This window comes from Bubalus bubalis, chromosome 16, assembly GCF_019923935.1.
Source record: "Bubalus bubalis isolate 160015118507 breed Murrah chromosome 16, NDDB_SH_1, whole genome shotgun sequence".
Taxonomy (NCBI): domain Eukaryota; kingdom Metazoa; phylum Chordata; class Mammalia; order Artiodactyla; family Bovidae; genus Bubalus; species Bubalus bubalis.
Genome location: NC_059172.1, coordinates 1,974,702 through 2,083,427, shown reverse-complemented (window position 1 = coordinate 2,083,427; position 108,726 = coordinate 1,974,702). Strand labels below are relative to the sequence as shown.

Sequence of the window (108,726 nt, the reverse complement as noted above, 5' to 3'; positions counted from 1 at the left end):
AAAATACCACCAGGGGAAGCCATTCCACACTGTGCATGGAAACTCAACATTCAGAAAACGAAGATCATGGCATCTGGTCCCATCACTTCATGGCAAATGGATGGGTAAACAGTGGAAACAGTGACATACTATTTTTTTGGGCTCCAAAATCACTGCAGATGGTGACTGCAGCCATGAAATTAAAAGACGCTTACTCCTTGGAAGCAAAGTTATGACCAACCTAGACAGCATATTCAAAAGCAGAGAGATTACTTTGTCAACAAGGGTCTGTCTAGTCAAGGCTATGGTTTTTCCAGTGGTCATGTATGGATGTGAGAGTTGGACTATAAACAAAGCTGAGCTCCGAAGAATTGATGCTTTTGAACTATGGTGTTGGAGAAGGTTCTTGAGAGTCCCTTAGACTGCAAGGAGATCCAACCAGTCCATCCTAAAGGAGATCAGTCCTGAGTGTTCATTGGAAGGACTGATGCTGAAGCTGAAACTCCAATACTCTGGCTACCTGATGGGAAGAACCAACTCATTGGAAAAGACCCTGATGCTGGGAAAGATTGAAGGCATGAGGAGAAGGGGACAACAGAGGATGAGATGGCTGGATGGCATCACCGACTCAGTGGACATGAGTTTGAGTAAACTCTGGGAGTTGGTGATAGACGAGGAGGCCTGGCTGCAGTCCATGGGGTTGCAAAGAGTCGGACACGACTGAGCACCTGCACTGAACTGAGGGGGAGCCATTTACTCTCGTTGTCAGGGCTTTTAAATACAGGAAGTGAAGGAGAAAAAATAGTTGAAATAGTCAGTTGGGAAAGCGTTAGAGTGAAGATCTAAAGGTCCCTGGTTCAATCCTGGGTTTCGGCACTGGTTTTGGGCTTCTCTTGGGGCTCAACTGGTAAAGAATCCACCTGCAATATGGTAGACCTGGCCAGGTTCGATCCCTGGGTTGGGAAGATCCCCAACCAGAGAAGGGAAAGGCTACCCTCTCCAGTATTCTGGCCTGGGTCAGAAAGAGTCGGACAGGACTGAGAGATTTTCCCTTTCATTTCACTTTCAGAGAAGGAGATCTGGGGGATCGAGAGCGTAGCGCTGACACGTGTTCACTATCATGTCCAAAACAGGCAGCTAGCGGGAAGCTGCTTCCCAGCACAGGGAGCTCTGCTCTGCACTCTGTGATGACCTGGGTGGGGGGCTCAAGAGGGAGGGATGTATGTATGTTCACTGCTGATTCACATTGCTGTACAGCAAAACCAGCACAGCATTGTATAGCAAATATATCCCATCAAAAACCTGCAGCACAAACCAAAAGGGCTGGAAGCCATCCCTCACTTTTCCCCTTACACTTGTCCCTGCGGCCATATGTTCACGTCGTCTCAAAAGTTATCCCCGCCTCTATCAGATAACTGTAACTTGAGTGATTTGAAACATAAAACGCTAGATTCCAGGGAAAAGAGACGGGAATAAATTAGGAGTTGCTAATATGGGGATGAGAGAGGCATGAATATGTGGGCACACTTTGTTTTTCTCGCTCATTGTTGGCCAGCGGCGAAGCTGTGTCTGGCTCTTTGGAATCCAATGGACTGCAGCACGCCAGACTTCCCTGTCCTTCACTATCTCCCTGAGTTTGCTCAAGCTCAAGTCCACTGAGTCGATGATGCCATCCAACCATCTCAGCCTCTATGGCCCCTTTCCCTTCTTGCCCTCAATCTTTCCTGGCATCAGGGTCTTTGCAATGAGTTGGTTCTTTGCATCAGGTGGCCAAACATACGAAATACTGCACAGCACAGGGAGCTACGGGGCTTCTCTCTTGGCTCAGATGGTAAAGAATCTGCCTGCCACGTGGGAGAAGCGGGCTCAATCCCTGGGTCAGGAAGATCCCCTGGAGAAGGGAATGGCAACCCACTCCAGTCTTCTTGCCTGGAGAGGAGCCTGACGTGCTCTAGTCCATGGGGTTGCAAAGAGTCCATCAATAAGTTTATAATGGGAAAGAATCTAAAAAGTATATACATATATATGTATCTCTCTTTTCTCTCTCCTTAGTCGCTAAGTTGTGTCTGACTTGCAACCCCATGGACTTTAGCCCACCAGGCTCCTCTGTCCATGAGATTCTCTAGGCAAGAATACTGAAGTGGGTTGCCATTTCCTTCTCCAGGGGATCTTCCCAACCCATGGATTGAACCTGGGTCTCCTTCATTGGCAGGCATATTCTTTACCGACTGAGCTATGAGGGAAGGCCTGCTGTCTCCTCTACGAAGTAGTATATACAATGGACGTTATATATATGTGTGTGTATATATATATAAATCTGAATCACTTTGCTGTACAACTGTAACTAACACATTGTAAATCAAATATATTTCAATACAAAAGATTTTAATAATAAAATTTAAAAAATATTTTTTTAAAGCTCTCAGGATAGGACTTCCCTGTCAGTCCAATGGTTAAGACTCCACAAATCTTGACTTCCCTGGTGACTCACAGGGTAAAGAATCTGCCTACAATGCAGGAGACCCTGAGTTTGATCCCTGGGTCAGGAAAATCTGGAGAAGGAAATGGCAACCCATTTCAGTATCCTTGTCTGGAGAAACCCATGGACAGAGGAGCCCGGGGGGCTACAATCCATACAGTCCATGGGGTCACAAGGACTGAGCGATTAACACTTTCACTTTCCACGATTCTACTGCAGGGGGCATAGTTCAACCCCTGATCTGGGAACTAAGATCTCACACAGCACGCTGTGTGGTCAAAAAAATGAAAAACGAAAAAGATTTTAAAAGAAAAGCTGTCGGGCTTCCCAGGTGCCGCTAGTGGTAAAGAACCCACCTGCAATGAAGAAGACTAACAAGACATGGATTTAATCCCTGGGTTGGGAAGACCCCCTGGAGAAGGGAATGGTTACCCACTCCAGTATTCCTGCCTGGAGAATCCCATGGACGGAAGAGCCTGGCAGGCTGCAGTCCATGGGGTTACAAGGAGTTGGGCAGGACTGAAGCACTTGGCATGTGTATTCCTAAATATTCTAGTAGACATATTAATCACAGTAAAATCAAACAGTTGAAAGTAATAAAAGAAAAGTGATTTAATTTCTATAAGGCAAGACACGATCTCCTGGCAGTAGTGTATATCATAAATTTTTCTGATCCTTGGCAGAGTTTTTCCTAAACTGCTGTCTCACCTAAAAAGGCCCACTGGACATAAAACAGGTTGAATTTATGGAAGGCGCTTCAGGAGGAGGCCAGAAAAAGCTGGAAATTTCCATTCTGGAAGCTGTATGTGTTCTTGCCCACTCCAGCAGGGAACTAGGCGATTTCTGCTTCCCACTCTGGCCACGTGAAGGCAGTGGAGTGAGATAATGCAAAAAAGCTCCACCAAGGAGTGGCTCTCAAGGTAAGTCTAAAATACGTGTATTTGGTGGTCTGCTGCTGTGTGACAAACGACCCCCACAACTGCTGGCTTAAGATAGCAATTCTGTATGATTAACTATTCTGGGTTTAGCTGAATGCTTTTTAAAAAAAATTAAGTAATTAATTTGGTTGTACAGGTCTTAGTTGAGGCATGTGAGGTCTTGTTCCCTGACCCAGGATCCAACTCCGGCCCCCTGAGTCTTAGCCACTGGGCCCCCAGGGAAGCCTCTGGACACTCTTTCTATCCAGGGGACGTTGGGTGGGAGCTCACCTACGTAGTCTCCGCAGAGATGACGCAAAGTCTGATGGAAGCCGGGATGCTGGCAGAGCAACCCTGCAGCTGTCCAAATAGTTCCCCGGTCTGGCCCACTCTGCGCAGCATCCACAGGAGAATAACTGGATGGCTCGGGGCTCTGGGGGCGGCACGCTTCCTTGTTTCTAGGTCTTACATTTAGGCCCAGTGATGGCCCAGCTGAATGCCTACCACGTTGAATCAGTTACAGCAAGTCACAGTGCCAGTCCAGGTTCACTGTGGGTTAGGACCTCACAGGGCGTGTGAATCCTGGGAGGGATGGGTAATTAAGGACCACTGGAGACTGGCTCCAAGAACAGGTGTGGAAAAGATGCTGAGACACAGAAGGAAGAGCAGAGAGAAAAGCATGGAGGAAAACACAGGGTATCTAAAGACACAAAAGAATGAGGGCTGGTGCATGGCTTCTTAAAAAGAGTCCGTGGGCAATGGGTTTGTGTAATAAGTGAGGCAACAGTCAACTCTGAGGGACCTTGTACCTTAGGCTCAGCAATTTGGACGTGATTTTGTCCAGTAGTTCTCTGATCAAACTGCGCCCTGGAATCTCCTGGAGACCAGGGAATGCCAGCTCCCCAAATATTATCAGAACAACCCCCTGATGAGACAAGGAGAACTCCATCTCTGCAGAGATTTGGCAGCCTCTCAGAGGAGGAAGGGCAAGGTTAGAATTGATTGAAAATGGGACGTTTGGTTTAAGGTGTGTCCCTCACCAGGGGAGTGGGGAAGGTCCTTTTAAAAATTTATCCCTTTGTCTACTCCTGGCCTTATGTGACCTGGCCAGCTAGTTGCAGCATGCCAACTCTTAGCTGTGACATGGGGGGTCTAGTTCCCTGACCAGGCATGGAACCTGGGATCCCTGCATTGGGAGCACAGAGTCTTAGCCACTGGAGCACTAGGGAAGTCCTGGGATGGAGGTGGGGGTGGTCTTAATTCAGATTGAGCAGAGATCAGAACGCAACAGTTGAAGGCTGGCAGCAGAAGCAAGGGAAGGCAGAGACATTACATAACCTTAGGGCACAAACTGGTGATGCTGTCCTCGAAGAGCTGAGGAATACTTTGGAAAATTTCTGTGGTGAATAACTACGCCACTTGTCTCGGGAAGAACCTCCTGGAACAGTAAAGTTATGCTAATGAGAGGATGGAGTGGTGGGTTACAATGAAGAGTAAGCTCTGTGGAGCGTAGGTAGTATGGGTCTCAGAACATGGTCAACATACAGATTCTCAGAACTCATCTTCAAAAGCTCCTGTTCAGTGGAACCCAAAACCCTCTATTTTTCACAGGCTTGGAATCAAGGCTATAAGCTGGTGGGTAGCAGGGCAGGTCCCAACAAACAGGGGGCTTTGGCATCTTGCTTATTTTGAGCTAAAGGCATTTGAAAAATAGCAAATGCTGGAAGAGACTCCTTTTGAGCTTTCCTTATCTGCCTGAAGACAGATAATCTCAAAGGAATTTATCATCATAAACCCCCTCCCGAGGAGTTCATCATCCAGGGAAGATGGACTCAACATAAGTTAACACCGGACAGACCCAGATGAACTTTATCACAATCACATCTCCCACCTGTCTCCTAAGGGCCCATTCACCTTTCCTAAAAATCACTTGCTGTTCCTGAAGACAGCTGTCCCCAAACCATTTGGCACCTGGGACTGGTGTTGTGGAAGACAATTTTTCCATGGTCCAGGGAGCACGGGGGGATAGTTTCACGATGATTCAAGATTGTGATATTTGTGTGCATTTTGTTTCTATTGTTATTGCATCAGCTTCACCTCAGATCATCAGGTATTAGATCCTAGAGGTTGCAGACCCTTGCCCTAAGGAGTCTCCATGTGGCACTCCTCTTTTCCTATTAAGAGGATATTTAAGCCTAAATTCTAAAGCCATCCTCTTTAAGCTATTCATTTCCCCCTAGCTCTCTCTCACACATACATGAAGTAGACATGTTTTAAATGTGTCTTTCTCTTGTTTATCCATCTTTTATTACAGAGGATCACAGTCAAGCTCTGAAAGGTGGAGGGAAATTATTTTTCCTCTTCTACCAAGCTACAAGCCACTGTGTGTGCTTGCTCAGTCATGTCAACTCTGCAACCCCATGGACTGTAGCCCACCAAGCTCCTCTGTCCATGAGATTTTCCCAGCAAGAGCACTGCAGTGGGTTCCTGTTTCCTCCTCTGGGAGATCTTCCTGACCCAAGAACTGAACCTGAGTCTCCTGCATCTCTTACACCGGCAGGTGGGATCTTTACCACTGAGCCACTTTGGAATTTTATTAACCACTGTAGGTTGAGATATAATGATTCTGGGTAGGGCTGGTCCCAGTGGTGAAGACTCCAAGCTTCCACCACAGGGGACCACAGTTTCATCCCTGGTTCTGGAAGTTCTACCAGCTACAAGGTTCAGCCCAAACAAACAAATAAAAAAAAATATATATAATGGTATAAATACAGGTTAAATCAGGGATGTGGTCAGGGTTTTCCTGGATCTTATGTCCCTGCCAGTTTCCTCAAGTCTTTCATGATTCTAGGTCTTCTCCAAGCTACCAGTGACCAGTGAAGTTGCTCAGTCATGTCCAACTCTTTGTGACCCCATGGACTGGTAGCCTACCAGGCTCCTTCATCCATGGGATTTTCCAGGCAAGAATACTGGAGTGGGTTGCCATTTCTTTCTCGAGGGGATCTTCCTGACCCAGGGATCGAACCCAGGTCTCCCACATTGCAGGCAAATGCTTTACCATCTGAGCTTTTGAAGCTAAGCTGCAGAGAATACATATATCCATTGCCAGATGAGGCAAACCCAGGAAGAATCCTTGGGGAAAAGTATCACAGGAAAGGCAGGGAGAATTCAAGAGGCAGTGATTCCAAGGTGCCTGGGAATGGAGGGGAGGAGGGGGAGCTGGTCTTTGATCCTGCAAGTCCCTTGGTCAGGTGACTCTTAGGTGTGGATGGCAGGGTGGGGGTGGGGGTGCTCCCAGAGGAGACAGGAGTTACTTAGATAACTCAGAATCCTCATCAGCTCAAATTCAGGATGTTGAAATCCTGAAGTCTGGTCTGCCCCTGATACTGGGGCTTCTCAGGTGACTGAGCGATAAAGAATCTACCTGCTAATGCAGGGTTCTATCCCTGGGTCAGGAAGATACCCTGGAGGAGGAAATGACAATCCACTCCAGTCTTCTTGCCTGGAGAATTCCACGGACAGAGGAGCCTGGTGGGCTACAGGCCACAGGGTTGCAAAGAGTCAGCTACAGCTGAGCAAATGAGCATGCAAACCCTTAGTACTGAAGTATAAACAGACCAAACTAAAAGTCCCACAGACCCTTTGGCATATCTGACCCTTAGTTGGTATCAGTTCAGTTCAGTTCAGTTCAGTCGCTTAGTCGTGTCCGACTCTTTGTGACCCCATGAATTGCAGCACACCAGGCCTCCCTGTCCCTCACCAACTCCCGGAGTTTACGCAGACTCATGTCTATCGAGTCAGTGATGCCATCCAGCCATCTCATCCTTTGGCATCCGCTTCTCCTCCTGTCCCCAATCCCTCCCAGCATCAGAGTCTTTTCCAATGAGTCAACTCTTCGCATGAGGTGGCCAAAGTACTGGAGTTTCTGCTTTAGCATCATTCCTTCCAAAGAAATCCCAGGGCTGATCTCCTTCAGAATGGACTGGTTGGATCTCCTTGCAGTCCAAGGGACTCTCAAGAGTCTTCTCCAACACCACAGTTCAAAAGCATCCATTCTTCGTCACTCAGCTTTCTTCACAGTCCAACTCTCACATCCATACATGACCACTGGAAAAACCATAGCCTTGACTAGACGGACCTTTGTTGGCAAAGTAATGTCTCTGCTTTTGAATATGCTGTCTAGGTTGGTCATAATTTTCCTTCCAAGGAGTAAGCATCTTTTAATTTCATGGCTGCAGTCACCATCTGCAGTGATTTTGTAGCCCCCAAAAATAAAGTCTGACACTGTTTCCACTGTTTCCCCATCTATTTCCCATGAAGTAATGGGACCGGATGCCATGATCTTCGTTTTCTGAATGTTGAACTTTAAGCCAACTTTTTCACTCCCCACTTTCACTTTCATCAAGAGGCTTTTGAGTTCCTCTTCACTTTCTGCCATAAGGGTGGTATCATCTGCATATCTGAGGTTATTGATATTTCTCCCGGCAATCTTGATTCCAGCTTGTGTTTCTTCCAGTCCAGGTTTTCTCATGATGTACTCTGCATAGAAGTTAAACAAGCAGGGTGACAATATACAGCCTTGATGTACTCCTTTTCCTATTTGGAACCAGTCTGTTGCTCCATGTCCAGTTCTAACTGTTGCTTCCTGACCTGCATACAAATTTCTCAAGAGGCAGATCAGGTGGTCTGGTATTCCCATCTCTTTCAGAATTTTTGACAGTTTATTGTGATCCACACAGTCAAAGGCTTTGGCCTAGTCAATCAAGCAGAAATAGATGTTTTTCTGGAATTCTCTTGCTTTTTCCATGATCCAGAAGATGTTGGCAATTTGATCTCTGGTTCCTCTTCCCTTTCTAAAACCAGCTTGAACATCTGGAAGTTCTCGGTTCATGTATTGCTGAAGCCTGGCTTGGAGAATTTTGAGCATTACTTTACTAGCGTGTGAGATGAGTGCAATTGTGCGGTAGTTTGAGCATTCTTTGGCATTGCCTTTCTTTGGGATTGGAATGAAAACTGACCTTTTCCAGTCCTGTGGCCACTGCTGAGTTTTCCAAATTTGCTGGCATATTGAGTGCAGCACTTTCACAGCGTCATCTTTCAGGATTTGAAATAGCTCAACGGGAATTCCATCACCTCCCCTAGCTTTGTTCGTAGTGATGCTTTCTATGGCCCACTTGACTTCACAGTCCGGGATGTCTGACCCTAGGTGAGTGATCACACCATTGTGATTATCTTGGTTGTGAAGATCTTTTTTGTACAGTTCTGTGTATTCCTGCCACCTCTTCTTAATATCTTCTGCTTCTGTTAGGTCCATACCATTTCTGTCCTTTATCGAGCCCATGTTTGCATGAAATATTCCCTTGGTATCTCTGATTTTCTTGAAGAGATCTCTAGTCTTTCCCGTTTTGTTGTTTTCCTTTATTTCTTTGCATTGATCACTGAGGAAGGCTTTCTAATCTCTTCTTGCTATTCTTTGGAACTCTGCATTCAGATGCTTATATCTTTCCTTTTCTCCTTTGCTTTTAGCTTCTCTTCTTTTCACAGCTATTTGTAAGGCCTCCCCAGACAGCCATTTTGCTTCTTTGCATTTCTTTTCCTTAGGGATGGTCTTGATCCCTGTCTCCTGTACAATGTCATGAACCTCCGTCCATAGTTCATCAGGCACTCTGTCTATCAGATCTAGTCCCTTAAACCTATTTCTCACTTCCACTGTATAATCATAAGGGATTTGATTTAGGTCATACCTGAATGGTCTAGTGGTTTTCCCTACTTTCTTCAATTTAAGTCTGAATTTGGTAATAAGGAGTTCATGATCTCAGCCACAGTCAGCTCCCAGTCTTGTTTTTGCTGACTGTATAGAGCTTCTCCATCTTTGGCTGCAAAGAATATAATCAGTCTGATTTCGGTGTTGATCATCTGGTGATGTCCATGTGTAGAGTCTTCTCCTGTGTTGTTGGAAGAGGGTGTTTGCTATGACCAGTGCATTTTCTTGGCAAAACTCTATTAGTCTCTGCCCTGCTTCATTCCGTATTCCAAGGCCAAATTGGCCTGTTACTCCAGGTGTTTCTTGACTTCCTACTTTTGCATTGCAGTCCCCTATAATGAAAAGGACATCTTTTGTGGGTGTTAGTTCTAAAAGGTCTTGTAGGTCTTCATAGAACCGTTCAACTTCAGCTTCTTCAGCATTATTGGTTGGGGCATAGACTTGGATTACTGTGATATTGAATGGCTTGCCTTGGAAACAAAGGAAACTAATTCTGTCATTTTTGAGACTGCATCCAAGTACTGCATTTCAGACTCTTTTGTTGACCATGATGGGTACTCCATTTCTTCTAAGGGATTCCTGCCCGCAGTAGTAAATATAATGGTCATCTGAGTTAAATTCACCCATTCCAGTCCATTTTAGTTCACTGATTCCTAGAATGTCAATGTTCACTCTTGCCATCTCCTGTTTGACCACTTCCAATTTGCCATGATTCATGGACCTGACATTCCAGGTTCCTATGCAATATTGCTCTTTACAGCATCGGACCTTGCTTCTATCACCAGTCACATCCACAGCTGGGTATTGTTTTTGCTTTGGCTCCATCCCTTCATTCTTTCTGGAGTTATTTCTCTACTGATCTCCAGTAGCATATTGGGTACCTACTGACCTGGGGACTTCCTCTTTCAGTATCCTATCATTTTGCCTTTTCATACTGTTCATGGGGTTCTCAAGGCAAGAATACTGAAGTGGTTTGCCATTCCCTTCTCCAGTGGACCATATTCTGTCAGACCTCTCCACCAAGACCTGCCCATCTTGGGTGGCCCCACGGGCATGGCTTAGTTTCATTGAGTTAGACAAGGCTGTGGTCCTAGTGTGATTAGATTGACTAGTTTTCTGTGAGTATGGTTTCAGCATGTCTGCTCTCTGATGCCTTCTTGCAACACCTACCGTCTTACTTGGGTTTCTCTTACCTTGGCCATGGGGTATCTCTTCAGGGCTGCTCCAGCAAAGCACAGCCACTGCCCCTTACCTTGGCTGAGGGGTATCTCCTCACTGCCACCCCTCCTGACCTTGAACGTGGAATAGCTCCTCTAGGCCCTCCTGTGCCCACGCAGCCACCATTATATACCATTAGTTGGTATAATCTTGCTTAATCACTGTGTTCCTCTCCTCCCCCTCACATTCACAGAGGTTTCAGAAAAGAAGTTCAAGGAGATGAAGTCACTTGTCCAAGATCACAGAGCCACTAAATGGCATGAAAGTGAAAGTGTGAAAGTGTTAGTTGCTCAGTCGTGTCTGACTCTTTGCCATTCCAGGGACTGTATCCCACCCCAGGCTCCTCTGTCCATGGGATTCTCCAGGCCAGAATACTAGAGTGGGTTGCCATTCCCCTCTCCACAGAATCTTCCCAACCCAGGGATTGAACCCAGATCTCCTGCATTGTGGGCAGATTCTTTACCATCTGAGCCACAGAGAAGCCCTAGAAATATGGTGATTAGCTTTTATGGGCGGGGCAATTTCACAGGCTAATGAGTGGGAACTGTTAGTCACTTAGTCGTGTCCAACTCTTTTCAACCCCATGGACTGCAGCCCACCAGGCTCCTCTGTCCATAGAATTCCCCAGGCAAGAATACTGGAGTGGATTGTCATTTCCTTCTCCAGGGGGTCTTCTTGACCCAGGGTTGAACTTGGGTCTCCTGAACCGCAGGCAGAGTCTTTACCATCTGAAACAGGACCCTGAGGAGCTCTCTTGGGTATAAAACTTCCTACCTGTCCCCAGTTTCTTATTTTAAAAAAGTAAATAAGAAAGAAAGGATTTTCTTAGTGGTCCAGTGGTCAGGAATCCACCTGCCACTCCAGGTGACACAGCTTTGATCCCTGGTCCAGGAAGATCCCACATGCCATGAGTACCCGAGCCTGGGTGCTGCTACTACCGAAACCCATGCAGCCTAGCACCTGAGCTCTGCAACGGAAGGCACCGCAACTAGAGCAGTCCCTGCTCCCCACAACTAGAAGCCCACAGGCAGCAGCGAAGACCAGCAGAGCCAAAAGTAAAAGAAATAAATAATTTCAAATTTTAGAAAGATTTTTAAAAATTAAAAAAAAAATGTTTTTAATCTTCTAGGCTTTCCCCAAGTTCCAAAGAGCAGGCTCAAGCAGTTATTAGGCAGAGAATCACAGGACACTGAGCTCCTCCTGAAGGGCTGTAGGTAACAGTCCGATACGCATCTCTCAGTTACTCTCGTCCTCTCCCCAACTCTGCCTGCTCTGGAGGATGATGAACACTTGTGGACCACAAGGTTGCAGGCACAGAGATCCAGGCTGGTTGGAACCAGAAGGCAGAGATTCCTGAGATTCCTGTTACCCCACCACCAAGCCATCAGAAGAAACTCATGCACTCTGAGGTCCTTGCCCTAAATTTAGGCTTTGAAATGCTACCCCGGAAAACTCCGGGGGAGTGCGGGTCTTTTCAGTGTGAATTGCCTGGTCTCCTGGCCCGGCAACTTGGAACAACCCTTTCTGAGCTCCAGACTCGGGACTTCTGTGCTGGCTCAGTGGGTAAGCATCCTCCTGGCAATACGGGGACACAGGTTTGAGCCCTGATCCGATGATCCCACAAGCTTCAGAGTAACTAAGCCCATGTGCCACACTATGGAGCCTGCACTAGAGCCCGAGAGTCACAGCGACCGAACCTGTGCGCAGCAGCCACTGAAGCCCGAGAACCTCCAGCCTGCGGTTCCCAACAAGAGCAGCCAGGCCACTGCAACGAAGGGCAGCACCGCTCACAGCAGCCAGAGAAGGTCCGCACCAGGGAACAAAGACTCAGTGTAGCCGTGAAGAAATACTAAACAGATAAAAATGAAAACCTCTGATTCTTAGGGTCACAGCATCGCACACTGGAACTTGGGTTTGACCAGAAGACCCCTCCAGGCAGGGCCAATAATCAGCCAGTCACCTCGGGAGGCCGGCTTACAGCCAGTTAGCTCTCCTGGCTTCCCCTGCCATGTGCAGGGTGTTAGGGATTCGGACTGCTTCTCCTGCCCATGTGCCAGGGTACCCCAAGCTCTAAGCTGGAATCCCCATGGCCCACGGCTGTGAGGCAGGGTGGGGAGTGGATTCAGCCTGCGAATCGGGACCTGGGGACTTAGATTGGTTCCCTTCCAAGTCTATCTCTGTGTGACCCCATTTTCCCTTCGAACCCCTTTCTCCACAGTAAAATCAACATATGGCCCAGCACCAGACATGCAAAGATGTCTCTGTGCCTGGGTGCACATGGCTGAAAGGATATACACCCAGCTGATCACAGTGCCTATTTATGGAAAGTAGAACTGGGCGAAGGAGGCTTTTTCATTTATCTAATCTCTTGACTCTTTTCATTTCCCATAAGAATCATTTCTTGTGATTTTTAAAAGTGAATGGGCTTTCCCTGATAGCTCAGTTGGTAAAGAATCCACCTGCAATGCAGGAGACCCCGGGTTAGAGTCCTGGGTTGGGAAGATCCGTTGGAGAAGGGATAGGCTACCCACTCCAGTATTCTTGGGCTTCCCTGGTGGCTCAGATGGTAAAGAATCCTCCTGCAGTGCGGGCGACCTGGGTTTGATCCCTGGGTTGGGAAAGTCCCCTGGAGAAGGGAAAGGCTACCCACTCCAGTATTCTGGCCTGGAAAATTCCAGGGACTGTATAGTCTCTGGGGTCGCAAAGAGTCAGACTATGACTGAGTGACTTTCACTTTTACTTAAAAGCGAATAGCTAGAAAAGTCTTATTTGTTCCTGTTTTACAGGAAGTCACACTGTTTGTCTAAGGTCCCACAGGGCAATGGCATCTGACTCAAGACTGTCCTGCCTGTGTCTTCCTTGTGCTGCCTTGGGACAATTGGGGGATGGCAGTGCTGGGCACCCGTTGACCCTTTTAACCCCCGAGTCTCAGCCAATGCTGCCCAGGCTGGTAAGAAAACATCCTCACAATTTTCCTTGCTTTCCTCCTGCTGGCATCTGATCCCCACTGGCAAATGCTTAGCTACCATTCCACCGAAACAGGTCTATCTTTTCTTGGCTCCACTGCCATCAAATGGAAGAGCTGTCACCCGACATGGTAAATACCCCGCGTCTTCTGAATTCATGACATGAGGTGCTTGTTCCTAAGTCACAAGTCCAGAATGTGGGAAAGCAGCCTGAGGACTTGTCCTTGTCACAGGAAGATACACTCAGAGCTGGGGGAGACCTTTACTGCTTACTCTGAGAACAGTCTTCTCCCTAGCAAATCGTGCCTCCCAAATTATCTTATGATAAACCGGTGACACTTCTGGATCAAAGAAATGCACACATAAACACACAAAGAGATGGGCGGGAACCCCATGGGGGTAGATGGGGCACTAGGCTTTGGATTCACACCAACTCAAAAACACAGACCTTGAGCCAGCCCCTGAACCCATTCCACTGAGTGAACACCCTATTTTGTGCCAGAAAATGTGCTGGGCATCTTTCATCAGTGGCTAGAACCTGAACAGCTTTGTATTGCTTTCATCGTGGAGCAGACGAGGGAAGCAGACTTAGAGGAGAAAACCATGCCAGTGGGAGCACCCAACTGATGAAATGACAGAGTCTGGGCTCCGACTCAGATCTTGGGAAGGTGAGGTCGGTATCCATTCCTCAGGGAAGGGAGCCTTGCACCTCCCACACAAGGTAGGGTGAATAAACCTCTGCTCCCAACACATCACTGCCAACAGGTGTAACTGGTAGGGACATCACTGGGTCAGGTGATTCCCTATGCCCTCTCCAAGAGCCTTCTTGGGACCAATAGTCCTAGGAGAGACAAAAACCAAGAAGACCCTGAGAGGCAGTTGCAGCGCCGAGCAGGAGCTGGGTGGGCCCACGACCGGGATCAGCACCATCGAGGTGGTGAAGCAGGAGGTCCAGGTTCCACAGCAGCAGGCTGGTGATGCAGGCGAGAGTGCTGAGCACCTCCAGATGTGCACGAGAGAGGCAGGCCCAGGGCAGGGGAGTCTGAGGTGGCTTCCTTGAGCCTAGGATCCAGCTGGTTGAAGAGGAGCTGGACTGAGCTCAAGAGCACCTGGCCCCTGCCCTGCAAGAGCTGGAGGAAGCCAAGAGAGCTGTGGAGGAGATCAAGAGAGGTATGAAGGTATGAAAACCGAGCCTTAGAAGATGAAGAAAGAACTGGAACTCCAGGAAATCCAATTCAAAGATCCTAAGCACACTGCAGAAGAGGCAGAGAGGAAGTAGGAAGAGGTGGCTCATAAGCTTGGGATGCAAAGAACTGACTCCTTGGAAAAGACCGTGATGCTGGGAGAGATTGAAGGCGGGAGGAGAAAGGGACGACAGAGGATGAGATGGTTGGATGGCATCACTGACGCGATGGACATGAGTTTGAGTAAACTCCGGGAGTTGGTAATGGACAGGGAGGCCTGGTGTGCTGCAGTCCATGAGGTCGCAGAGTCGGAAACAACTGAGTGACTGAACTGAACTGAAGCTGGGGATTATTGGGGAAGACCTGGCATGCACAGAGGAGCGAGCTGAGCTGGCAGACTGCCATTGCCTAGAGATGGATGAGTGAATCAGATTGATGGAGCTGAACCTGAAGTGTCTGAGAGCTGCTGAAGAGAAGTACTCTCGAAAAGGAGACAAATACAAGGAAGAGATAAAGATTCCTACCTATAAACTCAAGGAGGCAGAGACAGGGGTTGAGTTTGCTGAGAGAGTGGTAGCTGGGCTGGAAAAGACAATGGACAATTTGGAAGATAAAGTGAAATGTAACCAAGAGGACCACCTCTATGAGCAAAGGATGCTGGAGCAGACACTGCTCGACCTCAACGAGATGTAGAGCGCCCGGTTGCCCCCTGCCACTAGCGGCTCCTCCCTGGACCCCGACTCTGCTGAGAACACTCTGCCCGAAGCTCACCTGCAAACTGAGGGCTGATCTTTATTCAACTGGAAGTCTGATTCAGGGACGGGGGAGCCTGGTGGGCTGCCGTCTATGGGGTCGCACAGAATTGGACATGACTGAAGCGACTTAGCAGTAGCAGCAGTTGCTGCTTCTCTCCTTTCACCACCTCTCCCATCCCCACCCCTGTGTCCCTTTTGCCAAACTATCTCTGCCTTTCCCCAGAGACCCCAAATGGGCTGGAGGCCGAACACCTTTGGGGACAAAGTTTAAGGGCATGTGAGCACAGTTCGAAGTGTCTTTAAAAGCCTGCTGTGATGTACACATTTTGTAATTACCTTTTTCTGTTGTTGATGTAACAACCATTTGAAAAAATGTTCCAGACAATTCCATGGTTCTGAAGCAACAGTCTAACCCCTTTCTAACTTTTGGAAGGTAACGTTTCGGCTTAATGCATATCGCCTTCTCCATCAGTTTAGTTCAGTTGCTCAGACATGTCCAACTCTTTGTGACCCCATGGACTGCAGCATGCCAGGCCTCCCTGTCCATCACCAACTCCTAGAGCTTACTCAAACTCACGTGCGTTGAGTTGGTGATGCCATCCAACCATCTCATCCTCTGTCGTCCCCTTCTCCCCCTGCCTTCAATATTTCCCAGCATCAAGGTCTTTTCAAAGACCTTCTCCATAGGGGAAGGGAAAAGGTATGGGCCTGCCTTACTGAGAGCCTCACAGTCCAGAGAAAGTCTCCATTTGGGGAAACCTCATTGCTCTGGAAAAAGTACCCTGCAAACCACAAAGATGATTGCAGGAGGAGTTAGCAAAAAAAAAAAAGTGCTGTTCCAGTTCTCAGCTTAACGGTATCGTTGAAACTTTTTTTCCCTCTTTTTTCATCAGAAGTGACCCCACAAATTTAAGATGGCGAAACCTCTGAGACCAAATCCTTGTCCCAGCTCTACCCTGTTCCCAACCTGGGCTCACAGAATGGATCCTGTGGCCCTTAGGTTGAGGCGAACACATTTGCTCTCCTGCCTCCTTGAAAGAAAGGAAAGTATGTTTTGCCACTGATTTAGCCATAGGAAACTCTTCTCACCACCCTTTTCTGGGTCTGAAGCTGCTGTCTAAAAGTGCCATCTCATTATGCTTTGTATTGGTTACTGCTGGAGAAAGCATGAAGAGCTCATGTACAAACCTGTTTTTAAATTTTATGTTATTGTGGTACATTGCTTCTTTGGGGTTGGGGCACACCAGTGACCCCTCTGGCTGTGAGAGTGCTCTACAGTCTGTGGGCTGGAAGTGCGCTGATCTTTTAAAGTTTCTTTCCCTACCCAATCCCCCTTTTTGGATGAGGTTCTAGTGAGGTCTGCTAGGTGAGTATGCTGCAGCTTAATTGGCTTAAAACGTTCTCTTCTTTGGTGTGGTCTCTGTAGGGATCAATTGGGAGGAAAAAAACAAAACAAAACAAAACAATAGTGTAGCTGTTCTGATACTGAAAATTGATAACATTGTTCTGAAATAAAGAACGAGCTCCTCCCTGATGGCTCAGATGGTAAAGAACCTGCCTGCAATGCAGGAGACATGGGTTCGATCCCTTGGTTGGGAAGATCTCCTGGAGAAGGGAATGGAAACCCACTCCAGTGTTCTTGGCTGAGAAATCCCATGGACAGAGGAGCGTGGTGGGCTACAGTTCGTGGGGTCACAAAGAGTCGGACAGACTGAGCGACTCTGCACACACATTTCCCCTCCAAAAAAGATCCTGACAGTGCGTAGGAAGAAGAAGCCCTAAACCAAGATCAGTGGATGGAAACTGTCCTTTGGCAGCAGATGAGCCTGGATTCAAATGCTGGCTCCAGTGTGAACCTGCGATTTTGGGTACTTTCCGTGACTTCTCTGGGGCCTATTTTCTAGTGTGTAAAAAGAGACTATCATGTGTGTTAGTCAGACTGTGGCCCGCCAGGCTTCTCTGTCCGTGGAATTCTCCAGGCGAGAATACTGCAGTGGACTGCCATTCCCATCTCCGGAGTAACTTCCCAACCTAAGGATGGAACACTAGTCTGCATTGCAGGCAGAGTCTTTACCGTTTGAGCTACAGAGAGGTCAGAAAGGAAAAAGAGAGAGAGAGAGACTGGTGCGAGTTTAAAATGGAGTCCATGGGGTCGAGAAGAGTCCGGCACGACTGAGCGAGTTCACTTTCACTTTTCACTTTCACGCATTGGAGAAGGAAATGGCAACCCAGTCCAGTATTCTTGTCTGGAGAATCCCAGGGACGGGGGGAGCCTGGTGGGCTGCCATCTATGGGGTCGCACAGAGTCGGACACGACTGAAGCGACTTAGCAGCAGCAGCAGCAGCATATTTAGAGCAGCTCCCGATCTCAGGGAGGGGGGCCCTAGAGAGCTCCTCGCAGATACAAGGGGAGGAGAAAAGTTCTTGAGCCCTCGACTGTTGGTGGGTCTTCAGGCCATTCCCTGGTCTAATGTAGCCAGCTCTGACCTCAAGCCTGGAATCAGCTTCACGCGCCTTGGTGCTTCTGATAAGAGACCGCCTTGCTCCTCTGTTGGGAGGACTTCCGGGACAGGCTCCTGGGAGGGGCCGCCAGCTTGGGGAGGGGCCTGAGCAGGGCTGAGTCCCGCCGGGCTTTGAGGCTGAGCCTCTTTCAGCTCCAGGCCAGGGACGGCCCACCTCAGCGACCTCGGGGTCCTGGAGGAGATGAGGGGCGGCAAGCTGCACCGGCGAAGCTCGCCCCAGGCCCTGGCCCTGGGCCTGGCGCCCCTGCTGGTCCTGCTCTGGGCCGGGCTGGGTGGCAGGGCGGATGGGAGGCCTTGGGGCTTCCAAGGCTGCAAGCAGCAGCTGAACGTGTCGGTGCTGGGGGCGCTGCCCGGGGAGGGCTGGGACAACCTGCGCAACATGGAGCTGGGGCTGGTGCTTGGGCGCGCCTACTCGCAGTGCCTGACCACCGAGGACGGCGAGTATCTCATCCCCGACGGCATGCTGGCGGTGCCGCGGCGCGAGACTGTGGTGCAGACCCGCGCCGACCTGATGGACAGCTAAGTAAACTACACAGACACCTGGGCGGCCTCGGTCAACGTGGAGTTCTCCTTCCTCTCCTTCCTCAATGGCAAGTTCTCCGTGGAGTGCCAGAACGTCCGGAGGCACAGCCTGCAGTACCAGACGATCACCACCCGCGTGCAGCCGAGGCACAGCATCTACTCCGTGAGGGTCCGGGGGACCCCCGACTTCCGGCAGCGCCTGCTGACCCTCAGCGACCACCTGGAGAACAACCAGACCCGCGAGGCAGAGTACCTGGCGGAGGTGCTTGTGTTCGCATACGGCATGCACGTCCTCACCGAGGTGGAGGTGGGGGCCACCCTGGTGCAGGAGGACCAGGTGAGTCGCGAGCTTGTGGGCAACGAGGACAAGGACAGGCTCAACGTCACCTTTGCCGCCTCCGTCTTGTTCGACCGGAAGGTCGGGGTGGGTGATGCGGTTTCCTGGGACAAGGAGAGCCAGCTGGTGCAGGCATACCAGTGGGGCACAGTGGCCTCCAAGATACACAGCCACGGGGGGCTGCCCTTCTACGAGGGCCTCACTCTGCAGAAGTGGCAGGAAGACGTCGCCAACCGGCTGGTGGCCATCGGCCGCTCGGGCCTGCCGCTGCCCGCGCTGCTACAGCCCGAGGCACTGCCCGAGCTCCCGGCGCCCGCCATGCACCGCGTGGAGGCGGCAGTGAGCCGCGCCATCAGCCGCTACTATGAGATCAACATGCACCCTGGGTGCCTGAAGCGTGGGGCCCCCAACTTCGACCCGCTGGCCAACGTGGACGATGGCTAGTGCGCCAACGGCCAGCACTCCAACTTCAGCTTCAGGGGCGTCTTCCAGGAGTGCGAGGCGATCACTGGCCCCGAGGGTGGCCGCCTGTGCAAGCCCTACACCATCCTGAACCCGCTCACCTGCCGGACCTCCTGCCCGGCCAGCTACACGGCCAGCTTGCTGAGCAGCGAGGTCAAGGTGTGGAGCGAGAGGAGCTACCAGTGCTGGCCGCAGTGCCAGAGCTGCTGGCTGATCTTCACTTGCTGCCACAGGATGTGCGGCAACTTGGAGATCCAGCGCGTTGTGCGCGTCAATGCGTCCTGGTGCGCGCCCTCCGGGCCGCCCCAACAGCCGCTGCTGGCCTCCTCTTTGGAGGCCTCTACAGCCCCGGCCGCCCCAACCCTCGCACTGGAGCCCAGGCCTGCCCCTCGTCCTTCTTCCCGCTGGCCCTCCTGGGTGACCTCAAGGTGTGCGTCAGCAGTGACTGGGAGCTGGGTGCGGCCCAAGCAGTCCCCTTCGGGGGTTTCTTCAGTTGCCAGGTGGGCAACCCCTTGGTGGCCCAGGCAAGGGGCCAGGGCTCCGAATTCCTGAAGGAAGTCTTCAACCTGAACGTCACCACGGACCACCCCATGACCTGCCCCCGCGGGCTACAGCCAACACCCGGCTTACCTCAGCAGCGGCTGCCAGATACTCTACTGCCTCCGGGCCGGGTTCCTCTTGAATACTCAGCAGCTCATGGTCTGGCTGCCGCCCTTTGCGGCCCGCCCCGGCCTGCTGGGCAACAGCAGCAGCCGCGGGGCCTCGGTCCTGGTGGATGCCAGCAGGCAGCGGGCCTGGGTGAAGCTGCAGGGCTCCAGCCGCTGGCGGCAGGCCAATATCCATGACCCAGCCATGGCAGCCCAGCTCCGGGATCAGGGGGGATCCCGGCCCAGTGCTGGGGCCGTCGTGGGCGCCTGCCTGGGGGCCGTCCTGGGCGTGGTGGCTCCGGCTCTGGGGGTAACCTGGGGCTTCAGGCGCTACCAGAAGCGGGGTTACAGGAGGCTGCCGGAGGGAATCCTGGCCGAGGAGCAGACAGTCTATGGGACCGCAGAGACTGCTGAGAGCCCAGCTCCATCTGACTGCTCAGAGAATGCCAGCAATTCTGTCTAGACTTGGACCAAACTGCAGCATCCTTCATCCCTGGTCAGAGCTTCAGTCCACTCTGTTTCTCCCACTGCCTGGGTAACCAGATGTACGATACCTACTCGTAGAATGGGTCCCCTTTCTCAAGGTACAGGGACTAAACTGTACTTTAAGTCGTGCCCCAAATCACCTAATACAAGCTCAATTCCTGGAACAATGTTTTTCCCTAAAGCCCTCTTGTTGAGAGCAACGCCCCCCCCCCCCCAATTCTTCTTGCCATATTCTTATGTTGGGCACTTTCTTTGTTGCAAAGAGCCAATAAATCCAACTTTGTTCAAATACAGGTGTGTTCCTGGTGTTCTTTGGCGGGGTATGGGATGGGGTAGGAGGGGAAGCAACGGAGAAGGTAGAATCAGTAATGACCCCAGGATATATGATGTAGCTTTGTGTTAGTTTTTTTTTTTTTTTAATTGTTATAAAATTCATTTTGTCCATTCGTTTTCCCAGAATCATTGCCTTGAACCCCAAAAGTTCCCTCTTGGACTCGTTTGAAGTCAGGTCTGTTTGTTTTCCAAATAGGACCTGACCTACTTGTGGATGATGGAATGAATTAGGTTGTTTTTTTTAATCACATTTTTTAAGCAATTTTTTAAATGACAGAAAACACAGTATATTGCATGAAACAGCTATAATGATTATTTTGTGTAATAAGTTAATCACATAAAATTGCCCAAATCCAACCATTTTGACTCACCCTAAAATTGCAGGTATATATACACACACACATATATACGATCACAATGTAAAATATGATACAAGCTATGATCACACTCAAAAGACTTGAAACCCATGGGAGAACTCTTCCATTTCATCCTCCATTCTGTGAAACTCAGCTTTGGAGAACTAAGAGTCCTCACCCATGGTGGAAAAGGTCTCCCTTTGCATATTCTATTTATCTCCAGTACACCAGAGTAAACGTCATTCTTTAATCCAAGACAAGTCTCTTGGGGCCAGTGTTCCATTTGTAATGTTCTTGCAACAAAAGCCTCATCACGATTTAAGCCCAGAGTGTGGGTGGGTCGGTAGTTGTCACAAGGACAAACTCAGAGTGTCCCATTAAACCCTAGGACCTGCAGGACCAAGTCCAGATGATTCCCTCATGTGGGAATTTTAGAGCCAAATCTGAAGGCACTTGCAGAGACCCTAGGTAGCAGCAAGTGTTGCCCCCCTAGGGTGGACAAGACCTGTATTTCCATGGCCTGAGTGACCTAGGTGAGTCATTTTACTTCTTGCTGTTTCACCAACTCTAGCTACATAGTGGACTATATTCCAGGGTCCTGATGGGGTGGTATTGGTGCAAAGTCTGAGTCCCGAGAGGGCAGACAATAGAAATCCAAGTGATTCTGGGATGTTTGAGCTATTTCTCCTGGTCCGATATGTGCACATTGGAGTAGGCTGTCAGCTAAGAACTGACTGACCAGTGGCTCTCCTGAGCTTTCTCCAGATTTATGGTTATTACCATTTATAGAGGCTTTCTTTACGTGAAAGTTACCTTTATGATAGCTTCTCACTTCATCTTCACAAACCTTAAGGAGGTAAGTAGTTCTCATGATATGAGTGAGGAAACTGAGGTTCAGATGTTGACCTGCCCAAAGTTACATGACTCAAATATTAAGAACAGTAATTGTGGGACATTGCTGGCTGCCTAGAGGTTAAGACTCTATGCCACGAATGCAGGAGGCATGGGGTCAATCCCTTGTCAGGAAACTAAGATCCCACATGCCTTGTGGCATGGTCTGAAAATTAAAGAAAAGAAGAAGAAAAAAAATGGCTTGTGCCTTCTGAGTATTTAGAATTTGCCCTTTGGAAAGATTATTTCATTTAATTATTTGCTGAGGACCACAATAAATCTACGGGCTCGGTCTGGGGCAGATATGCATCTCTGGAAATTCCCTGTACCTCAGTTTGGTCTTCTGTTAAACGTAGATAGCATGTTAAATTCTCAGGTTACTTGAGAAGATTAAATTAGCTAATGGATGCAAAGTCCCTTGAAATAGCTTGCTGTTATTTTTCAGTAGCTCAGTTGTGTCTGACTCTTTGCAACCCCATGGACTCTAGCACTCCAGGCATCCCTGTCCATCACCAACTCCTGAAGCTTACTCAAACTCATGTCCATTGAGTCGGTGATGCCATCCAACCATCTCATCCTCTGTCGTCCCCTTCTCCTCCCTTTCCCAGCATCAGGGTCTTTTCCAGTGAGTTGGTTCTTCACATCAGGTGGCCAACATTAAATAGCCTGGCCTTTCTCAATCTGGAACTGTTAACACCAGCATTATGGGGTCTGACTTGCCACTGCTTTAAGAGTGGCATTCCAGAATCAAATCAGACAAACTGGGTTTGAGTCCCAGCATAGCTGCTTCCTACCGTGACTATGAGAAAATGGTCTCGCCTCTCTGAGAACTAATCTCAGCTGGGGATGACCGTAGACTGATGTCATACGTTGTTACGAGGATTAAATGAGAAATGCGTGGACATCCCCTGGTATGGGGCCTCTCATCTGGCAGCTCCCAGTGAGCTGCCTCATCATGAGGCCTCAGGACACAAAGGTGTATGTGTGGGGCTCAGTTGCGTGGGTAAGGCACCTACAAAACACAGATCACCTGCAGTAACAATGTCATAGAGCTTCAAACGAAGCATTATGGGAAAGCGAGTTAGGGTCACAAATTCTAGCGGGGGGAGGGGGGACCCTCATAGGAATTCTGGCATGGGACTGGACTCTTGGGTCAGCTTGGCATATTTTCAGGTTAGTTCTGTTCTACTGGCCTCGGAGGATCCTTTCAACAGAAACTGAACGCCCATTTCTGACGGTCTCAATTCATTTCCTGCAACCGTCCTCCAGGCTTCAAAAACAGCTCTCTCCAAGCGGGGGCGGGGGGGTGGGGTGGGGTGTAATAAAAGGATTTGGTGTGGAATAAATAGGAAGGGGGCAAGATGGACCGCCCTTTAAGACTGACTACGTGATAACCATCCAAATCTGGACCCTTGTGGAGACCAAAAAGAAGCACGATAAATAATACACGAAAGTGAAAGTGAAGTCACTCAGTCTGGTCCAGCTCTTTGTGACCCCATGGACTGTAGCCCATCAGCCTCCTCTGTCCATGGAATTCTCCAGGCCAGAATACTGGAGTGGGTGGCCATTCCCTTCTCCAGGGGATCTTCCTGACCCAGGGATTGAACCTGAGTCTCCTGCATTGCAGGCAGATGCTTTACCACCTGAGCCACCAGGGAAGCCCAGATAATTACCTAGGGCCTGTTAATTGAAAGACGCGTCACTCTGTATTTTTAAAAATTATTTGTTGATTTTGTTTTTGGCTGCACTGGGTCTTCGCTGGGCTTGGACTTTCCCTAGTTACCGTGAGTGGGGCTACTCTAGCCGTGGTGCAAGGGTGTCTCCCTGAAATGACGTTCGTGGAGGCGGACTCCAGGCCCTCCGGCTTCAGTCATGGTGCACAGGCCCAGCTGCCCCATGGCCTGTGGCATCATCCTGCACCAGGGAGCGAACCTGTGTTCCCTGTATGGGCAGGTGGATGCCCAAACCCTGGGCCAGCTGGGAAGTCCTCACTCTGCTTTTGGAGGTGACTATCAGCGGGCTGGAGAAGGCAATGGCACCCCACTCCAGTAATCTTGCCTGGAAAATCCCATGGATGGAGGAGCCTAGTGGGCTACAGTCCATGGGGTCGCCAAGCATTGGGCATGACTGAGCGACTTCACTTTCACTTTTCACTTTCCTGCATTGGGGAAGGAAATGGCAACCCACTCCAGTGTTCTTGCCTGGAGAATCCCAGGTACAGGGGAGCCTGGTAGGCTGCAGTCCATGGGGTTGCTAAGAGTCAGACATGACTGAGCGACTTCACTTTCACTTTTCACTTTCCTGCATTGGAGGAGGAAATGGCAACCCACTCCAGTGTTCTTGCCCGGAGAATCCCAGGGACGGCAGAGCCTGGTGGGCTGCCGTCTATGGGGTCGCACCGAGTCGGACACGACTGAAGTGACTTAGCAGCAGCAGCACCCTGAGCCTCTCCCCATGTCACACACTCTCTCTGCTGCACACGCTGACTTCCACGGCATGTCCAGTGATGACGGATGAAATCCTGCTCATCAATCCAGACTGGGTTCAGGGCCCAAGAGCCCAGGATCTGCAACAAGAGAAGCCACCACGATGAGAAGCCCGTGCGCTGCAACTGGTCAGTAGCCCCTGCTCACAGCAACTCGAGAACGCCCGTGGGTGGCAGCGGAGATCCAGCACAGCCAAAAGTGAATAAAGGAAGAAAAGAAGGACTAGGGTCAAAGGTCACCTCCCTGAGGACGCAGGAGAATGCATGTCTGGTTGCCCTCTCTCCCCAGCTGCATGTCACCGTCTCATCAGGTAGTCGCTCAGTCGTGCCCGACTCTTTGCCACCCCATGGTCCTCCAGGCTCCTCTGTCCATGGGATTCTCCAGGCAAGAACACTGGAGTGGGTTGCCAGTTCCTTCTCCAGGGGATCTTCCTGATCCAGGGATCGAACGCATGTCTCCCACATTGCAGGGAGATTCCTTACCATCTGAGCCACCAGGGAAGCCACACATTCCTTCCATCTCCCAGGAATAATTTGTCTCTTACTCCTCCTAGCCTCTTTAGCATGTAATTGTGAACCTGTCCCTTGGCATGAGTTCTTCATTCAACCTGATCAGGAGCTCCCTGAATTGGGGAAGGGCAGGTGCTGTGCTCATTGGACTTATTTCCAGAGCTCAGTGTCAGACAGAACACTCAGTAGTTGCTCTACAAGTTTGCTGGATGAAAGAAAACCAGAAGAGATCTTGGGAGGCCCCAGGTGATAAGACTCAATCATCAAATCCTTTTAGATTCCTTGCCCTTCTGGGATATTTACATGTATTACATCATGAATGAATGAGTTTTAAGCCTCATTTTGCCCAGTATAAGTGCTTGAATAAATACAATGATCAATATAAGTCAGTTTTCATTGACTCAAGATATTCAAGGCAGATAGACAAAAAATAAAAAACATGGGGAATGGGGAGGTGCTGGCTGGGGCCCCCTGAGTCTCCAGGTTCCTTTCAGAATTCTGAGGAGCAGGGTGGAGAGGCTGCTGAAACTCCATCCCAGCCGAGCACAGAACGGGGACTGACGGGGACCCGGGAGGCACTTTTGGACATCACACAGTGCCTCCTCCTGAAACAGGCTTCTCTGGGACACTGCTGCTGCTGCTGCTGCTGCTAAGTTGCTTCAGTCGTGTCCGACTCTGTGAGACCCCAGAGATGGCAGCCTACCAGGCTCTTCTGTCCCTGGGATTCTCCAGGCAAGAACACTGGAGTGGGTTGCCATTTCCTTCTCCAATGCATGAGAGTGAAAAGTGAAAGTGAAGTCACTCAGTCAAGTCCGACTCTTTGCAATCTCGTGGACTGTAGCCTACCAGGCTCCTCTGTCCATGGGATTTTCCAAGCAAGAGTACTGGAGTGGGGTGCCATTGCCTTCTCCGCTGGGACACTGGGTAGTTGCTATCTCATGCTAAGTCCTGCAGAACAAAGAGGTCTGTCCTTATTTTGACCTTCAGAGAGCTTTGAGCCAAATTTGGCCCTGTCTACAGCATTCCTGTTACTAAACTCCATCTTAGTTCTAATTTTTCTGCACTTTCTATTTCATCTTAACTCATTTTTTTCAAATTTTATAAGATTTATTTTTTATTTACATAAAAAAAGCCATATGTTATTTTAAAATATAAAGAAATGGGTAACAGCTGAGCAGTCACAAGGGTGAACCTGGTCAATTCTGAGCCCCAGCTTCCACGCCCACTCTTTATCTCAGCCACAATCTCACCACCTGGAGCTTTAGGCTTGGTCTGACTCATCTTGTACGGACTGACTTGTACTGTACTGACTCCATAGAGATGGACTGTTGTAAATCAGATAGCTTCTGGTTATCTCAAGGAGTTCCTGAAAATTTGACAATGAAGACTAATTTTAAACTTAATTATAAAGCTATGATGTTTTTTTAACAGCTTAGAGGAGCAAAAAGAAGACTGTGTGTTTGTTGTAAAAAGAATGTTGCAGCATTGAAAGTCTGAGAATCATTAAATTCAGTCATTCAGTTCAGTCGCTCAGTTGTGTCTGACTCTTTTGTGACCCCATGGACTGCAGCACGCCAGGCCTCCCTGTCCATCACCAACTCCCAGAGTTTACTCAGACTCATGTTCTTTGATGCCATCCAACCATCTCATCCTCTGTCATCCCCTTCTCCTCCTGCCTTCAATCTTTCCCAGCATCAGGGTCTTTTCCAGTGAGTCAGTTCTTCACATCAGGTGGCCAAAGTATTGGAGCTTCAGCTTCAGCTTCAGCTTCAGCATCAGTCTTTCCAATGAATATTCAGGACTGATTTCCTTTAGGATGGACTGGTTGGATCTCCCTGCAGTCCAAGGGACTCTCAAGAGTCTTCTTCAACACCACAGTTCAAAAGCATCCATTCTTCGACACTCAGCTTCTTTATGGTCCAACTCTCACATCCATACATGACCACTGGAAAAACCATAGCCTTGACTAGATGGACCTTTGTTGGCAAAGTAATGTCTCTGCTTTTGAATATGCTGTCTAGGTTGGTCACAGCTTTTTTTTCCAAGCAGCAAGAGTCTTTTAATTTCATGGTTGCAGTCACCATCTGCAGTAATTTTGGAACCCAAGAAAATAAAGTCTGTCACTGTTTCCACTGTTTCCCCATCTATTTGCCATGAAATGATGGGACCAGTTGCCATGATCTTAGTTTTTTGAATGTTGAGTTTTAAGCCAGCTTTTCCACTCTCCTCTTTCACTTTCATCAAGAGGCTCTTTAGTTCCTCTTCGCTTTCTGCCATAAGGGTGGTGTCATCTGCATATCTGAAGTTATAGGCAATCATTACATTATAGGCAAACAAATCAGCAAACTGTTGGGAGCTCACACACCAGAGTGGGTTTTGAGGACTCTTTGCTGTGCTTCATGGTTTGGAGAGTCCAGAGTAGGGAAGCCAGTGTGTGTGTTGGTCATTCAGTTGTTTCCAACTCTTTGTGACCCCATGCACATCCCCATGGGGTTCTTCAGCTAAGAGTACTGGGGTGGGTTGCCATGACCTTCTCCTGGGGATTTTCCTGACCAAGGGATAGAACCTGGGTCTCCTGAATTCCAGGCAGATTGTTTACTATGAGAGGCATTAGGGTAGGGAGAGTAGCAGGTAAGGAAGATGTGGCAGAATTTTCCACTCTTTATTTAAATCATTGCTGCATTCATTATTAAGGTGCTTCTAAGGTGGATGACACTGTACCAAGTGAGGAAGATGAAAACCACTGAAGAAAATATAGGAAAGAAATCATTGCAACTTGAGTGGGGAAAAGATTTTTCCATGGGATACCAAAAGCACCATTCATAAAAGCACAAATTAATAAGTTGACTTTGAAGGAAACCAGAACGTTATCCCAAATAGGCTCTTTGACATAATTATTTTGAATTAAATTCAATTATTGACTCATTTGAAAAGACCCTGATGCTGGGAAAGATTGAAGGCATGAGAAGAAGGGGATGACAGAGGATTAGATGGTTGGATAGCATCAGTGACTCAACGGACATGAGTTTGGGTAAACTCTGGGAGTTGGTGATGGACAGGGAGGCCTGGAGTGCTGCACTCCATGGGGTCACAAAGAGTCAGACATGACTGAGCGATTGGACTGAACTGAACTGAACTGCAGAAGCAGCAAACTTGTGCTTGAAATTGTGTGTGTTGGTCACTTAATCATGTCCAACTCTTTGTGACTCCATGGATTGTAGCCCACCAGGCTCCTCTGTCTATGGGATTCTCCAGGTAAGAATACTGGAGTGGGTTGCCATTTCCTTCTCCAGAGGATCTTTCTGACCCATGTATTGAACCCAGATCTCCTGCACTCAGGCAGATTCTTTGCCATCTGAGCTATAGGGAAGTCCCAGCAAACAGAAAAGCTCCTCTTTTTCCGCCTAAAGGCGGAATATAAATTGTACTTTTTCCAAGCCAGATTCTTATCAGCCCAGAGGAATCTGCAAACAAACTTTGCCCCATAATTTTCCTCCTGTATATTTAACTTCTCATATTTTGCCCTCCTTGGAAGCCTAACTTCCTTCACCCTGTCATTTCTCTACAAATTTGTTATTCTTGCTGAAGACACTATGTACGTCGGAGTCCCAGGGCACCGTTTTGAGTTACTTTTGGTTTAGGTCTCTCCTGAACGATGTGCACTTTATGTTTTACTAAACTGTATGTTTTTTCTCTTTTGGGGTTAACATTCTGGTTTCCTTCAAAGTCAACGTATTAATTTGTGCTTTTATGAATGGTGCTTTTGGTATCCCATGGAAAAATCTTTTCCCTACTCAAGTTGCAATGATTTCTTTCCTATATTTTCTTCAGTGGTTTTCATCTTGCTCACTTGGTAAAGTGTCATCCACCTTAGAAGCACCTTAAGAATGACGACAGCAATAATTTAAAATACCAAACGTCTGGTTCTCAAGAAATGGCTCGTTAGCTCTCCATGCAGAGCACAGACTGTCCAGTGGTTGCCAAGAGGTCCTGAGGCCTTCAGCAGTACAGTCAGTAACTGGGGGCTGAGTTTGCCAGACCTATGCTCCCCATCATGGTCCACAGTGGGTTCAGATTATGCATTCTATCACCATGCTACCGTCGTCTCTGTGTCCTAGTCACTCCAGGGAAACTCAGTCTTTTTTTCCCCCTTTCAGGTTTGGGTTTTATTTATTTATTTTAATTGGAGGATAATTGCTTTACAATCATGTATTGGTTTCTGCTGTACAACGCGAATCAGCTATATGTATACACACATTCCCTGCCTCTTGAGCCTCCCTCCACGCCTCCATTCCTCCCCTCCAGTCATCACAGGGCTCAGAGCTGAGCTCCCTGTGCTGAACAGAAGCTTCCCACCAGCTGCCCGCTTTGCGCGCGGCCGTGCGGATACGCCAGTGCGTCTCTCTCCGTTTGCCCCGCCGCCGCCTTCCTCCACTGCGTCCACAAGCCTGTTTTCTCGTCCTGTGTCTCCTTTCTTGCCCTGTGAATAGGCTCGCCAGTACCGTGTTGCTGATTCCATAAGTAGGCATCACGACACTGTGTTTATCTTTCTCTTCCTGACTCACTTCACTTTGTTCAGCACAGCCCTTTCCTCTATTCTCTAACATTAAAAGTTAAGAATCGCATGAGAACTTTCGGCGTGTAGCAGGCTTCCCGGTACTTGAGGTTGTAGAGCAAACATCAAGAGGGCGACCAAGAGCCATCTCTTAGGCATGTCTGTGCCAGCTGCACGCCGGTGCGTCTTACTCACGGTCTCCTGTTGCCCACGTCGTCTCCCTTCCACGCTTTCACCCTGCGGGGTCTGCGAGCAGAACCCCAAGGCCTTCTCCCTCTGCTGTGCCGGGAAGTCACTAACTCGAGTTAGGTCCTATCGCTTCGCCGTTTCTAAAAAAAAGAAAAGAAAAGGATTTGCAGAGACCCCGCAGTTTCTCCTATATGTTTTATCCTCTTCAAACAGCAATTATAGTTTAAGGTGGGGGGGGGGTGGATTTTCCATCTGTTAAATGCTTTTTTATGTTTGCATTTATTTCAAGTGAAAACATACTTTATTGCAGCATCGTTGACTTACAATACTTATATTAGCTTCAGGTGTACTACATAGTGGTCCAAAGTTTTTGTAGCTTGTACTCCATTTAAAGTTGTTAAAGAAGAATGGCCACATTCCCTTTGCTGTACAACACGTCCCTGTAGCTTCTTTATTTTGCACACCATAGTTTGTAACTCCTAACTCCCTACCCCATCCTTCCCCCTTTCCTCATTCCCGTGGGTAACCACCAGTTTGTTCTCTGTATCTGTGACCCATTTCTGTTTCATTATATCTGCTCCCTTTGTTTTACGTTTACTGCTACTGCTAAGTCACTTCAGTTGTGTCCGACCCTGTGCGATCCCATAGACGGCAGCCCACCAGGCTCCCCCGTCCCTGGGATTCTCCAGGCAAGAACACTGGAGTGGGTTGCCATTTCCTCCTCCAGTGCATGAAAGTGAAAAGTGAAAGTGAAGTCGCTCAGTTGTGTCTGATTGTAGTGACCCCATGGACTGCAGCCAACCAGGCTCCTCCGTCCATGGGATTTGCCAGGCAAGAGTACTGGAGTGGGGTGCCAATGCCTTCTCATCGCCTTCTCTTTTACATTTAGGTTCCACATATAAGTGATTACACACAGCATTTGTCTGTCTCTGTCTAACTTATTTCACTAAGCACAATACCCTCCAATTCCTTCATTTTATTTTTTAAGTTTTTTTTTTTTTTTGGATGTGGACCACTTTAAAAGGGTTTTTATTAATTTCTTACAATATTGCTCCTGTTTTATGTTTTGGGTTTTTTTTTTTTTTTTGGCTCACAGGCACGTGACCTCTTAGTTCCCTAACCAGGGATCTAACCTGCACTCCTGGCATTGGAAGAAGAGATTCCAACTACTGAACACCAACAAGGTGCCTCCATCCGTGTAACTGGCAAGACCCCTCTGTTTATGGCTGAATATCACTGCACTCCTGCTGCACTCTTATTAAAGTCGTTGCCCTTATCCTACACCGTGAGCTCCTTGAGGTCAACAAGCTGTCCTATTCTTCTGGGTCTTCCTTCGCTTCCTGCGGAGCCACACCACCAGCAACTAACACACCGAGCAGAAATATGCAAGGAGAACGTGCTTAGCAACAAAGGAGCAGGTGGTGGAGAGGAAGGAAGCTCATCCTCCAAAGCTCCCGAGTCTGTGGAATGAGGTCCGTGTAGTGTTTCAGGAAACAGTTGGTTCAGATGCTAACATTTTTAAAAATAGGTCATTTTGATGCAGAATTTCATTCACAGTTCTCTTGAAATCTCAGATCTGGCCAAAGCAGACCTTCTGCCCATGAGGCAATAATCAGCCAGAGCTGAGTAAGCTGCTGTCCCTCTGGTGGGTCACGTGTTGTCCTGAATGCCCAGGAGTGGAGGTGAGCCCACCACACTCACACCACTGCTTAGTAATTCATCCCTTGTCTGCCACCAGGAGGAATGTATTTCCTCCACTTATGCCCTGGAGGGAAGTCTGACCTGAGTCCAGCGAAGCTTTCTAAATTTACCTTCTTAAAGAAATGTTCTGCCTCTGCCAGGTTTTTTCTGTTTTTGCAATGTATCCTGCATTGGAAAGCGAAAGTCGCTCAGTTGTGTCCGACTCTTTGTGATCCCATGGACTAAGCAAAGACAAACCAAAAGAGTTGAAGTAACTCTTAAGAACAGAAGACACACACACAAACTTCAGTAGAAGAAACAAATACATATCAATAACCCACAACATGAACTGATTAAAGGAGATAACATGATCATACTTAATAAACGAAGGAAAAGCCTTTGATGAAACTGAATGCTTATTTAGGGCTTCCCTGATAACCCAGTTGGTAAAGAATCCGCCTGCAGTGCAGGAGACCTGGGTTCGATCCCTGGGTGGGGAAGGCCCGCTGGAGCAGGGCATGGCTGCCTGCTCCAGTGTTCTTGGGCTTCCCTGTGGCTCAGCTCTGCTACCGATTTGCTCACCTTGCTGCTGTTGTCTAATCACTCAGTCATGTCTGATCCTTTGTGACCGCATGGACCGTAGCCCACCAGGCTCCTTTGTCCATGGGGTTTCCCAGGCAAGAATATGGGAGTGGGCACCCATTTCCTTTTCCAGGGGATCTTCCCGACCCAGGGACCCACCCTGCGGCTCCTGCACTGGCAGGCAAGCTCCTATCCCCTGAGCTGCCTCACTAGACGAGGTCAACTTGTCCTTCGACTTGTTTTCCTTTGGGGAATATCCTGCTTAAACAGAGCCAAGGGTGATTTTATGTAAGTACCCCCCCCCAAAAAAAAAGACCCGGTTTATTCAGGTATTGCAGTGGAATCACATTTCAAGACAAGCAAACTGTGGTTAACAAATAGGCAAGTCCAGAGAATGAAAGGAGAACATTCTTTTATAGAAGAAAGGAGAAAGTTAGGAGGGGTTGCTCTGAACAGAAATTCATTGGAGAAAAGGAGAGTTGGAAGCGGTGGAGGCCCTAACTGGCTGCAGAGCAGGGCAGCCTGCTGTTGCTGGGTGAGAGAGGAAATCCTCCTTGTCTCTGCTGATCCACACAAGCTGCAGTGACGAGCAGGGGCCTGAACACCCTCCCTTCATGGCTTCCAACTCCAGCTCTGAGTAAGCATTCTTTAATTCATCTTCACACTCGTGAGGTGTCAGGGGACCTACCCTGACCGCATAATGACTGCATTTCGTATCTGGAGCAATTAGCCAAGCTCAGACCTACTGAGTTTGTGGTTCCATGGTTAATGCAGTTTTCCAAGAGAACAGGTGGCAAACTCAGGTCTTGCAGGAAAGCAGTTTTTATCTGTTCTGAATCAGGGTCAGACAAGGCCCAGCTCACCAGATTCTGCAGATTCAACCTGCACCAGCGAAATGCCTTTCACTCGGAAAATACCTACAAAGGCTGGAAAGCTGGACGCACATGACTTGTGCAGTTCACCCAAATCATGCTTGGAGCCTTCATGTGTGGTGACCTGAGATTCTCAGGAGAAGCGGAGCGAGGGAGGCGTGCATAGAATCTCTGCAGAGGCTGTGATGCTGTGAATCGTTGCACAGGCCAGACTCGTGGTGCTGCAATCGTATGAGAACCGCGGGCAGTTTATCCTCAGTCCCTCACCTCTCTCCTCCTCGTCTCTTCAGGCTTCTCTCAAGGATCTCAGGGTCTTTATGCTGCCCATTCTGCTAAGCATGTGCAAAGTTACAAATTCCTCCCGGAAACCTCATATTCCCTCAGAATAGCTTGTCTGGGGATAATGAAAGGAATATGGTAAAAAGAAGATTCTATCCTGTCTATTCTATGCATGAGAATGGGCTTCCCTGGTGGTCCTGTACCTAACTAAGACTATGTGCTCCCAATTCAGGGGCCCAGGTTCGATCCCTGGTCAGAGAACGAGATCCCCCTGCCACAACTGGAAGATCCCGCAGGCTGCCACTAAAAACCCTGCACGCTGCTGTGAAGAACTGCACAACCAAGTGCATGGCTGACTGACTGAATGAAGAAAAAAAATGCATGAGTGAAGATAAGGGCAGTGAAATGATCAGCAGAGGCGGAAAACGTCAAGACGAAAAAGCTGCCCTCGCCAGTGGAATCCCCTTTATGGATCTGGAGCCCCACTTAATGGTCCCAGAGAAGGAAATGGTGTTGCTGGGGGCCTGGACCATTACACAGGGTGATCCTGAGTCTCCCTTCTTCCAGCTCTTCTCATTTCCCTAAGGTTTCTTGACCCTTTATCTAGAATAAAGCTTCAGCCAAAAGGCTTGCCTTAGATGGTATCCAGATGCTGAGAACATTGGAGAAATCTCAGGGGGGAAAAAAGTCAAAGACAATATCATATGTTATCTCTTATACACAGAATTTATATGAGAATTTGTATAAGAGACGTCTAAATTTTCATCCCTGGATGTCACTGGGGCTGCCTTGCTGAGTGAATTTTGGCATTTTGGTGGGGATGGGAGGAGCCTGAGATCCAAGATGTACAGGATCCAGACCTTCCACAGCTGCTGTCTGCTGGGATTTGATGGGAATCCTGAGACCTAGACTCTGAGTGACCAGCCTGAGAGCTGTGAATGCCTGGGTACCCAGGACTTTACCCTGGATCTTCTCCTCTCCCATACCTTCTACTGTATCAGATCCAGGCTCTGAATAAGCTGAGCTTTCCCATGTATTCCCATGTGGACCAGGACACCTACTTACACAGAACGTCTGCCAAACCTGAAGTAGATGGATGTGCTCTGTGGATGGCGCCTGAGGAATTGTGTGCCCTCGGAAATTTCTCCAGGGAAAGCAGGGATGTCAGATGAGGACCTGAGGGTTGGGGAGCAGTTCCCTGAAGGCCCAGGGGTGAGGATTTGCTGCTTTCATGGCTGCGGCATGGTTCAATCCCTGCTTGGGGAACTAAGATTCTGCAAGAGGCATGGTGTAACCAAAAAGAATTAAAAAGCAAACAACACAGACCTGGGACTGCCATGTAATTAATGGACATAAAGGTAAATGAGCATCCCCAGCGGCTCACTACTAAAGACTCTGCTTGCCAACGCAGGAGATGCAGGTTTGATGCCTGGGTCAGGAAGATCCCTTGGAGATCCCTTGGAGAAGGACGTGGCAACCCACGGCAGGATTCTTGCCTGAGAAATCGCATGGATAGAAGAGCCTGGTGGGCTACAGTCCTTGGGTCACAAAGAGTTGGACACGACTTAGCGACTATACAACAACATATAAGTAAATATGGAAGACACTAAACTTGCTTACTTGTGTTTCTAGAGTTCCTAGCCAGTGTTTCTCATATAGCTGATGTTCAATAAATCTTCTCTAATGAAAAACATTTAATTAAAAGAAATATTTGCTTAATGTAATTTAAGAACCCTCTAAGCACTGTGGATACATATAAAAAATAGCATAAGCAGAGTACATTGATTTCCTTGAACAAATAACATCTTGGGAACAAGATGGTGTGCAAGCTGTACTTAAACCAAGATGAGATAAAAAACATGCCTGCAGGTGGAACCTGGACCCCGGAGCCTCTGAGCCAGATAGATTGCTGTGTATCCATGGGATGCTTCGACTGTGATCAGTAAGTATTGGTTGGAAGGAACTTTCATTTATTTCTTCTGGGAAGAAGACGGTGTGTTCTATGAGTCAGAAGAAAAATAAAATGGTTTGGTAACCAACAAAATGATAGGTTATGACAGAGACAGTGATCTATGTGCATATGATTTTCTCTCTTTTAATTGTGGCAAAAATCATTTTCTCTTTTTTTTTATTTTTTACTAGAAGAATGGGGAGATATTACATTTCCCAGTAACTCACATAGTTAAAGAGCCTGTGATTAATTACTTGCCAAGGTGGGGACTTCCTTGGTGGTCCAGTGGCTAAAACTCCACCCTCCCAATGAAGAGGTCCTGGGTTCAATCCTTGGTCCAAGGAACTGAATCCCACATGAGGCAAGTAAGACCTCTCATGGTGCAATGAAGATCCAGTGCTGGCAAGTAAACAAATATTAAAAAAAACACAACAACAGAGGAACCAAAAAGAGTCAGAGAGAGACTGTGGGCAACACATAGTTCAGTTCAGTCGCTCAGTCGTGTCCGACTCTTTGCGACCCCATGAATCGCAGCATGCCAGGCCTCCCTGTCCATCACCAACTCCCAGAGTTTACCCAAACTCATGTTCATTGACTCGGTGATGCCATCCAGCCATCTCATCCTCTGTCGTCCCCTTCTCCCCACCATCCTCAATCCCTCCCAGCATCAGGGTTTTTTCCAATGAGTCAGCTCTCCGCATCAGGTGGCCAAAGTATTGGAATTTCAGCTTCGACATCAGTCCTTCCAATGAACACCCAGGACTGATCTCCTTTAGGATGGACTGGTTGGATCTCCTTGCAGTCTAAGGGAGTCTCAAGAGTCTTCTCCAACACCACAGTTCAAAAGCATCAATTCTTCAGCGCTCAGCATTCTTCACAGTCCAACTCTCACATCCATACATTACCACTGGAAAAACCATAGCCTTGACTAGACGGACCTTTGTTGGCAAAGTAATGTCTTTGCTTTTGAATATGCTGTCTAGGTTGGTCATAACTTTCCTTCCAAGGAGTAAGCGTCTTTTAATTTCATGGCTGCAGTCACCATCTGCAGTCACCATCAATATTTTTGGAGCCCCCAAAATAGCCTATCACTGTTTCCCCATCTATTTGCCGTGAAGTGATGTGACCAGATGCAGTGATCTAGACATAAATCCTTACCTAATCTGCGGAGGGACTTCCTTTCGCTCTTGCTATGTTCTGTTCCTAAGGAATGAACAAATGTTCACTGTATGGAATGAACAAATGAACAAATTTTCACAGTGAAAAGCAAGCTATAAAATACATAAACTTTTTTTTTTTAAGTATTTGCCAATGGGAACAATACCACAAGTGACGGTCACCTCGGCTGCCAAGCAGTTCAGAGTGGATGTAAGGTTTTCCACACTCTGTCTCCACTCACATGACTGAAATAAAAAAAGGCTTTGCAGGATGTGAGGGCGAGCACTGTGGCTTCTGTTCCGAGTTGGAAAATGGGAAAGTCGCGGGCTCACCAAACAGCCTGCCAACTGTTTTGCTGTCTGCACTGCCCTCTGCTGGTCTGTGGTGCCCATGACATGGAGGAGCATTCCGGGCTTTCAGAATGGAATCCCCTGGGCCATTTACTTCATTGTCACTCGACTTTTAAACACGGGGAGGGGGTGGGGAGGAAAGGTAGGGAAGGAGAGGGTGGGATATTTACCATGTTGGGTGATAGCTCAGGATTCCCATCAGATCCCAACATATAGAAGCTGGGAAAGTCTGGATCCTGTCCTTCATAAATCTCAGGCTCCTCTCAGTTCAGTTTGGTTCAGCCGCCCAATTCTATCTGACTCTTTGTGACCCCATGGACCGCAGCACGCCAGGCCTCCCTGTCCATCACCAACTCCCAGAGCTTGCTCAGACTCATGTCCATTGAGTTGTTGATGCCATCCAACCATCTCATCCTCTGTCGTCCCCTTCTCCTCCCGCCTTCAATCTTTCCCAGCATCAGTCTTTTCCAATGAGTCAGCTCTTCGCATCAGGTGGCCAAAGTATCGGAGTTTCAGCTTCAGCATCAGTCCTTCCAATGAATATTCAGGACTGATGTCCTTTAGGGTGGACTGGTTGGATCTCCCTGCAGTCCAAGGGACTCTCAAGAGTCTTCTCCAACACCACAGTTCAAAAGCATCAATTCTTCAGTGCTCAACTTTCTCTTCTTCCCACCAAAGTGCCAAAATGCACTCACCACGGCAGCACAGGGATATCCAGGGATGAAAGCTTAGACATACCTTATATAAATTCAACATGTAAGAGCTGGCACGTGGTATTTGCCTGTCTCTGTCTGACTTACTTCATTTAGTATAATAATCTCTAGGTCTGCCCGTGTTGCTGCAAGTGATGTTGTCTCATACTTTCTTTACGGCTGATAAATATTCCAAACTTTTTATGACTGAGAAATGCTGCATCTCCTTTAGCCATTCATTTGTTGTTGGACACTTGGGTTGGAGAAGCAAGATGTTTTCTTTGGCCGTGGGGCAGTTTTCAAAGGCCATTCCTGCTGATCCCTACCAAAAGTCTTGAGTTCTGAGCAGGAAGAGCATGATAGCTTTACCATCTTTGAGATGAAGACACTAGATGATGAAGATGAAGAGCTATTTGGCCTAACTCCCATAATTAATAAGTGGCAGAATCAGTCCTTAAAAGACAGAATTATTGAATGCTAGTCCTGGAAAAAGCATGCAAATCATCTGACCCACATATTTCATAATATACAGAAACAGATCTCTGGAGAGAGGAAGTAACTTTTTGTGGTCTCAGATCTAGTTTTAGAATTATTTTTTTTATGGCTATTTATGTAAAATAAAATGCTACCTCCTTAGTGCCTGGCACCGAGTCTGGCTATTAGCAGGCATTGAATGAGGAGCAACTGAGCACCAATGATTCTAAAGTCTCCTCCCACGACCCCCTTAGTCCAAAGAATATTGATCATAGCTGATGTCCATACAGACGTTGTTTGGAAAATGCTGGTATATGATTTGGCACATTATTTACATAAATACCACGTCAGTATGTACTGTGAGCTAAGTCGCTTCAATCATGTCCGACTCTTTGCGATCCTATGGACTATAGCCTGCCAGGCTCCTCTGTCCATGGGATTCTCCAGACAAGGACACTGGAATGGGTTGCCATGCGCTCCTCCAGGGGATCTTCCCGACCCAGGGATCAACCAGCTTCTCTCATGTCTCCTTCATTGGCAGGTGGGTTCTTCACCACTAGCGCTTGCCTGGGAAGCCCTACCCTATCAGTATATCGTCCCTAATATCTGAGACAATAACCAAAGCTAATGCTGGACATACGTGTGCACACGGGTTTGACTTAAGAACCTGTAAAAATCACTGCTGACTTGAAATCTCATCTGAAACAGGGGGAAATGTTGCAGAGTCAGATAAACAGGAATCAGGCAAGCCTCAGCTCTACTATTTACAGGTCTTTGCTCATCCTTTCTAGGCCTCTGCTCCTTTGTTCATAACCACTGAATATTGGTATATCCTTCCAGGGATATTATGAGGGGAAGGTGAATGGACATAACTCAGGGTGTGGTGGCCCCCATGGACTGTGTTAGAGGTTGAGTCTCGCACTTCCCCACAGAAGGTCGCATCTCCACCTTCATAAACTCAGGACTTTTTTTGTTTGTTTTCACGCATGGATTTCTCCCGTGTCCTCAGCATCTGGATACCATCTAAAGCAAGCATTTTGGCTGAAGCTTTATAAAGGACCAAGAAACATTAGGGAAATGAGAAGAGCTGGGAGAAGGGAGACTCAGAATCACCCTGCATCATCATTTCCTTCCCTGGGACCATTGAGCAGGTCTCCAGATCCATAAAGGGGATCCCACTGGTGAGGGACAGCTTTTTCCTCTTGAAGTTTCCCCTTCGGTCGGGCATTTCATTGCCCTTACTTCACGAGCGATGCCCACGTTTGTTTCATTGGCTCACTTGGTCCTGTTGTTCTTCGCTGCAGCCTGCAGGGTCCTTAGCTGCAGGATGTGGAATCTATCAGCTGTGTCGTGTGGGGTCTCGTTCTCCAACCAGGCATTGAACCTGAGCCCCCTGCTTTGGGGTCCTGGAGTCTTAGGCACTGGACCACTGGGAAAGTCAACACTCATGCATTTGAAAGGATAGAACTTTATTATTATTTTTTATATCAACTTTCCTTTCATTATCCCCAGATAAGCTATTCTGAGGGAATGTTCTGGGAGGAATTTGTGACTTTGCACATGCTTAGCAGAATGGGTGGCATAAAGACCCTGAGATCCTTGAGAGAAGCCTGAAGGGACGAGGAGGAGAGAGATGAGGGACTGAGGATAAACTGCCTGTCGTTCTCATACGATTGCAGCACCACGAGTCTGGCCTGTGCAACGATTCACAGCATCACAGCCTCTGCAGAGATTCTATGCACGCCTCCCTCGCTCCACTTCTCCTGAGAATCTCAGGTCACCACACATGAAAGCTCCTTGCTTTTGGCCAAGTGTGTTTTGGGCCATACTTGGCCCAAACTGCGTGAGGCATGTGTATGCAGCTTTCCAGCCTTCGTAGGTATTTTCCAAGTGAAAGGCATTTCGTTGATGCACATAGAGTCTGCAGACTCCGGTGAGCTGGGCCTTGTCTGACCCTGATTCAGGACAAATAAAAAATGTTTTCCTGTAAGACCTGGTTTTGCAATCTGTTCTCTTGGAAAGCTGTGCATTGACCTCTGAACCACAAACTCAGTAGGTCTTTCTTCAGTGCGGGCACGTTCAGTCATGTCTGACTCTTTGTGACCCCATGCATGGACTGTAGCCTGCCAGGCTCCTCTGTCCTTGGAATTCTCCAGGCAAGAATAATGGAGTGGGTAGCCATTCTCTTCTCCAAGGGATCTTCCCCACCCAGGGATCGAACCCGAGTCTCTCACAGTGCAGACAGATTCTTTACCGTCTGAGTCACTAGGGAAGTCCTCAGTAGATCTGAGCTGGGCTAATTGCTCCAGATCAGAAATGCAGGCATTGTGCGGTCAGTGTAGTTCCCCTAACACATCATGAGTGTGAAGATGAATTAAAGAATGCTTGTTCAAAGCTGGAGTTGGGAAGCTGTGAAGGGAGGGCATTCAGGCCCATGCTCGTCACTGCAGCTTGCGTGGATCAGCAGGGACAAGGAGGATTTCCTCTCTCACCCAGCAACAGCAGGCTGCCCTGGTCTGCAGCCAGTTACGGAGAAGGCACTGGCGACCCCCTCTAGCACTCTTGCCTGGAAAATCCCGTGGATGGAGGAGCCTGGTGGGCTGCAGTCCATGGGGTCGCAAAGAGTCGGACATGACTGAGCGACTTCACTTTCACTTTTCACTTTCATGCTTTGGAGAAGGAAATGACAACCCACTCCAGTGTTCTTGCCTGGAGAATCCCAGGGACAGCGGAGCCTGGTGGGCTGCCATCTATGGGGTCACACAGAGTCGGACACGACTGAAGCGACTTACCAGCAGCAGCAGCCAGTTAGGGCCTCCACCACTTCCAACTCTCCTTTTCTCCAGTGAATTTCTATTCAGAGCAACCCCTCCTAACTTTCTCCTTTCTTCAATTAAAGAATGCTCTCCTTTTATCCTCTGGGTTGTCTCTGTTTTAACCAGTTTGCTTCTCCTGAAATTCCTCGCTGTATGCGCAATCAGTTGCTAAGTCATTGTGACCCCATGGACTGTAACCTCCCAGGCTCCTCTGTCCATGGAATTTCCCAGGAGAGAATACTGGGCGTGTGTTGCCATTTCTTTCATCAGGGGATCTTCCCGACCCAGGGATTGAACCCTCGTCTCTTGCATCTTCTGCATTGGCAGGTGGATTCTTTATTACTGAGCCACATGGGAGGCCTCAGTTCCTCTGCTATTCTGGAATAAACTCTCTTGCGCACTTTTTCTTTTTTTAAAACATAAACTTGCCCTTTGCTATGTTTAAGGTTGATATTTCAAAAAGAAGAGCAAGTGAAAGGGCAAATTGACCTTGTCTAGTGAGCAAATAGTCAAAAAGGAATGTATAATGTGTTGCAAAAATATCTTTACCAGGAGAAAAATTAACAGGGACAGAAAATTTAAAAAGGTGGGGGAGGCAAATACATTTAGAAAGCTCTATTGGACTCACGTCAGACTTTCCTCCAGGGCGTGAGTGGAGGAAACTCACATTTCTCCTGGTGGCAGACAGGGGATGAATTACTAAGCAGTGGTGTGAGTGTGGTGGGCTCACCTCCACTCCATGGTGTTCAGGACAACACGTGACCCACCAGAGGGACAGCAGCTTACTCAGCTCTGGCTGATTATTGCCTCATGGGCAGAAGGTCTGCTTTGGCCAGACCTGAGATTTCAAGAGAACTGTGAATGAAATTCTGCATCAAAATGACCTATTTTTAAAAATGTTAGCATCTGAACCAACTGTTTCCTGAAACACTACACGGACCTCATTCCACAGACTCGGGAGCTTTGGAGGATGAGCTTCCTTCCTCTCCACCACCTGCTCCTTTGTTGCTAAGCACGTTCTCCTTGCATATTTCTGCTCGGTGTGTTAGTTGCTGGTGGTGTGGCTCCGCAGGAAGCGAAGGAAGACCCAGAAGAATAGGACAGCTTGTTGACCTCAAGGAGCTCACGGTGTAGGATAAGGGCAACGACTTTAATAAGAGTGCAGCAGGAGTGCAGTGATATTCAGCCATAAACAGAGGGGTCTTGCTGATTACAACACGGATGGAGGGATTTCCCTGATGGTTCAGTGTCTGGAATTTCTCCTTCCAATGCAGGGGGTGCAGCTTGGATCCCTGGTTGGGGAGCTAGGATCCCATGTGCCTCTGGGCCAAAAAACCAAAATATAAAGCAGAAGCAATATTGCAACAAATTCAACAAAGAGTTTTAAAATGGTCCACATAATAATAATAATAATAATAAACGTTTAAAAAGGCAGACGGAATTGGAGGGTTTTGTGCTCAGTGAAATAAGTCAGAGAAAGACGAGTACGGTGTGCTGTCGCTTACATGCCGTTGTTCAGTCGCTCAGTCATGTCCTACTCTTTGCAACCCCATGAACTGCAGCACAGTAGGTTTCCCTGTCCTTCACAGTCTCTTGGAGTTTGCTCAAACTCTTGTCCATTGAGTCGGTGATGCCATCCAACCATCTCATCCTCTGTCATCCCCTTCTCCTCCCGCCTTCACCCTTTCCCAGCATCACGGTCTTTTCCAATGAGTCAGTTCTTTGCATCAGGTGACCAAAGTACTGGAGTTTCAGCTTCAGCATCAGTCCTTCCAATGAAGGACTGAACTCCCTTAGGATGGACTGGTTGGATCTCCTTGCAGTCCAAGGGACTCTCAAGAGTTTTCTCCAGCACCACAGTTCGGAAGCGTCACGTCTTCAGCGCTCAGCCTTCTTTATGACTCAGAGAGAGAGTAGGTCAATTGTCCAAAGCCCCAAAACTTGTCCAAACCCCAAAGCCCCATGAGTTTTGGGTGAAGCAGTCTGGCTCTAGAGGCTATGCGCTTACCCACCACACTTGACTCTCCAGGGCCACAAAATTTGGCTCACAAGTACCAAAAATTGGGTAGATTCAAACACATTTATTTTCTCACAGTTCTGGAATCTAACAGGCCAAAATCAAGGTGTGGGCAGGGTGATGCTTCCTCTGAAAGCTTTGGGGGAGAAGCCTTCCTTGCCTCTTCCAAGCCCCTGGCTGCCACCAGTCCTCAGTGTTCCTGGGTTGGCTGATGCCTCGTTCCAGTCTCTGTGTCACTCCAAGGAGCTCTCTCTGTTCTCCCTGTGTGTCCGTGTCCCCACGTGGCCCCTTCCCCTCTGTATGTCTCTCTCCTCTTATGGAGACACTAATCAGTTCAATCCCCTATCACTCCAGCCTAACTCACTCACCGCCAAGAACTCTGCAGGTGTACCTTATTTTATGCCCTATGCTTTTTCATTTTATTCTATTCCTTTGCTATGTGTCCATATGTATAGGAGTTATGCAATATCATGGAGCTGCATCAGAGTTGACATTTCCTTCCCCATTGCTGGACCCTCGGATTTTATTCAGTCTTTGCTCATGTTTGTGTAGCTTTATCAAAATCTGCTGAGAGCTCTTTTCCTTTTTGAATTGTTTTCCTTGGATGAATTTCCTCTTCTGGGAATAATTGGGTCAAAGATTCTGAGTTTCACCCTGAAGGCATTGCCTGTTGCTCTCCTCTGCCAGCTCACAGTGAGTGTGTCCAGTGTCATGAACAATCTCAGTCTCAGTTGTTTTCAATCTACCTTATATTATGAGGCCCAATGCTTGGCTGTTGGTTTGAGTGGGCATCCCTGGAGGGTGCTTCCGAATCCTATACTTTTCAGGAAATTCATTACTATCACACCCCACAGATTTATCTGGAGGGTTATTGGAGTATAGTTGATTTACAGAGTTGTGTTAATTTTGGCCGTACAGCAAAATGATTGATATATGTATACATAAATATGCCTTTTCCTATTCTTTTCCCTTGTAGTTTATCACAGCATGTTGACTATCTTTCCATGTGCTGTACAGTAAGATCTTGTTTATTCATTCTATATAAAGTAGTTTGCCTCTGCTAACCCCAACGCCCAATCCATCCCTCTTCTCCTCCTCCTAGCAAGCGAAAGTCTGTTCTCGATGTCTATGATTCTTTCTATTTCATAGATACGTTCACTTGTATTGTATTTTAGGTTCCACCGGTAAGTGATATCATACTGTATTTTTCTTTCTCTTCCTGCCTTACTCTGCTTTATATGACAATTTCTAGGTCCATTCATGTTGCTGCAAATGGCACTATTTCATTCTTTTTTATGACTGAGGCACCCCACTCCAGTACTCTTGCCTGGAAAATCCCGTGGACGGAGGAGCCTGGTAGGCTGCAGTCCATGGGGTTGCTAAGAGTTGGACACGACTGAGCGACTTCACTTTCACTGCATTGGAGAAGGAAATGGCAACCCACTCCAGTGTTCTTGCCTGGAGAATCCCAGGGATGGGGGAGCCTGGTGGGCTGCCGTCTATGGGGTCGCACAGAGTCGGACACGACTGAAGTGACTCAGCAGCAGCAGCAGCAATATTCCATTATGTGCATATTTCCTGCATCATTATTATGCACTCATCTCTCGGTGGACATTTAGGTTGTCTGTGTCTTAACTATGTAAATAGTGCTGCTATAAGCATAGGGGGCATGTATCTTTCTGAATTATAATTTTGTCTGGGTATATGCCCAGGAGTGAGACTGTTGGGTCAAATGGCATCTCTGTCTGTAGTTTTATGAGGAACCTCCATACTGTTTTCCAGAGGAGCTTCACCAACTACATTTACCTTCCCACCAACAGTGCAGGAGGGTTCCCTCTTCTCCACACCCTCTCCAGCATTTATTATTTGCAGACTTTGTAATGATGGGTATTCTGACCTCCCAGATTTGACTTGCATCTCTGCATCTTATATTTATGTAACTTTCTTGTGAATTACCCTGAGATAAAAGATAAGATCAGCCTTCATGAACTCTATATTTTTTAATAGTCTTCAGTTCAGTTCAGTTGCTCAGTTGTGTCTGACTCTTTGGGACCCCATGAACCGCAGCACACCAGGCCTCCCTGTCCATCACCCACTCCCAGAGTCCATCCAAACCCATGTCCGTTGAGCTGGTGATGCCATCCAACCGTCTCGTCCTCTGTGTCCCCTTCTCCTCTTGCCCTCAATCTTTCCCAGCATCAGGGTCTTTTCAAATGAGTCAGCTCTCTGCATCAGGTAGCCAAAGTATTGGAGTTTCAGCTTCAACATCAGTCCTTCCAATGAACACCCAGGACTGATCTCCTTTAGGATGGACTGGTTGGACCTCCTTGCAGTCCAAGGGACTCTCAAGAGTCTTCTCCAACACCACAGTTCAAAAGCATCAATTCTTCTGCACTCAGCTTTCTTTATAGTCCAACTCTCACATCCATACATGACTACTGGAAAAATCATAGCCTTGACTAGACGAACCTTTGTTGGCAAAGTAATGTCTCTGCTTTTGAATATGCTATCTAGGTTGGTCATAACTTTCCTTCCAAGGAGTAAGTGTCTTTTAATTTCATGGCTGCAATCACCATCTGTAGTGATTTTGGAGCCCAGAAAAATAAAGTCTGACACTGTTTCCACTGTTTCCCCATCTATTTCCCATGAAGTGGTGGGACCAGATGCCATGATCTTTGTTTTCTGAATGTTGAGCTTTAAGCCAACTTTTTCACTCTCTACTTTCACTTTCATCAAGAGGCTTTTGAGTTCTTTTTCACTTTCTGCCATAAGGGTGGTGTCATCTGCATACCACTTCTCCCAGAAATCTTGATTTCAGCTTGTGTTTCTTCCAGCCCAGCATTTCTCATGATGTACTCTGCATAGAAGTTAAATAAGCAGGGTGACAATATACAGCCTTGACGTACTCCTTTTCCTATTTGGAACCAGTCTGTTGTTCCATGTCCAGTTCTAACTGTTGCTTCCTGACCTGCATACAGATTTCTCAAGAGGCAGTTCAAGTGGTCTGGTATTCCCATCGCTTTCAGAATTTTCCACAGTTTATTGTGATCCACACAGTCAAAGGCTTTGGCACAGTCAATCAAGCAGAAATAGATGTTTTTCTGGAACTCTCTTGCTTTTTCCATGATCCAGTGGATGTTGGCAATTTGATCTCTGGTTCCTCTGCCTTATCTAAAACCAGCTTGAACATCAGGAAGTTCACGGTTCACGTATTGTTGAAGCCTGGCTTGGAGAATTTTGAGCATTACTTTATTAGCGTGTGAGATGAGTGCAATTGTGCAATAGTTTGAGCATTCTTTGGCATTGCCTTTCTTTGGGATTGGAATGAAAACTGACCTTTTCCAGTCCTGTGGCCACTGCTGAGTTTTCCAAATTTGCTGGCATATTGAGTGCAGCACTTTCACAGCATCATCTTTTAGAATTTGAAATAGCTCAACTGAAATTCCATCACCTCCACTAGCTTTGTTCATAGTGATGCTTCCTAAGGCCCACCTGACTTCACATTCTAGGATATCCAGCTCTAGGTGAGTGGGAGTGATCACACCTTCATGATTATCTGAGTCGTGAAGATCTTTTTTGTACAGTTCTTCTGTGTATTCTTGCCACCTCTTCTTAATATCTTCTGCTTCTGTTAGGTCCATATGATTTCTCTTCTTTATTGATCCCGTCTTTGCATGGAATGTTCCCTTGATATCTCTAATTTTCTTGAGGAGATCTGTAGTCTTTCCCATTCTCTTGTTTTCCTCTATTTCTTTGCATTGATCGCTGATAGTCTTAAGTAGTCTTAAGATCCTTAGGTGCTTTATAGTCTTAAGATCCTCAGAAACAAGACAAGGGTGCCTGCACATTGGTCTGGACTTTTCTTCAAGACATATCTTAGTACAATGTAACTGAAAATATTTCCCATATCCAGCATATATCTATACACTCAATACATGTATGTTGATTGGATTAATCTATCTATCTATGCCTCTGAAAGTTAGAATAATTGGACAGGTGATTAGAAGCATTTTGTGCCTTAACTCATTCTCACCATCCACCTACTGAGGGCATATTATGTGCCAGGTACAGTGATAAGCATAATGGGTAGGATAAGAAGAGCTTCCTGTCCCAGAAGAGAACACAGTCTGGAAAAACAAACTCTAGCCTGATGTAGCAAATTCTGACATGGAGATATGCATAAGCACTTGTGAGAGCAGAGAAAAGGGAGTGGTTACTCTGTCTAAAGTAAGAAATAAGAGGATTTCCCTAAGTGGTCCAGTGGTTAAGAATCCATCTGCTAATGCTCTGGGAAGATCTGCTCTGGGAAGATCCCACATTTTGTGGGGCAACTAAGCCTACAACTACTGAGCCCACATACCCAAACGACGGAAGCCTGCATGCCTAGAGCTCGTCCTTCACAACAAGAGAAGCCATCACAATGAGGAGCCCGCAACCAGAGAGCGGCCCCTGCTCGCCCAATCGAGAGAAAGCCCACTGCAGCTTTGAAGGCCCCGTGCAGCCAAAAAATAAATTAAAAATTTTTTAAAGTAAAAAACAAGAAAGGGAGTCAGGAGGGGTGACAGGCCCTTCAGCTCGACTTGGATAAAGGGTGATTGGAAGCTGAACTCAGAAGAGAGGAATTAGGTAATTACAAACAAGGAGCAAAATGCAAAAGGAACAGAGGTGTTGAAAAAGCAGACACTACCCTGAAGAAACGTCCTGTGGCCTGATGTGGTGAGGAGCAGCCACAGAAGAGTCTAGGAAAGTAGGCCAGAGCCAGGTGGCAAATAAGACCCTCATACATTTCCTAAGTGGATCTCAGAGAGTTCAGCAGCCACGGTCAAGGTGACCACAGCCTTCATGGTCTGGCTAAGTCTCTTCCCACCTCAAGAAGGAGATCCAAGGGTAAATCAAGCATGTGCCGTTCTCTTCAAATGATGGACAAGAAGCTGGAAAGGAGACGGGAGCACACACACAAAAAAATCAGGGACATTCGCCAGTCCTCACATTGCCCAACCTGGTAAGGCAGCAGGATCCAAAAATAGAGTGAAGTCTTTGTAGCGTAGAGATGGTTTTCCATAGAAATGAACTGATATTGGTTTCATTTCTGCAAATCAGACCTTCCACGACCATCCTGAAGAAATCAGGAGGAGCAGAGCTGAAAGGAAGAGGCTCTGGGAAGTCAAAGTAAATGAAGAAGAAGCCAGTAGGAACTGATGGCTTGGAGCTAAACCCTTAACTCTACAGATAACTTGTAGTCAAAGGCCCTGTGAACGCAGGAGAACTCCGACAAAATCATGTGCATTGTCTGTTGCAGCAGGAGAGACAGTGCACTAGCCAGGAAAGAGGGTGCGTCTCAGGAAGAGGATGTCAGAAGGGGCTTGAGAGGCAGCTGATGGGAAAAGGGTCCACGCCTTGGGAGCCACATGGCTTGGATACTTCTAGGAAGCATTGCAGTTCTGTTTAAGGCTGTTATCCATGAAGCAGAGGGCAAAAATCAGAGGGAGAGGAGTAGCAGCCTCTTGTTACCTATTTGGAACCCCAGAACAAATACCTTCAGAATTTGTGGTTTGGGCTGAAAGAGCTATTATAACAGACTAATTTCTACCATAGTGTTGTAGGGAAGAACCAATTCTGTCTCTCCCTACTGCAGGGTTCCCAAGCCCCTCTTCCCTTGCTGACTTCAGGGCCTTTCTGGGGGCGATGCTTTAGCTGGTGCTCAAGTATAAAACAGAGAAGGCAATGGCAAGCCACTCCAGTATTCTTGCCTAAAAAATCCCATGGATGGAGGAGCCTGGTAGGCTGCAGTCCATGGGGTCGCTAAGAGCCGGACGCGACTGAGCGACTTCACTTTCACTTTTCACTTTCACACAATGGAGAAGGAAATGGCAACCCACTCCAGTGTTCTCGCCTGGAGAATCCCAGGGATGGCAGAGCCTGGTGGGCTGCTGTCTATGGGGTAGCACAGAGTTGGACATGACTGAAGCGACTTAGCAGCAGCAGCAGCAAGTATAAAAAGCAGAGCTTTTATTCTGATGTGTTAAGAAAGCTGTGGTGTGGTGTTAAGGACCGTGGTGGTCCCAAGTCTTAAGCTGATATCATTCTCTTTCCTTCTATTTCCCTTCAAGTAGGCACTCTTCCTCTGGCAGTGTTGGGGCAGTCTTCCCAGAGAGACTCAGAGATGAATTGTCTGGTGGCCTCACCAATGAGACTCCCACAAGACCCTTAGTCATGTTACGGAGGATTCAAATAACTTGAAATAATGTGCTGCTGGCAAGTAAGAGCCCAGTCTCCTCCCTACACAGAGCCTCCCCGACTTCTGTCCCTGGTAAACAAACTCCTCTCTCCTATACTGCTTTCATGGACCACATAGATTAAGCTTCCACAACCAAACAGAGAATCTCTTTATTATATGTGGACAGGAGGAGGGAGATTAAGAAAGCTCAGCTTTCAGAAATGTAATAAAAACCTGTCACTTGCTATCTGCTTCTAAAGGATGGTCATTAGCCACTGTAGTTGCTGACCTTCAACACACCCCTTGAAAAGATTTCAGGGTGGAGATCAAGAATGAGTCACTCATGCTCTGGGAAAGTTGGCAGAACAGGTCTTCAGAGAGTTAGACATTTTCAGGGAAATGTTTATGAACTCCAATTCCTGTGTCTTTCCATACTCCTAAAATCACTAAAATCATTCACCGAGGTATCTGTTCATCATGCCTAACAGTGATCTACCAAGAAGCATGCTTGGTTGCAAGCGCCCCTGCTCTAAAATCACATACACACTGGTCTCCCCCTTTACCTTTTCATTTTTTAAAACTTTTTTTTTTTTAAGTATAATTGATTGGACTGCAAGGAGATCCAGCCAGTCCATCCTAAAGGAGGTCAGTCCTGAATATTCACTGGAGGTACTGATGCTGAAGCTGAAACTCCAATACTTTGGGCACCTGATGCAAAGAACTGACTCATTTGAAAAGACCCTGATGCTGGGAAAGATTGAAGGTGAGAGGAGAAGCGGACGACAGAGGATGAGATGGTTGGATGCATCACCGACTCAATGGACATGAGTTTGGGTAAGCTCTGGGAGTTGGTGACGGACAGGGAGGCCTGGCGTGCTGCAGTCCATAGGGTTGCAAAGAGTCAGACATGACTGAGCGACTGAACTGAACTGAACTGGATTATGTTAGTTTCAGTTGTACAACAAAATGATTCAATTAGACATACACATGTATCTATTCCTTATCAAATTCTTTTCCCAGTTAAAGTGTTACCTAACGTTAAGCAGAGTTCCCTCTGTTGTACAGTAGGGCCTTGTTCGGAGAAGGCAATGGCAACTCACTCCAGTACTCTTGCCTGGAAAATCCCATGGATGGAGGGGCCTGGTAGGCTGCAGTCCATGGGGTCGCTAGGACTCAGACACGACTGAGCGACCTCACTTTCACTTTTCACTTTCATGCATTGGAGAAGGAAATGGCAACCCACTCCAGTGTTCTTGACTGGAGAATCCCAGGGATGGGGAGCCTGGTGGGCTGCCGTCTATGGGGTCACACAGAGTCGGATACGACTGAAGCGACTTAGCAGAGCCTTGTTGGTCATCCATTTTAAATACAGCAGTGTGTACCTGTCAACCCCAAATCCCCTATCCATCTCCCCTCCCCTCCCCACAGTAACCATCAATTCTTTCTCGAAGCCTGTGAGTCTGTTTCTGTCTGGTAAATAAGTTCATCTGTATATTTCCCCCACCCCAACCCCCTTACCTCTCTGGGGGAATTCCTCAGTTATCTGAGGGGCTGTCTCACAGGTGAGTCCTCAGAAAACCCCACAGTGAATCTGAAACCCACAGCTTGCACCTTGTGCATTTTTATTGATATTTCAGTTGACAGGAACAATTTTTTTCTTGGCTGAGTTGGGTCTCCTTTGTAATGTGTGGGCTCTTCCTGATGTCTGGACTCTTCGTTGGGGGCATGCAGTCTTTCTCTAGCTGTAGCATGAAGGCTTAGCTGCCTCTTAGCATATGGGATCATAGTTCCCTAGCCAGGCATCAAACCTATGGCCCCTGCATTGGAAGGCGGACTCTTAATCACATGACCAGTAGGAAAGTCTTGACAGAAACAACGTTAGTATCTTTTCCTGGGACAGTGTTGCTGAAACTCAGCCTCTGTTCCCTGGTGCCAAACAGCAATGTGCAGAGTTCTGAGTGAAGCAGAAATGAGTAGCTTTAGTTGCTTGACCAGACGAAGGAGGCCAGAGTGGGCTACTGCCTTGGAGACCATGTGGCCCATGCTGGACAGGGTAGTGAGAGGGTTTATAGTGTTCAGGGAGCAGGGTGTGGTCAGCGTGGACAGTTCTTGGATCAATTGGCATCAAAGTGAAGTTTCAAGCATCATCAACCTTCTCGTTTCAACCAGTCTAGGATCTTTGTTCTTGTGGTCAGCGGTTTTCATTTGGAGGGGGTCTTCTTCTTGTAAAAACCCCTTAGGAATGTGTGTCAGGCCTTTATCTATACCTTTATCTATACCTTTCAGGGAACTGTGAGTTCAGTGATTCTGTTATATGGCAGAATTTTATTCTAAATTGTTACCTGTTCCCTAACCCAACAGTTATTCTTTGTTTCCACTTCACATTTTCCAATCATTAACTCTCAAGTCAGCATTTTACTTCAAAAGACAAGGGCACAGGGGTTTGCACAGTTTCAGTAGATGTTGCAAGAAAGGATACTGATACCAGTCAATCTTTCTCTTTTAATTTTCTATGCTGTGTTATGTGTGTGTGTGTGTGTGTGTGTGTGTGTGTGTAAATGGCTTCTCTAGTGGCTCAGTGGTAAAGAATCCGCTTTCGAAGCAGGAGACTCAGGTTTGATCCCTGGGTTGGGAAGATCCCCTGGAGAAGGAAATGGTAACCCAAACCAGTATCCTTGCTGGGAAATCCCATGAACAGAGCTACCTGGGGGGCTACAGTCTATGGGGCCACAAAAGAGTCAGATATGACTTAGTGACTAAACAATAACAACACCTTTATAGATAGATAGAGAAATGTATAGTGTATTTGTATAATATATTTCATGTGATTATAATATAAGGCTTAAGAAATGACCTGAGATAGGAGTATCTTCAAAGATCTATTTAATGGACAGGTCACTCTCCAGCCAATTAAAAAGTCATAGAAAGTCAGAGGGGAAAAAATCATCATAAAGCCCACAAAATATTACAACACTTCTGGCAAACTGGAAAGAGTTACTGATCTAGGAGTTCCAGGAAGACCAATGTAGAAAAGCATGCAACTAAGCATAAATCATGACAAGGACGGTGAAAGCATCCAGGAACCGACAGCTGGGTACCTGGTCTGTTTCCTACTGAGGAAACAAGGAAATTCTGGGACGTATTTGAGCACAGAGACTGAATCTGTCCTGTTCACCACCCATCACTGCTTGCTCAGAGGTCAAGCCATTTCATTGCCCTTCATTACACTGTATTCTCTCTCTGTTGGCTCCTCTAGCCACATTCTGCATTCGTTCAATGCTCTCTTGTGTTCAGGGCAGCTTTACAGAGGCACAAAGTTCCACTGGTTCCAGCCGTGGGGCACGAAGATACTCTGCATGTTGGAGCACACTTTTTGCATGATGTGATTGGCCTTGTCTACGTGGGAATACAAGGGGAAGCCAAGTCTGTCCAGAGTCTGGACCTGGACACAGGAGATGTAGGAGATGAGCCCCTGGGCCCGGTACTCAGGCAGGGTGCCTGCCATCCGCAGCTCTCCTGTCTGGTCCATCAGCATCCAGGACACAGGGGTCCCCTCGGGCCCCAGAAGGCATGTACTGGGGAAGGTCTGGATACAGCGCTCGATGAACCTCTGGCTCCTTTCATTGCCACCGAAATACCAGAGTTTATTCACCAAGACAGCATGGGCAGGATCCAGGGTTGAGAGTGTCAACATCTTTTGGTGGCTGTTGGAAATTAAAGGAAAGAATAGCCCATAACATCAAAACGGCAAACAAGCCCTTGTGTCCCTGTCCTTTGAAGTCAAAGCCTTTTACTTTAACCTCCCAGGCTTCCCAAGAATCTCAAAGGACTATCTCAAGGGTTCATGGTCAAAGGGGCTCCCCTGGTGGCTCAGTGGTAAAGAATCCACCAGCCGATGCAGGAGATACGGGTTTTGGTCCCTGGCCTGGAAGAGCCCATGTACATGGAACAGTTAAGGCTTTGTGCCACAAATATGGAACCCACACTCTAGAGCTCATGGGCAACTACTGAGTCCACACACCCTGGAGCCACACTCTGCACCAAGAGAAGCCACTGCAATAAGAAGCCTGTGTACTATGACGACGGAGTAGCCCCCAGTCACCACACTGAGAGAAAACATGCACAGCAACAGTGACCCAGCACAGCCAAAAATAAATAATTAATAAAATCTTTTTTTTTTTTTAAAGAGTTAATGGAGAGATCAAATCACGATGGAGGAATAGAAGGACAAGCACTCATCTCCTACTGCAAGAGCACCAAAACTGCAACTAGCTTTTGAACACCATTGACAGGAGGACACTGAAACCCACCAAAAACAGGTTGCCCATGCTGAAGAAGCTGAAGTTGAACGGTTCTATGAAGGCCTACAAGAGCTTCTAGAACTAACACCCAAAAAAGATGTCCTTTTTATTATAGGGGACTGGAATGCAAAAGTAGGAAGTCAAGAGCTACCTGGAGTAATAGGCAAGTTTGGCCTTGGAGCTCAGAATGAAGCAGGGCAAAGGCTAACAGAGTTTGGCCAAGGGAACACACTGGTCATAGCAAACACCCCTCTTCCCACAACACAAGCAACGACTCTACACATGGACATCACCAGATGGCCAACACCGAAATCAGATAGATTATATTCTTTGCAGCCAAAGATGGAGAAGCTCTATACAGTCAGCAAAAACAAGACCAGGAGCTGACTGTGGCTCTGATCATGAATTCCTTATTGCAAAATTCAGACTTAAGTTTAACAAAGTGGGGAAGACCAGTAGGCCATTTATGTATGTATGTTAGTCGCTCAGTCATGTCTGACTCTTTGCGACCTCATGGACTGTAGCCCACCAGGCTTCTCTGTCCATGGAATTCTCCAGGCAAGAATACTGGAGTGGATTGCCATTCCCTTCTCCAGAGGAACTTCCCAACCCAGGAATCGAACCTTAGTTTCCTGCATGGCAGGCAGATTCTTTGCCGTTTGAGCTACAGGGAAGTCTTTAGGCCATTCAGGTATGATCTAAATCAAATCCCTTATGATTCTACAGTGGAAGTGCGAAATAGATTCAAGAGATTAGACCTGATAGACAGAGTGCCTGAAGAACTATGGACTGTACAGGAGGCAGTGATCAAAATCATCCCCAAGAAAGAGAAATACAAAAACCAAAATGGTCATCTGAGGAGGCCTTACAAACAGCTGAGAAAAGAAGAAAGCAAAAGGCAAAGGAGAAAAGGAGAAATATACCCACCTGAATGCAGAGTTCCAAAGAATAGCAAGGAGAGACAAGAAAACCTTCCTCAGTGATCAATGCAAAGAAATAGAGGAAAATAATAGAATGGGAAAGACTAGGTATCTCTTCAATAAAATTGGAGCTACAAAGGAAACATTTCAAGCAAAGATGGGCACAATAAAGGACAGAAACAGTAAGTACCTAACAGAAGCAGAAGAGATTAACAAAAGTTGGCAAGAGTACACAAAACTATGCAAAAAAAGGTCTTCTTGACTCATATAACCACAAAGGTGTGATCACTCATATAGAGCCAGACATCTTGGAGTACAAAGTCAAGTGGGCCTTAGGAAGCATTACTATGAACAAAGCAAGTGGAAGTGATGGAATTCCAACTGAGTTATTTAATATCCTAAAATATGATGCTGTGAAAGTGCTGGACTCAATATGACAGCAAATTTGGATAACTCAGCATTGTCCATAGGACTGAAAAGGTCAGTTTTCATTCCAATCCCAAAGAAAGGCAATGCCAAAGAATGTATAACCTATCACACAATTGTACTCATTTCACATGCTAGCAAGGTAATGCTCAAAATCCTTCAAGCTAGGCTCTAACAGTACGTGAACTGAGAACTTCCAGATGTACAATCTGGATTTAGAAAAGGCAGAGGAACCAGAAATCAAATGGTCAACGTCTGATGGATCATAGAAAAAGCAAGAGAATTCCAGAAAAACATCTACATCTGATTCATTGACTACATTAAAGACTTTGACTGTGTGGATCACAACAAACTCTGGAAAATTCTTCAGATCAGATCAGATCAGTCACTCAGTCATGTCCGACTCTTTGTGACCCCATGAATCACAGCACGCCAGGCCTCCCTGTCCATCACCAACTCCCGGAGTTCACTCAGACTCATGTCCATCGAGTTAGTGATGCCATCCAGCCATCTCATCCTCTCTCGTCCCCTTCTCCTCTTGCCCCCAATCCCTCCCAGCATCAGAGTCTTTTCCAATGAGTCAACTCTTCGCATGAGGTGGCCAAAGTTCTGGAGTTTCAGCTTTAGCATCATTTCTTCCAAAGAAATCCCAGGGCTGATCTCCTTCAGAATGGACTGGCTGGATCTCCTTGCAGTCCAAGGGACTCTCAAGAGTCTTCTCCAACACCACAGTTCAAAAGCATCAATTCTTCCGCGCTCAGCCTTCTTCACAGTCCAACTCTCACATCCATACATGACCACAGGAAAAACCATAGCCTTGACTAGACGAACCTTTGTTGGCAAAGTTATGTCTCTGCTTTTGAATATGCTATCTAGATTGGTCATAACTTTCCTTCCAAGGAGTAAGCGTCTTTTAATTTCATGGCTGCAGTCACCATCTGCAGTGATTTTGGAGCCCAGAAAAATAAAGTCTGACACTGTTTCCACTGTTTCCCCATCTATTTCCCATGAAGTGATGGGACCAGATGCCATGATCTTTGTTTTCTGAATGTTGAGCTTTAAGCCAACTTTTTCACTCTCCTCTTTCACTTTCATCAAGAGGCTTTTTAGTTCCTCTTCACTTTCTGCCATAAGGCTGGTGTCATCTGCATATCTGAGGTTATTGATATTTCTCCCAGCAATCTTGGTTCCAGCTTGTGCTTCTTCCAGCCCAGTATTTCTCATGATGTACTCTGCATAGAAGTTAAATAAGCAGGGTGACAATATACAGCCTTGACGTACTCCTTTTCCTATTTGGAACCAGTCTGTTGCTCCATGTCCAGTTCTAACTGTTGCTTCCTGACCTGCATACAAATTTCTCAAGAGGCAGATCAGGTGGTCTGGTATTCCCATCTCTTTCAGAATTTTCCACAGTTTATGTGATCCACACAGTCAAAGGCTTTGGAATAGTCAATAAAGCAGAAATAGATGTTTTTCTGGAACTCTCTTGCTTTTTCCATGATCCAGCGGATATTGGCAATTTGATCTCTGGTTCCTCTGCCTTTTCTAAAACCAGCTTGAACATCAGGAAGTTCACGGTTCACATACTGCTGAAGCCTGGCTTGGAGAATTTTGAGCATTACTTTACTAGCGTGTGAGATGAGTGCAATTGTGCGGTAGTTTGAGAATTCTTTAGCATTGCCTTTCTTTGGGATTGGAATGAAAACTGACCTTTTCCAGTCCTGTGGCCACTGCTGAGTTTTCCAAATTTGCTGGCATATTGAGTGCAGCACTTTCACAGCATCATCTTTCAGGATTTGGAAAAGCTCAACTGGAATTCCATCACCTCCACTAGCTTAGTTCATAGTGATGCTTTCTAAGGCCCACTTGACTTCACATTCCAGGATGTCTGGCTCTAGGTCAGTGATCACACCATCACGATTATCTGGGTCGTGAAGATCTTTTTTGTACAGTTCTTCTGTGTATTCTTGCCATCTCTTCTTAATATCTTCTGCTTCTCTTAGGTCCATACCATTTCTGTCCTTTATCGAGCTCATCTTTGCATGAAATGTTCCTTTGGTATCTCTGATTTTCTTGAAGAGATCTCTAGTCTTTCCCATTCTGTTGTTTTCCTCTATTTCTTTCCATTGATGGCTGAAGAAGGCTTTCTTATCTCTTCTTGCTATTCTTTGGAACTCTGCATTCAGATGTTTATATCTCTCCTTTTCTCCTTTGCTTTTCGCTTCTCTTCTTTTCACAGCTATTTGTAAGGCCTCCCCAGACAGCCATTTTGCTTTTTTACATTTCTTTTCCATGGAGATGGTCTTGATCCCTGTTTCCTGTACAATGTCACAAACCTCATTCCATAGTTCATCAGGCACTCTATCTATCAGATCTAGGCCCTTAAATCTATTTCTCACTTCCACTGTATAATCATAAGGGATTTGATTCAGGTCATACCTGAATGGTCTAGTGGTTTTCCCTGCTTTCTTCAATTTAAGTCTGAATTTGGCAATAAGGAGTTCATGGTCTGAGCCACAGTCAGCTCCTGGTCTTGTTTTTGCTGACTGTATAGAGCTTCTCCATCTTTGGCTGCAAAGAATACAATCAGTGTGATTTCAGTGTTGACCATCTGGTGATGTCCATGTAGAGAGTCTTCTCTTGTGTTGTTGCAAGAGGGTGTTTGTTATGACCAGTGCATTTTCTTGGCAGAACTCTATCAGTCTTTGCCCTGCTTCATTCCATATTCCAAGGCCAAATTTGCCTATTACTTCAGGTGTTTCTTGACTTCCTACTTTTGCATTCCAATCCCCTATAATGAAAAGGATATCTTTTTTGGGTGTTAGTTCTAAAAGGTCTTGTAGGTCTTCATAGAACCGTTCAACTTCAGCTTTTTCAGTGTTACTGGTTGGGGCATAGACTTGGATTACTGTGATACTGAATGGTTTGCCTTGGAAATGAACAGAGATCATTCTGTCGTTTTTGAGATTGCATCCAAGTACTGCATTTCGGACTCTTTTGTTGACCATGATGGCTACTCCATTTCTTCTGAGGGATTCCTGCCTGCAGTAGTAGATATAATGGTCATCTGAGTTAAATTCACCCATTCCAGTCCATTTCAGTTCGCTGATTCCTAGAATGCCGACATTCACTCTTGCCATCACTTGTTTGACCACTTCCAGTTTGCCTTGATTCATGGACCTGACATTCCAGGTTCCTATGCAATATTGCTCTTTACAGCATCAGACCTTGCTTCTATCACCAGTCACATCCACAGCTGGGTATTGTTTTTGCTTTGGCTCCATCCCTTCATTCTTTCTGGAGTTATTTCTCCGCTGATCTCCAGTAGCATATCGGGCACCTACTCACCTGGGGAGTTTCTCTTTCAGTATCCTATCATTTTGCCTTTTCATACTGTTCATGGGGTTCTCAAGGCAAGAATACTGAAGTGGTTTGCCATTCCCTTCTCCAGTGGACCACATTCTGTCAGATCTCTCCACCATGACCTGCCCATCTTGGGTTGCCCCACGGGCATGGCTTAGTTTCATTGAGTTAGACAAGGCTGTGGTCCTAGTGTGATTAGATTGACTAGTTTCCTGTGAGTATGGTTTCAGTGTGTCTGCCCTCTGATGCCCTCTTGCAACACCTACTGTCTTACTTGAGTTTCTCTTACCTTGGGCATAGGGTATCTCTTCATGGCTGCTCCAGCAAAGTGCAGCCAATGCTCCTTTCCTTGGACAAGGGGTATCTCCTCACTACTGCCCTTCCTGACCTTCAATGTGGGATAGTTCCCTATCCCACCCCTAACCCTAGTGCCTACCTCCTAACCCTAACCGTATGCTCCTAGACCCTGCCTGGGATTTGAACTCCTATCCTATGGCCCTGACTGCCTACGTGCCTGCCTGCCTGACTCTACCCGCTATGCTACCGTGGCTGGCTTGGAAAATTTTTAAAGAGGTCTGAATACCAGACCACTTTACCTGCCTCCTGAGAAACCTGTATGCAGATCAAGAAGGAACAGTTAGAACCAAACATGGAATAACAGACTGGTTCAAAGTTGGAAAAAGAGTATGTCAAGACTATATTTTCTCCCTGCTTATTTAACTTATATCTAGAGTACATCATGTGGAATGCCAGGCTGGATGAAGCACAAGCTGGAATCAAGAGTGACAGGAGAAATATCAACAACTTCAGATATACAGATGACACCACCTTAACGGCAGAAAGCAAAGAGGAACTGAAGAGCCTCTTGATGAACGTGAAAGAGGAGAGTGAAAAAGCTGGGTTAAAACTCAACATTAAAAAAACTAAGATTATGGCATCTGGTCCCATCACTTCATGGCAAATAGGTGCGGGAAAAGTGGAAAAAGTGACTGACTTTGTTTTCTTGGGCTTCAAAGTCACTGCAGATGGTGATTGCAGCCATGAAATTAAAAGACGCTTGCTCCTTGGAAGAAAAGCTCTGATCAACCTAGACACCATATTAAAAAGCAAAGACATCACTTTGCCAACAAAGTGATGCATATAATCAAAGCTATGGTTTTTCCAATAGTCATGTACAGATGTGAGAATTAGACCATAAAGAAGGCTGAGTTATTGAAGAGTTGATGCTTTTGAACTGTGGTGCTGGAAATGACTCTTGATAGTCCCTTGGACAGCAAGGAGATCAAAACAGTCAATTCTAAAGGACATCAATCCTGACTATTCATTGGAAGGAGTGATCCTGAAGCTGAAGCTCCAATACTTTGGCCACTTGATGTTAAGAGCCAACTCATTGGAAAATACCTTGATGCTGGGAAAGATTGAGGGCAGGAGGAGAAGGGGCCAACAGAGGATGAGATGGTTGGATGGCATCACTTGGACATGAATTAACCAAATTCTGGGAGACAGTGAAGAATGGGGAGTCTGGGGTGCTCTAGTCCATGGGGTGGCAAAGAGCTGGACACCTCTTAGTGGTTGAACAGCAACAGAAGCCTGTAGACTCCAGGACCAGTTCACCTCAGGTTAAACAACTAACAGGGAGGACGCACAGCCCCATCCATCAGCTGATAGGCAGACTGAAGTTTTACTGAGAGCCAGAAGATCTAGTTTTATCCACCATCAGTCCCTCCCATCAGCCTCATCCATCAGAGGGCATGTAGAAGAAATGATAAGTCAGTCCTGCAGCCTCCAGAACAAAGCCACAACCACAGAAAGTCAATCAGAATGAAAAGGGGGGGGGAATTATCTCTCAGATGAAAGAACAAGATAAAACCCCAGGAAAATAACTAAATGAAGTGGAGATAGGCAGCCTTGCAGAAAAAATAATTCAAAATAATGATAGTGCAGATGATCCACATTCTTGGGAAAGGGAAGAAGAAGATGCAAGAAGTGCTTACAAGAGACCCAGAAGAACTAAAGCACAAACTAACAGAGATGAAGAGTACACTGGGAGAAATCAATAGCAGAATAAATGAGGCAGGAGAACAGGTAAGTGACCTGGAAGATAGAATGGTGGAAGTCACTGCTGTAAAATAGAATACAGAAAAGAGAATGAAAAAAAATTAAAATAGCCTGAGTCCTCTGGGACAGCATTAAACACACCAACATTTGCATTATAGAGGCCCTAGAAAGAGAAGAGAGAGAGAGATAAAGGACCCGAGAAAATATCTGAAGAGATAATAGCTGACAATTCCTCTAATATGGGAAAAGGAATAGTCAACCAAGTCCAGGAAGCACAGAGTCCCAGGCAGGCTAAACCCAAGGAGGAACACACTGAGACACATAGTAATCAAACTGCTGACAAAAATTACAAAGATAAAATATTAAAAGCAACATGAGAAAAAATGACAAATAACATACAAGAGAACTCCCATAAGGTTATCAGCTGATTTCTCAACAGAAACTCTGTAAACCAGAAGGGAATGGCATGATATATTTAAATTGATGAATAGGAATAACCTACAACCAACCTAGTTAGCATATTCAAAAGCAGAGACATTACTTTGCCAACAAAGGTCCATCTAGTCAAGGCTATAGTTTTTCCTGTGGTCATGAATGGATGTGAGAGTTGGACTGTGAAGAAGGCTGAGCGCAAAAGAATTGATGCTTTGGAACTGTGGTGTTGGAGAAGACTCTTGAGAGTCCCTTGGACTGCAAGGAGATCCAACCAGTCCATTCTGAAGGAGATCAGCCCTGGGATTTCTTTGGAAGGAATGATGCTGAAGCTGAAACTCCAGTACTTTGGCCACCTCATTCGAAGAGCTGACTCACTGGAAAAGACTCTGATGCTGGGAGGGATTGGGGGCAGGAGGAGAAGGGGATGACAGAGGATGAGATGGCTGGATGGCATCACTGACTTGATGGACATGAGTCTGAGTGAACTCCGGGAGTTGGTGATGGACAGGGAGGCCTGGTGTGCTATGATTCATGGGGTCGCAAAGAGTCAGACACGACTGAGTGACTGAACTGAACTGAACTGAACTGAACAACCAAGAATATGCTACCCAACAAGACTCTCATTCGTATTTCATGGAGAAATCAAAAGCTTTCCAGACAAGCAAAAGTTAAGAGAATTCAGCACCATCAAAACAGATTCACAGCAAATGTTAAAGGAGCTTCTCTAGGAAGGAAACGTAAGAGAAGGAAGAGACCTAAACAATTAAGAAAATGACAATAGGGTCCTACGTATCAATAATCACATTAAATGTAAGTGAATTAAATGCAACAACAAAAAGACATAGATTGGCTGGATGGATGGAAAACTGTGCATGTATCCACTTCCACTTATCACATCACTCTACTTAACCCCCCAAATTGTATGCAATTATTTTATACTCGTAGATTAATCATGCTTCCATTGTGGCTTGCAAGCGTAATTATCTTTTATTTTTAGTCTGGCTATTACTTGTGAAAACTGATAAACATCTTTTACTACTGTGATTACGTAGCTACTGTTCATTTTAATACCATTGCATCATTATTGGTCAACAGAAAATAACAGACTTCTCTATCACTAAAACTACCACATAATAGAAAAACTTGTAATCACTTTTTAAAATCCAGCTGCATATCAGAATTATCTTGGAAATTCTTGGACAACACAAATCTGCCCAAAGTTCCAGATGTGATTTTAATGAGCTGCCATCTTCAGAAACAGCTGGACTATATGATGTTTCACTTTTATTCAGTTTGTTTCACTTTTTCTATTTCATAGTCAGTGATCCCATTTCCATTCAATATCACAGTAATCCAAGTCTATGCCCCAACCAGTAATGCTGAAGAAGCTGAAGTTGAATGGTTCTATGAAGACCTATAAGACCTTTTAGAACCAACACCCAAAAAAGATGTCCTTTTCATTACAGGGGACTGAAATGCAAAAGTAGGAAGTCAAGAAACACCTGAAGTAACAGGCAAATTTGGCCTTGGAATACGGAATGAAGCAGGGCAAAGACTAACAGAGTTTTGCCAAGAAAATGCACTGGTCATAACAAACACCCTCTTCCAACAACACAAGAGAAGACTCTCTACATGGACATCACCAGATGGTCAACACCGAAATCAGATTGATTATACTCTTTGCAGCCAAAGATGGAGAAGCTCTATACAGTCAGCAAAAACAAGACCAGGAGCTGACTGTGGCTCAGACCATGAACTCCTTATTGCCAAATTCAGACTTAAATTGAAGAAAGCAGGGAAAACCACTAGACCATTCAGGTATGATCTGAATCAAATCCCTTATGATTATACAGTGGAAGTGAGAAATAGATTTAAGGGCCTAGATCTGATAGATAGAGTGCCTGATGAACTATGGAATGAGGTTCGTGACACTGTACTGGAGACAGGGATCAAGACCATCTCCATGGAAAAGAAATGCAAAGAAGCAAAATGGCTGTCTGGGGAGGCCTTACAAATAGCTGTGAAAAGAAGAGAAGTGAAAAGCAAAGGAGAAAAGGAGAGATATAAACATCTGAATGCAGAGTTCCAAAGAATAGCAAGAAGAGATAAGAAAGCCTTCTTCAGCCATCAATGGAAAGAAATAGAGGAAAACAACAGAATGGGAAAGACTAGAGATCTCTTCAAGAAAATCAGAGATACCAAAGGAACATTTCATGCAAAGATGGGCTCAATAAAGGACAGAAATGGTATGGACCTAAGAGAAGCAGAAGATATTAAGAAGAGATGGCAAGAATACACAGAAGAACTGTACAAAAAAGATCTTCACGACCCAGATAATCATGATGGTGTGATCACTGACCTAGAGCCAGACATCCTGGAATGTGAAGTCAAGTGGGCCTTAGAAAGCATCACTACGAACAAAGATAGTGGAGGTGATGGAATTCCAGTTGAGCTTTTCCAAATCCTGAAAGATGATGCTGTGAAAGTGCTGCACTCAATATGCCAGCAAATTTGGAAAACTCAGCAGTGGCCACAGGACTGGAAAAGGTCAGTTTTCATTCCATCCCAAAGAAAGGCAATGCCAAACTACCACTCAATTGCACTCATCTCACACACTAGTAAAGTAATGCTCAAAATTCTCCAAGCCAGGCTTCAGCAATATGTGAACCGTGAATTTCCTGATGTTCAAGCTGGTTTTAAAAAAGGCAGAGGAACCAGAGATCAAATTGCCAATATCTGCTGGATCATGGAAAAAGCAAGAGAGTTCCAGAAAAACATCTATTTCTGCTTTATTGACTATGCCAAAGCCTTTGACTGTGTGGGTCACAATAAACTGTGGAAAATTCTGAAAGAGATGGGAATACCAGACCACCTGATCTGCCTCTTGAGAAATTTGTATGCAGGTCAGGAAGCAACAGTTAGAACTGGACATGGAGCAACAGACTGGTTCCAAATAGGAAAAGGAGTATGTCAAGGCTGTATATTGTCACCCTGCTTATTTAACTTATATGCAGAGTACATTATGAGAAACGCGGGGCTGGAAGAAGCACAAGCTGGAATCAAGATTGCTGGGAGAAATATCAATCACCTCAGATATGCAGATGACACCACCCTTATGGCAGAAAGTGAAGAGGAACTAGAAAGCCTCTTGATGAAAGGGAAAGTGGAGAGTGAAAAGTTGGCTTATAGCTCAACATTCAGAAAACGAAGATCATGGCATCCGGTCCCACCACTTCATGGGAAATAGATGGGGAAACAGTGGAAACAGTGTCAGACTATTTTTCTGGGCTCTAAAATCATTACAGATGGTGACTTCAGCCATGAAATTAAAAGACGCTTACTCCTTGGAAGGAAAGTTATGACCAACCTAGACAGCATATTCAAAAGCAGAGACATTACTTTGCCAACAAAGGTCCATCTAATCAAGGCTATGGTTTTTCCTGTGGTCATGTATGGATGTGAGAGTTGGACTGTGAAGAAGGCTGAGCGCGGAAGAATTGATGCTTTGGAACTGTGGTGTTGGAGAAGACTCTTGAGAGTCCCTTGGACTGCAAGGAGATCCAACCAGTCCATTCTGAAGGAGATCAGCCCTGGGATTTCTTTGGAAGGAATGATGCTAAAGCTGAAACTCCAGTACTTTGGCCACCTCATGCGAAGAGTTGACTCATTGGAAAAGACTCTGATGCTGGGAGGGATTGGGGGCAGGAGGAGAAGGGGATGACAGAGGATGAGATGGCTGGATGGCATCACTAACTCGATGGAAGTGAGTCTGAGTGAACTCCGGGAGTTGGTGATGGACAGGGAGGCCTGGCGTGCTGCGATTCATGGGGTCGCAAAGAGTCGGACACGACTGAGCGACTGATCTGATCTGATCTGATCCCATTTCATTCAACTTATGGTTTCCAATTTTTGCATCTCTTTTTTGTTGTTGTTCTTTCTCTAGCCTTTACCAAGTGCAGTAGAAAGGCTTTCCTATAGTACATATACATCTATGTATATTCAGTTCAGTTCAGTTGCGTCCGACTCTGCAGCATGCCAGGCCTCCATTATGCATGATATATATATTTTAGAAAACATGAAACTTTACTGAGATAATATTTCAAATTTTTGGTTCCATTTGTTTGACTAGGTATGAATAGAATGTTAGATTTCTAATTTATATTCACTCAAAATTTTGATATAGTTTCATATATTCCAGCATCTAGTATTATTGCTAAAAATCTAGAAAGCTTTTTATTTTGTGACATTAAAAAAATTTGAATGAGGCTTGAAACTTCTAATTCAATTCTGAAAATATAAATAGGTATTATGTTGTAAAAAAACAACAGGAGATTAACATATAATACAGTATTATTAAAGTATAGATTTTATTCAAATTTTACAAAATTTTGCACTAGTGTCTATTATGTATTTTCATACTTTATTCTAGATTCTACATTGCATTTAGTTGCACTGAGTAGCTTCAGCTGCACACAATGAACTCTGATAAATTCCCTTTTTATTCTTTTACTAATATTTTCTAATTTTCCTTGTCATGGTTTCTTAGATACACTCATCATATAAAAGTGGACATTTAATTTCTAAATACATGGGTTTTTAAAATTATCCTTGATATTAAATATTAATTTCTTGTTTAAATGCTTTCTTCTCTGCAATCACCCTCTGTGTTTTTTCAGTCTTTTAACCTTCTTGAGGCTTTCAATGGCTAAGTCAAAGATCTCTCTCAGTAAATGTCCCATTGCCTTTGAAAACATGTGGGTTATTTTCAAACTTCTTTCGATATTGATTTTGAACATGATTCCACAGTGAGAAGAGAACAGACTCTGTATGATTCCAATACCTTTAGACCATGAAACTTTCTCACCTTGTTATATATCCCTGGATATGTCCCACTGTCTCCTCGTTTATAGTCTATGGGAACTTGAATGGAATTTGTACCCTGTTGCTGTGTGAAAATTGTATAAATCTTAATTATGTTGAATTGGTTTATAGTGATTTTCTGGCCTACTATATCCTTCTAATTTTGTGTCTATTCATTTAGTAATTTTTAATAGTTTGATGTTGAAACTCCAACTAAAAGTCTTAGTTTATCTACTTAAAAAAATTACTTGTAATATATAGTGGAACAATAGGTAACTTTGTTCTGTACTTTCCAAGTCCCCTGTAAACGTGTCATCATACTGTCATAATTTTAAAAATAAAAACAATTTTTAAAGAGTTAATGATTAGGATCTGTGCAGCCACAGAAACAGAACAGCTGTTGACTTAGCAACTGTTAACAGTTTAGACTACAGTCTGGCCACGTAGCTGAATCAGGGAAGTGACATATAGATAAAGGCCTGATGCACATTCCCAAGCCGTCTTTACAGGAAGCAGACCCCCTCCAGATGAGCACTTCTGACCGCAAGAACATAGACCCCAGACTGGTCAAAACCAGAAGGTTGATTTTGCTTGTAACTTCACCTGATGGCAACCAGAGAACCCCACACAAGGCAATCGTGCACTCTGCAGCCCTCCTGCTCACACTGCCTTAGAACCCCTTCCCTGAAAACCATTGAGGAGTCGAGTCGTTTGAGCTCGAGCTGCTCATCTGACCCTGGCCACACTGCTCCCCTCACCCCATATAAGGAACCAGCTCCCCAGCCTCAGCAAGCAAGCGAGGGAAAGCGTTGCTTGTTTTCACCCCCACCTGCTGCAGCAGGGCATCAGAGAGGCTCTGCCTGAATTTCTTGTCAGGCTTCTAATCAATGTCTGTTGCTTGGAGAAGGCCAAGCACCCTGGTCAGTATCAAAGTCACGAATCAAGGAATGCCCAGAGCCACCAGAAGAAGAAGCAAGGATGGATTCTCTCTTAGGGGTTTTGAAGGGAACATAGGTTTGCCAACTCCTGGCCTTGGGATCCTGGCCTTCACAACTAGAAGGATAACTTTCTGCTGTTTGAATCCATCCCAGTCTGTTGTGTCTTCTTGTGACTGTCTTAAGAGACTAATGCACTGGCTACTTCAGTGGTAACAGATATGACGTTTTTGGTTTGGTTTTGTTTTATCCTGCCATGTGGCTTGTGGGTGTGATCTTAACTACGTCTCAGACGAGAGGGACTAAACCTCGGCAGGCAGTGAAAGTGTGGAGTCCTAACGGCTGGACCGCCAGGGATTCCCCAGAGCAGACTCTGTCAGACTTACCTGGGTTTGTGTTTACCACTATTGACTGATACATTTTTTGCCTCCAGCAGAGAAGTAGCCAATTTCTTTGTAGGCTCAGAGGCCATATAGAGAAAGCACTGTGCTTGCTTGACCTTGCCCGATTTAATAGCTGCAAGATTTGTTATCACGTCATCCAAGCTGGACTGTGAACCTAGATGGAGGAAATGAAGAATCATATGAGATATCATTGTTCATTTAAACGTCAGGAAAAAGCTGTCCGATGACTGCCAGGTTTGTGGGTTTCGAATGATTAAAGTTTGTGGGTTTCCATCATGAAAAGACCTCTATGGGATAATAGTAAGTCACTCTCACATTTAAAAGAAGTTCATTTGCAAAGTTGAAATAGGGACATAGACATAGAGAACAAACAAGCAAACTCCAAAGGGTCAAAGTGGAGGATGGGATTAACTGGGAGATTGGGGTTGCCATATATGCAGTACTATGTATAAAATAGATGACTAACGAGAGCCTACCATAGAGCACAGGAAAGTACTCAGTGCTCTGTGGTGATCTAAACAGAAAGGAAATCCAAAAAAAGGGGGTGATACGTGTGCATACATATGGCCCAGAAACTGACACAGCAGTATAAAGCAACTAAACTCCAATTAAAAAAATTAAAACTGGGATAACACTACAATTCCTGAACACATCAGAGTACAGTTATGCTCATCAAAGGAGATGAGGTGAAGATAATAACCAACATTTATTGAATTTATTACAATTCTATGCTGTAGGTTGTTGCTATAATGGTCCCAGTTTTTTCTTCTTCACTTTCTGGACTGTTTTCTGCTGACCTGGCTTCTGGGATTGGTTGTGAAACTTGTTTGGGCCAATTGAGCAATAGCAAAGGTGACTGAATAAGAAGCTTGAAAAGTGACAATGTGTGAAGTTTGCCTTTCTCTCTGCTCTTAAGAACCTTGGGTGACTTCTGTATATCACCCAAGCCACTTCACTGGCACAGCCAAAAGCCAGTACAGATGAAGCCGGCATTAACAGCCAGCCTCCAGATTGTGGCTAAATTAGTCCTGCCAGTTCATGGACAACCCCCATCTGACTGCAGTCGCATGGGTGAACCCAGGAGAGACCAGTGGAAGAATCACCCCGCTGAGTCTCGTACAAACTGCTGACCCACAACATGTGAGCTAATGAGCGATTGTGTTTTGCAGTCACTACTTTGGGGTGGTTTCAAAACCCGACTGATAAAACCAGGCATAGGGCCGAGCATTTCTTACTCGAGATCTCACTTCATCTTTAAATAGCCCTATGTTTGGGGGACCACTATAATTGCTATTTTCAGCCATCAGAAGACTGATCCACAGAGCTGTTGCTCCTTGTCTTAGACCACACAACTACTAACAGGCCTAACAAGGTCACAGCTTCAGCTAATCTGACTCCAGAGAACACATTTTTTTTTTTTTTTTTTTTTGGCTACACTGTAAGGCTTGTGGGATCTTAATTCCCTCACCAGGGATCGAACCTGGGTCCCTGGCAGTGAGAGCACAGAGTCCTAACCTCTGAATGCCAGGGAATTCCCAAACATATTTGTAGTCACTAAATTCCTCCTCTGTAAGTATGATATATTGACACCATGGAGGTGAGGCAGAATGGAAGCTCTGCTCCCATATCATTGATCCTGGAATAAACCATGAATTTTTGTTTTTGTTCAGTCGCTAAATCGTGTCTGACTCTTTATGACCCATGGACTGCAGCACGCCAGGCTCCTCTGTCCTCCACTATCTCCCAGAGTTTGATCAAATCCATGTCCATTGAGTTGGTGGTGCTTTCTAACCATCTCATCCTCTGCCACTGTCTTCTCCCTTTGCCTTTAGTCTTTCCCAGCATCAGGTCTTAATTCCAATGAGTTGAATCAGGTAGCTGTGAATTTTTAACTATTAAGAAATTCTATTGCTCATGATTTCCTGTGTAAACCCCATACACAACAGTCTTTAAGTTCTAATTCACTATTATTGGAGGAGGTCATTAAGAAGACATGTCACCCTTGACTCCGGAGGCAACTGGAGGCTTCCCCCTCCCTCCCCTGTCCTTGGAATGGGTGTTCCACTTGCCTTCCAGAAACTGCTCCAAGGACACAGCCTTGAGATAGAAATGTGGTGTTCACATATCTGGATTGGGCACGTGACTAAACCCAGATAAGGCCACTATATGCGTTTTTAAGATTTTGGCAGGCAGATGAGGGGATTCCCTCGTCCTTCAGTCTCCCAGGACAAGCCTGGAGGTAAGTTCTCCTGCTTATTAACTTGCCACCCGCCAGTCTGGAGTGTCTGGGATTGCAATAAAGATGTATAAACGTGTGTGTGTGTGAGTGTGTGAGAGGGAGTGTGTGAGTGTTAGTCACTCAGTCATGTCAGACTCTTGTGACCCCATGGACTGTAGCCCACCAGACTCCTCTGTCCCTGGAATTGTCCAGGAAGAACACTGGAGTGGGTTGCCATTCCGTTCTCCAGGGGATCTTCCTGATGCAGTGATCAAACCCAGGTCTCCTGCATTGCAGGCAGATTCTTTACCTTCTGAACCACCCAAGAAGCCTGCTATAGAGGATACAGGGGTGTCACTCCAGAGGTAAACGGACCCTACATATCCGACACAGGAGAGTCCAGCAGCCTGCCCACATCCTGGCCCCTTACTTTGAATCTGCAGATGTTGCTTCCAGTTGATGACTTCTGGTGAGCCAAGGAATTCCTGACATTTCTTAGGGTCCTTGGAGTAGACTTGATAAGTATTGGTGTAGTGATCAAGGTCATCTGTCATCTCCTGTTTGGGTCAGGAAAGTAGAATTAACCAAAATACATCTACTTAGTGATTGCCATACTAGTTCTCAGTGTTCTGTTATATTATGATATTTTAAAAATACTAAAATATTAGCATTTTTTTGTTGTATTGATTTTATTGAAGGATTATTTACATTATGAGATCAAGTCAAGAACTCCCTTATTCAATTAATAATGAAAAATGTCTTGAACAAAACTACTTCCAACTCAGTTATTGCTCTAAATTTTCAAACCTAACAAAAATAATCTATTTAAAATTACTTTCCACCCTTCCATGAAACACATGAAGAAGCTTGCAAAGTGACTGAGTGCTGAATCTTGCTGCTTCCCGCTGCTCTTGAGAACCCTGAGGCTTCTGTGTGTGCCCAATCCACTTCCATGAGTGTGGTCAATAAACAGCAAAAACCAAGCTAGCAGCTATGGCCAGACTTGGGACTGCGACTTACCCAGTTCTACCAGCTCAGTAAAATGACAATTGAGAAGCGAAATATTTGGCCAAAAGAATACACCCTGCTTTAGGGCAAAGATGTTTAGATTATGTGGGCTATGAACATGTCTTTATTGAAACAGAGACAGGCAACAGGTCAGGCGATTCTTCTATACATTGTGAAACCAAGAAAAAGATGATTAAATCGATTTGCTTTCTTTAAAAAATACTCAAGGGCTTCTCTGGTGGTCTGGTTAAGACTCCATGCTTCCACTGCAGGAGGCACGGGTTGGACTGGGGGGCATGTGTTCCATCCCTGGTTGGGAAACTAAGATCCCACATGCTGCACAGAACGGCCAAAAAACAAAAATCATGCTGTTGTAAAGCCAACAACAATCCCATCAGCAAACAAGCATACTCATTTAAGTGTACCTAGTGAAATTATTAAAACTGACACAGGAGGATAAAGGAATAGATAAGAGGAGAAACTTCCTTTACCTAGTGCAGAATCGGAAAGCTTTTCCCCCTATAACTGGAAAATATGACACACAACTGCACTTGCAATTCAGCAGGGGTTACTTCTGATCAAACTGTATTTTTAAGAGTAACGCCACCAAAAATGTCCGTATAGGAGACCCCAGCCTCTGTCCCTCACAAAGATCAATAATTAGATCAATAATTAGGTCAATTTTGCCTACTACCCACACACACAAAAAAGCTATGAGAGAGCCCTGGAGTCACGCAACACAGGAGAATTTAAAAAAAAAAAAAAATTGAGACTAGCTGCCCCCAAAGAGAAGAAAGACAGTCCCATTTCGCCTGCATCATCCCATTCACCAAGCCAGCATTGCCCAGTGCCAAGAGGGAACTCCCCAGCTAGAAAGAGCTCTCACCAAGAGAGGAAGTACAGGACCAAGGGGCAGCTTCCCCAGCCTTCTAGAGCACCACACCAAGGTCCCACTCCAGTTTCACCCCACCCAGACTGGCAAAACTGAGATAAATAGAGGTGGTTAGAAATGAGAAAGAAGTGCAGGGGCCACCAGTAGCAGCCATGTAATGGGGATGATGCACAATTCACCCTGACCTGCTCTTCAGGAAAACCCAGCAGTTTTTGCCCCTGCAGAAATCAACAGTCAACATTGGACCACCTGCAGACATCATCAAATTTTGCCCCACCAGTATTCACATGCTCTGTGTCAGCCACCCGAGACACTCCTCCCACCCTCTCCAACCGGCTCCTACCAGAACCAGGTCACCGAACCCACAGTCAGCTCTGCAGCTGCATGAATACAAGCTGACATCCACCACCCAGCACATGTTGGGGGCTGGCCCCTCCAGCTGTGTACTTGCGTGCCACTCAACAGGTAACTGTCACTGGCCTCCACTGCCATTCACACAGTGAGAGACAGACTGTGCAGTCATGAGAGAGCCCATTGATAGCTAGGGTCCCCACAGCTGTCTGTGGGCCTGGATCGGGCCTGCACCCCTGCACTGACCTGCAGCTGAGCCCCCCAGCTGCCTGCCTGCATGCCCCCATCTCCAATTGCTGTGCCCTCATGGCAAGACCCAGTAGACACTGTATTGAGTGCCAGCTAGGCCCCCCAAGGCTGCCAGTGCGCCTGCAGTTGGTTCTGGCCCTGCTGCCTGCCAGGGCCCCCACCATCATGTGTCTGTTTGCAAACGGCCCAGCCACTGCCTGAGAGTCTGCTGCTGGCCCCCACAGCTGTGTCTGAACACACCACCGATGGCAGCCACTACCACGCCTGCCCTGGCCTGTAGCCACTGGACTTGGAGGCATCACTGAGGACCCCAAAAGCCTTGAAGCCACTGTTGACCCCCCTGAAATGCTCACCAAGGATCACACAGTTGTCAGTGTGGATCCCAGTAGCCTGAGTGGAAAAGCCGTCACCCCCTAGCCCTGAAGACCAGTGCCACCACAAGCCCCTGCACTGAATGCCCTGCACCGCTAGACCTGGGGCCCCAGCACATGCTAGAGAGCCCCAGAAAGTCACTCAGTCATGTCTGACTCTTTGTGACTTCGTGGACCACAGCCAAATCTCTTCTGTGCATGAGATTTTCAAGGCAAGAATACTGGACTGGGTAGCCATTCCCTTCTCCAGGGGATGGAACTCGAGTCTCCTGCATTGCAGGCAGATTCTTTACTATCTGAGCTACCAGGGAAGCTCCTACCCATGAGAAAATTTTCCCTTACCAAAGTCAGTCCATAAAGTATGGAAGGTTGTTTCTTCAAAAGTTCAGGCACCTATGCAAGGATATAGGGCTCATAAAGAACCCAATATGAAGAATTGACTCCTTGGAAAAGACCCTGATGCTGGGAAAGATTGGAGGCGGGAGGAGAAGGGGACGGCAGAGCATGAGATGATTGGATTGCATCACCGACTCGATGGACACGAGTTTGAGCAAGCTCCAGGAGTTGGTGATGGACAGGGAGGCCTGGTGTGCTGCAGTCCATGGGGTCACAAAGAGTTGGACACAACTGAACAACTGAACTGAAAAAATCAGGGAAATATGAAACCACCAAAAGAATACAGTAAACCCCAGCAATTGGCTTCAAAGCAATGATACCCAGGAATTTCCTAACAAAGAATTCAAAATAATTTTTCAAAAGATGCACAGAGAGCTGTAAGAGAACACAGAAAAAGAATTTAACAGTATCAGGACAACAATACAAGAACAAAATGAGATGTTCAGAGATGGAAAACTTAAAAAAGAACCAAAGAAAAATTTAGGAAGTGAAGAATAGTAGGAGTACATGGAAGAATTCAACAGAGCGCTTCAACAACAATCTAAACCAAACAGAAGAAAGAATCAGAGCTCAGAGTTAGACCAAGTGAAATTATCTAATTAGAAGAGCAAAAAGAAAAAGAATAAAAAACAGTGAGGAAAGCCCGTGTGACCTATGAAAGTGAAGTGAAAGTCATTCACTCATGTCTGACTCTGCCACCCCATGGACTATACAGTCCAAGGAATTCTCCAGGCCAGACTACTGAAGTGAGTAGCCATTGCCTTCTCCAGGGGATCTTCCCAACCCAGGGATTGAACCCAGGTCTCCTGCATTGCAGGTGGACTCTTAATCAGCTGAGCCACCAGGGAAGCCCATATGCCTTGAATACACCTAAATTAATTTCATGAAACCCCTTATCTATAGGATACCTCAAAAGAACCAATTTGTGAATTTATTAATTTCCAGAAGTAGAAGAGAGGGAAAGAGGGAAGAAAGCTTATTTAAAGAAATAATGGCTGAGAACTTCCGAATTCTTGGAAGAAATTCGGATATACAAGTTTGAGAAGCTAATAGGTCACCAAACAACTTAAAGAGGACCTCACTTAGATACATTAGAATAATACTGTTGAAAATCCCTTAAGGCGGCTATCAGTCGATGTCTCAGAGACCTTGCAAGCCAGAAGAAAATAGGGCAATATATTTAAAGTGTGGAAAGAAATAAACTGTCAACCAAAACTACTTTACCCGTCAAATTTGTTCTTCAGAGACAAGACAGACTTTCACTAACAAATAAAAACTGAAGAAATTCATCGCCAAAAGGCTTGCCTTATAAGAAATGTCAAAATGGGAACAGTTCTCAGAACAGTTCCAAATAATCCTCTTAAAATAGGCAGAGGAATTGAATAGACATTTTTCCGAAGAAGATATACAAATGGCCAGCAGATACATGAAAAAGTGCTCTATATCATGAATTAGCAGGTCAATGCAAATCAAGACCACATACACAGCAAAACGGTTATCATCAAAAAGAAAAGAGATAACAAACATTGGGGCGGGGGGCAGTGGTTTGGAGAAAAAGGAACCCTCGTGCACTGTTGGTGGGAATGTAAATTGGTATAGCCACTATAGGAATGGTATGGTGGTCTCCCCCCAAATTTAAAACAGAACTGTCCTAGGAATTGGGAACCCCATTCTGGGTGTGTATCCAAAGGAAATGAAAACAGGACCTGGAAGAGACACGTGTGCTCCATGCTCAATGCAATGCTATTCGCAATAGCCACGACATGGAGACAACGAATGAACGGACAGGGAACATGTGGCATGTCTGGCAGTGGAACATCAGTCAACCCAGAGAAAGAAGCAAATCCTGCTGTTTGTGACGCGTGGGAGGACCCTGTGTGCATTGGGCTACGTGAAATGGGCAGACAGAGGAAGGCATGATGGCTTCCAGGTGCGGATTTTAAAACACTTGATCACAGAGGCTGGGGAAGCCCGGGAGCCGGCAGTGGGGAAATGTGGGTCAAAGGGTACAAACTTCGTTATAAGACAAATAAGTTCTGAGGATAAAAGGCAAAGAATGAGGACCATAGTTCAGATCAGATCAGTCGCTCAGTCGTGTCCAACTCTTTGCGACCCCATGAATCGCAGCATGCCAGGCCTCCCTGTCCATCACCAACTCCCAGAGTTCACTGAGACCCACATCCATCGAGTCAGTGATGCCATCCAGCCATCTAATTCTCTGTCGTCCCCTTCTCCTCCTGAACCCAATCCCTCCCAGCATCAGAGTCTTTTCCAATGAGTCAACTCTTTGCATGAGGGGGCCAAAGTTCTGGAGTTTCAGCTTTAGCATCATTTCTTCCAAAGAACTCCCAGGGCTGATCTCCTTCAGAATGGACTGGTTGGATCTCCTTGCAGTCCAAGGGACTCTCAAGAGTCTTCTCCAACACCACAGTTCAAAAGCATCAATTCTTTGGTGCTCAGCCTTCTTCACAGTCCAACTCTCACATCCATACCTGACCCCTGGAAAAACCATAGCCTTGACTAGACGAACCTTTGTTGGCCAAGTAATGTCTGCTTTTGAATATGCTATCTAGGTTGGTCATAACTTTCCTTCCAAGGAGTAAGCATCTTTTAATTTCATGGCTGCAATCACCATCTGCAGTGATTTTGGAGCCCAGAAAAATAAAGTCTGACACTGTTTCCACTGTTTCCCCATCTATTTCCCATGAAGTGATGGGACCAGATGCCATGATCTTCGTTTTCTGAATGTTGAGCTTTAAGCCAACTTTTTCACTCTCCACTTTCACCTTCATCAAGAGGCTTTTGAGTTCCTCTTCACTTTCTGCCATAAGGGTGGTGTCATCTGCATATCTGAGGTGATTGATATTTCTCCCGGCAATCTTGATTCCAGCTTGTGTTTCTTCCAGTCCTGCGTTTCTCATGATGTACTCTGCATAGAAGTTAAATAAGCAGGGTGACAATATACAGCCTTGATGTACTCCTTTTCCTATTTGGAACCAGTCTGTTGTTCCATGTCCAGTTCTAACTGTTGCTTCCTGACCTGCATACAGATTTCTCAAGAGGCAGATCAGGTGGTCTGGTATTCCCATCTCTTTCAGAATTTTCCACAGTTTATTGTGATCCACACAGTCAAAGGCTTTGGCATAATCAATAAAGCAGAAATAGATGTTTTTCTGGAACTCTCTTGCTTTTTCCATGATCCAGCGGATATTGGCAATTTGATCTCTGGTTCCTCTGCCTTTTCTAAAACCAGCTTGAACATCAGGAAGTTCACGGTTCACATATTGCTGAAGCCTGGCTTGGAGAATTTTGAGCATTACTTTACTAGCTTGTGAGATGAGTGCAATTGTGTGGTAGTTTGAGCATTCTTTGGTATTGCCTTTCTTTGGGATTGGAATGAAAACTGACCTTTTCCAGTCCTATGGCCACTGCTGAGTTTTCCAAATTTGCTGGCATATTGAGTGCAGCACTTTCACAGCATCATCTTTCAGGATTTGGAATAGCTCAACTGGAATTCCATCACCTCCACTAGCTTTGTTCGTAGTGATGCTTTCTAAGGCCCACTTGACTTCACATTTCAGGATGTCTGGCTCTAGGTCAGTGATCACACCATCGCGATTATCTGGGTCATGAAGATCTTTTTTGTACAGTTCTTCTGTGTATTCTTGCCATCTCTTCTTAATATCTTCTGCCTCTGTTAGGTCCATACCATTTCTGTCCTTTATCGAGCCCATCTTTGCATGAAATGTTCCTTTGGTATCTCTGATTTTCTTGAAGAGATCTCTAGTCTTTCCCATTCTGTTGTTTCCCTCTATTTCTGTCCATTGATGGCTGAAGAAGGCTTTCTTATCTCTTCTTGCTATTCTTTGGAACTCTGCATTCAGATGTTTATATCTCTCCTTTTCTCCTTTGCTTTTCACTTCTCTTCTTTTCACAGCTATTTGTAAGGCCTCCCCAGACAGCCATTTTGCATTTTGCATTTCTTTTCCATGGGGATGGTCTTGATCCCTATCTCCTGTACAATGTCACGAACCTCATTCCATAGTTCATCAGGCACTCTATCAGATCTAGGCCCTTAAGTCTATTTCTCACTTCCACTGTATAATCATAAGGGATTTGATTCAGATCATACCTGAATGGTGTAGTGGTTTTCCCTGCTTTCTTCAATTTAAGTCTGAATTTGGCAATAAGGAGTTCATGGTCTGAGCCACAGTCAGCTCCTGGTCTTGTTTTTGCTGACTGTATAGAGCTTCTCCATCTTTGGCTGCAAAGAATACAATCAGTGTGATTTCGGCGTTGACCATCTGATGTCCATGTATAGAGTCTTCTCTTGTGTTGTTGGAAGAGGGTGTTTGTTATGACCAGTGCATTTTCTTGGCAAAACTCTATCAGTCTTTGCCCTGCTTCATTCCATATTCCAAGGCCAAATTTGCCTGTTACTTCAGGTGTTTCTTGACTTCCTACTTTTACATTCCAATCCCCTATAATGAAAAGGATATCTTTTTTGGGTGTTAGTTCTAAAAGGTCTTGTAGGTCTTCATAGAACCGTTCAACTTCAGCTTCTTCAGCGTTACTGGTTGGGGCATAGACTTGGATTACTGTGATACTGAATGGTTTGCCTTGGAAACGAACAGAGATCATTCTGTCGTTTTTGAGATTGCATCCAAGTACTGCATTTCGGACTCTTTTGTTGACCATGATGGCTACTCCATTTCTTCTGAGGGATTCCTGCCTGCAGTAGTAGATATAATGGTCATCTGAGTTAAATTCACCCATTCCAGTCCATTTCAGTTCGCTGATTCCTAGAATGTCAACATTCACTCTTGCCATCTCTTGTTTGACCACTTCCATTTTGCTCTGATTCATGGTCCTGACATTCCAGGTTCCTATGCAATATTGCTCTTTACAGCGTTGGGCCTTGCTTCTATCACCAGTCACATCCACAGCTGGGTATTGTTTTTGCTTTGGCTCCATCCCTTCATTCTTTCTGGAGTTATTTCTCTGCTGATCTCCAGTAGCATACTGGGCACCTACTGACCTGGGGAGTTTCTCTTTTGGTATCCTATCATTTTGCCTTTTCATACTGTTCATGGGGTTGTCAAGGCAAGAATACTTTAGTGGTTTGCCATTCGTTTCTCCAGTGGACCACATTCTGTCAAATCTCTCCACCATGACCCACCCCGTCTTGGGTTGTCCCACGGGCATGGCTTAGTTTCATTGAGTTAGACAAGGCTGTGGTCCTAGTGTGATTAGATTGACTAGTTGTCTGTGAGTATGGTTTCAGTGTGTTTGCCCTCTGATGCCCTCTTGCAACACCTACTCTCTTACTTGGGGTTCTCTTACCTTGGGCGTGGCGTATCTCTTCACAGCTGCTCCAGCAAAGCGCAGCCATTGCTCCTTACCCTGGATGAGGGGTACCTCACCGCCGGCCTTCCTGACCTTCAATGTGGGATAGCTCCTCTAGGCTCTCCTGACCCTGTGCAGCCAAGGCTCCTTGGACGTGAGGTTGGTCCTCCCGCCCACTGCCCCTGGCCTCGGTCTTGGGGTGTGGGGCATGGGGTATCTCCTCCCGGCCGCCGCCCCTGACCTCGGCTGAGGGGTAACTCCTCTCGTCGCCCCCCCGACCTCGGACATGGGGTAGCTCCTCTCGGCCGTTCCTGTGTTGTCGCAGTCTAGTACTCTTGGCCGCTGCCCCTGACCTCGGACGTGGGGTAACTCCTCTTGGCCGCAGCCTTTCGAGCATGGGGTTCTCCCGGCTTCTGCCCCTGACCTCGGACGTGGGGTGGGTCCTCTCGCTGGGCTTTGGCGCGCCCGTCGCAGCCGCCTGCGCTTTGGCGCGCCCATCGCAGGAACATAGTTAATGCTGTATTATATGCAGTTGAGCATTGAACGAAGCAGGAGTTAGGGACCCCAACTCTCCATACAGCTGAAAATCTGCTTATAACTTTACAGTCATCCTTTGTATCTGCTATTCTGCATCTACAGATTCAAACACTGTCAGATGGTGGAGTACTGTAGCATGTAATTACTGGGGAAAAAAAATATTTCAGTGGACTCGTGCAGTTCCAACCCGTGTTGTTCAAGGGTTAACTGTACTTGAAGGTTGCTAAGAGAGCAGATTTTGAATGTTTTCACTAAAAAATAGAATGATAATTATGAGACAGGATAGAGTGTTAGCTAAAGTTATGGAGGGAATCATTGTAATGTACATGTATATCAAATCTGCAATGTTGTAGATCTGACACAATCTTATATGTCAATGATCGTTCTTCAAGTTGGAAAAGTCTTATTTTTATAACTGTATTTTTGAAAGTAGCTCAGATTCCTATTAATAATTAAAAGTGTTCGTTTTAAATTGTTATTTAATTTGGTTTCTTGAATATTTATTACCCCTTTCACTTCTATATGTTATATTAAGTGATAATATATTTATATTACAATTTTACTTGATATTTTAAAATATAATTATACATTTTATTTTTGAATAAACTTAACTATTAAATAAACTTAACTATTCAATTTCACTAATTAAAAAATTATCATACAATACATAACCAACAATTCCAACTATGTAATTTGCTCCTTAATTTTCCTTAATTCACTCTTGTTTCAGACTTTATCTCTTGCAACTGCTTTGAATGAAGTTCTGATCTGCAACCATGTAAAAAATCCTATTTATATTCAACATCCAATTTTGGTAAAATTTCTACTAAGAATCATTCCTCTCCCTGCAACCTCTACCACATGCTTTTTCCCCTCCTGCCTGGTTTTATTTGCTTAATTTATGACCATAGGTTATAACATGGTTCAGCATCTCAACGGGAAGAGACCATCACAATGAGAAGTTTTGAGTTAGCATGAATGAGTTGATGTGGTTTCAAAACTGGTGTTTGTACAAGGTATGAAATATTTTTTTTCCCCTTAGGTTAAGAGTTTAAAATGGGCTTGATTTATTACATGTAGAAATCCAGCCTGGGAAATGCTTCTTTGATGCCTTTCACAAAAGATCAAGCTCTTGTCTACGCCATCAACATAATCCTACATTAGCACAGCCTCCCCCTGGTTGCCTCTTTTCCCACAAACTGGATGCGAGAAATGACAAAGTGTTTGGTCCTAAGCAGCAGCAGGATGCCATCTTGGTTTTGATTCTGCCCATTTCACACCATGGGACCCTAGTGGCTCAGACAGTAAAGAATCCACCTGCAAGGCAGGAGACATGGGTTCAATCCCTGGGTTGGGAAGATCCCCTGGAGAAGGGAATGGCAGCCCACTCCAGTATTCTTGCCTGGAGAATTCCATGGACAGAGGAGCCTGGTGGGCTACAGTCCACAAGGTCGCAGAGTCAGACACGACTGAGCAACTAACCATTTCACACCATGATGTCATTTCCCTATGGATTTACCTATAATCTCCTCCAGGCTGTGGACTTTTTGAAGATAAGGACATGTTGACTATATCACCTTGATTTATTTCTATATTCCCAGGGTCTACCATATTGCCAACTGCATGGTAAGTACATAGCCAATATGGACATAAATACCTATTCATTCCACATCTGGCCCCTTACCTGCTCCTGAGGGCGGATAACCACTGTATTAAAATCAGGCCACTTGTCCACCAGAGCCTTTAGCTTGAAAGGGTTTCCTTGGTTTATGTGGAAGGTGGTCCCATAAACCTGTAGTATTACAAGAAAGTGAGAGGATGATTTTATTAGGAAGAGATGGAAAAGTGCCGTGCTTGCATAGGACAAGGTTTATTTTTATGAAATAATGGAATTTTTTGATTGGAAGGTACCTAGTAAGAACTTCAGCAGACCATTGGTGAGATTCTAAGTTTCCCCCCAATAAATATATCTTTAAAAAATATTCACATAGAAGATATGCAAACCAATGGAATTTATGAACAGAACTCCTATTATGGAATTTAATAAGATCTTTAATAGATTACATCTGTTCATGTAAGTGTGTACATGCTAAGTCCCTTCAGTCATGTCTGACTCTTTGTGACCCTGTGGACTGTAGCTCACCAGGTTCCTCTGCCCATGGGATTCTCCAGGCACATACAACAAATTTCACAAAACTGGAGAATATCAAATACACTCCACTCCAGGTGTTTCCAACTTCTTGACGCAAAAAAGTACTCTTCAAAGAATATCTTTTTTGCTGAAATCTTTGCATTTGTACCTGATATTTGCTTAGGGAAGGTTTTTAGAAGGGAGATTGCTGGGTTTAAAGCTATCTACATGTTTAAGGCTTTTCAACACATATTTTCAAATTAACCTCTGGTAAAGGTAACTATTTCCTACAAATAAGTGGAGGCTATAGTAACTAAAGGTCGTGGAGAATTGTCTCTTTAGTCCCTTTACAGTAAATATAAACAAAACCAGATAGGCCACCTATAGAAGAATGCTTACCTTTCTCTTCCCCAGAGTAAAAGGATGGTTTACAAATGGTTAAGATTGAGGAAGGTGAAGATATTCAACTCATCCCAAATTATGCCAAGTCTTTCAAAGTACTGGCCTCAAATGAGATAAACTGATGTAGGCACAATTCGCCCCACTGTAAATTTATGGTCTGATCTATACCCACAGTGGCTAATATTGGCATAGCTTCTCTGTGTGAAAGGCACAGCCTGCCTGTTCCCCATCAAGGCTTCTCATCTGACAACAACCTCAAGAGACTGGAGGTCCTGTTACTCCCCCTCCTCTTTTATGGTGGCTGTGCAGCCTGTGGGATTTTTGCTTCAACATCAGGCATCCAGGGATCGAACCCAGGCCCTAGGCAATGAAAGTACCAAGTCTTAACCCCTGGGGCCACCAGGGAATCCCTTCATGACTCCCATTCTGTGTGAGAAAGCCAAGGCACATAAAAGTTAAGTGACGTGGTGGGGAGACAGCCTGCTGGTGGAAGGGGTGGGTACAGACCCAGGCAGGCTGCCCTTTTAGCCGTAGAACCAAGGAGGAATCACCGTCATCAAGGTAACTCCATGGTGGGATGAGGGTGCATATTCTAGATGAAACTGTAAGATAGAAACTGATACGTATAATTTATTGACCAAAGTCCAAGGCGCTGTGCTAAGCAGATGAGCATAAGGGTTAGGACTTGGCTTCAAATGTTCACTTGCCCAGAGTAAAATCCTGGCTGCTTACTGTGTAAACTTGGTGAAGCACAGAGACCTACTGGACTTTAGGAGCAATGCCACAACAGGATTTTGACCCTGATACAGTCCAGATGCAGAACACTTCCCTTACCATGAGGATGGCTCCTGAGGCTCTTATAGTCACATCCACTATCTTCCCATTGCCCCTGCCTCCTCGTTCACCTCCAGAAGCCATCATGTGTTCTCTGTTTCTGTATTTGGTTATCTCAAGGATTTTATATAAATGGACTTATATAGTGTGGAACCCTTTGGGACTGGCTTTTTTCACTCAGCATCATTTTCTGGCTGCTGCTGCTGCTGCTGCTACATCACTTTAGTTGTGTCCGACTCTGTGAGACCCCATAGACTGCGGCCCACCAGGATTCCCCCATCCCAGAGATTCTCCAGGCAAGAACACTGGAGTGGGTTGCCATTTCCTTCTCCAATGCATGAAAGTGAGAGTGAAGTCGCTCAGTCGTGTCCAACCCTCAGCGACCCCATGGACTCTAGCCTACTAGGCTCTTCTGTCCATGGGATTTTCCAGGCCAGAGTACTGGAGTGGGGTGCCATCGCCTTCTCCAATAATTTTCTGAGGATTCATCCCCTCCTACGGGAGTTTTGAGGCTGACACGAGTCCACAGATCAAGTCCGGCGGCTGCGGTGAAGTGAGGGCTGGAAGTGCTTTCCGTTGCCACTGACGACCACGCAGCCATTGTTCTGGCCTTGAGGCCCCGCTGGCGCCGGTGCTGGCCGCGGTTCTGTGATTAAACTTCTATCTTTAGATGTGAAAAGTGCTTTTAAAAGCAGTTCAGGGAATTCCCTGATGGTCCATAGTTAGGACTCATGCTTTCTCTGTCGAGGACCTGGATTCAATCTCTAGTTAGGGAACTGAGATCTGACAAGTCATGCAGACAAAAAAGGAAAAGAAAAAAATGAAAGAAAAAGCATTTTCCTCCTTCCACCAATCCTCTAAATGTTAAAAGTGAAAATATAAATAAATCTGCATAAATCCAGCCTTCTGTAAGAAATACCATTGCCTTAAAGTAATGAATAGTAGATAATTGTTTCTAGATCTCTTCCGTGTGCACTTGAATTTCAAAGAAATAAGACTTGACCTGTTAAATATTCCAAGAAGATACATGGTGGTTAACTTCACCTTGGGCACAAATGTTTAAAAATTAGTATGTACTTAGATCAACCTTTTAAAGAGAAATCAAGAAAATATTTTTGAGTCTCCAGAGGGTAGTGTTTTTGTAACTTAAAATTATTGGGCAAGTCATATAACTGAGAACTCTTCCCTCTTCCAGGACATGAGTTAATACACTTCTCTTGCCAAGAGATGGTGTGAACTGTGTGAGATGCTGTGTGAGTGAGTTCTTACCACAGAACGCGCACTCGGTAAGAGCTCATTCTCCTCCTGACCTCTTTGGTTCCCTAAGAATGCAACCCTCTGCTTCCCTAAGAGTGTCCCAAGCTCACCTTTAAGGATTCAGGGATGCTCTTCCTCAAGGATTTTTCTAGCATCTGCAGCATCTGCGGGCCTTGTAAGTGGAGCATCTTGGCAGGTACCTTAGCCTAGTGAGGACCAACAAATAGCCAGGAATGAGAAGATGCTGAACTAATAGGAAAAGAGTCACACAGCTTTACCTGAGTTTTAGAAGGTAACAGGGAAGATAAATTTGCCTAGAATAACTGCCTTAGGAGAGAGAGACATATTTAGATTGTTTCCATGTCTTGCTGTTCTACAATTACAAAAATTTCCTCTTATATTTTCCTTCAGAAGTCTTATAGGTTTAGTTCCTATATTTGGGTCTATGAAAATTTCAAGTTAACTTTTTGTAAGTGGTATGACGTAAGAGTGGATATTCTCTTCCCCAGGGTAGATTTGTTGTTTTTGATCAGTTGCAAACTTGTGTGCCAACTCTTTGCAAACCTATGGACTGCAGCGTGCCAGGCTTCCCTGTCCTTCACTATCTCCTGGAGGAGAAACTGGTTATTTAATTACTAGTTATTGCAAGGACTGTCCTTTCTCTTTCGAGTTGCTTTGATGTAATTGTTGAAAAGCAATTGAGTTTATATGTATGCCTGCATCTCTCAAGTTTCTATTAGTTTAATTGATCTATATATCTACTCTTATGATTTTTTTTTTACTACTGTTTTTGAGTACTGTGGCTTTATACTAAGCCTTGAAATCTGATAGTGTGGGTCCACCAACTTTTTTAGATGCTTTTTGCTTAGGTTTTTTGCATTTCTATTTAAACTTTGTAATAATCTTGTGAATTTTTATTAAAAATTGTCTGACACTTATGTTGAGATTGCAGTGAATCTGTAGCTTAGTTATATAAGAAGTAATATCTGAAAAATATTGACTATTTTAGTCTATGAGTGTGATGTATCTCTTCATTATTTTAGGTCTTCTTTAAATTTTTTAGCAAAGGACTTTAGTTTTTGGCTATCTTCTGTTAAACTTATCCCCATTCATTCCTTCCTTTGGATGGCATTATAAATAAATACGAGACTTCCCAGGTGGTGCTAGTGGTAAAGAACCCACCTGCCAGTTCAGGAGAACTAAGAGACACCAGTTAGATCCTGGGTCGAGAAGATCCTCTGGAGAAGGAAATGGCAACTCACTCCAGTATTCCTGCCTGGAAAATCCCATGGACAGAAAAATTTGGCGGGCTACAGTCCATGCGGTCGCAAAGAGCTGGACACAACTAAAGTGACTTAGCACATAAATAAACATATAACTGTAAATTACAATATATTTTGAAGTTTTAAAAAATTTGTTGTTTGTTTATAGAAGTGCAATTTTTCTATATTGGCTTTGTGTAGTGTGACCTTATCGAGTTAACTCATTACCTTTAGTGTTGTTCAATGGCTCAGTTGTGTCCCACTCTTTGTTACCACTTAGACTGCAGCACGCCAGGCTCCCCTGTCCTTCACTATCTCTTGGAATTCACCCAAACCCATTTCCATCGAGTTGGTGATGCCATCCAACCATCTCATCCTCTGTCATTCCCTTCTCCTCCCACCTTCAATCTTTCCCAGCATCAGGGTCTTTTCCAGTGAGTCAGCTCTTCCCATTAGGTGGCCAAAGTGCTGGAGCTTCAGCTTCAGCATCAGTCCTTCCAATGACTATTCAGGGTTGATTTTCTTTAGGATGGACTGGTTGCATCTTGCAGTCCAAGGGACTCTCAAGAGTCTTTTTCAGCACCACAGTTCGAAAGCATCAGTTCTTCGGTGTTCAGCTTTCTTTTATGGTCCAACTCTCACATCCATACATGACTACAGGGAAAACCATAGTTTTGACTCTATGGACCTTTGTTGGCAAAGAAAGGTCTCTGCTTTTTAATATGCTGTCTGAGTTTGTTATAGCTTTCCTTCTAAGGAGCAAGTGTCTTTTAATTTCATGGCTGCAGTCACCATCTGCAGTGATTTTGGAGCCCAAGAAAAGAAAATCTGTCAATGCTTCTACTTTTTCCCTTTCTTCACGCCATGAAGTAATGGAACCAGATGCCATGATCTTCATTTTTTAAATGTTGAGTTTTAAGCCAGCTTTTTCACTCCTCTCTTTCACACTCATCCAGCAGCTTAGTTCCTCTTCACTTTCTGCCATTAAATTGATATCATCTGTCTATCCGAGGTTATTGATATTTCTCCCAGCAATCTTGAATCCAGCTTGTGATTCATCCAGCCTGGCGTTTTGCACTATCTACTCTGCACAGAAGTTACTTGAGCAAGGTGATAATATTCAGCCTTGACGTACTCCTTTTCCAATTCTGAATCAGTCAGTTGTTCCATGTCTGGTTCTAACTGTTGCTTCTTGACTCTCACACAGGTTTCTCAGGAGACAAGTAAGGTGGTCTGGTACTCCCATCTCTTTAAATGTTTTCCACAGTTTGTTTTGATCCACACAATCAAAGACTTTAGCATAATCAATGAAGCAGAAGTAGATGTTTTTCTGGAATTTCCTTGCTTTCTCTATGATCCTACCAATGTTGGCAATTTGATACTGGTTCATCTGCCTTTTCTAAACCCAGCTTGTACATCTGGAAACTCTGGGTTCATGTACTGCTGAAGGCTAGCTTGAAGGATTTTGAGCATTACCTTCTAGCATGTGAAATGAGTGCAATTGTACAATCTTTGGCAGTTTGAGCATTCTTTGGCATTGCCCTTCTTTGGCATTGGAATGAAAACTAATCTTTCCCACAATTACCTTTAGTAGTTGTGTATTTTTGCAATTAAAATTTTCTATATATGTGATCAAATTTTTTTTGCAAATGAAAATAATTTTATTTCCTCCATCTGTATGTGTTTTATTCCTTTTCTTGTCTTATTGTACCACTTAGAACTTGCAGGAAAATATTTTATAGGAGGTACTATATGAGCATTCTTCTTGATATTAGAGAAAAGTATTTATTTTCTTACTTAAGCTTAGCTGTTAATTTTTCATCAATCACCTTTGTCATGTTGAAAAAGTTGCTTGTTAAGGGGTTTTTTAAAAATCATAAATTAATGTTGATATTTGTCAGCCATTTTAAATACATCTATTGGGATAATTATATGATTTTTTTCTTGTTGACATGTTGAATTTTAATTATTTATTTTTGAATGCTAAATGAATATTTTCAGTATAAACCCATTATTCATAAGGTATTATTTTTATATATTTTGGATCAATTTTCTATTATTTCAAAGGATTTTTGCACCTATGTTTGTGAATGATTGGTCTATATTGATCTATATTCTTATTTTCTAGTAAAGTTTTTATCCATTTTGATATAACATTTATGTTCAGAAAATACAAATTGGGAAAGAGTTTCCTCCTCCTCTATTTTCTTAAGAGAATTAATATTTCTTCATCAAGTATTTGTTGATTTCAACAGTGAAGCCATCTGGGACTTGGAAATATTTTGACTTGGAAATATTTTTACTTGGAATTAAATTTCTCTGTGGAAATGTTTTAACTACAAATTCAATTTCCTTTGTAAATATATGGCTTTTCTGATTTTAGGGTAACTTCTGGTTATTTAGTTGGGTCTTCTCTGGTGGCTCAGACAGTAAAGAATCTGCTTGCAATGCAGGAGACCCAGGTTTGATCCATGGGTTGAGAAGATCCTCTGGAGAAGGGAATGGCAACCCACTCCAGTATTCTTGCCTGGAGAATTCCATGCACAGAGAAGCCTGGTGGGCTACAGTCCATACAGTTGCAGAGTTAGACACATCTGGTTATTTATTTAGGTCATTAGAGGGATTTTTTTCCCCATTTTATCTAAGCTGTAGAATTTATTGCACAAGCCATCTATATTTTCTCATCCTTTAAATGTCTGTGGGATCTATAGTAGTGTTCCCTCACTCATCACTGACAGTCCTGGTAATTCATGTTCTTTTTCAAAATTTCTTGATCAGTTTAGAGTCAGATCAGATCAGATCAGATCAGTCACTCAGTCGTGTCTGACTCTTTGCAACCCCATGAATCGCAGCACGTCAGGCCTCCCTGTCCATAACCAACTCCCAGAGTTCACTCAGACTCACTTCCATCGAGTCAGTGATGCCATCCAGCCATCTCATTCTCTGTCGTCCCCTTCTCCTCCTGAACCCAATCCCTCCCAGCATCAGAGTCTTTTCCAATGAGTCAACACTTCGCATGAGCTGGCCAAAGTACTGGAGTTTCAGCTTTAGCATCATTTCTTCCAAAGAACTCCCAGGGCTGATCTCCTTCAGAATGGACTGGTTGGATCTCCTTGCAGTCCAAGGGACTCTCAAGAGTCTTCTCCAACACCACAGTTCCAAAGCATCAATTCTTCCGAGCTCAGCCTTCTTCACAGTCCACCTCTCACATCCATACATGACCACAGGAAAAACCACAGCCTTGACTAGATGAACTTTTGTTGGCAAAGTAATGTCTCTGCTTTTCAATATACTATCTAGGTTGGTCATAACTTTCCTTCCAAGGAGTCAGCGTCTTTTAATTTCATGGCTGCAGTCACCATCGGCAGTGGTTTTGGAGCCCAGAAAAATAAAGTCTGACACTGTTTCCACTGTTTCCCCATCTATTTCCATGAAGTAATGGGACCCGATGCCATGATCTTCGTTTTCTGAATGTTGAGCTTTAAGCCAACTTTTTCACTCTCCACTTTCACTTTCATCAAGAGGCTTTTGAGTTCCTCTTCACTTTCTGACATAAGGGTGGTGTCATCTGCATATCTGAGGTGATTGATATTTCTCCTGGCAATCTTGATTTCAGCTTGTGTTTCTTCCAGTCCAGCGTTTCTCATGATGTACTCTGCATATAAGTTAAATAAACAGGGTGACAATATACAGCCTTGATGTACTCCTTTTCCTATTTGGAACCAGTCTGTTGTTCCATGTCCAGTTCTAACTGTTGCTTCCTGACCTGCATACAAATTTCTCAAGAGGCAGATCAGGTGGTCTGGTATTCCCATCTCTTTCAGAATTTTCCACAGTTTATTGTGACCCACACAGTCAAAGGCTTTGGCATAGTCAATAAAGCAGAAATAGATGTTTTTCTGGAACTCTCTTGCTTTTTCCATGATCCAGCAGATATTGGCAATTTGATCTCTGGTTCCTCTGCCTTTTTTAAAACCAGCTTGAACATCAGGAAATTCACGGTTCACATATTGCTGAAGCCTGGCTTGGAGAATTTTGAGCATTACTTTACTAGTGTGTGAGATGAGTGCAATTGAGTGGTAGTTTGGCATTGCCTTTCTTTGGGATGGAATGAAAACTGACCTTTTCCAGTCCTGTGGCCACTGCTGAGTTTTCCAAATTTGCTGGCATATTGAGTGCAGCACTTTCACAGCATCATCTTTCAGGATTTGGAAAAGCTCAACTGGAATTCCATCACCTCCACTATCTTTGTTCGTAGTGATGCTTTCTAAGGCCCACTTGACTTCACATTCCAGGATGTCTGGCTCTAGGTCAGTGATCACACCATCAAGATTATCTGGGTCGTGAAGATCTTTTTTGTACAGTTCTTCTGTGTATTCTTGCCATCTCTTCTTAATATCTTCGGCTTCTGTTAGGTCCATACCGTTTCTGTCCTTTATCGAGCCCATCTTTGCATGAAATGTTCCTTTGGTATCTCTGATTTTCTTGAAGAGATCGCTAGTCTTTCCCATTCTGTTGTTTTCCTCTATTTCTTTCCATTGATGGCTGAAGAAGGCTTTCTTATCTCTTCTTGCTATTCTTTGGAACTCTGCATTCAGATGTTTATATCTCTCCTTTTCTCCTTTGCTTTTCACTTCTCTTCTTTTCACAGCTATTTGTAAGGCCTCCCCAGACAGCCATTTTGCTTCTTTGCATTTCTTTTCCATGGAGATGGTCTTGATCCCTGTCTCCAGTACAGTGTCACGAACCTCATTCCATAGTTCATCAGGCACTCTATCTATCAGATCTAGGCCCTTAAATCTATTTCTCACTTCCACTGTATAATCATAAGGGATTTGATTCAGGTCATACCTGAATGGTCTAGTGGTTTTCCCTGCTTTCTTCAATTTAAGTCTGAATTTGGCAATAAGGAGTTCATGGTCTGAGCCACAGTCAGCTCCTGGTCTTGTTTTTGCTGACTGTATAGAGCCTCTCCATCTTTGGCTGCAAAGAATATAATCAATCTGATTTCGGTGTTGACCATCTGGTGATGTCCATGTAGAGAGTCTTCTCTTGTGTTGTTGGAAGAGGGTGTTTGTTATGACCAGTGCATTTTCTTGGCAAAACTCTATTAGCCTTTGCCCTGCTTCATTCCGTATTCCAAGGCCAAATTTGCCTGTTACCCCAAGTGTTTCTTGACTTCCTACTTTTACATTCCAGTCCCCTATATTGAAAAGGACATCTTTTTTGGGTGTTAGTTCTAAAAGGTCTTGTAGGTTTTCATAGAACCGTTCAAGAGTAGGGTTTAGAATAGGGTTCCTTTTAGAGTAGGGTTTTTTAGGGTTTAGTAGGGTTCCCTAAATTTAGCACTATTTATATTTCAGTGCAGAGAAGTCTTTGTTGGGGGAGGCAATTCTATGCATCATAGAACATATAATAACATCACTGGACTCTACTAACTAGCTCTCAATAGTAATACTTCCACTCCCAGTTATGAGAAACAAAAATGTCTCTGGGCGTTTATCTCATCCTGAGAGACTCAGGATTTGTTGTTCAGTCTCTAGGTCGTGTCCAACCCTTTGAGACCCCATGGACTGCAGCACACCAGGCTCCTCTGTCCTCCACTATCTCCCAGAGTTTGCTCAAATTCATCTCCATTGAGTCGGCGATGCTATCTAACCATCTTATCCTCTGCCCCCTTCTCCTTTTGCCTTCAGTCCTTCCCAGCATCAAGTAGAAGTCCAGCATTCCGAGATGCAAATGTGAGCTTTAGTCTGAAAGCCTCCTGTAAGAGGCAAAATGAGTTTGATGCCGAATTTCTAGGGTTGTAACATTGTTACAATCCTGCAAGCCATTTAATATGAAACTGTTCTGTTAGGCAGGTGTGGGCACACACACATACACACACAGTGAAACGCACCACCAGCCCCAGCAGCAACAGCAAAACATGTTGCCTTGTTATTGAGTAGATTGAAAACTGAAGAGGCTCTAGAATACTGCCCAGTCATCATGAGCTTTTAGCTTTGGCAAAGGGCAAAGTCCACACACAGACACACACACACACACACACACACACAAAGCACTTCAGACCCAGCCATCCTGAATGGAAATATTTGCAAAATGTTGAGCAATTTAAACAAAGAAAGCAAACTCTAAATAATAGAGAATCCTGAAATCAAAGGAGAAAATGTAGAACACAAAACAGTACCTGATCCTCGATTATAATGTGTAAATCTCTGCTTAGACATATTCAATATGCAACATATATGAGAACTGGAAGGAGGTAGAAAGATAAAGTTAGAAGGGAAAACAAGATGTGAAAAGCCATTCACTGCAAACTGAGAGAGTGGCATTGACATGTACACACGACCATGTGTGAATTAGATAGCTAGCTGGAAGCTGCTGTGTAACAGGGAGCTCAGCTCAGTGCTGTGTGATGACTTATGGGGGGAATGGGGTGGGCGGGGAGCCTCATGAGGGAGGGCACCTCATGAGCGAGTGAACACTAATCCATGTCCGACTCTGCGACCCTGTGGGCTGCAGCCCGCCAGGCTCCTCTGTCCAAGGAATTCTCCAGGCAAGAATACTGGAGTGGGTTGCCATTGCCTCCTCCAGGGCATCTTCCTGACCCAGGGATTGAACCCAGGACTACTGCATTGTAGCAGATTCTTTACCATCTGAGCCACCAACAAAGCCCAGGAAAGGGATATATGCATACAGATAGCTGATTCACTTTGTTGTACAACAGGAACTAACACAACGTTGTAAAGCAGTTATATTTCAATTAAAAAGAAAACTAAAAAAAAAACATGTTATGGCCATAACATTATTGATAAAATATTTTACATTAACTTTCTTTTTCACAGGATCTGAATTAATGGTTAACCTAGCGTGCATTCTAGTCCATGTTCCTCTGCATATTTCCTCTCTGACTTTGAACCGACTGCTTTGCTTTCTTGGTTAACCTTTATCTAAGGAACAAGCTACCTCCTGTAGAATGTTTCCTAAGGGAGTAAACAGAACCACATTTGCCTCGTGTCTCGGCACTGTAGGTGTGTTAGGTGAACGCTACCTGGGTCAGCATCCTTCCTGCAAATGTTATTACCTCTCCACTCACCCACCAACTTCCAAACCCCTCCGTACTATTCATCTGCTCAGAATGGAAAGCTGGTTTCGTCCTTCCAAGAAGTCTGGCCCCCCCCCCCCCCCCAGTACGTGTATCATATACACAGTAGAAAGTGAAAGTGAAAGTGAAGTCGCTCAGTCGTGTCCGACTCTTTGCGACCCCGTGGACTGCAGCCTACCAGGCTCCTCCGTCCATGAGATTCTCCAGGCAAGAGTACTGGAGTGGGTTGCCATTTCCTTCTCCAGGGAATCTTCCTGACCCAGGGATCGAACCCAGGTCTCCCTCATTGGAGGCAAATGCTTTAACCGCGGAGCCACCAGGGAAGCCATAGTAGAGGCAATGCATTATTTCTCAAATCAAATAGGCTCCCTCCCCTTTGGCATAAATATCAATGAATAAGCTTGGAACTTCCTGTCTAAAACAGATAAGAGCATTTGATTTTTCCCACCGTCTTGTGGGAAGAAAAGGAAGGAGGTGAGTATCACAGAGCAGCGATTCTCTCTGCTGAGGTGAGTCCTCACCTGGAAAGGTGTCTGCACAGAGAAGAATCCCCAGGAGCCAATGAGAAGCAGCAGCTTTTTCCAGAACCTGAAGTGCTCGTTGTCCCGGGACGCCCAGCCAGGAGCTGCAAAGGGTGTTGTGGTGGTTTTTCTACAGAAACAACTAAGTTGGAGCTGTCACTGTGGACCTTTCCTCCTTAAAAAGGAAGGGAGACGGTTCAGGGAGCTGGTGCAGCCTCTCCTGGACCTCTGGGCCCTCCTTCTGGGTCACATGTTCTGCTGTTTCTGCAAATCTGGGAGTCTGGTTGTAACTCAGTGTTTGTAATCCTACCCTTTACCAGTCGTGTCTCTATGACCAAAGCAGCTAATACCTCTTTGCCTCTGTTTCCTTATCTATAGGTGAAATCAATAACACTGCCTACATTTACTTACTACATTTCTGCTTTGTTAAGTTCAACAGGCTAACATTTGTGAGCTGCTTAGGGAAGTACCTGACAAATACAAGATGTGTATATGAATGTCTCTTAAATGAAAGAGAGCAAAACAAAGTTACACACATATATAGTGTAAGCTGCCTGAGTAAATGTGTCTCACAAAATATTGAGTGAAAGCCTTTTTTCCCTGTGGTTATAGACCCAATCCCTTTTGATACAATGATTCTAATGTGAGGCACTGAAGAGAAGAATGTTGGAAAGAGGGGATATGTTGTTCTACTACCCCGTCCTAAACAGTCCTGCACAGTGTGAGTTTTTCTTATACACATCCCCACCAAAGTCCTCGTTTATGTTGACTCAAGGTGGCTCTTCATAACTACCTCATTATATATAAGTGAAGACGCTCATGTACAGGGTTAGATAAGGTTTTGCCTTCACTTGGGATTCCTGGTATTCAAGGAAAACAAATTCATGTTTAAACATTATCAAGGGATTTCCCTCGGGGTCCAGAGGTTAAGAATCCACCTTGCAATGCAGGGGAAGGAGGTTCAATCCCCAGTTAGGGAACTAAGCCCACACAGCTAGAGAGACAGCACACTGCAATGAAGACGCTGAATAAGGCAGCCAAGATCCCTCGTGTTGCAGCTAGGGCCCAATGGGACCAAATAAGCCAATAAATATTAAAAAAAAAAAAAAAAAAAAAAAACCCCACCAAAACCACATAAAGAAATTTTAAAAAATTACCAGCAGTCAGATAGCTTAGCACACATAATATATCTTGCAAACAGAGATAAAAGATGGAGGCAAGTTACTTTTATGTTATCAGGGATAGGGCTTCCCTTGTGGCTGAGCTGGTAAAGAATATGCCTGCAGTGCAGCAGACCCAGGTTCGATCCCTGGGTTGGGAAGATCCCCTGGAGAAGGGAAAGGCTCCCCACTCCAGTGTTCTGGCCTGGAGAATTCCGTGGATAGTACAGTCCATGGGGTTGCAAAGAGTTGGACACAACTGACTGACTTTCACTTTCACTTATCAGTGATCTAACTTAGGAAAAGAAACAGCTTCTTGCTGTAAAAGCATTGAAATCTGTGGATGTTTAATTTATTTTACATATAAATGGCTCCAGCACATTTTTGGAGTTAATCTTGTGTGTTTGCAATGGCACAGACTCTTACCAGTCAGTCAAGTAAAACTCAAACTCTGGGCTAAAAGCATAATTTACTTAGACACAGTTGCATAGCCTGAAGTGTGTTCTGTCTGAAAACCTAAGGCTAGAGGTGTCCCATTAGCTAGCAGGCATAACTCCAGGTATACTTCACAGTTCCAGACTCTAGAAAAGACAGATAGTCCACTGAGGGAGTTGGGGAAGAAATACATGGCATGGTCTAAGATTCCCACGGTCCTGACTTAGAAAAGAACCTGATTCCCCTGTAGGATAAGAACCCAAGAGCCTCTTGTGAGGTGTGGTTAAAATGACTAATTCGGTAGGTTCTCCATGTCTGGGTTATGTCACAAAAAACAGTTCCCAATTCTCAGGAATATGTGTATGTCTGTCTTCACAGCACAAAGATATTCACTTTTTGTAGTATTGTCCCCCCAAAAGAATCATTATTGGTAAAATTAATATAACACAGTTTAGTGCCATCCTTTTTTTTTTCTACGTCTAAGAAATTTGAAATTCCATGGACAGAGGAGCCTGGCAGGTGACAGTCTAGGGTCACAAAGAGTCGGACACAACTGAAGCAACTTAGCATGCACACACATTACTAGACAGGAAATACCTCTGAACACTGACAAAGGGCTAGTCTGGCTGAGGATGAATGATTGAAATGATTAGGTTGAAAGATAATATTTTTATAATCTTGAAAAAATTTAATCATCTTATCAACATGACTTGCCAAAAGTACCAGGGACTTTCCTGGTAGTCCATTGGTTAAGACTTCACTCTTCCAATTCAAGGGGCATGGATTCCATCACTGGTTGGGGTGATGGAATTCCACATGCTATGGGGTGCAGTCAAAAAAAAAAGTGTTCCAGAAACTATTCCATGAATGTTTATTAACGGTGTCTTTCTAACATTCCTAAAATCTAGCTGTTGATCAGAATATCCTTGTTAAATTTAGTAGCATCAGTTAAATACATGTCCATTATTTATGGATTCTTTTTTTAGGAGCTATCAAGTGCAGACATTCTTTAAGTTGACTGAACCAGCGACTTGGAAGAAGTAATTTATAGAGTCAGGATGGGATTGTCTTTAAAACCTAACCAAGTTATTATTGGAGAAGGCAATGGCACCCCACTCCAGTACTCTTGCCTGGAGAATCCCAGGGATGGGGGAGCCTGGAGGGCTGCAGTCTATGGGGTCGCACAGAGTCAGACACGAATGAAGCAACTTAGCAGCAGCAGCAAGCTATTATTTGTAGTTAAGCGAAACCCACACACGGAGCTAGTGGAGCTTAGTCCCCATGCAGGGGACGTAAGAGATGTGGGCTTGAACCCTGGGTCAAGAAGATCCTCCAGAGAAGAAAATGGCAACCCACCCCAGGGTTCTTGCCTGGAGAATCCCATGGATAGAGGAGCCTGGTGGGCTATTGTCCGTGGGGTCACAAAGAGTTGGACATGACTTAAGTGACTCAGCACACGGAAAGGGAAACATTTTGTGGAGAATTAGAATTGCATAACCTCAACCTGGAAAAAAGAATAATACAGTCTAAACAACAAAGGACAAAATGATATAAACAGAATAGAACTCTCAGTACTTGGGAGACATCTGGGAGAATTTGGCTCAATGGTCTTTGGTGGAAGCTAATTCATGTAGATTTCTCGTTTGGGTTTTGTTTGTTTTGAGGCAATTTTGTGAACCATCTACTTTCAGAGGCTCCCTAAAAAGTGAATTTTAAGACTTTTGATGCTTTTCTAATTCTTATTATTTGAAGATCAGTCCATGGAGCCTTCTAGAGGAATTGGTCATCAGGAATACTCATAGAGTCCCTTCCAGAGAGGCTCCAAGGAAGTCATTCTCAGATTTCTTTCCCAGAATCACATGCTTTATAGCTCAGGCAGGGATTGGTCATGTAATTGATGAGGCAATGTAGCCTGCTCCTATTGAAGACAGCTCAGATTGTAGTAGAGATAGCTCCGGCTTTTCAACATTTACCCTGGTCAGGTTATAAAATACCGGGTTTTAGTACTGATGGAGCTATTTCCTGTGACACAGAGCTGCCAATGAAGGGATCAGACCCATATAGGATGAGACATTATTGAATAACATTCAGCAATAAAATGAATGAAATATTGACACACACATCACACATTAATAACACATTTTAAGAGATAGAATTTGTGTATTAAATATCTTAAGTTTTTGTATGTCCAACTATTTCTTTAATTTGATCTTTTAATCAGAGCCTGTTTTCCCTGTCTTTATGAGGGTGGATTTAAGACCTTTTTCTGAGAATCTCCATGGTATCACTTCTCTGTTTACTAAGTGTCTGGGATTGTTAATGAGAAGTCTGAAGTCAGGAAGACTCTTATTCTTCTCATCATAACCAGGTTATCCCCTCTCTCCAAAACCTTGCAGGATCTTGTCTTCCCCTCTGGTGCTGAGAAATTTCACAGTGATATATCTGAGGAGTTCTTTTCACACTCAGTTTTAAGTGAGTTATTTCAGTCTTAAGCCATTCCTCATTTTTGGAAAATCAGCCTCATCTTCCGGAGAAGGCAATGGCACCTCACTCCAGTACTCTCGCCTGGAAAAGCCCATGGACGGAGGAGCCTGGAAGGCTGCAGTCCATGGGATCTCAAAGAGTCAGACACAACTGAGCAACTTCACTTTCACTTTTCACCTACATGCATTGGAGAGGGCAATGGCAACCCACTCCAGTGTTCTTGCCTGGGGAATCCCAGGGATGGGGAAGCCTGGCGGGCTGCCATCTATGGAGTTGCACAGGGTCGGACACTACTGAAGCAACTCAGCAGCAGCGGCAGCCGCCGCCGCGTCTTCTGACGCTCCTGCCACCTCTTTGTCTTCTCCCTTTTATACTGTTTTCATAGCACCACTCTCTGTTCTCATTTTTTGGAATGCCCCTTAGATGAGTGTCCAAACTTGTCGGTGTTGTTCAGTTTTCGTGTTTTCTTTCCTATTTTCCATCCCATCCCCGTGCTATGTGATGTTCTGACATATACCGTCTACTGGAACTTCTTACCTTTCTAATTATCTATCAGCTGTGTCCACTTTGCTACTCAGAACATCTACTGCGATTTCTATTCAAAGTTCCAGTACTTAATTTCCAAAATTAGAGATTGACTAGAGGTTTATTCCTTTTGTGAATATAATATACCAACAACTATACTTTCCTAAAATCTCCTACCTGCTCTGTGTTTGTTTGAGCAGCTGTGAATTCACCCACAGGCTGAGTTTTATGCCTTTCTTTCCTTGTCAGTTCTTTGGTCATTGCTGGTTTTCTTTTTATGTTTGAGTTTGAGAGTTCCTATTCACAATTTTAAAAGAACTGTTACTCCACATCCCTGGTACTTTTGGAGGATGGGAGTGGAATGTTACAGACTGTGAAAGTCATTTGCCCTCTTTATGTGAGGCCCTCCCCTCTTGCAAAGGTCATAGCTCTCTGTTGCTTCCAGTCCCCAAAGCCCCTCCTCTACCATCTCTGCCCCCAATTGCCTTCTGCTTGAGTAACACATTTGCAAACTATTCAGCAAAAAATCAGGATGGAACCAAAGGTCAACCAGCAAGTTTACATAATCTAGATCTGAGCCTGGGTTAGGATTTTTCCAGTTTGCTGGCTCGGGGCTGATTCTGCCCTGTATGATCTTCTGGCTGACATTTCACACATGTGTTACAGGGGGCCATTTCTTAGACTTTTATTTCAGCCTGGTCTTGGTCCTTCTCCTTCTCCAGCTTACAGGAAATCCTCAACACATCTGGAATGTCAACAGATTACTTTTTCTTTTACTCCAAGTAGTGTTAATTTAATCACACAATGAATGAAGCTTAGGCAAATGATTGCTGTCCTCTGTCTGGAATCTTGAGCCAGTTCTCTAGCTTGTATTTCCACTATCCTTTTCATCTCTGTTTTTACAGGTGCATGTATGTTTATCTGCATTAAAAAAAAAAAGGAAACAAAAATCCACAGTGTTGATGAGATTTACGCAGTATCATCCACTGAGTGGTTGAATCTTACTTGTAATTCAGACACAGTCCTGACCCCTAACCTCATGTTTTTACCACATTACCCAAGGTACTAGACTTAGGTATACTAAACCAATTGTCTCCAAGTATATAACATGTAGCAGTTATAAAGCACTTTCACTTGCATTGTGTTAACTTTTCCTCACAGAAGTCCTTGCTATAGTGTTATTGCTTACCCTAGACAGGAAACACTGCAATTAAAACAAATGAGAAAGTTACATGACAACTGAGGGTTACATGACAATTGTCATGACAAATGACAACTGAGCAATGACTCTCAGGGTCTGGAAACCCGAAGTCTCTGGACAGGCACAGGTATAAATCTTGGGGCACCCTGCCCATTTCTTTACCACCTACCTCAAACAATATGGCAATCAGCATGTTAAAAGAATATCCAAATAAACCCACCTAAGGCTGGACAATCTTGTTCCCATAAAATATCTTTTTATCTTTAAGGACACTGAATTGCTCCTTTTCATTCCTTTTTCTATTCAGTGGCAGTGATTTCCACTGCTCTGTCTTCCAGCTCACTGATCTGTTCCTTTGCGTCATTTAGTCTACTATTGATTCCTTCTAGTGTATTTTTCATTGCAGTTAGTGTATTCTTCATCTCTGTTTGGTTGTTCCTTATATTTTTAAACTCTTTGTTAAATATTTCCAACTCTGGTTTTGAGTATCCACTCTCCTTCCAAGTTCCTTGATCATCTTCACGGCCACTACACTGAAGTCTTTTCAGGGTAGATTGCCTATCTCCACGTCACTCACTGCTTTTTCTGGGTTTTATCTTCTTCCTTCATCTGAAACATATTCCTTCACTGCCTCATCTTATCTAACTTACTACTTGTATTTTTATGTATAGTGTGAAATGCCAGGCTAGATGAAGCACACGCTGGAATCAAGACTGCCAGGAGAAATATCAATAATCTTAGGTATGCAGATGACACCACCCTTATGGCAGAAAGTGAAGAGGAACTAAAGAGCCTCTTGATGAAAGTGGAAGAGGAGAGTGAAAAAGCTGGCTTAAAAGTCAACATTCAAAAAACTAAGATCATGGTATCCAGTCCCATCACTTCATGGCAAATAAATGGGAAAACATTGGAAACAGTGACAGACTTTATTTTCTTGGGCTCCAAAATCACTGCAGATGGTGACTGCAGCCATGAAATTAAAAGATGCTTACTCCTTGGAAGAAAAGCTACGACCAACCTAGACAACATATTAAAAAGCAGAGATATTACTTTGCCGACAAAGGTCCATCTAGTCAAAGCTATAATTTTTCCAGTAGTCATGTATGGGTGTGAGATTTGGACCATAAAGAAGGCTGAGCACCAAAGAATTGATGCTTTTGAACTGTGGTTCTGGTGAAAACTCTTGAGAGTCCCTTGGGCTGCAAGGATATCCAAGCAGTCAATCCTAAAAGAAATCAATCCTGAACATTCATTGGAAGGACTGACGCTGAAGCTGAAACTCTAATACTTCGGCCACCTGATGCGAAGAACTGACTCATTGGAAAAGACCCTGATGCCGGGAAAGATTGAAGACATGAAGAGAAGGGGACGACAGAGGATGAGGTGATTGGATGGCATCACTGACTCAATGGACATGAGTTTGAGCAAGCGCCAGCAGATGGTGAAGGACAGAGAGGCCTGGTGTGCCACAGTCCATGGGGTCACAGAGTCAGATACAACTGAGTGACTGACCAACAACAAGACTGTTTATATTTCTCAGCTTTGGAGAAGTGGCCTCTGTAGGAAGCTCCTTTCTCATGAAGGCGCTGAAGAGGTATTCTAAGTACATGTTCTCTTAAAACCTGCCTTGCATGACTGCCATGCTCCAGGCCAGAAATGGACAATATGTGTTTTTCAAACAGTAAATATACTTCTGCTTCTGGCCAAAACAGAGAAACCGGATGTGACTATTTACCTTTCTTCCTCAAGCTATGACAAAACTCAACAAAGTAAATGAAACAGTTTTCATATGTTGGACATCAGGCACCGTAGAAATACGATCCCTCAGAAAAGAGAAAATGTGAGCCTTAGGATTGAATCAACTCACTGTGTGAAGGCTGCAGCTCAGGGAAATAGAACCGACCAGAGCACACGTTCTCACCGAGCTGTGCTTACAGAGACTGGAGGCTGGGGAGACCCGGGCGGAGCTTCGGTGAGAGACAGACGGATGGACAGACAGAGGGAGGGATATCTGGAGAATTCTCGGGGAAAGCAACCTCCTAGACTCCCTTAGACTTTAACCTAGGGGAAGATCACTGGAAAGGAGTAGGTGGGAAATTTACCCTAGGTCCCACAAGGCTGGGAATACTTTGTGTTCTTATGAGTTGACATGAAAATATCTTATAACATAGAACATCTGGTAAGATGCTCAGGCTTAGCAGGGGATGAAATTCAGCCTTGCCTCTTCTAGATTCACCCTAACTCTGGTTAAAAGCAAGCCTTAACATTATTCAACTGATTCCAATAACTTCACCAGGCACCAGGACAAGAGACAGCATTATAAATATGTGTGACAAAACCTAGCAACTAACAGCCTATGATTCAAATTGTCTACCGTCCAATAAATGGTGAGTATGTTAAGGATCAGGAAAATAGAGAAACACACATCAGAACAGTTAGACACAGAGGAGACACCTGCAAACATATGGTGAAAATGTTTTCTATTGCAAGAATGCTTTTCCTCTTCTTGTAATGTGTGTGTGTGTGTTGCTCAGTTGTGTCTGACTCTTTGCAACCACATGGACTGTAACCTTCCAGGCTCCTCTGTTCATGGAATTCTCCAGGTAAGAATACTGGAATAGGTATCTGTTTCCTTTTCCAAGGGATCTTCCTGATCCAGAACTAGAACCTGGGTCTCCAGCATTGCAGGAATATTCTTTACCATCTGAGCCACCAGGGAAGCCCCTTATTGTAATAATTCTTGCCAATAAGGTTTCTCTTTATAAATAAGTAAATGCAGAGATGTTAGAACCTGCAAACAAGAATGTTAAATAGTTATCATTTTACTCCACGTGTGCGAGAGATAGAGGAACATGCGATTATAACGAGGAGGAAAATGGAAGATATAAAGAAGATGCATATGAAGTTTATAGCTGTGAAAACTATATCTAAAATGAAAAATACACTGGACGCGATTAACAGTAAATGAGACATTGCAAAGGAAGAGAAGCTAAAGACACAGCAATTGAAACTATCCATAATGATGTATGGAGGGAGAGAAAGAATCACTGGAGTCATTACTGCTAATATGTCACTATTTCCCCCAAACTTATCTATAGATTCAAATTAGTCATGAAACACTGAAAGTTTCATTTTAAGTTTTTGAATGTTGAGTTTTAAGCCAGCCAGTTTCACTCTCCTTTCACCCTCATCAAGAGGCTCTTTAGTTTCCCTTCACTTTCTGCCATTAGGGTGGTATTATCTGCATATCTGAAGTTGTTGATATTTCTCCTGATAATTTTGATTTCAGCTTGTGCTTCATCCAGCCTGGCATTTCGCATGATGTACTCTGCATATAAGTTAAATAAGCAGGGTGACAATATACAGCCTTGACGAACTCCTTTTTCTATTTGGAACCAGTCTGTTGCTCCATGTCCAGTTCTAACTGTTGCTTCCTGACCTGCATACAGGTTTCTCAGAAGACAAGTAAGGTGGTCTGGTATTCCCATCTCTTTACAAATTGTCCGTACTTTGTTGTGATCCACACAGTTAAAGGCTTTAGCACAGTCAATGAAGCAGAAGTAGATGTTTTTCTGGAATTTCCTTGTTTTTCCTTTGATCCAATGGACGTTGGAAATTTGATATCTGGTTCTTCTGCCTTTTCTAAATCCAGATTGTACATCTGAAAGTTCTCAGTTCACACACTGTTGAAGCCTAGCTTGGAGAATTTTGAGTATTACTTTGCTAGCGTGTGAGATGAGTGCAATTGTGCGGTAGTTTGAGCATTCTTTGGCATTGCCTTTCTTTGGGATTGGAATGAAAACTGACCTTTTCCAGTCTTGTGGCCACTGCTGAGTCTTCCAAATTTGCTGGCATAACGAGTGCAACATTTTAGCAGCACCATCTTTCAGGATTTGAAATAACTCAGCTAGAATTCCATCACCTCCACTAGCTTTGTTCATAGTAATGCTTTCTAAACTATCCCCTGGCTCAGATGGTAAAGAACCCACGTGCCAATGCAGGAGATATAAGAGATGTGGATTCAATCTCTGGGTCAGGACAATCCTCTGGAGAAAGGAATGGCAACCCACTCCAGTGTTCTTGCCTGGGAAATCCCATGGGCAGAGGAGCCTATAGAGCTATAGTCCATGGGGTGACAAATAGTAGGGCATGACTGAACACCTAATACTTTACTAGAGAAGAGAATGGCAAACTGCTTCAGTACTCTTGCCTTGAGAACTCCATGAACAGTATGAACAGGCAAGAAGATTGGGAGTGTAGAGTAAATTTAAAACATAGTCTACTTAGTATGAAGGCCATTTGCAAGGAAGTCTCCTTCACGTGGACTTGTCATTGCAACCTAGGGCTCATCATTTAGTAATCAGCCCCTTAGTAACTGTTCATGAAATTATGTTATGAAATTATGCCCTATGACCAAGAGAGTTACTGAGAAATCTCTATAAACTCCTAGCATTTGTTGGAAATGCTACTTTATCATCAAAATATGTGCTGTGTTTTCTATTGTCCTTTCATAAGATAAAGTGTTACACTGGAAAGAATGTGGGCTTTGAAATTCAGCACATTGGGATTTGAATATAATAATGAAACCTCTGTGTGTGTGTGAACTTAGCCACTCTGAACCTCAGTGTCTTCATCAATAAGGTTTCAATAATAATATTCATATACAGTGCCCTGCAGTAAGAACCAGACATGGCACAACTGACTGGTTCAAAATTGGGAAAAGAGTATGACAACGCTGCATATTGCCACCCTGTTTATTTAACTTATAAGCAGAGTACATCACGTGAAATGCCAGGCTGGATGAAGCACAGTTTGGAATGAAGACTGAGGGAAGAAATATCAACAACCTCAGATATGCAGATGGCAGCACTCTAATGGTAGACAGCAAAGAGGAACTAAAGTCTCTTGATGAGGGTGAAAGAGGAGAGTGAAAAAGCTGGCTCTAAACTCAACATAGAAAAACTGAGATCATGGCATCTGGTCCCATCAGTTCAGTTCAGTTCAGTCACTCAGTCGTGTCTGACTCTTTGCGACCCCATGAATCGCAGCACGCCAGGCCTCCCTGTCCATCACACTTCATGGCAAATAGATGGGCAAAGTGGAAGCAGTGACAAATTTTCTTTTCTGAGTGGACAAACTCACTGCAGACAGTGACTGCAGCCATGAAATTAAGACTCTTGCTCCTTGGAAGAAAAACTATGTCAAACCTAGATAGCATATTAAAAGGCAGAGACATCACTTTCCTGACAAAGATCCATCTAGTCAAAGCTATGGTTTTGCCAGTAATCATGTAGGGTTGTGAGAGTTGGACCATAAAGTAGGCTGAGCGGTGAAGAATTGATGCTTTCAAGCAGTGGTGCTGGAGAAGACACAAGGAGATCAAATCAAGTCAATCCTAAAGGAAATCAGTCCTGAATATTCATTGGGAGGATTGATGCTGAAGCTGAAGCTCCAATACTTTGGCCACCTGATGGGAAGAGCTGACTCTTTGGAAGAGACCTTGATGCTGGGAAAGAGTGAAGGCAGGAGGAGAAGAGGGTGGCAGAGGATGAGATGGTTCAGCAGCATCACCAGCTCAGTGGACATGAATTTGAGCAAATTTTGGGAGACAGTGAAGGACAGAGGGGCCTGGGTTGCGATAGTCCATGGGGTTGCAAAGAGCTGGACACAACTTACTGACTGGACAACAAAGAACAATGTTTCCCAGCACCAGACTTGCCATCAGGAAGGAAGTTGGCCTCCATCAGTTTTCCCTCGTTGGCCTGCCTCCTCTCCACTGTAACTGGGTTTTAATGGACTGAGTACTGGGAGCCAGAGAACTGTGGCTTTAGTCCTGACTGGCCATCACCCGGCTGTGCTTGATAGTAGAAGCCATTTGCCTCCTAGGGCCTCCAGTTCATTCGAGCTGGATGATCTCTGCGATCTCTGAGCTCTCAAGTTCTCTACGCAGAGGGTATGACTCACCCCCTCAAACTCAGGACTCCAAGTTATTCAATCACTTGCAGATTTTGAATCCTCCTTTAGTGAGGCTGGGGTAGAGGAAACTCAAGTCCCCAAGGAAGAATGGACTGGGTCATTATGTGTGATTATATCTCAGGAATAAAGATGGCCAGAAGAAGTAATTAAAAAAAAAAAAAGCAAAACCTTACTTCTGCATTGCAGATCTAACACTTTCTTGGGCAGCTGCAGTCTCTGAGTACCATTTTCCCTGTGTCCTACGTGAATCCTTTGGGGTTGATGATGTTGGCAAAGAGATGATCAAATTCTCATTCACTCTTCGCCCAGCCTCAAGGACAGGTAGGTATCTGTTTTGCTAATCTATTGAGGCCAGCTCATCTTGACTGAAAAAAATGCACAACTTAGAAGTTGAGAATTATGTTTTATTCATCAGATTTTTCTGAGGATTTCAAGCCTAGGAGACAGTGTCTCAGAGAGCTCTAAGGGACTCCTCTGAAGAGGGAGTAAAGAGCCAGGACGTATGGGAGTCTGGAACAAAAACCAGGCGGTGAGACGGTTGGAAGATGACTATTAACTAGAGAAAATTTAGTGCTTTCTTGAAAACTTGACAGATACTTAATTTACAGTGCTGTGGTAGTTTCAAGTGTACAGCAAAGTGATGCAGTCCTGTCTATATACTCTTTTCAGGTTCTCCTCCATTATAGGTTATTACAAGATGCTAGTATAGTTCCCTGTGCTGTATGATAGCACCTTACTATTTACCTGTTATATATCAGTTCAGTCATTTAGTCGCGTCTGACTCTTTGCGACCCCATGGACTGCAGCGCACCAGGCCTCCCTGTCCATCACCAACTCCCAGAGCTTGCTCAAACTCATGTCCATCAAGTCAGTAACACCATCCAGTCATCTCATCCTCTGTCGCCCCCTTCTCCTCCCACCTTCCATCTTCCCCAGCATCAGGGTCTTTTCCCATGAGTCCGCTCTTCGCGTCAGGGGGCCAAAGCATTGGAGGATCAACTTCAGCAGCAGCCCTTCAGGTATATACGCCTGTTAAATATAGTAGTCCACATGTGTCAACCCTAGATGTGTAGTATATGTCCTCCTCCCCATCCCACACCCAGTACTTTTCTATGTATGGGAAGATGCAAAAGTCTAGCTTCGCCGAAATCATCCCTTTGACATGGGCCTCAGGATCTGGGCAGGCATCCTTGCTTTCAGACCCTGAGTCCTCTCGGGGTGCACCATGTGGGGCTGACTGTGGGGGTAGGAATCCTGTCTCCATCCTGAGTCTCCCTGGGACTTGCCTTTGGTTGTGGGAGGCGTGGCATGGCTGGCGTGGCTGGTGGCCACAGTGTCCTTTGTTTTCGGATATGGCAGGAGGCATACTTGGTCCACAGTTTCATTTTTGTGAAAAGAATAACTTCCCACAGGTTCCTCGACATTTTTTCCCCCAAATCTTATCAATGGATTTCTTTTTCTCTTTCTAACCCTCGCAGAATGCAACATCAGTGAAGTCTATTCCAACCCTCTGGAGAATTTCCAGGAATTGCTTGAACCACCAGTGATCATTCACTGGAAGCAAGAGTTCCTGTCCCTGGCCAAGGGTCACACGACAAAAGGTCAGTCCTCAGTATGGTGCAATCTTCATGCTCACACGTGCCAACACCTCCTTCACATCCTGGGGTGCTTCACAAGACTGTTGCTGTTGTTCAGTCGCTCAGTCTTGTCTGACTCTGTGACCCCATGGACTGCAATACACCAGGTTCCCAGTCCTTCAGCATCACCAGAGCTTGCTCAGACTCACATCCATTGAGTCAGTGATGCCATCCAACCACGTCATCCTCTGTCATCCCCTTCTCCTCCTGCCCTCAATGTTTCCCAGCATCAAGGTCTCTTCCAAAGAGTTGGCTCTTCCCATCAGGTGGCCAAAGTATTGGAGCTTCAACATCAGTCCTTCTAAATGAATATTCAGGGTTAATTTCCTTTAGGGTTGACTGGTTTGATCTCCTGCCAGTCCAAGGGACTCTCAAGAGTCTTCTCTAGCACCACAGTTCAAAAGCATCAATTCTTTGGTGCTCAGCTTTCTTTATGGTCCAACTCTCATATCCATACTTGACTACTGAGGAATAGCTATTGGGGAGCATTATAATGGTTGGAAAAGTCTGACAGTATCTGGACCTACATTCATCTGATCATCGGAAAAGAGAAACAAAGACACAACATTCACCCTAATGTGGCACAGTAGAAAGTGCACGAACACAATTATGAGATGTTCTTGCTGTAGAATTAAAACCGAACCTGATCAAGACTCTTGATCTAACTGCAAGTTTACAGAAAATGCAGGTTGTAGAGAACAGGTTAAACAACATGTAGGCTTTGGAAAAACAAATAAAATTCAGAATTTGGGAAAATCTACAGGACAAACAACCCAATTTTTTTCAACACACAAGTGGTGATAAAAAGAGGAAAAAAAAATGGTGGAGCTCTTGTTTGAATTTTTATCCAAGCAAATCAACTATAAAGAGATGCTTATAGGTAAATTGAATGCTAAATAGACATTCTAAAACAGCAAGAAACTGCTAATTACTTTATCTGTGTTAACTGCACTAAGTATATATGTATGTTTTATTTTATTTTTTATATGTATGTTTTAAAGATTTGTTTATTTATCTTTTGGCTGTGCTGGGTCTTTGCTGATGTGCCTGGACTTTTTTCTAGTGGTGGCAAGTGGGAGGCTGCTCTCTAGTTGTGGTGCAAGGGCTTATCTTCATGGTGGCTTCTCGTTGCAGATGCCCTAGAGTGCAGGCCAGCAATATTTGTGCATGTCTCCTATCTTGAGGGACATACTTGCTTCAAGAGTTTCCCAAATGTTTCCAGTGAAATTGTAACAACAATGATAAAAATTTGTTGAGTATTTACAAAGAATCAGACACTGTGTTCGGTAGTTTATAGGAATTCTTTAATTTGTCCTTAAAGCAAGTCAGTAGGAAGTGTGCCATATCTCTTTTGATTCTACAGATGATAATCTGTAAATCTGTAAAGATTCTGGTCTCAAATACCATTTTAACACTGGAACATGGAAAACTGGCTGATTCCATTTTGGGGGAGAGCAGGTTCTTCATAAGACTTAATTAATTTTTAAATTTTTTTTAGTGTTAGAAATTTTCATGCTGGAAAGCAAGAAAATACTTAAAAATTAATAGATCAGATCAGATCAGTCACTCAGTCATGTCCAACTCTTTGCAACCCCATGAATCGCAGCACGCCAGGCCTCCCTGTCCATCACCAACTCCCGGAGTTCACTCAGACTCACGTCTATCCAGTCAGTGATGCCATCCAGCCATCTCATCCTCTGTCATCCCCTTCTCCTCTTGCCCCCAATTCCTCCCAGCATCAGAGTCTTTTCCAATGAGTTAACTCTTCACATGAGGTGGCCAAAGTACTGGAGTTTCAGCTTTAGCATCATTCCTTCCAAAGAAATCCCAGGGCTGATCTCCTTGAGAATGGACTGGTTGGATCTCCTTGCAGTCCAAGGGACTCTCAAGAGTCTTCTCCAACACCACAGTTCAAAAGCATCAATTCTTCGGCACTCAGCCTTCTTCACAGTCCAACTCTCACATCCATACATGACCACGGGAAAAACCATAGCCTTGACTAGACGGACCTTTGTTGGCAAAGTAATGTCTCTGCTTTTGAATATGCTATCTAGGTTGGTCATAACTTTCCTTCCAAGGAGTAAGCATCTTTTAATTTCATGGCTGCAGTCACCATCTGTAGTGATTTTGGAGCCCAGAAAAATAAAGTCTGACACTGATTCCACTGTTTTCCCATCTATTTCCCATGAAGTGATGGGACAGGATGCCATGATCTTCGTTTTCTGTATGTTGAGCTTTAAGCCAACTTTTTCACTCTCCACTTTCACTTTCATCAAGAGGCTTTTGAGTTCCTCTTCACTTTCTGCCATAAGGGTGGTGTCATCTGCATATCTGAGGTGATTGATATTTCTCCCGGCAATCTTGATTCCAGCTTGTGTTTCCTCCAGCCCAGCATTTCTCATGATGTACTCTGCATCTGTTTATTTAAAAATTAATAAGATCATGTCAAATGAACACAGCAGTTGACCTATAAGGGAAACCCCTGGCCAAAGTTATAATTTGAGCATGAAAAGAAGACTAATGCTTGTAAAATACAGAAATGCATTCATCTGAACCCACAATAATACACAGAAAATTACAGAAAGAAAATTAACAGAAATGAGTCTAAAAGAAGTTGATGAATATTATTGATTATTCTTATCAAAGGATAATCTGAAAGCTTCTAATGCTTAATAATGCTTTAAAAATTATATGTTGGAAGAATTTCAAATTTATTAAAGTTGAAGAATTGTACAATGAACACCAGGTACTCTTTACATAAAGTCACATTGTTAACGTTTGGAACATTTTCAGACTTCACCCTTTAATCTTTAAATATGTCATGTATCTTATAGGTACAAGGGTGTTTTCTCATATAATCACAAAAACAGGAGACTTTATTAGACTTTATCTTTTAGAGGAGTCTTGGATGGAGTCTAAGAATTCTCAAATAATGCCAATGATGCTATTTTGGGGACCAAACTTTAAGCGACTAAAATAAGTGTGTGCACACGAAGTTGAGGCAAATTATGGACAAAAGAACACAAAAGACCACAAACACCCAACTGCTACTGTTAAAAGCTGGGAGCAAAAAGCAGGGTGCTGGGAGCAAAAACAGTACTGAGCATGCATGTATGCATGCATGCGTGTACTGAGTATGTGTGCATGTGTGTGAGTGGGGGCCTTAACCTCTGACTGCAGAGCCGAGTTTCAAGCTTAGACGGACCAGCGGAAGCAGGTTCTTGACCTGTTGACCACCCTTGTGCAGCTGCTGCCGACTCTGGTGGTCACGCTGCTGCAGGGCTGGGGTAGGAAGCTCTCCCCCTAACCTGTCCTGACCAGGAGGAACAGCTCAGCACGCCAGAAACCAGACTATCCCCTGAGACAACAGTCGACCCACACAGAACTGGGCATCCTGAAGTGAGGTGCCAAGCTCAAGAGGAGCAGCAGAAATGCACACTGTGCCACCCTCATCCTCAGCTGCATTCTCAATAAGTCCCCACCTCACTGGGTCTGGCTGTGCCCACTGTCCTCTCCCCAAACTCACTCATGCTGTCCCCGTCATGAATGGCTGAGCTTTAACTTGTACAATTAAACACAGCATAGCATCTCTTTATTGTCTGAGGGCGTCTGGTGGCTTTAAGAAGCTCAGCTTTCAGAAACAATATTGAATCATTTTCTCTGGAGTGACAGTAGGGAGTGGGCAGGTTAACAGAACGTTTTTTCTTAGTAAGGCTCCCTGCTATATCATGCATATGGTGTTTAACGTAGTATCTCATGTATCCCTGCATGTAACATGTTTAATGTACCTGTGAAGCAGAAAGAAGAGAGGTGACCTCAGTAGACCTAATGAGTAGAGTCTACTTGCTCTTCACTAAGGGAAGAGCCACAGAAACTCAGGACTAGGTCATAAAGGCCAGGAGGTATTATCCTTCCGGAAAAAGTGGTGAGGCTCTCCCCACTCCTGCCCTAAGAGTCCCAGGGGAATCCGTTCAGGGCAACATGTGGCTGATGAGGAAACCTGGCAGGGATGCCAGGAGTGTGGGGAGCAGAATGTGTGCACCCACCACAGAAGGACCGGCCGCTGCTCAGGCGGAGACCT

The 108,726-nt window shown here is 45.0% G+C and overlaps 2 protein-coding genes and 1 pseudogene across 5 annotated transcripts; 2 read left to right on the top strand and 1 right to left on the bottom strand.

Moving 5' to 3' along the window:
- Positions 1–14,128: 14,128 nt before the first annotated feature.
- Positions 14,129–15,200, top strand: LOC102402685 (annotated as a pseudogene).
- Positions 15,201–17,965: 2,765 nt separating this feature from the next.
- On the top strand, positions 17,966–20,215 carry MPEG1 (macrophage expressed 1). The gene is made up of 5 exons (XM_045163040.1): positions 17,966–18,274; positions 18,380–19,086; positions 19,117–19,389; positions 19,452–19,677; positions 19,796–20,215. The coding sequence occupies exons 1-5, from the start codon at positions 17,966–17,968 to the stop codon at positions 20,213–20,215; spliced, it is 1,935 nt and encodes a 644-aa protein (XP_045018975.1).
- Positions 20,216–27,901: 7,686 nt separating this feature from the next.
- LOC102402141 (glycine N-acyltransferase) lies at positions 27,902–91,442 on the bottom strand. 4 transcript variants are annotated; one of them, XM_025266002.3, is made up of 6 exons: positions 91,228–91,442; positions 82,450–82,545; positions 79,400–79,507; positions 68,996–69,122; positions 66,330–66,501; positions 27,902–29,697 (listed from the first exon to the last, which is right to left on the bottom strand). In XM_025266002.3, the coding sequence occupies exons 2-6, from the start codon at positions 82,525–82,527 to the stop codon at positions 29,664–29,666; spliced, it is 519 nt and encodes a 172-aa protein (XP_025121787.3). In that variant the 5' UTR covers positions 82,528–82,545; positions 91,228–91,442; the 3' UTR covers positions 27,902–29,663. The 4 variants fall into 4 exon arrangements, with proteins under 4 accessions (XP_025121787.3, XP_044785014.2, XP_006056693.3 ...); XM_044929079.2 differs by lacking the exon at positions 27,902–29,697 and adding an exon at positions 36,097–36,124 and having other exon boundaries at positions 91,228–91,440; XM_006056631.4 differs by lacking the exon at positions 27,902–29,697 and adding an exon at positions 51,399–52,349 and having other exon boundaries at positions 91,228–91,435.
- Between the last annotated feature and the right edge of the window lie 17,284 nt (positions 91,443–108,726).

Coding starts and splice junctions, on each gene's coding strand:
- MPEG1 (XM_045163040.1), top strand. CDS start 17,966: ATGAGGGGCGGCAAGCTGCACCGGCGAAGCTCGCCCCAGGCCCTGGCC. Junction 18,275..18,379: donor TGCCGCGGCGCGAGACTGTG/GTGCAGACCCGC, acceptor CTCAATGGCAAG/TTCTCCGTGGAGTGCCAGAA. Junction 19,678..19,795: donor AGGAAGTCTTCAACCTGAAC/GTCACCACGGAC, acceptor TTGAATACTCAG/CAGCTCATGGTCTGGCTGCC.
- LOC102402141 (XM_006056631.4), bottom strand. CDS start 82,527: ATGCTCCACTTACAAGGCCCGCAGATGCTGCAGATGCTAGAAAAATCC. Junction 79,508..82,449: donor GCATCCCTGAATCCTTAAAG/GTGAGCTTGGGA, acceptor GTAATACTACAG/GTTTATGGGACCACCTTCCA. Junction 69,123..79,399: donor TTATCCGCCCTCAGGAGCAG/GTAAGGGGCCAG, acceptor TGACCCAAACAG/GAGATGACAGATGACCTTGA.